General features: G+C 43.1%; 1 protein-coding gene, 1 long non-coding RNA gene and 1 pseudogene across 4 annotated transcripts; 2 read left to right on the top strand and 1 right to left on the bottom strand.

Moving 5' to 3' along the window:
- Positions 1 to 44,499: 44,499 nt before the first annotated feature.
- Positions 44,500 to 138,049, top strand: LOC147623725 (asparagine synthetase [glutamine-hydrolyzing] 2-like). 3 transcript variants are annotated; one of them, XM_086820338.1, is made up of 15 exons: positions 44,500 to 44,620; positions 44,801 to 44,946; positions 45,040 to 45,178; positions 45,259 to 45,357; positions 72,363 to 72,504; positions 72,617 to 72,712; positions 82,717 to 82,811; positions 83,539 to 83,700; positions 83,804 to 83,884; positions 84,001 to 84,222; positions 100,363 to 100,497; positions 100,601 to 100,681; positions 127,737 to 127,823; positions 136,842 to 136,949; positions 137,130 to 138,049. In XM_086820338.1, exons 2-15 carry the CDS (start codon positions 44,867 to 44,869, stop codon positions 137,379 to 137,381), a joined length of 1,779 nt encoding a protein of 592 aa, XP_086676464.1. In that variant the 5' UTR covers positions 44,500 to 44,620; positions 44,801 to 44,866; the 3' UTR covers positions 137,382 to 138,049. The 3 variants fall into 3 exon arrangements, with proteins under 3 accessions (XP_086676464.1, XP_086676463.1, XP_086676462.1); XM_086820337.1 differs by lacking the exon at positions 44,500 to 44,620 and adding an exon at positions 44,642 to 44,719; XM_086820336.1 differs by lacking the exon at positions 44,500 to 44,620 and having other exon boundaries at positions 44,754 to 44,946.
- On the top strand, positions 115,260 to 124,722 carry LOC147623726 (uncharacterized; annotated as a pseudogene).
- Positions 138,050 to 142,497: 4,448 nt separating the features above from the next.
- Positions 142,498 to 143,824, bottom strand: LOC147623724 (uncharacterized). The gene is made up of 2 exons (XR_015269280.1): positions 143,452 to 143,824; positions 142,498 to 142,776 (listed from the first exon to the last, which is right to left on the bottom strand). It is a non-coding gene; the product is annotated as an uncharacterized LOC147623724 (long non-coding RNA).
- Between the last annotated feature and the right edge of the window lie 355 nt (positions 143,825 to 144,179).

Below are 144,179 nucleotides of genomic sequence, written 5' to 3'. Positions count from 1 at the left end.
CAATTAAGGTTCCAATGGGCCAATTGGATTAATCCAAGTGTTGGGATGAGATAAATCCAAAGAATAAAAGAAAATACCCAAAAATATGCTCACATAAGATGAAGAGTTGACTGAGTACAAGGTTTATTAGTTAAAAATTAAAAGATATTACTAAAAAAATGAGATATTTTAAAGTAATGATGCATTTTTGACACCTTGGTAAGAAAACGGGGACCTTTGAGGTAGGCACCTTTTTCACATGTGTGGAAGGATTTTTTAATTCAAAAAATGTGATATTTTTATCTCTCCTCTCTTTTGGATCTAACTAAATCAATAAGGGAGCCAAACTAGTCCAAATCCTGTCCAAATTAAGTCAAACTGAACCTGAAAAATTTTAGAACCCAGTTTGACTTGGTTAGTGGCCTCCCTCATCTATAAATAAACCCTCATTCCTTTATATTTTCATATTGGAGCTATACCATGCCAGTATTATATTAAAATAATCATATTTTCTATTATCCCTTAAAATTTTCTCTCTTGGGAGCTTGGAGCTTCTTTCTCTCTACAACAACTCTTGGAGCTTCTCTTCTCCTCTTGGTGGACCAATTGATTGGTCAGGGGCTTCATTGCTGCTAATAGAGAATCAAGCCAAACTTGGAGGTAAAATCAATTTTTATGGTTTTTTCAATTTTCTCAATGACTTTCTTCTTCTCAACCCTTCTCAAGCTCAAGAAGCTTTCTAAACGATTGTTTTAATTCAAATCAAGCTTTCGCTAAAAGTCTTAATGTTTAATTAAGAGAAAGTTAATCTCTAAAAGAATAGTCATCTTTATGGCTAAATCCCTTGGAAAAAGATGCTTCTCAATGATAGTCTCTTAATTCAAAGCTAAACTCTAGGCTTGATAAGCTAGAGATTAAGAAAATGATATTTTTATGATTTTGTGTTATTAAAATAATGATAAATTCTTTTAGATTGTTTATGAGTAGTTAAAAACTACTTTAATTCATTCTAAATGAGAAATGGATTATCCTAACAATTTGAAAAAAGAGGAATGTTGAAATTAGCTTAATCTAGTGAGATAATCATAGTTATGTTTATAATTATAGTTAAAATTATGATTTAAATTCATGGTTTGATTTTAAGCATAAAAGAGGAACTACTATCATATTTTCATTACAAGCTTTTACTCTTTTAGGAAAAATTGAGAATTATAAGTAATAGCAGAGCGAGGCTATGGCAAAATTTTCAGAAAATAACATATCTTATTTTTGTGCATAATGCTAAAAGAGGACTTCCTACCATATTCTAGGATTGGACATCCTATGCAAAAAGAATGATTTTCATCATATTCATGGGAAATAAATTTTTAGTATTTATGCATAAATATTTAATTAAAAGAAAAGAGAATTTTTTGGTAAATTTATTTTTATGCAAAAAGAAGAATTTCCATGATATTTGAGATCCAAGTAATTAAATGGTAAAAGTGGAATTTTTAGCATAATTCAAATTATGAGTATTTATCAGAAGTAAAATTTTGAGTATTATTATTTTATTGGAAAATATGGGTAGAATTGATTTTTGTAAATCCCATGAATCTTTTATTCAAAAAGAAGAATATTGAATATATCTTACTTGAGAAATTTGAGAAAGAATGTGAAAATATCCATCGAGAAAACTTGGATAATTCTTATTCAGAAAAGAGAATCTGGAATCCCTGGGAGGATCGAGGATCCAATGAGTAAACGCAAGTTTAGAATTAACTCTCATTAATGAAGCTTAAGGAATGAAAATACATTACGTAAATGCTCTTTCTGAGTTTTTACTATTCAATTCTGATAAGGTTGATTTTTCCTTTTTAAACCTTCAACAACACTCAGATATGTAGATTCAATGGGATCGAGAAAAAGTACCTTTAACTAGACCAAGCAATTGGCATAAACTTAGAAAAGTCCTATCAGTATCGAAAGTAGAAAACAGTACTAAAACTGGATGTGATAAGATGTGATGTGGATGTAAATAAATATGATGGGATGTGATTAGATGAGATGTGAATGTGATGTGATAAGATGTGAATGTGATGTGATGAGATGTGAGTGGATGTGATGAGATGTGATGTGATGTAGATGGATGAGATGTAAATGTGATGTGATAAGATGTGAATGTGATGTGATGAGATGTGAGTGGATGTGGATGAGATGTGATGTGATGTAGATGGATGAGATGTGAATGTGATACAATAAGATGTGAATGTGATGTAATGTGGATGGAATGAATGTGATGTGATGTGGATGGATGTGAACGAGATGTGATGTAATGTGGATGGAATGAATGTGATGTGATGTGGACGGATGTGAACGAGATGTGATAAGATGAGATGGACGTGACGAGATATGAATGAATGTGGGATGCGAATGGGTGTGATGATGGATGTGAATGGGTGTGAGGAGATGTGAATGGTTGTGATGAGATGTGAGTGGATGTGATGAGATGTGAATGTGATGTGATGATATGTGAATGGATATTGTGAGATGTTAATGTGATGTGATGTGGATCTGGTTAGATATGAATGGATGAGATATGATGTGGATAGATGAGATGTGATGTGATGTGGACTTGGTAGATGTGAATGGATGTGAAGTGATGTAAATAGATGTGAACGTGATGTGATGATATGTGGATGTGATGTGGATCTGAATGAATATAGATGGATGTGATGTGATATGAATGGATATGTTGTGACATGGATAGATGTGATGTGGACCTGGATAGATGTGAATGGATGAATGTGAGATGATGTGATGTGATGTGGACCTCGATAGATGTGAATGGATAATGAGATGTGATGTGAATAGATGTAACGTGATGTGATGAGGATAGATGTGATGAGATGTAATATGATGTGATTGGATGAGAATGGATGAAGGACGATGGGAATACATAATGATTGGATGTGGAATAAGCAATGTAAATTGATGTGAAAGAATGTGGAATAACGAGAAATGACGTGGAACAATGTGGAAAGATGAGAGTTCGTTAAAATTGTATTTATGAAACCTGTTTTTAAATGACTGTTTTATGTCAAGAATGCTGGGAAAGCATTTTGACCATCTTGTGAATGAGGTCGTGGTGGAGACCTAAGTGATAAAGTTACAAAACAGCAAGCTGACGGAGAGTCGATGGAGAACGTCTCGCGTAGCAAGGTCGGCCGAGGTCTTGACCAGCCTCGGTTTAATTTAAATGGTGAGCTTCCGATACAGTGGATGAGGGACCAAGGAAGCGGCCTATGAGTGAAGCGCTAGGTGACCTGCGAAGGAGCCTAGAGGATGCGGACCATACGGTGCTTGGGCTTTGGGTCACCAAAGATACCCACACGTGCATTCGAAAAGAAAATGGAACAAGGAGTTAGAGTTGTTTTCTGAACTCGGGCATGGATCTGGTTGATTGGCCTTGCTGGTCCTTAAATTGATGAGTCCATGACTCTTTTATATGGATCTGTTGGTTAATCTTGCTGATCTTCAACGGAGAGTCCGTTTAGATTTTTCTTATGGGATTATATTTTCGGGTACTATGAGTTAGGAACTATTGAAAAGGCCCCTGAGTGAACAGGTGGTGAGCGTTCTGGTTGCCAATGATACCATAGGTACATCGATGAAGGAATGATTGGAAATTAGAATTCAAGCTAGATATTTTGGGAGGATTGTGATCAGTGATACTATGGTTTCATTAAAAGATTATTTTAAAGACAGCTTAATCTGTGAAACATGCAATTTCATATTGGGTGTGTAAGTGGTATGACTATCTTGAAGTTTGGTTGAAGCGTCGGCTAGGGGACCTGGGAACTCTTTTCCTTGGTACCCGAGGCAAAACCAAATTCCTAAATGGATCCTATCACTACAGTGGTTGGGCTGTTGACTACCCATGGGATTGGATGCAGTTAGGGTGGACTGATGGATCCCTAAAATGAGACTCAATTCTGTTAAGTTACAAAGTTGAAGTAAATCCCGAATAACCCTTGTTCTATGGAAAAGAATCAACGACTGTGCTCTTGATGAGGAAAAAAGCATTGGTCTCTATGATCCAAGTGTAAGTCTCTTCCTTGATCTGACCACAAGACTTACGGGTTCGGTCGAATCAGTTTAGTTAGTTAAGACGTTGATTACGTTAGAATAAAATATCATGGAGGAATCGCCTATGTTTGCTAGGCGGGGAAGTTTTTTTGGGTTCGATTTTGGAAGAATCGAGGGATTAGTCTCTTTTTTGGATATCTGTGTGGGCGAGGTCTCGAGTGAGAGGCTTTGCCTTACGCAAGAAGTGCTACTTCTACTACTAACACCTCGGAATTCGTTGTGTGGAGGGGACAGGGATCTTTCATGTAGTTTCAAGAAGTGTAAAGAATACAGTTGTTATGCAAGATCTAGTGCAGAAATTTCAGATTATAATGTAAAACTTTTAGATTACTGTGTATAAATTTCATATTACTATGCAAAAATTTCAGATTATTGTGTAGAGTTTTCCAAGCTGCTATATGTAGAGATTCTGGTTCAAGAAGTGCTACTTCCGCTGCTAACACCTTGGAATTCGTTGCGTGGAGGGGGCAAGGATCTTTCATGTAGTTTCAAGAAGTGTAAAGAATACAGTTGTTGTGCAAGATCTAGTGCAAAAATTTCAGATTATAATGTAAAACTTTTAGATTACTGTGTAAAAATTTCATATTACTATGTAAAAATTTTAGATTATTGTGTAGAGTTTTCCAATCTGCTATGCAGAGATTCTGGTTCATGTGTAAAGTTTTGGAAGCAGTTCACAGTTTTCAAAGGTTACTATGCAAGTTTTTCAAAGATTTTGTGTGGAACAGTGCAAAGCATTCAAGATTGTGTAGATTTATCAAGAAAAATGCAAAGACATAGTGCAGAAATCAAATCTTGAGAAGAATGGACTAAAGTGAGTGTTCCTAAACAATTTTCCAATCTTTATCTTTTCTCTACTATTATCTTGCAAGAAGTCAATGCTATGCAAAAAAAGTTTTCCAAGAAAGGCTGTAGAGGACAAAACACTTGACTGTAGACAAAATCTTGCAACAATTTTTGTGGTTCATTACAAATCTTGATACCTAGAAGCTACAATATTGTGAATCTTGCAAGGTTCATTACAAATCTTGATTACAAATCTTGATGCCTAGAAGCTACAATATTGTGAATCTTGCAAGGTTTCTTTACAAAGGCAGACAGGAGAAGGAACAATATTGTGAATCTTACAAAGGCTTCTTTACAAAGGAAGACAGATTTGTAAAGGCACATGCATGTATGAAAGTTAAATATTGTTAAAATGCATGTGTAATTAAGAAGTTTAGTGCATTCAATGACTTGACAAAGGAGAAGGTATAAGTGCAACAAGCAAGCAGTGGGAATAGGAATTTACAAGGGTTTCACACCTCATAACAAGATGAGAATTTTATTATCAAGAGATCTGACATGTTTCAGCTACACTAGACATGATAAGGGATGCTGGTAAGAGAGTCGACCGCTCATCACTCCATCAGAGAGAGAGCATCGTTCTCTTTCGTGTTGTGTTTCTAGCATCAAAACAGTCCATTTTAGACTGCAGCGCAACGTAGGCTAGCAGCCGTGCTATAAGCATCACAACACTCTATTTTAGACTACAGCACAGCGCAGGCTGGCAGTGGCCATTGCTCCTCAAAGACAACTATGAGACCTCTATGGCACCCTGACACTGGGCATGACACTTTCCTATGAGAGCTCCATCATAGTGCAGCATTCAGCGAGGATCAACGCTTAAGAGACTGTGTAGTTAGCAGGCAAAGTTATCGTAGACGGTAGTGCTGCTGATTTCACAAAATGGATAGTAGTGTTGCCACGTACACTGATTTTCCAACAACGCTAATTTCACAGAAACGACAGCAGTGTTGCTGGTTTGCCAATTTTTGGCTAGCTCATGTTTGGGAGATGACAGCACTGATTTCATAGAAACGACAACTCAGAACAGGAGGAGCAGTGTTGTTGACAGACAGGAGATAGTGGAGGACTTACAAGAAACTACCCAAAAAAAAAAAATATCAGGTGCCCAGATCATAGCAAGCCAGCTGGGAATACAACGTGAAAGAATCAACCAGCCAGGTAGCGTCATCAAATTGGGAGCGCTTGCTAAGCACAGAGCGCTCATGAGCTCAGTTGGCGTCATCAAATTGGGAGCGCTTTCGTTTAGCTCCAAGAGCAGAGCGCTGGCTTGTGAGTAGCATGAGGGTATCGTCCGCCTCTAGCAGTAAAGGCGTTTGCAAAAACAAATCTACTACACACACACACACACACACACAGATTTTTGCATGGCTTCAAGAGAAGCGTTCAAGCATTCAGTGCATTTAAAAATTTTAAAAAAAAAAGATTTGCAAAAATTTTGCAGCGCACACAGTGCACAAATCTTGTTGCAAGCATCATCACCTAGTTAAAATGCTCAATATTACAGGCTTAGCTAAAAGGGCACCACTGTAAAAAGGGAAAGCTTCACTGAGCGAAAAGCTCTCAGCTGCTAAGGTGAGGAGAGAGGAAAAAGGAGTAATACCTTGGAATACTAGCAAAAGGAAAACAATAGGGGGACCCAAATGTGTACACATTACAGTTCCTAAGGTTTTGGCCACTCCACACTTTCCAGCCCATTTACACTAGGGGCACAATTCACGCGTAGGGGCATGTTTGGGGTGATCTATATTGACCGCACATCTTTTTTACGTAGTGGTGTCTTGAGAGGTGTGTCAGTGCATTAGCACATTATTAGCACTTGTTCACATGCCCTTGCACATTGTGGGACTTTTTCACATGATTCATGCTTTGATGGGTTTGTTCACATGCATTAGAGCTTCATGGGTTTTATTCACATGCCTTGAGCTCCATTGGTGATTCTTCACAAGTGCGAGGCTTGCCACACATGTTGATGCATTATTTGGTCTTGTATACATGCGATGTGCGTTTTGTGCAGTATTAGCTTTGATTCACGCACATTTTGGTATTGCTAGTGTTTTCTTACACTATTTGTGCTTTTATAGCCTTGATCACGGTCCTTTGCATCTTACACTATTTGTGCTTTTTTTAGCCTTGATCACGATCCTCTGCATCTATCCACAATCACAAGACTCCAATGGCTCCTGTGAGTTTGAGTGAGTCTCTAATATGGTATTAATTGACACTTACCCTCGTTGTAATCCAATATAATGAGTCGAGCAGAGTCTAAATTCACCCATCGGAACCCAAAAGCAGAGCTGTTTAATAACAAGGACTCTATACTATGAACTTCATTCTATTCGGGCAATGGCATGTCGACTACAATATTACTGCACAAACAAAAAATATACAGATCAACACCCTACACAATAACAAATAAAAGCCCTTACAACTCGAAAAAAATGCCAACTTACCAAAGAGCAGCAAGTGGGCCTCATCCATGTCATACTAACCATATATGTGCTCCACTGAATGGCCTTTGATGATATCAGTGATGGATGTAGGGTATGGGCATAAGCTAGTGGGACAAAAAGATTGATGAAGTCCATGCGATCAGAGAAGGTAAGGGCTCAGTACTAGGACTTGAGGGTGAGGTAGAGGACGTGGTGATAGAAGCAAAATATGGTGGAAGACTCGATGAAGGAGCGGTGTTTTAGAAGAAGAGCATGGCAAGGGTGGTCTAGGAGGCATAAGAGACTTTGGAAAGGATGGTGGAGAAGGTGGAGGTGGGAAGCTTGTCATCATCATCGAGAAAGATGCTGCGTTGGAGGAGGTTGAGCTAGAGGATCCTCTGCACTACAGTTCAAGGAGGCCAAAGGGTGGTTGGGGAGGGATGGAAAGGTTTGGTAGGTTGGCAGTAGCATCCATAAGACAACCAACGTTTCTTCTTGTTTCTGAGGTGATCTATGCAGGTTGGGGGTGAGCCTTCATCCATGTAATGGTTTTTTCAAGCTGAGTGATAGTTGTTTGGTCCTCGGCTTTAATCACCCTCTCCAAAAATCTTGGTGCTGCTCACACATCTAGTTGTGGACCTTGTCCATGAGTTATTGCCTATTGTGCATACCATGGTCTCACCTTTCTAGAGTGCAGCAGTAGAGACAAGGTGAGTTCTTCTTGTGTTTATGCTCTGGTTTCCCAAGCTCCCTCTAGTTTTGTGTGTAGGACCTCCAATTCTATTCATAGATGATTTTAAGGTCTCCCAACCTAAAAAGGGGAAACCTTAAGATCGTCTACTAAAGTCTAAAAGAAAAATTTCCTACTCGTCAACACCTCGACCGTGTAAAAATACAAAGATATGACTAATAGGTAAGACCTAGTTCTATCTCACATGGGAAGCATGGTCTCCTAAATGACTCTTAAAATCAAATCACAAAAAGAGTGATTGACCTTAACTTGGGCAACCTCTATTCTTGATTCCTAGAAACAATGCTTTTTTTCCCATCTACGCGAGGCATAGCCGGCATAGCCGCTAGTCTAATCCTCTAGAGTAGGGTTGCCCAGGGACCTACTTACCTACTAACGTAGGGCTTTTAATTAATTCTATGAAAAGCTACCCGACTAATCGGGTCCACCCGTCCATAGGATGGTGCCATGAGGGCATTCCATCCTCCCACTTTCCACCCAACTCATGCGTCAATTTTGTTTTCTAATTAGTCCTACTATGCTCTGTAACATATATAAACAAGTTCCTTAATTAGAGACCTTGCACAATGTTCGTTAAAATAGCCACTTAACAATGATACGATAATACTAGAAAACAAGGGATTTAATAAAAAAATATACAATGTTCAAATCTATCCATAGCGAGATCAAGGCTTATTTTATTCACCGATTATCTAGAATTCAGCCTTCCCGTCTCCATAGACTAGGCAATCCTTACGGGACCATACACCTCGTCGTTGGTAGGGCGAGCGAGGACTCAAGCCGGCATGTCGCCCTCTCAGGCTATGTCGCTTAATCCTCTCGCTCCTTGGGAGGGATGTCTACATGCTAGGATGGGCTTATTTACCACACTAGCCTAGGCCCACAGAACTAGGTAGCATTAATAATACTCGCCTAAACCGGCGAGTTCCAACTTTCCAATGGTAGAAGGGATACCTTGGGCCGACTCCGGGCCTCGCTAACGACACTGCCCGACTACACAAGCACAGTCAAGGCGGGGAGAAGATGTACCTGTACTTTAACCTAATCAAGATAACAACAAAATTACTAACTACACCATAGGATACAAGAAACCACATCATCTTCTCGAGAAAGCAACAATTTCACAAGAATTTTGGTATTTTCAAAGCAAGGAAAAGTAGCACCCTCTTTCTTACTTAATTAATGTTAACATTAAAAGTTAATCAAAAAACCTCTTTTTAAATGATTATTAAGCTAACCTGTCTATTGGTGGGAGGTTGCAAGATGAGGGTACTCACTTTCATTCACTCTCTCTAAAATTGGGACATCCATGCATCTCGGGCGCGGAGTACCTCGATCGTGATAGCGCCGTGAATTAAAACACGACACGTGCGTCCCAAGCCTAAATCGACATATCTCGACCGAGATGCCAACTAATGCCACGCTAGCAGGTCCGGGTTTCTAGTCATCATCCATGTCACCATTACATGTCACCGCCACCACATTATCTCGATCGAGATATCTATGCCACTCGGATCCACATCAGGGCCACGCTGTATCCCCCTAGGCATATTTGACTAGCACATCTCCATCGTCCACGTATCTCGAACGAGAAATTAAAATCAAATCGCGACCATTCATTGTTCGAGGTAAAGGGATACAATCTCCACTGTCCACGTATCTCGAACGAGATATTGAGATCCAATCTCCACCGTCCAAATAGCTCGTTCGAGATACAGAGATACAATCTCCACCGTCCAAATATCTCGTTCGAGATATGTAGATGCAATCTCCACCGTCCAAATATCTCATTCGAGTTACAGAGACCGTCCATTTAGGTGCGATGGAAGATGCGATCTCAGCCGTTTAAATATCTCGATCGAGGTATATAATGAATCTCGACCGTCGACATATCTTGGTCGTGGTAATGACTTTAAATCATAGCCGTCCATGTACCTCGAACGAGATAGTAATATCAAATCTCAGCCGTCGATCCTTCACCAACCCTAAAATTAAGTGTGTATCTTGGCCGTATGTTTCACTAACCCTAAAATCTAGAGCGTTAATCTTGCAAACCCTAAATTGCATGATTAACCGAACCTCGATCGAGGTTATAAAACCGAAAAACTTTTTTTTTGCCTCATTATCAGAAGTCGTTTTCACTCTCCTTGCTCTCTTGATTTGGATTAGCATTAGTGGGCCCATTAGCATTGTTTTATAGCTTCATTAGTGCTACTTAGCACTAAGCATTAGACCCTTCACATTAGACCCTTCACATTGGACCCTTCACATTGGACCTTTGTGTTAGTAGGCTTAGGTTTTAGCATGGAGTCACACAAGGAGGGCCACGAGGAGGGCCGCTCATCTATGTGGACCTCATCACAAAGATAGACCGCGAGTTAGCAACTATCCGTAGGAGTGCTAGAGACACACCGTCTACATTACATATCGTGGCAGACTTGGAGGCGATGCTTTCGTCCCTTCGTAGCCTTCACGATATTGTTTATGTAGATGAGTGGATAGTCCACCATCGCACTGCTCCTATGTCACATGGCCTGACATATCGTCAGGTCTATGATCTTGCTCCGATTAGGGATGGAGCCTACTTGGATCTTTTCCTCGATAGTCGTGGGATGAGGCCTGGGGCAGGCAAGCCCCTTATTATTTCGTGGTGTTCGCATCCTCATATGGCGACACATATCTATAGTCGATATGTTGCCGCATATGGGAGGATGCCGAACAACCGCCAGATTCCCATATACTTCGCAAAGCAATTATATGCAGAGTTTGTCTTAGGGGAGGAGGTAGATTACACTAGCGGGTGGTGGTGCTGGCTGAGGCCATCTCCAGGACTAGGGTAGGCGGCCTCCACCAGCCCTTTGTGTAGTCCTATTACAGATCCTTCATTTGTGCCTATGTCGACAGTAGAGGCTCTTGGCACCCAGGTTGGCATCGACGTACGGAGTACCACGGAGAGCATCCAGCACGTGGTGCGCCTGTTCTCACGATCGATACCGATGATAGATGTCGAGGTATTTACATATTTATTACTTCTTAAGTTTTTTTAGTCATTTATTTACATGTTTATATGTACTTTTCTATAGTTTTACATGAGTGGCATGGTTGATTGTGTCACGTAGGGTCCCACACCTACCACTGAGAGACTCACTCAGGAGTTAGTAGAGGCAAGAGCGGAGATTGACCGCCTTAGAGCTGCATTACAGACGGCAGAGGCAGCTACTGCAGAGGCACATCATCTGAGAGAGTCCGACATCCAGCAGGTAGGTTTCTCTTGCACATAAAAGAGTTATAATTAAGGTCCTAAGTTATAAATTTCTTTAAGTAATACCTAATGAGAGAGACTAATCAATTATTTTTATGCTTTACTTTTTTGCGTAGGCTCGGACCGAGGTAGAGAGCTCTAGAGCTGAGGCACAGCATCACCAGATTATGGAGCGGATTGCCCAGCATAGGGCAGAGCAGTTGTTGATGCTGCATGTTCGAGAGTTTCGCAGATCCTCGGACGTGACAGTGCCTTACCTACCTTTATATCCACGGCCTGTTTTACAGAGATTTTTTGACGACCTCTCCCTCAGGATGCACCACCCTTCCTACGTGATTCCTACGTGATGCGTGCTGCACTTTATGTATCGAGGACATTGATACTACTGGTGGATATGCCCTGGGATGTGGACATTTTTTTCATTTGTCTTGCATCACCCAGGAGCTAGTACGGTTCTCAGCATGCCCCTCTTGCCATGCACGCGTCGACCTAGCGACATACAGAGTTTTGGGCATTGATGATCTTCACCCACGCCTCATTCGAGTAGATGCTAGGACTGGCAGGCCTATTGATTTTACATCAGCTATTGACTTGGGACTTGACGCCTTCGATGATAGAGATCAGGAGCCTGAGGTGCCTCCAGAGATTGAGTGGAGCTCACATGAGTTTGATGCATACCAGAGAGTCCTACATGAGGGCCAGATCACAGCATATGAGCGCGTGGGGGGTGCTGGTCCTAGTGGCACCTCGGGTGATGGTGCTAGCAGCAGTGCTGCTTCTCATGTGAGCAGCGTGTCCTTACAGTAGAGGAGCTTACACGAGTAGAGTGGCAGACACGTTCCATTGCAGATTATAGATTTTGGGTTTACAGACAGAGACGTCTTGCATTAGCACGACGTAGAGAGAGAGAGAGGGCTATAGCAGCTTTTGGGACTCGTGAGCTCCCGAGTACACCGGCACCAGCTCACGATCTTGCCTTTGAGGCAGACCTCCCCGCAGACATTCGACGACCCCCGCAGCAGCCGGCACAACCTCCTCGACGTGCACAGCAGCCTCGACGCGCATGTCGACCGGCAGTTAGAGATGACGATTTTGATTGGGTTGCCATTGATAGTGACTAAACTCAGACTAGCTGGGTTAGCTCACTTACATTGTACTTAGATTTATGGGCAGTGACTAACCTCAGACTAGCTGGGGTAGCTTATTTTCATTCTGATGTACTTATTTGATGTTTATATCATTATGAGTTTTTCATTATTGAGTATCATTACATTTTAGTTTATGTTCTTGATTTTATTATATTTTTTAACACTTTGGCTATCATATTGTTTGTTGAAAATCTCCATGCCATCGTACCCAAACATGCTCCGATGGGGACCAAACTTTGCAAGCATGTGGGGGGGACCCACCCCCACATGCTTGCAAAGTTTGGTCATAATCGGAGCATGTTTGGATTTGTAATTAGCACCCAGTGCGGATTTTTCAAGTCTCTTGGTGCTTAAGAGGCCATGGAAAATCCGGGCCTTCCCCATACCATCGTACCCAAACATGCTCCGGTGGGGACCAAACTTTGCAAGCATGTGGGGGGGACCCACCCCCAGATGCTTGCAAAGTTTGGTCACAATCGGAGCATGTTTGGATTGGTAATTAGCGCCCAGTGCGGATTTTTCAAGTCTCTTGGTGCTTAAGAGGCCATGGAAAATCCGGGCCTTCCCCATACCATCGTACCCAAACATGCTCCGATGGGGACCAAACTTTGCAAGCATGTGGGGGGGACCCACCCCCACATGCTAGCAAAGTTTGGTCACAATCGGAGCATGTTTGGATTGGTAATTAGCGCCCAGTGCGGATTTTTCAAGTTTCTTGGTGCTTAAGAGGACATGGAAAATCCAGGCCTTCCCCATACCATCGTACCCAAACATGCTCCGATGGAGACCAGAATTTGCAAGCATGTGGGGGAGACCCACCCCCACATGCTTGCAAAGTTTGGTCACAATCGGAGCATGTTTGGATTGGTAATTAGTGCCCAGTGCAGATTTTTCAAGTCTCTTGGTGCTTAAGAGGCCATGGAAAATCCGGGCCTTTCCCATACCATCGTACCCAAACATGCTCCGATGGGGACAAGAATTTGCAAGCATGTGGGGGGGACCCACCCCCACATGCTTGCAAAGTTTGGTCACAATCAGAGCATGTTTGGATTGGTAATTAGTGCCCAGTGCGGATTTTTCAAGTCTTTTGGTGCTTAAGAGGCCATGGAAAATCCGGGCCTTTCCCATACCATCGTACCCAAACATGCTCCGATGGGGACCAAACTTTGCAAGCATGTGGGGGGGACCCACCCCCACATGCTTGCAAATTTTGGTCACAATCGGAGCATGTTTGGATTGGTAATTAGCGCCCAGTGCGAATTTTTCAAGTCTTGGTGCTTAAGAGGCCATGGAAAATCCGGGCCTTCCCCATACCATCGTACCCAAACATGCTCCGATGGGGACCAAACTTTGCAAGCATGTGGGGGGACCCACCCCCACATGCTTGCAAAGTTTGGTCACAATCAGAGCATGTTTGGATTGGTAATTAGCGCCCAGTATGGACTTTTCAAGTCTCGGTGCTTAAGAGGCCATGGAAAATCCGGGCCTTCCCCATACCATCGTACCCAAACATGCTCCGATGGGGACCAAACTTTGCAAGCATGTGGGGGGGACAAAGTTTGGTCACAATCGGAGCATGTTTGGATTGGTAATTAGCACCCAGTCCGGGTTTTTGAAGTCTCTTGCTGCTTAAGAGGCCATGGAAAATCCGGGCCTTCCCCATACCATCGTACCCAAACATGCTCCGATGGGGACCAAACTTTGCAAGCATGTGGGGGGGGGCCTCTTAAGCACCAAGAGACTTCAAAAACCCAGACTGGGCGCTAATTACCAATCCAAACATGCTCCGATGGGGACCAAACTTTGCAAGCATGTGGGGGGGTCCCCCCCACATGCTTGCAAAGTTTGGTCCCCATCGGAGCATGTTTGGATTGGTAATTAGCGCCCAGTCTCCCCCCCACATGCTTGCAAAGTTTGGTCCCAATCGGAGCATGTTTAGATTGGTAATTAGCGCCCAGTCCGGGTTTTTGAAGTCTCCTGGTGCTTAAGAGGCCATGGAAAATCCGGGCCTTCCCCATACCATCTTACCCAAACATGCTCCGATGGGGACCCAACTTTGCAAGCATGTGGGGGTGACCCCACCCCCACATGCTTGCAAAGTTGGGTCCCCATCGGAGCATGTTTGGGTAAGATGGTATGGGGAAGGCCCGGATTTTCCATGGCCTCTTAAGCACCAAGAGACTTCAGAAATCCGCACTGGGCACTAATTACCAATCCAAACATGCTCTGATTGTGACCAAACTTTGCAAGCATGTGGAGGTGGGTCCCCCCACATGCTTGCAAATTCTGGTCCTCATCGGAGCATCTTTGGGTACGATGGTATGGGGAAGGCCCGGATTTTCCATGGCCTCTTAAGCACCGAGACTTCAAAAACCCGGACTGGGCACTAATTACCAATCCAAACATGCTTCGATTGTGACCAAACTTTGCAAGCATGTGGGGGTGGGTCCCCCCCACATGCTTGCAAAGTTTGGTCCCCATCGGAGCATGTTTGGGTACGATGGTATGGGGAAGGCTCGGATTTTCCATGACCAAGAGACTTGAAAAATCCGCACTGGGCGCTAATTACCAATCCAAACATGCTCCGATTGTGACCAAACTTTAAGCATGTGTGGGTGCCCCCACATGCTTGCAAAGTTTGGTCCCCATCGGAGTATGTTTGCAAAGTTTGGTCCCCATCGGAGCATGTTTGGGTGTGATGGTATGGGGAAGGCCCAGTTTGGTCCCCATCGGAGCATGTTTGGGTATGATGGTATGGGGAAGGCCCAGATTTTCCATGGCCTCTTAAGCACCAAGAGACTTGAAAAATCCGCATTGGGCGCTAATTACCAATCCAAACATGCTCTGATTGTGACCAAACTTTGCAAGCGTGTGGGGGTGGGTTCCCCCCACATGCTTGCAAAGTTTGGTCCCCATCGGAGCATGTTTGGGTACGATGGTATGGGGAAGGCCTGGATTTTCCATGGCCTCTTAAGGACCAACAGACTTGAAAAATCCACACTGGGTGCTAATTACCAATCCAAACATGCTCTGATTGTGACTAAACTTTGCATGCATGTGGGGGTGGGGTCCCCCCACATGCTTGCAAAGTTTGGTTCCCATCGGGGCATGTTTGGATACGATGGCATGGAGATTTTCAACAAACAATATGATAGCCAAAGTGTTAAAAAATTTAATAAAATCAAGAACATCAACTAAAATGTAATGATACTCAATAATGAAAAAACTCATAATGATATATCAGAATGAAAATGAGCTACCCGAGCTATTCTGAGATTAGTCACTCCCAAGAAATCTAAGTACAATGTAAGTGAGCTAACCCAACTAGTGTGAGTTTAGTCACTATCAAGATAGAGATCTAGTCAGCAGCACCCTCTCTAGCTCTCAACTGCTTTAGAATACTCTCATGGTCATCCACTCGAAGCCGTAAACGAGGGTGAGAACTGCGTTTTCGGCTTTGTACTCGATCAAGAGTGAGCCTGGTAGCAACCACTAGATGAGAGAATTGAAATGCCTCTAACTCCCACTTCCACTGCTGGAACTCAAGACTCCCCCAAATGAAGTTGAATCTGCTGGTAGAACCGGCCTGCCACAATCATGCTATGGGCGTCATAAGAAAACCCATGATCATCCACTGTATCCTGGTCAAGGATGCACTTTGGCCTAGTGCAACTCATCAGATAGTAGTATACTCCCTCGCTATTTCCCTCACTGGCAATAACAGCACATACATCACCCTCCTGTAGCAAATCTGTCAGGTCATCATAACTAACCATGAACGCAGGACCTGTGTGCTCATCAAACAACACTGGATGTGAAGGATGCTCGGGGGAGAGGAATGTCTGTATCCATGTATCTGCCCATCCTCTCGAGGCACAATGTGACCAATCGCCATCCATACATGCTCCACAGAAGCATGCAAACTGTCGTGTGTAAATCGTGGGGGCCGCCATGCACGTGCTCCTGATGGAATGTAAGCCCAAGGTGCCAGGTACTGTGTCACAATCATGGGAGGCTCTACGGTCAATCATGCCACCATCCACATGCCAAAAAAATCTCCTGACAATCCGAGCATCACGTTTGGGATACGAGCGATGATGCTGCACTCCCACACAAATGTTGGGAGCACCACTCGACTACGTGGCCCGCATCTCTGAACCACTGAGCATCCTGCTGTGCAGCAGCTGATGACGCCTCAAGGCATGTTTCACACACGCGCCCGCACCATCATGCTCTCCCTTCCCATGTGACCAGTCTCAAAGAATGACCAAATTACTGGGATACTAGACTGCACATGTCACCTATAAATCCATAAAAGATAGTCTTAGTTATTGTTTTCTTTAAGATGTTCTAGTGAATTTAGTTTAATTGTAAATGTAAGAAAACCATAAGTAATACCTGTAGAGCCAATAGAATTGTCGTGATGACTTGAACTGTGCACCACAACCATCCGACCAAACCCATCGCTGGACACATCTGATCCCACAATCTCCTAAAAAATCGTCATGGAGACGAAAACAGTGTTGCACAAAATGTGCATCATGTGAACGATCATCACACTGATATAGAAATGATACTCTCGAATAATGACACGGGTCTCGAGGGTACTCGCTATCCCATCTACATGAGCCTCTGCATGTCGATAGCTAATGTGGACCATAATAGCAACCTGGTGAGGTAAGCAATACATACGTTTAGGACACAAAAAATCAAATAAGTAATGTAGCTCAAACACAAAACAAATATTACGAAATATAACCATTACCTGCTCTGAGAAGTAATACTCAGATTGTATCTCCTGAAAAGGTGTGAATGTGTAGTTCTCTACAAAATCAATCACAGAGACGACCACACCAATAGGAAACTCTGCCAGGCATGCTCGAAACTGACGATCCTGCCACTTGGCACAATGACTGTGCCGTATATAGGGGTAGATCTGCTCCCTAAATGTGGCTGTGAAGTGACAATGTGGTGTATGTTTGTCCACGAGCTGCAACTTCCTAGACTGTCCACCACTCTGGAGCTGGTGTGTCACATACTCATAACGTTGCCATGCCACTATCTCTTGGTCACTTTCATCAAGATCTACCATCTGTAGATGTGCAAGTGAACCACATAATGTGCAATTGCTCTCACACAAGGCATCCTATGGAACTGGGCATCCTCCGTGCGTGCACACAAAAGAGAGTGGATGAAATCACGAGGACTACGAGGCAACTCTCTATGCCCACTAAGAGAACGGAACACATCATAAAAAAGTTTGAACTCAACATGGTAGCGACAACAACATGTGTCACGCTGACGTGAGTACCTCACAAACCAAGGCTTACACCCCTCAAATGACCTTTGCCCAATTTTAAGCTCTGGATACGAAGCCACAAACTGAGAATACAACTCAGTTTTGGGTCATTTCAAGAAAGCAAGCACCGTGCTTAATGAACACTCCTCTTGTCACTCTCTTACGCAAAGCTTTCTTGAAAACTGGCGAGGCACGACAATTCTCCTCCCAAAAACTTTCTATCAAGGTTCTAGTGGTTTCATCTAGTAGGCGATCATGCCTAGCTATACGACCACTACTCGCCCACAAAGCACCAACCTCATTGGCATCTAAACTTTGTCGTCTAATAGACCCAACTCTAAGTGCGTATGGTGCTATGGAAAGGATGCGAGATGTGGCACTAACCTTACCCTTCATTTGGGAGCTACTTATGGCTGCCACAATAGCCCGTCGAGCAGCCAAAGCGTCCGTAGAGTTCCTCTTCTTGTTAACTATATAGGGGCACCGCCATGCCAGCTCTCCTCTCTCTTTGACCTCCAATGTCGGAAAGCGCCCTGCAGTTGGCCATGTTGGGCAGATCAATCAAAGCATCAAGCACACATGCCTGTGATGAAGGCATGAGGTCTTTGAAATAGGAATGGAAGATTGCATGGGCACGACGATGTGCCCCTGACTTTGATAGTTCTTTCCTATCTACATGAAGGGCGCCCAAAGGAGGTGGGTGGGTTCTTGTAGAAGAGAAGGGGACTCAGGAAGGGCGGGTTCATGTGGATTATCTAAACTAAGGGGTAGTGGGGGGGAAGAGGGCGAAGGGAGAGGAAGTGGAAGAGGAGGAGCAAGGCTTGGATCATCGCCAAACGGAAGGTGTTGCTCGTTGACGTGCTCTCCACTCTCTCTTTCTCTCACGAGCTACCCTTCTCCTCTCCTCCTCTTGAACTTGGTGGACGGGGGGAAGTCTAGTCCTATCACGTTTCCGACTCCTACGACTTTGAGAACCCATTCTCAAGGAAGCTAAGAGAGAAAATATTATAAAGGCTCAATGATGGGATAGTACTAGAGATAAGTGTGGGATAGTACTAGAGATGTGTGATTATATAGGAAAAATAGATTATCCACTTCAAATCTCATTGGATTTCCTATCTAAGATTGATTGGATAATTAAGATAAACATAAAGATAATTAAAGATAAACTATTATCCACTTAAAAATCAATATTATTAATAATATTTATTAACAAGTCTAAATATTTATCATTACTAGATATATAAATATATCTTTAAATATATCTTTTATTTTATAATTATATAACTGCTTTTTTTTAATAAAGTATTTTTTTAAAATTTTATTCGAAGGTTTATTCTACATAAAAAAATTTCAAGAAATATTAAATTTAAAAAAAATATTTTTTTAAATTAATAATATGAACTTTAATAATAATATTATTGATCTAATCCCAAAATATAATCCTTTAAAATTTGTGATTTTAAATTTTATTATTTAATAAGTTATATATATTTTATTATTTAAAATTTTATATTTTATTTCTCTAAATTACTAAATTAACTTTTTCAAAAATATGTTTTTGAAAAAAGAGGGGAGGTGGGAAGGAGGTGCCACGTGTCATATGCGTGCATGACACGTGGCAATCTCTTGACATGTGGCACTATTATGGTTGATGTAATAATTCCATGATGTGGCATGCTATGTCACCAAGTGCGAGGTGGCATACAAAGGTAGCAAGATGATGTGGCATTAATGATAACTAGGATGATGAGGTGGGGAGTCAACTAGGTTGACCATGTTGACATGGAGGGTGGAGGTGGCAAGCTGAGGTGGCAAGCTGCTTATGTGGATCCTCTCGAAGCTCATGTGGACATAAAGTGGCATGCATATATAAGATTTGTGTCTACCCAAGCCTCACACATGGAATGAAACCTAAGCTGTGAAGTTTACCAAGCCTAGATTTCCAAACCTAACTAGGATTGGTTTTAGACTTGAAAAGGGGAGAGTGGACACAATATGGGAATTTTCACTTGGGAGGATTGAAAATGGACCTTCCCATACTCAAATTAAGCCAATTTTTTTTTAATAAATTCATGGCAACAAGAGTATTGATTCCTTGAGTTTTTAGATTGAAAGATTCAATATTTAATTTTCTAGAATTAAATTACAATTGATTTAATGGGCCTAATAAATTTTCCAAAGTACATCTATAAAAATCCAACCGTTAGATTTGGAATTTTACCTTATACCCACATTATACTAATCTTTCCCAATCTAATCATCACTAGATCCATACAATTTGAGCATTTTAAATGGTAGATGTGGTGGGAGGATAAAATAGTATGTTTTTTAATAATTCTAATACATTTTAAATAATATAGAAAATAGTAGAACACATCAAAAATTACTTGATAAATCAAGTTAAGCTCTATGTTATTTGTATTTGTGATATGCAAAGTGGGAACATCATATGAGTAATAATGTAAAAGTTATAAGCAATTTACTCACATTCACTGTACCTGTCAAAACCTACGACAAGGCCTGTATACAAACTTGGTTCCCAAATAAAAAGGGATTTGTAATTATTGGATATTTGATCAGATTATAGTTTTAGGTGCCCAACTTTGCATATGATGTTTCATTAGAAGACCTTGAAGTGAAACTCCTTGGCTAACTATGAGAGATTGGCTATTCTTCTTGAAAAAATGCTTGTTTTCCAGCTAAAGCCAAGGGCGCCCACTACATGAAACTAGATAACCTCATCTTGCAACCACCCTGGTTCCATTTGAGACTCCCAAGGGGAGAGTTGGGACCGCCCAGAGCATTCTCTCTAGGACCATCATTATGCACACTTCTTGAGGTAGTATTTTGGTATCTTCGAGAAGGAGCCATTATATCCACCTTCTCATAGCTTGCATCGACACAAACTCAACGCTTCAGTCAGATTGCCATTCGGAGTTCATTTGCTCACTTTATGAGCATAAAACTCTCACATGGGGGAACCACCTCTAAGAGCCAAAGTGTGCTTACTTAAGTCACCACAAATGGGGGAGGCAAGGTGTCCTTAAGCTAGAATTTGAGCGTAAAAGTTTGGACGTAGAGGGAGAGAAGGGGAGTTCTCTCTTAAGTCTATTCACACAAGGGGGAGAAGTTTAGAACACCCTCTTCACAAGACAAGGGTGGGATGTTGAAAAAAAAATCTGCAGAGCCTACTTGGAGATGTGCTGAAGGGCTTGCTGGGAGATGGGCTATAGAGGGCTGTGTTGCAGAGGGCTGTCAAGTATAGTCTCCGCTAAGAGTGTCGGGTGTCGGCCACGAAGGATTACTGGCGAAGGATTACTCGAGGTTTTTATAGGGGTTGGTGTGGGTACAAGTGCATGTTAAGAGAGAGCAAAGTGGGGTACAAAGGACAATGTATGGTGAAAGTACACCGATCTGTGGCTGCATAAGTATGGGGAAAGGGATGTTGCCTGTACGCCAGCCAAAGGTGAGGTATGCATGTACCTTCCGAGTCAATGGTCATATGGGTGTCCACATGGCCGCCACCACTGGGGACCACACACTAGGGTAGTCGGCCTTTGGTCCTTACGCAGCTGTTGTATGGGCATTCGGTATGTGTACGGCACCTTTTTGGAACGGGGACTCCTTTTTTGGGACACCGACCTTGATATGCGTGCCAGCATACTTGGCAATTGTTAAAAAAATCGACCTTGATATGCGTGCCAGCATACTTGGCAATTGTAAAAAAAAAATCGATGAAATTGTCCGGAGCCTCCCTGGTCGTAGGGGTGCAGTCCTTTCGTTAATCAGGCAGCCGTGCATGCATTTACTAAGGTCGAAAGTTTACCATACTTTAATTAAAAATGACAAATTTTACGTAGAGGCTTATTCAGGTGTCCGTTTTGGGTGCTGTAAAATCCTATATTAGGATAAAATTATACACAGATTCTAAATTTGGACTCATAATTTTAAGATTCCAATGGAAATAGCTCAATTATAAAAATTAATGATTTTTACACTATAAAACGGACCATAAATTCATCTATTAAATGAATATATATTATTATTGAAGATGGCCATCCTACAATGATGGATTTATGACTTGGCTTCAAGGGCTTGGACCTGCAATGTATCATTGAGAGTGTTGGTGACATTCTTATGAGTCTCCAGTTGGGCGATGTTTACATGCAGAGTGCTTGTTGGTGTGCCATAAATTTGGTCATGTACTTGAGAGTTAGAGATATCCTGATAGAAGCTTTCAACGGAGGCGAGATTCCCTTACCTATATCCACTTGTGGGTATGTGTAAGATTCTACACCTCTCTTGAGAACTTGAGAATATGCTTTCCTCTCAAAATGGACTCTATGTACTTGGCACTTCCCTAAACAATGATCATTAGGGAATGATCAGGGGTAGCACCAGATTGTGCTAGCTCTTCTGGGTTATAGCTATGCTACCACTTATGCCTCTTGCTATCGGCGGCTGTGTGGAGGTGTCTGCTGTTGAGAAACACGAATCGAGACAAGACATCTACCTGACTAATCCTACACAGAAATGACAACACTAATCTAAGGTGGATAGAAATGAAAAAAACGCATCATGAGTGTGTGCTAACTAAGATGCACTCAAGTACAATTAGGTACCAAGATGAATTAGATAAGTGTAAGTAATATGTTCATTGCTTGAAAATGGTCCCTTTTTATATGGCTGAGTACAACATTGGCTTTGCTAGCTCATGTGGGATAATTTAACTATACTCATGTGGCTTCTTGCTGGACAATGTCTTCTTTGAATTCCTCAACTCACTCCCTACCTCTTGCTTGTGCTCAATGGCACCCCTTGGTCCCATATTCTTAGGCTACTGCAAGGTGGTCAGATGATGCGAGGTTTACAAAATGCTTCAACCCCCCTTAATGTAGGTGGTAGGTGGATTAACATTTGACTTGGACATGAAGCATCTCCTGTTTGGGGTGCTTGATTAGCTACTCTGAGGTGGTTAGGAGTGTTTATATTTGCATCACTTCCCCTAGGTGCTCTCTAGCTACGCTTAGGTCGTAAAGCATGCTTACAAACACATAGATTGCCTACTCATTTGGTGGCTTACAACATATAAATTGATTAGGTTAGGGTAGTGGCTAGCAGCTCTTTTGTTGCTCAGGGCTACTTCTTACTTGGAAACTCCTTACTTTTGCTTGATGAAGATGTTGACTTCATGCTTCATGTCGATGTCGTATCCTTTTTCTTCTTTGCATTGTTGGATGCTTCTTGGGATCTTTGTCTTTACTCTTTAGCTTGACTCTTGGCTCTTTGACAACTCTTTCGGTGTGGACTTGATGCTCCTTATGTGTCTTGGATGCATTCTGTGTGGATGCCATGCTATATGCTATGGTCATCTCATGCAGTTGTGCTTTGAGCATGCATAGGATAATGTTTTGTGCAATCATGTTATGCTTTGTAAGGTGCTTGATATGCCGGTATGTCCCATCCCCGATGAAATTCCTCTTAATTCTCAATGCCAACTAAGAGGGTCTTACCATGACCTTATGATAAGTCTCTATGGTAGTGTCTGTACTCTTGTATATAAATTGGTAGTACTCTGCGTGATTTTGTTTTGCAATGATTTGAAACAAGTTGATGTAATGCAAAAAAGAGATTGGAAAGTTGTTTTTGCTTGTGTATGATAATGCTTGCATGGCCAAGAGAAACAAGTGTGAACACGCCCTTAATGAGATAAGGGTTTGAAACCCTCTGCACCACAAAAAAAATACAGTAAAGCTTCTTCAGCGATGGTAGGCTTCAACGATGGTGTCGTTTGCTATTTTGCTAACCTCTGTGCTACCTTTTGTTCCCCACCGGCTACTAGCTGAATAGTCTACCGCGCTTCAAACTGTTGCCTCCTACTTGCTTTGACGAACTGTTGTTTAACACTGCTACTCGAACGAAAGGGGCTGTTGTTTGACGAGCTGCTCACATCGTCTACTGCCTTTCTCTACTGCCGATGATGATGCTACTCTACTGCTTACCTTTTTCTACACCTCTTCAGCTGGCCTCCTCTGTGATGACACGAAACCTTCTTGCTTCAATAGTTTTTCCAACACAACGGCAGGGCTGCAGGTGCGGCTTTGTTTCTTGCTAACAGTGTTTGTGGCTGTTGCTATACGCGATAGATATTGCTAGAGTTCTTATAATTGCCTTCTCTCTGCTCAGTTTCTTTTGCTCACAATAGCACACCTCTTTTGCTCCAAGGTCCTAAACAACTCTATGCTACCGACTTTAGTCTTCTCTTTAGCTTCTTAATTGCTTGAAATACTACAGTTATGTGTTGTATATGTTTGCTATATAGGTTTACGGATTGCCATGTGGGTGTGTCATCCGTGGGGTGCATCACATGAAGGTTGTCATCTGAGACCTTGACCCCTCTCAATTGAACATTGGTGTGTCTTTGGAAAGATTGGTGTGAGGATAAGAATTGACTCCGGAGTGAAACAAGTGTAACTATGTGTGCTAGTACTAAATATATGTGACTTTTGATGTCGGTACCTGGAGTGTTTATGCTTTTGGGATAGGTAGCGTTCGATAGAAAAAACTCCTAGGATTATTCGACACTTGTGTTGAGACCGATGTGAGACATTATAGGGCTTCTCTGATAATCACATTAATCTAGGAGTGTTTAGACTCATTGGTGTAAGGATCATGGTCGTGGTGCGAGGAGATTTACATTGATGAGGTGACATTAATGTATTACTTGGATATTTGTTATGTTATGTGGACATATGATATATGCATGGTTTAAAAAAAACAATGTGATGTATGTTTTCTTTTGAATGACTTTTTATATAGGAGTATGTGTGTGAACTCTTCTTAATTTTTAAGGTGTGTGTGACTAAAGTGGAAAATTTCAATTACACGTGTAATCTCACACTAGCTCCATAGGTCTAATAGAGGGCGGAAGGCAAGACCCATGGGATTGGATGGGTGAGCCTCAAATCTGATCGAAATAGAAAAATGATTAAACACTAGAAAGTGGGTGGCAAGGTGGACCGAAGAAGGGAGTACTTTTCAAAAACAAAACCAATATGTCTTTTAAAGAGCAAGAAAAACTTAAGACAAATAGCTTAGTAGGAAAATCATGAATAAGGATAGGTGCATTGTCTTCATAATTGAGGAATCAAGACAGCTTGTTAAGCCCAGAGGAGCCACTCAATGTGACCTGATTATGTGAATTATGGAGGGAATATGCCTCTAGAGGAATCATTTACATTTCATGCGTAAGTATTATTCTAGTCAGATTGAGAGGAATTGATGGCATACCCAAGCATTAGGACATTGTGATATGAGGCTTGAGTGAGTTGTTTGATTATGCTACGATAGATAGAGGTAAGGATTTCACAAGTATCATAGATAAGCGAGGTTGGAATGTGAGATTATGACATTTACGTGTATTCTTATTGTGTGATGTACTACCTAAAACGAAACTAACAACATTTTATTGTGTTTCTCTTTCAAATGGAGCAACAGCTTGTCGGACTCTATCTATTTGGTGTACCCGAGCTATCTCAAGAGGAGAACATGATAGCTTTCATATTCAAGTCTCTCCTCTCTGCATCTTTGTTGTGTAGATCGAGTAACCTTAGCCCATCATTTTGAGTGCCTATATTTTCTCACCCCAATACTACAGATCAAAGGTACAAGTGGTACTCAAGATTGTGGATCATGGCCCACCTGTGTGACCAAGATGAGTATGTATCAAAGAACATTACCCTTATAATAATCCTTATTCGACTAGAGGTTGTAAGAGGCATAGTTCTTTATGGACCACTTCGCAAAGATCTAAGGGTGCATAGATTAATGTATAAGACTCTTAGGCACTATATTCCTTGACATAGGATCTCGACTATCGAGCCTCTAATCGAGTGTATTATGGCATGTTTTTTCAACTATATCGTTGCTCTCTATTTTTACCAACACAAGATCAATCTGAAGGAGAATCCAATTCCTATTGGTAGAGTAGGTACAAGATGAATCTAACTGCGCCAAGTAGGCCAAAGAGTAGATAGATAAGTGATTGAGAGTGGTATTCATCTATTTGATTGAGAGTGGTATTCATCTATTTGATTGACATAGCAAAATGGCTATCACCCATAATCATTGTCGCTAGGAAGAATGGGAAGCTCGGAGTCTGAGTATAGACTACCGAAAACTAAATGCCTCCATAATATCTGATCTATTTCCTCTACCATTCATAGATTCACTATTGGATGTGCTATAGAGCAGGTCATGAGACATACTCATTTCTGGACAGATTTAGTGGGTACAACCAGGTGCACATAGCTCCAAAGGACAAGAAGAAAACAACCTTTGTGATTGAATGGGAGGCTTTCGCCTCCAATGTGATGACCTTTGGGTTGAAGAATGCTCCAGCCACATTCCAAAGAATGGTACAAGAAATATTCTATGAATATTTAACCACATTCATGAGGCTCTTCATAGATGACTTCAATGTGTTTGGAAGAAAAGATAGCCACATAAAGCACTTGATGTTGTGTTTGAAAAAATACATAATGGCCAAATTGAGCCTCAATCCAGCTAAGTGTGCCTTTGCAATCACAAGCGAATCTCTATTGGGACACATAGTGTCTGAAAAAGGATTTGCAATGGACCTAGCAAAAGTCGAGATCATAGTGAAACTATAGCTGCCCAAGAATGCCAAGGAGCTAGCTAGATTCCTGGGATTGATCAAATGGCATGGCATATTCATGATGTTGTTGGCAGATGTGGCAATACCCCTATATAGTGTGACTGTTGAAGGATGCATAATATGTATGGTCAAGAGCTTGTCAAGAGGCATTCCAAAATTTGAAATGGATACTGTCATCAACACTAATTCTTTAGCAGCAAGTTTTGATCTGGTGTTCCATGTGTTCATGAATGCTTCTTACTTTGCCATAGAAAGTGCTTTGATATAGGAGTCACATGAATGCTTCTTACTTTGCCATAGAAAGTGCTTTGATATAGGAGTCACATGAAGGTTGGTTTTAACTAGTCCATTATGTAAGCATAAGACTATCCAAGCTAGAGAGGAATTATTCCACCCATGGAAAATGAATCAATGGGGATGATTTGCTCAATCAAAAAATTCAGGCATTATCTATTCAATAATGTCTTTGAATTTCGTATGGGCCACAAAGTATGCTTATATATGGTGAACAAGCTAGATTTAGTAGGAAAATTAGCCAGAAGGATGTTGCTGTAAGAGTTTGAGTTCACCATCAAGCACACCCCAGGAAATAAACACGCAATGGTAGGTTTCCTGTCTAAACTGAAGTCAGGAGAAACTCTAGATGGGGTGAAGGATGATTTTCTAGATACTCACCTCTTCTCATAGATACAAAGAGACCAAGTTGGTATGATGAGATGTTGTAGTTCCTTTCCGACATGTCTCTTCCGAAATACATGTCCAAAGATCAGAGGAAAAAACTAACTCTTCAGAGCAAGTCATTCATGGTGGTGGTAGGACAATTATATAAGATGGACATAGACCGAATTCTAATGAGATGTGTTCCTCAGCATGAACAACAAGCTGTGTTGGTAGAGGCACATCAAGCGATCAATGGAGACCCCTTTTCTAGAGAAATCATGGGAAGGAAGGTATTCTAAGCAGGACTGTGGTGGCCAACAACATTGAATGATGCCCACAAGTTTGTAAAGGAGTGTGACATGTGCCAAAGGTTGGGACAACCAAATGACTCAGACAGGATGCCACACACCCCGATACTACGACTTGAGCCGTTCTAGAAATGGGGTCTCAATTTTATGGGCCTATTCAAGCCAGTAGCTCAAAGAATGGGTGATAAGCATATACTGGTGGCTACAAATTATTACACAAAGTGGGTAGAAGCAAAAGCTTTGAAAGATTGTAAGGAACCATCAGTGGGGTACAATTTTTTGTATGAAACTATCATGACAAGATTTGAATGCCCGCCGATTGAGATCGTTACCGATCAAGGAAGAAACTTCCTCAAATGAAGTGATCAAGAAGCTGACAGAGCAACACATGATTATGCATAAGAAATCAACAGTCTTACTACCCACAGGCTGATGGTCAGGCGGAATCCACAAATAGAATCCTAAAAGGAATTCTGGTCAAGACTGTAAATGAAAATATAACAAATTAGGACATAAAACTACATTCTACATTATGGGCATTCAAAATAGCTTACAAGAATACAACGGGACTTACGCCATTCAGAATGGTGTATAGACTAGAAGCAGTAGTGCCCATAGAGTTCCTCACACAAAGCTCAGGATAGCCATGGTAGAAAGACTCCCTCCAAAAGAATCAGAAGTCCACAAAATCAATCAACTCCTTAATTTAGATGAAAAGAGACTGTATAGTGCTTGGACAATCAAGATTATGCAAAAAAGAAGAAAGCTATAGGTGGATAAAAACAAAAAGTTCAAAATCTTCAAGGAAGGAGACACTGTTCTACTATTCTCCTCAAGAATGGAACCTCACCCAAGAAAGCTAAATATAAGATAGGCAGGCCCATTCAGAATCGTCAAGAAAATGGGAATGGGAACCTTCAAACTAGAAAGCTTAGATGGAGAAAGGCTAAAGAAACTAGTGAACGGATATAGGCTGAAACCTTATCATGGAAGGATGCCAGAACAAGAAGAGACCTAAGCAGGACAAGCGCGTCAAGATCCGAAAAGCGACCAAGGAGCAGAATCTGAGTCTAGTCAGGATCAAGAAGGGAAAGTGGAACAAGATTCTGAAAATAGCAAAAAGGTAAGAGAACAAAATCTAAAAATAAAAACTGTCGGTGTAAATATGCTCTTGATATGTACAAAAAACAAGGCAGCTTAGCAATTGGCAGGAAAATCAATGTTTTCGCCCTACTAAAAGGATGCATGGATGGAAAGGGAAAGTCATCACATCACCTTTGCCCCATTGCTACCAAGCCATAAATGACCTCATGGCTCATGGAATAGGCACTGATAAACAAAATTTAAAAGGAATTATGAAAATCAGGGGAATATTAGGCAATTATAGCCATGCCAAGGGAGGTGTGAGCCATGACAAAACGGCTAGAACGCACTACACTTTCTCAATTGAATGCCTAATTTGCATGTTTCTATTGTGCAATCCCTGCTCTCTGCTTTGTTGCGCTACCTACTTGCTGCTTGCTAAGCTTTGCTACTACGACCCCTGCCTTCTCTCACCCAACCCTACCTATCTATCACCCTCGACAAGATGGTGGAGATTGAATACATGTTCATTTTGTACAAGGAAGCAGACAAACATGCAGAGTGGCTAAACAAAATGGTCCTAAAGGAGTTCACATACCTACCTTGGGAGGAGCTCCAACATAACTTCAAAGTAGGTGAATAGCTGGAACAGCTCTCCAGCATTCCAACATCATCACTAAGGGAATTCAACCCATTGGCTGAGATGTTCCATTTGGTAGAAGGTAAAATGGAGATCAAGCTTGTAGAGGATGATGACCTGATTGCATAATTTGGCCTGTTGGAGGGGAGAGCCAAAGAATACAATATAATTGGAATAGCTAACGAAGACAGGCAAAAACAGATGAGGTTTGTCGTGGAGATGATAAACCTCACCCACCACAAACCTTAGCACCAAGAAGGGAAAGACTTCTAAGGACGGTGGCAGGGGAGGAGCTGAGGTCCCAAGCGACCGACAAATGAAGAAGGATTTGGCCGTGCTAGGCAAATTGATGTTGTTGTCCTAGGGATCGGAGCAACAACACGAGGCCACCTCCACTGCAACCCTACAATTGGAGATGTAGCCTCCACAGCCAAAATTCTTGGTTCCCATATCGGCCTAGATGGTGTCAAGCCAATCCAACTTTTTAGAAACAATTGGGATGGATTGGGTGTAGGAATCATTGAACTATCTGCTGCAAAGATGCATGAATGATGGGCTCAAAGAGATGACAAAGCTGCGATCTATCATCAAGGAGAAGGATGCCACGTGCATGGAGAGCACAAAAGCCTTGTAAGACCTGATGAGCCAACAAGAACCATCACGAAAAGAGCTGCATAGAAGGAGGGGGCAGAAGCTGGCCAGGTGGATGACCTACAAAGGCAACTTAAGGAGCTTCAATAGGCCAACAAAGGGCTGAAGTAGGAAATGGAAGAGACGAAGAAACAATGAAGGATCTAGGTACTAAACTATGCTACAAATGTGGGGAGAAGTGACATAAGGACCATGCAAAGTCTTGCAAAGCAAGGAAACTAAATTTTTTGATGATCCTTTCTAATTTGGCTGAGGATGAGCATGATATTGAAACTAAAGTTTTTTATGATTACCAAGAAGTGATGGATGAAGAGATTGAGGGTGAATTTCCATTTGACCATGGTGGTGCAAAACAATGGCAACATGATTATGATGATGGTTTACCTACTTCTATGTGTGCTATAAATGCATCATACAATGGAGTTACTTTTTGCATTTTATCTTACGATTCTTATGTTTGGGATTTGCTCGATTTTCAGTCGACACCTTGCAGCACACTTGGATGCCTTGGTTCTTGATGCCGAGTAAATGGGCCCGTACATCCATGAACCTATGTGGTACCTTCACAAGCTTCCACAAACAAACACCACATATGCATCACATCAATATAGTGTGTAAATAATAATTTCAAGACATGGATTTAAGCAACATGCATCATATTCATATCCGAAGCACTGTAAACCATCGCAAGCTCAACAAGACATCACAACTCTCCAATCAAAACTCCGAGCAAGTTGAATTCCCTCGAGTCGCATATATCATGGCAAGGTCTTCTCAAGTGCTTGGGGTCACAGCCATGTTTATTAAGAGATTATAGCTCTCTTTTCTCTATGGTATTCTAAGGTCATTATAATTTATGTCTTATTATTTAAAATCCCCTAGATCCTTAATCTTGACTTCTTGTCATAAACTTTTCCAAGGTCAACTACTTATTTCTCTTATCTAGAATTCATTATCTTGATGTTTGAGATTTTTAAGAGCCTTGTGGCCCTACTTTAGTACACTTTTGTGCACATAAAGCTAGGAGTATTATTTTACTCAAAAATCTCCAAAATATCTTATCCAATTTTTAATTCAAGTTTTCCATTAAATTAGGGACTTATCCTTTCTTGAATGCAACTTGACAATCTTACCTTAGGCTTCCAGAGTTAAGGATTCTCTCTTTATGTTTTGGGTCTTCTCTCTCTAGAAGTAAGCATTTTCTTTTCCTAATCTTTTAATCTCTATCCTATGACATTGGCTTATCATTTAAGTATATATCAATGCACATAGGTCTTTTCTTTCACAATTTTCTAAAGAGAGAAAATTATAGATTTATACTAAGTTTACTAATGACAAACTAGTTTTACATGAGTCTTATTTTTATTAAAAATTAGGTCAAAAAATAGGGTGTGGATTTGCACATCTCTGGGTAGATAACGTGCATCCACCAGTGTCCTTAATGTATGGGATAATTATGACTTTCTCTCTCCAACTCTAGGATAATTATTGATCCAAACTACACAAAAATAATCAAATATCTAAGTCTTTTTCTAATTATCATTTCCCTTGTAATGGCTTATCCAAATTAAACCCTAATTTACTATTGAATCTACATATGTGTGTGCACTAGGTTTTTCTCTTTCTACAAGGTTTGCTTCACACCTAGGCTATCTCTCCTAATTCTAAGGTCAGGTCAATTGTGTTATCCTAATCCCTTAGATTAATCTAGATGTGTATAATTTATATGGGAAAAAAGTTAATAATTATTTGGTAATCGTAAGGTACACATGTTAAAGAATAGTCAATTAATTTTATGGTTTTCACGATATGGTGCAGAATCTTAGCCTATTTCAGAAAATCAATAAAATACTTAAAGTTAGTCTACCTCAATCCAATGTATGTTTCTATGAGAATACAAATCAATATAGGCTACTAAAGCTTTATTGCTCCTACATGTAGCCGTAATAGAAACTAACCCTAAGGTGAAAATAGACCTTCTTTGTGTACATTGTATTAAAATAGATAGAGAATTATTAAATTATTTACTCTATTTAAATCAAGGTATCTAACTCAATTAATTACAAGAATTAGCAAGATAAATGTTAAATTTTGAACATGAGACCTGATTATACCTTTTTGGCCTAGCTTAGGGGTTGGAGTAGGGTCAATTTGTGAAGTAGAAAAGTTGCACAAGTCCCTAGAAGACCATAAGTTTTTCTTGAGCTTCCAAATGTGCTATAATGGTTTCAAAGTGCAATACAATGATGGACTAGGTAAAAGTCGTGCAGGTTGAAAACTATGCAAGTACACTCTCTCTCCCCTATGAAAAATTCGTGGATTTCTTAAGGGCTAGGGGACCTTTATATACTTGAAAATAACAGCTGAGACCCGCGAGCTCTCATAGTTAACTCAAGCTTGCTAGCCCACAATATCCATGCAACTCAACCTTAATCTTCATGCAACCTCTCATTCTTTCATGCATCTAATCACTCCACATGCTTCTAAGTCTTACATAAGTTAACTCTCTCATTTTAGCATGGCTGAAGGTTTCTATTAGTCTTCAAGCTTATCTCCTTTTACACCCCAAAAATTAGACCTAAGGCTTTACACTTTACCATCTAACCTTACACTTTACGTTTTATCCATTCAATGTTAGCCCCATTTAAAATGTGCTCTCTTCTCTTGAAAAAAATTGCCAAGGCTAACGCTTATGCACTCTAGCATATTTTATTTGCATATGGATTATTATTATTTAATTTTATTGGATTAACTTCTTTATTTCTCTTGTATTGAAAAAAATTACCAAGGCTAATGCTTACACACTCTAACATATTTTATTTGCATGTGGATTATTATTATTTAATTTTATTGGATTAACTTCTTTATTCAATTCATAATATTTTTTAATATCATTTTTCTCTTTCTAACCCGAATTTACACAGGGGGTGCACATGGGAAAGTCTAAAATAAATTTATTCACTACCTAAATGGCCAATTAATTCAAATTTAATTTATCTAATTTTATTGTCTCAAACTCCCAAGTCTCTCCCATTAAATGCACACTTCTTTTAAAAAAAATCACATTCTCTCACTAGAAAGTGCACCTGAGAAAAAGATACCTTAGCTAAAAATTATGGCATAGAAAGAGGGATCTTATATGTACATACAAAGATAAGTGAGTATGTGAATGAGACTTGTAGAGAATAAAGCTCAAAGTGCATTCACTTAGAGTAGCGACAATGCTCCAAGACAAGGTAACGACTTGGCTATCAAATGTTACCAATCTTATGGATTAATGTCTACTTAGCTACCCAAAAGTAACTACATGTGCAAAAGTAACTACATGTGCAAAAGCCATACCTTGAGAAATGATGTGTGAGACCTAGAAGAAGAGGTAAACAACTTCATAACATGCACCCCATTAGAAAGAAACATATCACGATCACAAGAACTTAACACAAAGAATTAAAAAACACAAGTTTGTCTGCCTCCTAAAATGTCGAATGATGTTCACAAGTGGAAATCCCTCAAAGAACGTACCATAATAGAAATCATTTAATGTAACTACCATATCCAAAACAAGGAAGTAAATTGGTTTGGATTTCTTAGGATACCCTGCATCTATTGTTAAGTTTTTTTTTTTGAAACATATAAACAAAATACGAGCCTTCATGTTTGATGAATAGGAAATTCACAACTTATTAATTTTTACACTGCATTTTAAAATATTCATTGGTATAATTATAATACCTTTCGGATGTTTTTGAATGCTGTAAATTTTCCACATTATAATACCTTTTAGATGCTTGTAATATACATCAGTGCATTTGAAAATACTCATTGGTATGTTTTGCCACATTATGATACCTTCTGAATGTAGTTTGAATGTAGTTAGCAGTGTGTCCTAGAAGTGGTGTGTGTTAGCAGTGTTTGCCAACAATGCTAATTAGCAATCTCTTAGCAGTGCCACTTTCTAGAAATGTGTGTTAGATAAGTTAGCATTACAAGAGTGGTAGGGTTTTGTGCTGTTTTGGGGTTTATAGCTACTGTTTTAGGGTTTCGCCTATGGCAAAGCTACCGTTATAGGTTTTGCTTGTAGGGGGGAGAGAGAGAGAGAGAGAGAGAGAGAGAGAGAGAGAGAGAGAGAGAGAGAGAGAGAGGGCAACGGGCTGGATATGGAGTTCATTCACATCAAACAATAGAAGCAATAGGCTCAAACACTAATGATGTAGACTGTGGTTCCAACCTTGATGCTGATTATGCTGTTAAAAGGGCTAAATGCTAAGAGCTTGAAGAGAGAGAGATGTAGTTATGAGCATGGATAATACGTCAAAATCTCAAATGCCTCTTGTGTCGCGTAAGTCTCTGAATGCTGAATCAAGTAAAAACCAATAGGATGTTTGTGAGGAGTGGGATCATTTGTTGGAATTTATGAACTCCCTGTTACTTGATTATGCACGTCATAAATGAGACGTAAGCCAATGATGTAGATGAATCTAAGGTTTTCAAGGTGTAATTGGAAAACTCTCGGGTTGTAGAGGTTGTCTCAAGCTTGCATGAAAAGGTAGTCATTCTGTTCTTTACAGGAAGGACCCCCTTGAAATGGATGATTCGTCAATGGATTCATACATTGTTGTTGCAGGCTGATGCTATGGTGGACATCTTTGATGTCCCAAGGTGATTTTTTGAAGTTATGCTTTCCACAACTCATTTTTGCACTTAGTTGTTGTAAAAGGTGCCTTTGTTCTGTGAGATGGACAACTTGTACATGTTGTGCCATGGAGACTAATGGTTGATTTTCAGAAATTACTTAAAATGGAATGCCATATTTGGGTGGAAGTTACCAAATGCCCTTCTTCATATTAGCCCTTGTTGCATGAGGCAATGGCTAAAATGGGCAAAGTGTTGGCTCCGCCATGTGCGACATCTAACAACATGAATAGGTTATGTATGCTTTGGGATACATCCAAGCCAAGACGAGCATGGTTGAGGATGTTGTCGCCTCGTATGCTTAAAGTGAAGTTTAGACTCAAATGGGGAGCCTTTGCTGGGGGCATTGCTTTAAATGTGGGCAGCTTGGACACTTTACGGTAGAATGTACGCAAGTAAAAGAGGTGGCAATAGCAGCCAATGTTGATGGTAATGCATCAAGTTGGTAATATGGCTCAAGTGTCTTCTGAAGCTCCCACAATTGCACATGATCAAATGCCTGCTTCTTGTTGGAATTAGGGTTGCAAGAAAGCACACAAATCTTGGAGAAGAAGGAGCAAGAATGCACACAACACAAAGTGTATTAGATTGTGTCAATGTACAAAAGATAAGTTAGCCCTAGAATGAGGGCGTATATACAAGCCGGGGGAAAAAACCTCCTAAAGAGGGAAAAAGTGCCCCGGCGGTCCTAAGTGTGTTCACACACATCACTGCCTATGTATATGGCAACAAATCCCCCCTGGGAGTGATGGTGTGAACGAGAGCTAGCACTCATGTATAGGGGAGTGCCATGCCCGAAATGGATCAATCCACAAAGGGGAGCAAGCCCAAAGCTTTGCGGAAAGCTTCGAACTTCTCACGAGGAAGCACCTTTGTGAAAAGATCGGTGAGGTTGTCCTGTGTTGGCACATAGGCCAAGCTGATCCCTCCTGCTGAGAGTCTCTCCCTGACATAGTGATAATGCACCTCAATGTGCTTTGTGTGCGAGCATAAAAAACTGGGTTTCTCGCAACTGCTAATGCGCTCTGACTGTCAGTGTAGATAGAGGTGGCAGACTCTTGCCCAACACCCAAATCAGCCATAAGCCGTCTGAGCCACACACACTCAACCGTAGCTGTGAAAGCTGTCCTGTACTCAGCTTCACAACTAGAAGTGGCCACAGTAGGTTGCTTCTTGCTCAACCAAGATATGCATGAGCTACCGAGCATGAAACAAAAACCACTTGTGGACACTCTTGTGTCATAGCAGCCAGCCCAATCTGAGTGCGAAAAGACATGTAAATCTGGCGGCAACGATCCCCCCTTGGGATAAAACAACCCAAGATGTATGGTGCCACTCAAGTAGCAAAAGATGCGTTTAACTGCCTTCCAATGCTGAGACCCTAGGCTATGCATAAACCTGCTCACCTGTGAGACTGCAAACTGAATGTCCGGCCTCGTAATGCATACATAAATGAGGCAACCACTGATAGAGTGTGACATCAAAGTGATCTCCAGCATCATGAAGCCTCAACTTCAAACCTGTCTCCATTGGAGTAGCAATAGGCTTGCAGGCTTCAAGGCCAAATCTCCGCAACAATGTCTCAATATACTTTGTCTGACACAAAGCAATACCTCCATCACACTGCTTAAATTGTATCCCCAAATAATGATGCAAATGCCCCAAATCTGACATCTCAAAAGAGGCATTCAAATCAGCCTTAAAATCAGCAATATGACTCTTATTTGGTCCTATGAGCAGCATGTCATCGACATAGAGAGCAATGATTAGATGTACATCATCCACACGTTTAACATACAAAGTGCTTTCTGTTGGACTATTCTGAAAACCATGTGCAGTCAAATATGCATGTATCTTTTCATACCAAGCTCGTGGAGCTTGCTTTAAACCATATAAAGCCTTTTTCAACCTGCACACTTTGTTTTCCTGCCCTCTTTGAACAAAACCACGAGGCTGCGATACATACACCTCCTCATGCAAATCTCCATTTAAGAACGCAGTCTTTATGTCCAACTGATGTACATTCCAACCATTATGAGCTGCCAATGCACAAATGCTATGAATGGTAGTCATACGACAAGTGGGAGCAAAGGTCTCATCAAAATCAATGCCCTTTTCTTGAGCATAACCCTTTGGAACAAGTCTAGCCTTATAGTGATCAACAGTGCCATCTGGCTTTTGTTTCAACTTAAAAACCCACTTACATCCAATGACCTTTTTACCAATAGGCAAATCACACAAAGACCATGTACCATTCTTTATTATAGCATCATATTCACTTTGCATTGCAGCCAACCAATTTTCTGAATTTTGTGCCTCATTAAATGAAAGAGGTTCTTCCTCTTCACACATACTAGACACAGCCAAAGCATAACAATCTGATGTATAAGAGGCATGCTGAAAACCTGAACGAGTACGACTAGTCATAGGTGCATCAATCTTACTATCACGCAAGGTTTGCACCAGCCATTTTGGCATACCTCTAGCCTGCTCATTTTTAGCCCTATCTTCATGAATTACATCCTGTAAATCTGCATCAGAAATAGGCTGATCTATGATGTCGTTTGAAATCTGCATAGGTTGAATATTTGCCTCATTAGGACTTACATTTGAATTCCCACCTATAAAGAGAGGCAACAACGTATCAAATACATCCCGTGAGCTCACACCTGTCTCTTTGGTACATGATAACAAAGGTTGCACAGCATCTTCCACAAAAACAACATCTCGACTAATCAAGATACGCTTTGACTGTGGATGATACAATCTGTAACCCTTGCTCTCAGCACTGTAACCAACAAAAATGCATTTGACAGCCTTATCATCCAATTTTCTGCGTTGTTGCACAGACACTAAAGCATAGACCAAGCAACCAAAGACACGTAAGTGACCAATAGAAGGCTTCCTGCCATGCCAAGCTTCGTATGGAGTAATAGACTGCAAGGCCTTAGTGGGACACCTATTGAGTACATATGCAGCACACATGACAGCCTCAAGCCAAAACGCATGTGGCAAAGCTTGGCTCTTGACCATACATCGTGCCATCTCCATAAGTGACCTGTTTTTCCTCTTAGCAACACCATTTTGCTGAGGGGTATACGGCACTGTACATTGGTGTTTTATCCCACGACTAGCCAGAAATGTATCAAACTCTTTAGACATGTACTCCCCCCCTCGATTAGAACGGAGGGTGCCCACAGTACAATTGGATACATTTTCAACCATAAGAAAAAACTGTTTGTTGAAGCACAAAAACACTTCGGACTTTGCCTTCAGTGGATATACCCATGCATGCCTTGAGTAATCATCAATGAAAGTCACGAAGTACAAGTGTTTACCAAATGACGGAGTTTGCATAGGCCCACATACATCACTATGTACAAGTTGCAATTTGCGAGTGGCCCGCACAGAACCATCCTTTGGAAACGCAGAACGCTGCATTTTGCCCAAAATACAACCTTCACAAACATGTTTCAATGGTGCCTCGAGAGGGGGCAATGAAGCAACCATATCAAATTTCTGCAAACGCAGCAAACTAGCAAAGTTCAGATGACCAAAACGAGCATGCCATAGTTTTGCATCTGAAACTGCCTTTTCATCAGAAACTGCATTTGCTGAATCTTCCACACACTTGTCATAAGAATTGAGCCTATACAGCCCACGAAACAAGGTGCCAGATGCAATAATCGTATCACCAGAAGTCAAATCATGAACCGTACATCTCTCATCCACAAATTTGACTACAAATCCAAGTCTAGCAAGCGCAAAGACAGACAATAGATTCTTCTTTATCCCTGGCACATACAAAGCATCTGAAAGTGTGAAAGCGCTGCCATTTGCAGCAGTAAGCATAATTTTACCAATGCCCTTCACTGGGTAAGAAGCATTATTGGCACTTGTGACAATATTCCCATTAGAGACAGCCTCAAGACAAGTGAACATATCACGATGTGAGGTAATGTGCTTTGTAGCACCACAAACATGAGAGTCAACAGAAACTGCCAAACATGCATCATGTACAGATGGGTCATACTGGCAATACACGCTAAACGCCCATTCTATATCCTGCACAACATTTGCAGAATTTGCATTTGTAGAAGCATCCGCTATTGTGGCTCCATTTGACTCTTTCTTCTTTGCCTCTTTAGCCTTTAGCTTAGGGCAATTCTTAATGACATGATCATTTGCCTTACAATAGTTGCACCCGGTCTTTTTCTTGCCTTTATCAAGAGCCTTCTCAGACTTATTGTTGCTACCTGTGGAAGAAGAAGAAGTTGCAGACCTACTAATAGGAGAAGAAACAGTGGAAGGGGCTGCCTTACCACTTCTTCTCTGCTGGCTGCTGGGCAGCAATAAATGCTTGATCAACTGCACGCTGCCTGGCCCTGTTTTGCCTGGACTGCGCTTCTTGCAAGAGCTTATTGACTAAAGTATCATACTTGACAGCATCAGGTCTGTCCTCATTAAGAAGTCTCCACGTGGAAGCAAAAGTCTGATATGTCTTAGGTAAAGCATCAAGAACAGTCTGCACAAGAGAATGATCAGGAATAATCTCACCTGCAGAAATCAACTGTTCTTTGAGATCTTTAATCTCAGCAAGAAAAACATTCATGTCATCATCTTCTTGCATAATCTTCAATTCTAGCTCTTTACGCAGGTAAGCGATTTTTGCCTCGTTACGACCTGCATACAAACCAGCTAGAATATCCCAAGCCTGTTTTGCTGTTTTAGCTGAACGAATATGTGGGGTGATGTTACGTTTGACAGAAAGTGCAATCAAGGCATGAGCCTGCGCATCTTTACCATCCCAACAAGCTTGTTCAGCAGTGGGTAAAACAGTAGCACCAGTAGAGCTGCTAGAACCTGCAACATCCTCAACAGATCCTACATCCACAGAACCTGGACATACATCCATACCCTGCACAATGTTCCACACTCCTTTTGCAACCAAAACATGCTGCATCATGTATGCCCAAAGTGGGTAGTTGCTGTCTCCATCCAATTTGTCATCAACAGATAACATGCGAAATACATCATTGTTGTTATCAGCCATGGCCACTGACTGAAACTGATGCAAAAGCTACCTGTAATGAAGCAAAGACTGAACAGAAAACAACTCGTGCTATGTAGCACGGTCCACAATAGAGTACGTATGCCTGTTTTGCAAAAAACTGCACTGTCAAAATTTCTGCAGAAAATGACGAAAACACCTATGCAGAAAATGACGAAAACACCTGTGCAGAACTTGAAATGCAAAAACGGAGCCGAAAACGACCTCAGATGCGATTTCTGAGAACGCAAAGCCCTAGGGTCATATTTGCAGAGTATAGGGACCTAGAAGCGCTCGTGAAAGCTCACCTCAATCGGAGAACGTGAGTCGGAGGGTGCTGGCGGCGTAGCCCTAGGAGCTGATGCCTGCTCTGATACCAATTGTTAGAATTAGGGTTGCAGGAAAGCACACAAAGCTTGGAGAAGAAGGAGCAAGAATGCACACAACACAAAGTGTATTAGATTGTGTCAATGTACAAAAGATAAGTTAGCCCTAGAATGATGGGCGTATATACAAGCCGGGGGAAAAAACCTCCTAAAGAGGGAAAAAGTGCCCCGGCGGTCCTAAGTGTGTTCACACACATCACTGCCTATGTATATGGCAACACTTCTGGTAATACATTGCCTATGGATAAAAGCAAGCAAGTTTTGGTCGAAGAGCCTGCCTGGCAAGAAGTGTAGCATAGAAAAGAGAAAAAACCTGAATCTCAAGTGCATGTAGGGAGCCAGGCTCTCTTGTCAAATCCCCCGATCACATATGCACATCGGATTATGACACGCTTAAACCCGCCATTGGTTTAGGATCATCAACAATTGGGACAATCTCGGAGCTATCAACCATCGAATTACAATTTGAGGCCTCAGAATGTAAAATTTAAAGATCCACCTACAAGGTTTTCTTTTGATTGCAGGGGGCGGGTGATTACTCCATGAGACTGCAGGTCTACTGCTAATGTAAATAAGTCTTGGGCCAAGCCATCCACTTCAGGATTTGTCCTTGATCAGCAAAATCATTATGCTGTCTTAGCTGAGTACATGCCGAATGTTTTGGCTGAGTTGGATGCAAAGAATAAAAAAGGGAAGCAGATATCTTCCTCACAGTGTTTTTTTTGCTTCTATCTAATGACGATAGCTACATGGAATGTGTGTGGAGTGTGCTCCCGCAATAAGCAATACTTTATGTGACAGACTCTGTTGAGGAATAGTTGGGATGTCTTGTGTGTTGTGGAACATAAAGATCATGTGCAAGCTGGCTCCTCTTTTATGCTCAAAGGTTATTGTGCATTTTATGCCGAGGTTTCAACCAACTAGAGTTTTGGGGTACTGATGCTTGTGCATGATAAGTTGCAGCCTTCTGTTGTTAAAGAGAGATATCAATGGAAGGTTCATTAGTGTGGAAATTACCTTTGAGGGGGATATTTTATGGCTAGTTGGTTTGTATGCCCTTATTGTGTTTAGAGAACGCAATGCCCTTTGGCTACATTTGAAAGAATGTTTAGCTCTTGGTAGACCAGGTATTCTTATGGGAGATTTTAATATGTGTTGTGAATTGGAGCAAACAACATCTCCTTCACTCAATGATGGATGAGCCCAAAGAAAGAGCGTGGATGTCACTTGAGGCTGATGTTCTTAAGTGAAATCTTTGGAAATGGCTTAATTCTGATGATCAGGGATACACATTTCATTCCCCTCAGCATACAAACATGTGGAGCAGGCTGGATAGACTATACATTATGCATGATGATGACTTCCTGTTAGAAGTTGTACATATGGCAGTTCAAAGGCAGCATGTTCTCTTGGATCACGTCCCAATGGTTTTAGAGATGTCTTATCAGCCAGTGCATGTATTTAAGCAACTGCTGACTAAGATCCCTCTAAGGTTCAACAAATCCCTTGGATAATTTGTTATTTGATGGTTATGTACAGTAGCTTATCGATCATTTTATGGGCGAGTTGAACCAATTTGACTTGCTGGCTTGGGATGGCTTTCTTAATAACCTACAAAGGGTCGCTTGCCAATATGGTATTCATCATGCATTTAAAAAGAGGAAGGAGTTGTTTTGGATGCAAGAGTTGCTTGCTCTTTCCACTCTTTGTTGAGACAGATAACCCGAGCAATGATCGTATACTCTCTTTGGCAACATTTCTGGCTTAGAGAGTGGCTGATTTGCAGCTGACATCCTATCAGAAGGTGAAATTGAGAGGTATAAATGTGAGTTTGCATGACCACAATTTCCAGACACATAATTTTTTTCATTGCTTGCATGCTTCGTATGCTCGAGAAAATGTGGTGAGACTTCAAACTTTAGAAGGTAACATTGTAATTGAACCTCAGAGCATCATTGGTATGTGTTTACAATACTATGCTGAACTTTTGGGTCCACATGACGTGCTTGACGATGATGTCAAAGGCGCTCATGCCACTTTCTTTGAGCTAGTTAGACAGCAAGTTCTATATGCACTGGCTTTTGAGCTGGAAGCAAATATATCAGAAGAAGAGATGGGTGTTGTTTTGACGCATTTGCCAAAGGATAAAAGCCCTGGTTGGGATGGTCTTACTAATGAGTTCTTTATTAAATATGTTGACCGGTTGTATGTCAGCAAGTATGGCACTCAGGATGCATGCCAGACTCTTGGAAAATTGGGCTAAATAAATTGTTGCCTAAAATATTCTCGCCATTCACCTTCAAACATTGGAGGCCTATTTTGTTGATGGGGGGACATGTATAAAATATTTGCAAAGGTCTTGGCAAACCGTCTTTACAAGTGTTTACCAACATTAATACATCCAGCACAATATGAATTTATCAAGGGACGAAACATTTTGCATAACATACTTAATGTTCAGTTGGGTATAGACTATGCAAAATATGCACGTCAAGAGATTGTCATGCTGCAATTGGATCTCTAGAAGGCTTTTGATCATCTTAGTTGGTCCTTCCTTGCAGACCTAATGAGAGTTATGGGCTTTAGTCCATGCATGTCCAGATTAATTTTCCCGATTGGTCTTGGGTCTCAATCCCGAGTTATGATCAATGGCAGGGCCACGAATCCAATAGCTATTACCCGATCAATCAGACAAGGATGTCCATTGAGCCCTCTGTTATTTACTCTTGCTACACATCCAATGTTAACTATGCTCTTGCATTTGGCCCACTAATGGAGAGCTCTTTGGGCTTTCATTGCCTTCTGGACATCAATTTGTTGGGTAGACACTTGCTGATGATTTTTCTATGTTTCTCAAGGTTGGTAAGCATAACCTGCATAAGGTGATGGATGCTTGGTCTTTGTTTGCTCTACAGCCTCGGGTTTGTGTATTAATGCACGACGCAAATCAGCCCTCATTTTGTGCACAGAGAGGGATATCTATGATCTTGGTTGGCAGGGGGAGATTGTGTCATGTGGGACCATCACCCAACATTTAGGGTATCCAATTGGGGTTGATGTCACTTGAAAGTAGATCATTCACTGGATTTAATGAAAAATTGCAGATAAGTTTATCTATTGGAAATCCTAGGCTTGGCCTTTCCATGTTAAACTTAAAGTTGCATAGGCAATAATGCTTTCGATGATGTCATACTTCCTGCCTTTGCTTCCATGGACCAACTAATTATTGACTGCACTTGTGCAGCCTATTCGTTTCATTCTTTGGAAAAAGAATATTTCCCAACCTGGCTTGCATTGGTTTTCTTGGGAACACATTTGTACGCTGAAGAGAATGGGAGGTGCAGCTATATTGGATGTGCGAATGCATATGGTAAGCAAGAAGATGGTCTATGTGGCCTGATTTTGTACATGTTTCTTAGCGGTCATGCGACCTTCTGTATGTTGCTTTTTCGTAATTAATATATTACCCATTATGAAGAGAGAGAGAGAGAGAGAGAGAGAGAGAGAGAGAGAGAGAGAGAGAGAGCTCATTTTTGTTTACTTGCCTCTATAAAAGGAAAATTGAAGCTATAGTTTTGAAATTTTGCTTCGAATGCATTACATAGAAAATTAAAAAACCATATTTAGTATTTTATCTCTATCACTCTTCTCTTCTTTGTTCATCTCTTTCTTTCTAGTCAACAAAGTTAGGCACCTAAGAGGAGGAAATTCTTATCTTGTTCCTTATAGTGGAGAAGAGTCTTGAAAAGAGAGAAATTAAGAGAGAAAATTACATGACATATGAAGAAAAATAAGGCCAATGAATCTTTTTAACATATCTCTTAGGTTAAAATAATTAAAGATGTGAAGATTATAATAATTAAAAGGGTACGTAGCATTAATTAAACAATACTAAGATATTCACTTAGGCTAAATATATTAAAACTATTTCTAAGGTTAGTCTAAAGGCCCTTTAGCACCCCTTACGACTATCGTTCGAGTGCCTCTCTCCTCCCTCTGTCCCTCCCTCATGTCCTTTCTAATCACGATCAAGAGAAATAGAGAGAGGACTTATTATCTCCCCAAACACCATGCACTACTCCTCCTCCTCCTCCTCTAGTCCCTTTGCCCATTGCCAGCCTTGTAAAAAAGGCAACTTTTGTAAGAAATCCATATCTCTTAGTATATTGTTTCAAAGAAATTCCTACTAGGGAAATACTCTCAACACAAGAAATTAGCCGAAAAAATATTAAGTGCCAAAAAAGTTTCAGAAACATGGTCTTCCATGGCCAACATTTAGGCACTTATTTTTTTTAAAAATACACTACAATGCAATACATAATTCTTCCAAATGTATTTATGCCATAAGCATGTACTTTCTATCAACTAAAGACACATTGTTTTTACACTTCCTCTCGAAGGTTTTTAGTGAATAAATTTAAAAATAATGATTTTATTAGATAAATAGACACAATTACAAGACTAGTGTTAATGATGCCTTGCTATTTGTGTGTGTATGATATATATATACATATGTACACACACATATATTTGTGCATGTGTATCTGAGCGGGGAGAGAAGAGATGGAAGTACCTGAATCTTGCCTCCCCTTGTGCCTACTTTGCTAGACTATAGACTCCTCAAAGTGAGTCACACAACTTGCAAAGGAAAGGCCCTAAAATTAAACCCTTAGGCCACCTCTACAAGCATGGCTACATTTCTTTCAACACGCACAGCTTTCATGGTGACATCTAGGATCACCGTCAGCCCTAAGACTGCCAATTAATAAAATAATTTATTAAAGTCAGGGTTCTGCCATTTGCAGGGAGTTGTTTTGTGGTGCACGCGGCAGTGAAGAGAGGGAAGCAGTGAAGTTTCGTGAGGAGCGACGATGTGTGGCATTTTAGCAGTGCTCGGGTGCCAGGAACCCTCGCTAACAAAACGCTCCCGCGTCCTTGAGCTCTCACGCAGGTCGGTTACTCCCCTTTTCCAGCAAAGATAGCTATTCGAGGCGTAACGTACGTACATAGGCCTCGCGAGACAAAACTTGAAATTTGGTGGCAGGCTGAGGCATAGGGGCCCTGACTGGAGTGGACTGTACCATCATGGCAACCACTTTCTTGCCCATGAAAGGCTGGCCATTATCGATCCCGCATCAGGAGATCAGCCTCTCTTTGACGATGAAATGAAAATTGTTGTCACGGTATACCACGCCTCTTAGTGCATGCGCCTAATATGTAAATAAGCATATATGTGGCCATAACGTGAAGCACTCTTACACAGGTCAATGGGGAGATTTACAATCACGAATCTTTGAGAGCCTGCATCAAGAAGCCGCATGTGTTTCGTACTCAAAGTGACTGCGAGGTTCTTGCACACTTGGTAAGGTCATTACTAGTTTTGTTCTCGAGGCTTCAGCTCCTGTCATAGTGGCAATTTCTTGGCTGCTTATCAAGTCAAGATTTGTTAGGGTCATAAAACTTGAAGTAGACCTATTTTAAATAAAATCACCTTGTGAGTCATGGCTACAAAAATTCAATCTGCAAGACTTTGGAATTTATAATTTTATGCTTAATATTAATTGATTCTAACCTAATTGACATGTAACATGTAGCCATGTGATTAAGTTGTGTAAGAAAAGGTAAAGTAAATAAAACTCATCAGCGGGATATTGTGTATTAGCTCTTAGCCTTTGCAACTGAGGCTGATTCTACAACTGGCTGGCGTTTAGCACGCGACATTCAGGGCTGAAACATACTTGGAGGGGAGTTTTGTACTTGACCTATTCACAATCAATTGATCTTTGTGAAGCGGATTCAAAGAATGACTATCTACAGGTCATAATGAGAGAGGTGCCAAAGGCTTCCAGAACAGATATACGAGGTGTGATCACTTAAGAGTAATGCAACAAGAGAGGCATTGAGTGCTAACAAGAATTGGGTGATCTGCAGAAGGCTCGGATCACGCTCAACAGGAGTGGGCAGCAGAGCATGCTCAATGGCAGAGGGCTTTCTAACTCTTTCAAGAAGTTAATACTGCCATGTACATTATCCATGGGTGTGCGATGAAGGTGCTAAAAGGCATGACACCACCTCAAGCCTACTTCGCGAAGAAACCTACGGTGTCGGATTGATAAGTTTGGACATGAATGGTATGTCATGTGTCAAATGCTTGACTCATGAGCTGCAAGTGTATCTACTTGGCTCTTGTGTGATGATTTTGCCACAAAGAAGATTATTGTGAGTTGAGATAAATGGATGCATGGATGTAGATGTAGATGTGGATGTATGGATGTGAATGTGGATGTGGATGTAGATGTGGATATATGTATGGATGTGAATATATGATATGTGATGTGAAGGAATCTAAAGTGAGGAGATGGAAAATGATGTGATTGGATGAGTACACATATAAATGGAATGTGGAATAAGTAATGTGGGTTGATGAGGGATAATGTGGAAAAATGAGAGTTAATATAGAAACTGTATTTGTAAACTGTTTGTAAATGCTGTTTGTAAATGACTGTGTTATGTCAAGAATGCTGGGAAAGCATTTTGACCGTCTTGTGATTAAGGTTGTGGAGACCTAACTGATAAAGTTGCAACTGCTGGACGGAGAGTCAATGGAGGACATCTCGCGTAGCAAGGTCGACCGAGGTCTTGACCAGCCTCGGGTCGATTAAAATGGTGAGCTTCCGGACCGCCACCGCCAACAGTAATGCCCGCTCTTAAATAAATGAGTGGTGGCAGCTTACCACATCAAGAGATGGGGGACTTCAATGGTGATAACGACGAGTTTGGGATGGTTGAGAAAAATTCAAGAACAAGGGGCAGTCTTGTTGGCTAAACTTGTCAAGTATGGTTTCATAACAGATGAGGGGAGCTATTTTCTAAAGAGCATTTATCACTTAAAACTTCTTCAAAAAGGTATGGAGAGGATCCTTATTTCTATCCTTTTCCTCCCCATTAAAAATTGAACGTTTAAGTCCTTGTAATGCCTAGTTGAAGGTTCCACTACAACCTCTACAATACTCATTTGCGTGTGAACCTTTGTCGCCAGTCTCTCCCTCATCCCTTAAGCTTACAAACGGCGGTTGATTTTAGAGGAAGTAACTGTTACTTCATAATCTAGGGGGACTAAACAAGTGGCTCAAACGAGTCTCTTGCTGAACCCTAAATCTTATAAATGGTGGTTTAGTTTAAAGGAAGCAAACTGTTAGCTTATACAAGTAGACAATGTACAAAGAGTCTCTACATTGTACTTGGACCACTTGGGATGATTGCAAATTGTCCAAAAAAACGTGTAGGCCAACACATCGTCTCTTAGAAGGAATGCATTCTTAAGCTTAAGGACGTGTCAGAATATGCAGCGGAAATGATAACCAAACTTGGGTTGACAAGAGCAAGTAGAATGCAGAAAGTAGACAGCACAAGAAACACAGAGAAATAGGTTGTAAACTCTTCTCTATACACAAGATCCCGCAAACAACTGAATGCTGTTTAGGCAGTCGGCCAGCCACACGACTGCTGAATGGGCAGTCGGCCAGCCACCAGAGACTTTTGCCAACACCTGGCATCCATCCACACCACGAAAAAATAGGGAAAAAATACGGGGAGTGAGGAAAAATGATAAAACACCTCATAAGGGCAGGCACACCCACAATAGAGGCCGTGGTGTATAAATATAGACAGGAGATGACTTCTAACACCCCCTCTCAGATCCTGGCTGTGAAATCAACCCAAGGGAGTTGGAGTGCCGCCTGAGCGTAGCCTGAGGTAGAGACTTCGTGAAGAGGTCCGCCTCATTGTCCTCCGTCGAACAATAAAGTAGCAAGATGTCACCAGCCAAGATCTTCTCACGTACAAAGTGATACTGTATCTCTATGTGCTTGGTCCGGGCATGGAAGACCGGGTCCCGAGCAATAGCTATACAACTCTGGTTATCGCACTGGATGACTGTGGGCTCCTTCTGTGGAAACCCAATCTCGCCTAGCAGCCTCCGCAGCCACACAACCTCACAAGCAGCACCACAAGCAGCCCGATACTCTGCCTCTGTCGAAGAGAGGGCAATAGTTGGCTGCCTCTTGCTGCTCCAAGAAACTGCTCCTGAGCCGAGGGTAAAACTGTATCCTGAAGTAGATCTCCTCGTGTCTGGATCCCAATCTGAGTCACTTCAACCTTGGAGCCTGACTCCTTCCCCTCCTATGTAAAAGAGTCCTAGATCCTTCGTACTCTGAAGATACCGCAAGATCGGCAATCCTGCATCCCAATGAGACTTCAATGGCGTCTGAATAAAAGAGCTCAACAGCCCCACGGAGAAGCTCAAGTCCAATCTGGTGTTCAGCAACCAGATCAATGAACCAACCAGCTTCCGGTACTGCGAGGCATCAACTGGCTCACAAGGATCAGTAACGGTAACTTTGTGTTCGGGTCCATCGGCGAAGTAATAGGCTTGCAGTTCTCCATCCCAAAGGCCTCAAGTAACTCATGAACATACCGCTGCTAAGAGACGAAAGACCCCCTCTGGGTCTGCCAGATCTCCAATTCCAAAAAGAAGTGGAGTAAGCCTAAGTCAGTCATCTCAAGCTCCTTTGATAAGGCAGCCTTCGTCACTCCAATGTGCTCCACATGACCGCCAGTGAGAATGAGATCATCCACATAAAGGATGATAATCGTGACCATGCCGCGTTCCCGAAAGAGATACAGGTTCGGATCAATCGATCTCTGAAATCCAATCCGAACAAAGAAGGAATCAATCTTCTGATTCCAAGCCCTGGGAGCCTACTTAAGACCATACAAGGCCTTACGTAACCTGTAAACCATCCCTTCAGATCCTGGAACAATAAAGCCTTGGAGGCTGCTCAACATACACCTCCTCCTGCAGGTCACCATTAAGGAACGCAGATTTTACATCCATTTGATACACGGGCCACCTCTGTGAAGAGGCAAGGGCAAGAACGGTTCGAATCGTGGACATCCGTGCTGTCGGTGCAAAGGTATCCTTGTAGTCGATGCCTGGCCGCTGAGCATAACCTTTAGCCACAAGTCTGGCTTTGTGTTTGTCCACTGACCCATCAGACGCATATTTGGTCTTAAAGACCCATTTGACACCAATGACTGACCGCTTCGACGGCCTTGGAACCAACTCCCAAGTGTTGTTCTTCTCGATGGCATCAAGTTCCACCTGCATGGCTTTCCTCCAAGTATCCTGTGAAAGGGCTTCCTTTACGTTAGTGGGCTCTTTGTCCCGCATGATACGAGACATCAAAGCATAGTTCACCTGAAGAAGCTCCGCTGGATTGCTTTTATCTCGGACTTTGTGTGATCTTCGAGGGCCGTCCTCTGTGGTCCACTCGGAGGGTAACTCCGTGACACCTGACTTCCGAAGGGTGTCTAACAACCACCTAGGTACTCGAACAGATCGTGGAGCCTCTTGTGATCGCGGGGGCTCTACTCCAGCTGCGGGCTCAACCTCGTGTACTGACTGAGGTTGATCATTGGGCACTGATGACGTTATTGGGGATGTACTAGCATCTAGTCCATACTATGCATGATGGGGCTGATGGTTGATTGTCTTGTGGATGACTACCATGAGGTTATAAATTGCACTTTCTTATATGGTGAATTTGGGCATGTTCTTGGATTCATCTAGGTATATCTTTATGTTGTATTAGTGGACATACAAATTTCACATTGTGAAGTTTTCGTCCAAGTTACGGCTAGTTGATATAGTGTTAATTCTTTCTATCTTTAGTGGTGCATACGTCCTATCAACTACCTTTTGGTTGTAATAATTCTTTCTATTTGTTATGATCCCTTAGTGCTAGGCTTTATTATGGTTGAGTTTGCCCTGCATCTATGGAGCTTTGATTGAAACTCAATACACAGTCCTTTGTATGATTGTATGCTCTTATGTATGTGTGTGGGAGCATATATCGATACCAAGTTCTACACCTACTATTGGGCATTGATAACGTTAGCGGGGATGTTGTAGTATCTAGTCCATACTATGCATGATGGAGTTGATGGTTTATTGTCTTGTGGATGACTACCATGAGGTTATAAATTGCACTTTCTTATATGGTGAATTTGGGCATGTTGGATTCATCTGTTAGAAGTCATCTCCTGTCTTTACCTAGACACCAAGGTCTTTGTTGTGGGTGTGCGCGCCCATTGTAGGTGTTTTCTCATTTTTCCTCACTCGTATTGTTCCTCGTTTTTTTCCATTTTTCTGTGGCTTGGGTGTGGCAGCCTTGAGGTGGCAGGATGTCTTAGCATGTGGCCGATTGCAACTGTGTGTGTTTATCGATGCTGGCCGACTGTGTGGACACCTTCTTGGTGCTGGCCAATTGTACACGGTACTGGCCGATTGGTTTATTACTAGTCGTGGTGGACATGCTCTTGTCGGTTGCCTTTGGAGCAGGCCGACTGGTGCTTGGGGGCCATATAAAATGGCCCCACACCCCTTGCCATTTTTGTATCTTGTATTCGGGATCTTCTTTGTGTATATAGAGTAGAGTTACACGCCTCTATCTCTCTCCTTCTCTTGTGCTGTTTTTCTGCACTGTTCTTGCTCAAGTGTTTCTAGATTTGGTCATCATCTCCGTTGCGTATTCTGACATCATCTAGGTATATATTGTATTCCCTTTCTTTCTTGCCTCTTGAGGTGCTCTAGGAGTCTTCCTTTGTATCCTTGCTATTATGAGATGCCTTCCCCGACTGGGATGATGGATGACTATTGGGTGGTGGCTGCTGGGGTTTGGAGCTAGGTTGGATTTTCTTAGGCTTAACTCCATTTTGCATCATCTCCTGATTCAAAGCCAAAGTAAGAGCCTTGTCATACGACTGTGACTCAAAGTTACGCATGGAGAACCTAACATTTGTATCCAATCCCCTAATAAACTGTTTCAACTTATCCTCCTCAGATATCCCCAAGTGCAATGTTTATGTGATATCTTTCTTACCATGCCCACGGTGTGGCAGAAGAAACATCAGTTCTCTGACTTGTATCGTGTGTGCTCGTCTGGTTGGAGATATCCATCAGTGATGCCCTCCTTGGCTTTCTTCTTAGGCTTGTACTCCCTATCTTTCTTGCCTCTTGAGGTGCTTTGAGAATCTTTCTTCGTATCCTTGCTATTTTGAGCTCCCTTCCCCGATTGGGATGATGGATGATTGTGGGGTGGTGGAAGACTACTGCTGGGGTTTGGAGCTAAGCTAGATCTGCTTAGGCTTACCTCTGTTCAGCATCATCTCTTGATTTTGAGCCAAAGTAAGAGCCCTGTCACATGACTGTGGCTCAAAGTTATGCACGGTGAACCTAATGTTCGTATCCAACCCCATAATGAGCTGCTTCAACTTATCCTTCTCGGATGTCCCCAATTGTGATGTTGACGTGATATCTATGTATGTTAGTACCCATTTTGAGAGAGTTTGTAAAACTCAACCTCAAGATTGGACATGTATTGGGGAGGAAGAAACCTTTTTTTGAGGTTGGACACGAACGTGTTCCATACATTTTGAGGAGCCGTCTACATGTAGACTGGACCAATGTTGCCACTAGGTAACTACTTCGCTTGAGAGGTGGAGTGCTGCCAAGTGGACTCTGTCTTGAGGATCTTAAATCTTAGCCAAAGGAAAATATGCTACAAATTGATGAATAAATTGCATAATTGTGACATGATCACCCTTAGCATCATACTTGTTAAAATTTGGTTGAGCTTGGATGATGGTAGTGGTTGGGGGGTGGAGGAACTCGGGCCTTGTTGTGCCACTAGAAGGAGAATCAACAACATGTTTGCTTGTAGAGATGCATAGCGTCTCGTTCACGCTTTTGTTGGTGTTCTCCGGCTGCGTGGTCTGCCTGTTGTTGGTCTTCATCAGCCTTACATTTGGCATCCTTAGTCCTTCGTTCATGATCACTTTGGCATCTTTGGCCCTTCGTTCTTCAACCCGTTTGGCTTCTTCTTTTTTTCTTTGTTCCTCCATGAGGAGGAACAATCTTTCAAGCTCTGAAAGTTCTTTATGCTTTTCATCTTCTTTGATAGCTTCCTTGGCTTTTTCTGCTTCCTCTTTGGCTTTTTTGCTTCTTCTTCAGCCTCAATTTGGAGCTTGCTACTTGACTAATTTGTTTTGCTCCAAAATTGCTTGGATGAAGTCGTCACTGAAGTGTGGAAGGGTTTCTTTGGTGGCATCTTCTTTGTTGATCTCTCCTTCCATGTCTTCTTTGAAGCTTTTTGAAGAAGTCTCTTGTCATGTGCAAGCATTGCCATGAACATTCCCAGAGCTAATCTAGAAGGGGCAGCCAAGAAAAAGACCATTTGAACTAGGACATGGAGCACAGAGTGTTGTTTGGCAGTGGGAGACTTGGAGCAAAGGCATGAAGAAGATGCTGTCGGCCCCATGAAGGGGTACTGTCGGCTGCTTGCAGGAGGCGTCGGCTGCACCAGAGGGCAAGGCGGTTGAAAGAGCATCATTAAATGGCAAGGCGGCTGTAGGCGCTACAGTGTGTATGATTGAGACCAGTCGGACAGCGTTTAAGGTATTTAATGCATAGTAGACTGGCCGACCAGCAGTCCGCCAGTATGCCAAGTATTCAAGAAGGCCTATAAATAGGCAAGGGTGCTCCTCGATGTAATCATTCAACTCCATATGAGTTGGGTCCTTAGGGTCCTTAGAGTAGGACAATTTTGGTGATGTTTCACCTTTTTGTATGAAGGAAGCCTAGGGCTGCAGAGTTAGGTACCTTTTTGTACCATATGAAATATATTGAATTTCTAGCCATCTCTCTCTCTCTCTCTCTCTCTCTCTCTCTCTCTCTCTCTCTCCACTCTCCTTTATGTCTGCGTTTTGCATCAGCATGATTCCAGTGGTGTTTAGGGTTGAAAGAAGACCCCTAGAGCTTCTGCGTGTTACATTGGTATCAGAGCATCAAGCTCAGCAAAGCTAAACACTGATTCGGTCCCATATGATGGTGTACAGGTCCAAGGTACAGGAAAGTACACGGATACGAAGCCCAAGGCAAGGAACACAGGAACGGGAAGAACTCCCAGGAGGTTTGTTGGTGGTGTTCCACAAAGCCAGAGGGGTTGGCAGTCCTGTGAACTAGATAGGTTCTCGGGCAACGGTCCCAAGGGAGGATTATCCTCCAAGGGGTGATGTGAGAGTGCCAGAGTCATTTCTCAGGAATGAAGACCAAGACAGTGTTCAGAGTCGGGGCAGGAATGGATTGGGGACTAGATGGAACAGATGCATAGATCTTATTCAGAGTCAGAGTGGTTTTGGAGACTAGGCCGGGTTTTCAGAGAAAAGGGTTGCCAGAGATGGAAGGATGACAGAGGGACTTCAGGAAAAGATTGGGATGATGATAGTCATCCAAGGAACAAGTTGGAAGCCCGTCATCAAGTTTAGCAGAGGGGGATGTCATGTGCAAGCATTGCCATGAACATTCCCAGAGCTAATCCAGAAGGGGCAGCCAAGAAAGACCATTAGAACTAGGACATGGAGCACAGAGTGCTGTTTGGCAGTGGGAGACTTGGAGCAAAGGCACGAAGAAGATGTCGTCGGCTGCATGAAGGGGTACTGTCGGCTGTACAAGAGGGCAAGGCAGTTGAAAGAGCATCATTAAATGGCAAGGCGGCTGTAGGCGCTACAGTGTGTATGATTGAGATCAGTCGGACAGCGTTTAAGGTATTTAATGAACAGTAGACTCGCCGACCAGCAGTCGGCCAGTATGCCAAGTATTCAAGAAGGCCTATAAATAGGCAAGGGTGCTCCTCAATGTAATCATTCAATTCCATATGAGTTGGGTCCTTAGGGTCCTTAGAGTAGGACAGTTTTGGTGATGTTTCACCTTCTTGTATAAAGGCAGCCTAGGGCTGCATAGTTAGGTACCTTTTTGTACCATATGAAATCTACTGAATTTCCAGCCATATCTCTCTCTCCACTCTCTTTTATGTCTGTGTTTTGCATGAGCATGTTTCCAGTGGTGTTTAGGGCTGAAAGAAGACCCCCAGAGCTTCCGCGTGTTACATCTCTCTTGACATTGTAGAGGCTTGGGTTGTTTTTCTTGACCGCCATCTACAGGATGCTCTCACTTTTGGGTAGCTAAGGTGGGTAACAACTTGCAGCTCTGATACCAGTGTAGCATGCGATAGGTTGATTGTTGTGACACACAACAAAGCCTTCTTTAAACCTGTGAGCTTATGCAATCCACTTTACTTCAGAGAGAAGAGTTGAGAGAGAAGACGAGAGTTGAGACTCGACACCAATTTGGCTCCCAATTACCTAGTGAAGGTCCCCTCCCCCTCCCCTCCCCCCCCTTCCCTAAAGCAAGAGTGTTTGCTTGTATTACTTTTGAGAACTTGGTACAATGATGTGAATGATGATTGTGGACTGCCAAACGCAAGGACATGGAAGATTGAACCCTGGCTGAACCATATGATGACCCAATAGCACCATAGAAGACTCTATGAAGCCACTTATGCAAGTCCAAATCTGATAAGGATATGCACATATGCTGGCTGAAGATGTGAGGATTTTCTATGGTGCCTAGGGGATGAAGTAGGGGGTGCTTGAAGGCTGATTTGTATGCTCTAGAAAAACCTGAGGGTGTTTAGGCATACATGCTCACTAATTGCTTGATAAACTTCTGTGAAATGAGATGATTTATGCAAGGGACGAAGGGCTGCTGTTAGAATATTGTGCATCTCTGTGTGAGGGAACTGGAACTTTTTTTTTTTTGGCTTTTATGTATTTTTCACATGTTTTATGGTTCATGGGCCAGTCGGCCAGCTTTATCATGCAGTTGGCCAGCTTTTGGCCTCCCTATATAAAGGGCCTCCCTCATCACTTGTTCTCCATCCAATCCCTGCACATTGTATTACCCATCTGCTGGCTATTGCCATGTAAATGTCTCTTGCTTAATAAAGGTGATCTTGTCAACAATTGCTCTCTCCTTTTCTCTCTCTCTCTCTCTCTCTCTCTCTCTCTCTCTCTCTTTCCTTGTCTATGCTTCTGCCTGAGCATACTCCAACATTGTATCAGATGACAAGGTCCTGGCTGCCCATCTGCGTTTTGATCCCCTTCTCTCTCTTGTGTTCCTGGATTCAGTAGGTGGCTGCAATTTCTCATCTACTGGCTGATTTTTTTCTGTTGAACCTGCGTTTTTCATCTCTGATTGCCTCTTCACATCAGCGTTTTTCTTCCTAGAGGTGCTCCTGCCCCATGCAACCCTTGCAAGGCGACAAGGTGCAAGTCCAAGGTGGCTGCGTTTTGCTTTTTCTAAGCATTTTCTGCAGTGGATGGTGGTGTAGTGGCTGTTTCACAGTCAGGACAGCTTCTGGAGGTGGTTTATTTGAGTGTGGTGCAACCGGACAAGCGGCCCGGACAACCTTACTTCTTTCCCGGCTTCCCCTTCCTCTGGTTGGGTGTTTCTGGTGTGTTTTGCTGCTGTCCAGCCTCTCTCTCTCTCAGATTTGATTTGGGAGGGGGCTGATTGATCCTCGTGCTTCGCTCCATTGGAAAGTGCTCGAGAGGAGTCTTGGAGTGCTGAGATTTGTGTTTTTGTGGTGTACTTTGTTGCTGAGGATATGGCTCCCCCCTTACGAACAAGGAGGACAAGTTGGACGGAACCAACTACGCTCATTGGAAGCTGAATATGTGGATCTGGTTCATTCATAAAGGTTTGTGGGAGATTGTTCAGGGCAATGAGAAGAAGCCCAAGTGCCCTTAGAACTCGAGGCGTTGGACCCAGGTTCAAGAGGATGAATTCCTTGTGGAATTACAAGATTGGGAGGATGGCGCACTCAATACTGGTGCGGACCATTACGAAGATGGTCTCACCGGCCGTGCAAACTCTTGCTAGTGCACATCAAGTTTGATCCAAGTTGGAGAATCTCTACGCTCAAGATTCATCGATGCGGGCAGTTACTCTGCAAGGGAAACTCTACAGTTTGGTATTTCTTGCTGGTAGTTTTATGTAGTCATTCCTTATGAAGGCCAAGGTTATCCATGACCAATTATACTGGCAATGGGTGTTGCCTTGTCCTCTGCTCAGTTGGCTGCACTTATCCTCACAAAGCTTCCTCAGAAATATGATGTCGTTTCTTGGGCTTTGAGGTGCGAGGTCACACGAAGTGAATTGGATTTTGAAGATCTTAGCTCCCTTCTCTTGGAAGAAGAGTCCGTCCTTGTTTCTTAGGGTAAGATCAAGGTGTCTCTTAAGAGTCCGGATCAAGCACTTGGTTCAATACAGAAGAAAGGTTGGAGTCGTTGATTCTCGTGTGGGAAGAGAGGTTATTTGTCTAAAGATTGCTTGTCCAAGAAGAAGGACAAGGGCAAGGGCAAGTCTTCATCCCAGAAGAAGGCAAAGTCATGACAGAGGACAGTTATACAGATACTTCTAGTGATTCAATTAGTGCTCCTAGGGTGCTTTTGACTCGGGAGGACCACGATGGTGTTCTTTTGTAGTTACTCAGATAGTTTCTCCCATGTGCTTCCAACTAGACGAGGTTTGTGGGCGAGAGAGGGGGTTGTTTAGCAGCTCCATTTTTTGGTGCATGGGAACCGTGAGTCGGAGTTCCAAGCATTTTTTTGGTAGGATAGGGTTAGCTTTGGTGTAGCAGAGACTATGGATAGGATGTGTTTCGAGTTCATTGTTCGAGGTTTTGGGACGTGATTTGTTCACGGTCCACTGTTGGGGGATTATGAGCGTGGTATGTCTGCCAGCTCATCATTCTATATACTTGGAGTTCACTGCAGATTGGTGTGGGAATTTGGAGCCAAGTAGATTTCCTTGTTGTTCAGGGTGGCATTTCGTTTCGAGGAGTTAGGTTGGAGGTGCTCTTTCCGAGGTGTATCTGGTACTGCACAATATTGGAGTGTCCATGGTTGTATCTTCATCAGCTTGTCTTCCTTAGACCTTTGCACACTATGAGCTGAAGAGGGGGTGTTAGAATATTGTGCATCTTTGTGTGAGGGAACTGGACCTTTTTTTTTGGCTTTTATGTATTTTTCACATATTCTATGGGTTGTGGGCCAGTCGGCCAGCTTTATCATGTAGTCAGCCAGCTTTTGGCCTCCCTCTATAAAGGGCCTTGCTCGTCACTTGTTCTCCATCCAATTCCTGCACATTGTATTATCCATTTGTTGGCTATTGCCATTGTAAAAGCCTCTTGCTTAATAAAGGTGATCTTGTCAACAATTGCTCTCTCTCCTTTTCTCTCTCTCTTTCCTTGTCTATGCTTTCACCTATGCACACTCCAACAGTTGCTTATATAGGAAATATATGCTATTGGTTGGTGGTCTTTAATTGTTGTTGTCGGGGTTTGTGTGGACAAATTTTCCGACCTTGCAGCACCTCTTACAGACCTGATCAAGGGCGTGAAAACGCGTCGTCAAAAGGTGTCCATCATGGGCAAAGCACTCCAGGCATTCCATGCAATCAAGAAAGTTGCCTTCGAGTCTTCGGTTTTCTAGTTGGCTTCATGGGATGATCTTGTTGAGGTGATTACCGATGCCAACAATTTAGCCATAGGAGCTGTCCTCCAACAAGAAGGGCGTGCAATGGCTTATTATAGTCGGAAATTGAATGACGCAGAGAAGAACTATTCAGTATATGACAGAGATATTGGGGGTGACGACGGCTCTTAAGCATTGGAAACCTTTCTTTTATGGGAGGGAATTCAAAGTTAAGACGGATCATCAGGAACTTAAAGGATTGCAAGCTATGCCTAGATGGAGTGATAGACAAGCCAGGTGGGGCACTACCTTCATGGGATACTTTTAAGATTGGTTGTAGAGGTCTCGGTGTAGGAATCTTGTGTAGAAACAACATGATTGGTCAGCGGTGTTACGTACCCAGTGCTAATCCTCGAGATTAGTGGCCTAATCCAGTAGGGTTAGGGGAGCCTGCCACCAATTAGCCGACCATTTGGTCCATCTCTAGAATTCTCTCGTTCACTTGAGGCCAGGCCGGTGTCTCATGTGAAGGGGCCAGTATTTTTGCATAACATGGACGGGAGCCAGACTGGTGCCACCCGTGTGTTAGCAGGATGGTGTCATATGGACTGGAGCCAGACTGGTGCCACCCGTGTATGACTTGGACTGTGTAACGTGTTCTATCCATGGGATTGTCACGCCATGGAAGAGCCAGTATTTGTGCCGTGTCTTGCCTATGGGACTGTCACTCCATAGGGAGGCTTGTGCCTGGATCTGTGTCTTACCTATGGGACTATCACTCCATAGGAAGACCGGGATTTATGTTTTCTGTCCTGCCATTTTTGTGCCCGACAGATGTTTTGTACTTGTTCCATGAACGGGAGATATGTCCATGTGTTTTGCATGTTTGGAACTGCTTTCGCATGACTTGTATTTTTGTGTTTGCCTGTTTGACATGCCACTTACTGAGCGGGGACGCCTGCCAGTGAGTCGTGAAGTTTGCTCTGTCTTTTGACGAGTTTTGTTGCGTGTGAACAGGTGGTAAGTGTATTGCACTTGTTTGTTTAATAGCTTTCTTTCTAACCTTTATTTTTACAAGGTTGTAAGTTCACATTCATTTAAGAGTGGGCACCCATTATGGGCACCCACGTATGGGCCAAGGTGGGGAGGGAAACCCCACACTTAACCCTTTATGTGTGGGGGTGGGTGCATGGCCACCTACCCACACCCCACCTTGAAACTGGCCGCCCCCATTCAAGCTAGGGGAGCCGGCTAGCTGTGGTCGTGGCTCTCTCTCCAACACCTACAAAGAAGCGACCACTTTACCCGCTTGGAAAAAAAAAAAAACACAGCCGGCGACCATCTCCTCTCCGACTCTCAGGTGGTTGCACCTCCACTCTGCAGGGTGCTTCGCTACTCCTCTCCATAGGCGGCTGCTTCCTCTACATTGCAGGCGTCTGCATCCAGGTGTCTTCTGCCCTTACAGGCGGTTGCGCCACCCTCAGGCGACTGTGCGCTCCCTCCTCCTCAGGCGGCCATAGCAGGCGGCTGCACTCCCCTTGCAGGCGGCTAAACCTCCTTCTCCCTTTGCAGGCGGCTGCTCCTCCTCCTCAGTAGGTGGCCGTGTCTCTCTTCCACACGCAGACATAGGCGGCTGCGCCTGTCTTCTGCAGGCAGCTGTGCCTCCTCTCCACGGGCGACTACAAGCTGCTGCGCACCCTCTACAGCCGGCTAAGCTTTCCTCCACAAGTAGCTGCACTGGCGGTTACGCCCTTTTCCTTCTTGCCAGTAGGCTGCTGCGCCCTGGTGTCCAACCCTAGCAGCTGCATTTAGACGCCTCGGTATTTGTCTTCCATTTGCGAGTTACAAGTAAGTGGATTGAGATTTAATTAAAAGAACTTTAATGTAAATCTGAAAAGGGATACTCTCTACTATTAACACCCGTTCGTGCCGGGTAGTCCAAGCTTCTGGAGAACCACGGTCCATGGGTGCGGAGATCGGGAGAGCCAGGCGTAAGTACGGGAGTGCCTGTTTGTGCGTGGTCCTGGAACACTAGTGGGGCGCTCTCCGCAGATTCCAGTGAAGGCACAGGACCGTAGAGACTAAACTACACAAGTGGATTGCTCTCCTTCGAACGTCTACTTCGAGTCTCTTGTTTGGTACTGTATTCATCCCAGTTGTACATGGACATCATCTGGTTCTTTGAACCCATGGAGCATTGTATCTTTTAAATACTCCCAATAATATATTATATATTGAGGGGGGGGGGGTCGGCCCGTTCCGGCCCCAGTGCTGGTGTCCATTGATCAACATTTTATTTCTTTTCAATTTTCAGTCGTTATTAAGTTGTCCATTCAAATTGTGATATTTAAGTTGTGCTATTACGCGTGTGGGTGTCCAACGGAGTCTATTCCCACTTGACGAGATCGGTTTCAGAGCCCTAGAATTAGGAGAAAGCAGGCTAATATGGACGGCCAAGGGTATTATTAATGAATCCATGTGTACTGGCTATTTATAATAGTTGAGTTATTTATAGCAGCACCACTAGGCACTATATAAGTGAAACATGGGTTATTGTTTCATAACCTCGCTATTGGTTAGAGTTCGATCAAGATTCTGGCTACGTGTGTTGCAAAGCATTGATCGGCATGCCGAAGGATTGGCATGGATTTGTGGGAGTTAGACCCTAGCCCCTGGCTTGGGGGTGGTTCAAAGCATAGAACCTACGGTTGGGAGGTGAGCTAGCTTGCACACCTCTTAGGGGGGTTTGTACTAATCACTCGTGTTATGCGTTTAGGAGATCCGGGGGGTTGTAATACGCGCGTCCCTCTATTTCTAGTTGGATCTGTTGCACCTTATCCTATGCTTCACTCAACCTCAAGATCTCCTCTTATCGAGTTAGGATATTCTTGCAGTTTCATTGGAAGGGGTTCTTCATATTTTGGTCTTGATTTTTATCATCCTTCCACTTCTTTCTCGGCATTTCCAAGAGCTCATCCGTCCTATCCATCAAGATCAATCCGTCACTGCTTTCCGTCCCTCGTTCCCCATCTAGAGTGATTTGGATCGAAGGTTCCAAAACCTCTTCAATTTCAACGTAACCTGGATCATCTCTTGGATCTTTGGTTTAATTGTGTTTCTCGTCTCTATGGGCTTGTGGTGACGCTTTTTGAGATTTTTTCCCAAGTTCTTTTGTTCTATTTGTAAGGATTCGTGCTTTGAGGTTTTCTACTCCTCTTTCTTCTTCTAAGGTAATGGAGGAATCTAGAATATCCTCAATCTCAACATACCTTGGTAGATCCCTTGGTTCCTTCTCTCTTGTTTCATTCACAACCTTGGGACTTTGGGAAGTCATTGGTCTCAGTGATTCTGTTATAAGCTCATTTGACAACACTGTTGCCTTCCCCTTGTTACGCCCCCTATTCTTTCTTTTTTCTTTTTTGCTCTGAGGAGGTTTTGATGCAGAAGATGTTGAGGATAGGGCTGCCTGATCTTGCAATTGTTTGGCTTGTGCCCTTGTCACGATCTTCAATGAAACTTCCTTTTCCGATCATCAAAAAAATCACTGATGTCTCCATGAAGCTCAAACTACCAGACAGTTGGACTATGGACAGGGCCTATGTTTCTTGGTTGAAGCCCTATGTTGGATAAGCTTTGGAGGTGGTCTCAGATTAGCAACAGCTTGAGATGGTCGACGAAGCTGAAGTCATCGAGCTCGAGGAGATTCTCCTCCACAGATGGAAGCATGGTTCCGGTCGTAGACAAGTATAGTTTTGCACGAAGTTTAGGGACCTAGGCACTCATGAAGTCGTATGGTAGATGAAGATTTCTTTCAGGAGTATTGGCAAATATAGTTCGAGTACTTGGACGCTACTGCCAAGCTAAGCAGGAGGGAATGTCAGATGCACCCTGCACTACGGTGCTATGTGACACACTGGCTCAGCATTCAATGTAACGTTTTTCATCATTAGTACCCTTTTTAGGAATATTTGTCATATGCCGTGGCCCCATTGTGAGCCCAGGCACGAGCTACACGTAGCTCAGTCTCTTGGCCTTAGGTGTCAGGGTTAGTCTGAAACCGATCCCGTCAAGTGGGAAAGACTCCGTTGGACACCCACACGCTTAATAGCACAACTTTAAAACCACAAATATGAAATGGACAACTTAAAACAACTTGAAATTAATTGAACAGAAATGGAAAGATGGACACCAGCACTGGGGCCGGAACGGGCCGACCCCCCCCTCAATATATGATATATTTATTGGGAGTATTTAAAGAATACAATGCTCCATGGGTTCTGAGAACCAGATAATGTCCATGTACATATGAAAACAGTACCAAACAAGTAGGCTCGGATTTCGATGTAGAAGCTCGAAGCAGATCGACCACTGGTGTGGTCCAATCGCTACGGTCCTGTGCTTTCACTGGACTCCGCGGAGAGCACCACACTGGTGTTCCGAGACCACGCACAGACAGGCGCTCTCGTACTAACGCCTGGCTCTCCCGATCTCAGCACCTTTGGACCGAGGTTCGCCCATATAGCTTGGACAACCCGGCACCGAACGGGTGTAGGCCGAGCGGGACGAATCTTTTACCAGATTTAAACATATAATACTTTACTCAAATCTGAAAATCACTTACTTGAATATGGTTGATAGAAAACCAAAACTTGTGGTGTTTGTGTAGACTATGAAGCCACCCTTGTCGAAGGAAGAGTTGCCTCAAATAGTAGCATCAAGACAAGCACCACCACGAAGGGTACAGCCGTACAGAGGGAGAGTCGCCTGCTGTAGGTGGTACAGCTGCACAGAGGGAGCCACCTGTGAGAGCAGCTGCAGCACTTCAGTGTCACCTGGAATTGCCTGCAGGAGATGGCGTGGAGAAGCAGTCGATTAGACCCCAGCCGCCTGGTTGTATGCAGCCATAAACAGCCGCCTGCTGGGTGTGTAGTTCAGCTACACCTGGCTGCAAATCTGCGCAGCCCACCAGTAGGAGAGGTGATGGGATAGGCGCCTGTGGAAGATTAGGCGCAGCCAGTGCAGAGTCAGCCGCCTGTGCGCAGCCAGCAGCAGGGTCAGTTGCCTGTAGAGAGTCAGGCGCAGCCACCAGCAGGAGTATTCAGTCGTAGCAGAGGGTACAGAAGGTACACAGCCTGCAGCAAGAAGGGGAAGATGGCAGCAGCCGCCTGTGGAGTTGTTGAAGCAGTCGCTTAGATGGAAAGTGAGCAGCCGCCTGTGGAAGTTACAGCCAACCGCCTGGGAGAGAGGGAGCAGCGTGGAGTGAACAGCCGCCTCACAGTTTATGAAAAACAGGCCGCCTCAGGGGAACATGCGCAGAGATGGTGATTCTCTACGTAAGAGGGAAGCGATTCCTTGTCCACGCTTGAAGGGGGCCCTTTCTTTTAATAAAATTTCATGTGGAGTTAGCCTTAGTGATACCCACGAATGCATGTGGGGGATTAGTGGGGGTTGGTGACCATGCCCACCCCCACACTCACTTAAAAGTGAGGCTCCCCACCTTGGCCCCAAAGTGGGTGCCCAAAGGGGGTGCCCACTTTTAAATAAGTGTGAACCCCTAACCTTATAAATCAAAGGGGTTAGAATTAAATAACATTAAACAACATGTACCATATACTTACCACCTATTCACATGCACTGAAACTCGTCAGAATACAGGGCAGACTTCACGACTCACTGGCAGGCGTCCCCGCTCAGTAAGTAACACGTCAAACAGGCAAACACACGAATACATGTCATGCGAAAACAGTTTCAAGCATACAAAATATGTGTGCATGTGCAAAAAGTAACATGGACATATCTTCCGTTCATGGAACATGTACAAAATATCTGTCGGCACAAAACTGGCTCGACATAAAACATAAAAACCTGGTCTTCCTATGGAGTGACAGTCCCATAGGTAAGACACAGTTCCAGGCACGAGTTTCCCTAGGTGTGCCAGTCCCATAGGTAAAACACGGCACGAATACTGGCTCTTCCATGGCGTGACAGTCCCATGGATCGAACACAGTCCAGGTCATACACGGGTGGCACTGATCTGGCTCCCGTCCATACGACACCATCCTGCTAACACACGGGTGGCACCAGTCTGGCTCCCGTCCATGTCAGCAAAATACTGGCCTCTTCACATGAGACACCGGCCTGGCCTCAAGTGAACGAGACGCAAAAACTAGGAATGGACCAAATGGTCGGCCAATTGGTGACATCCCCCCGGGCTTCTAAAGAGTTGACCTCAACTTAAAAGCCTCAAGATATGCCTGCAACAATTGCGGATAATCTGCAAAATAATCCTCATTTACCCATTTGGCATCAATAGGCAAATAATTTTTAAACTTCACAAGGTATCTCCTGGAAAGCTTTCCTGCAGGTAGCTTTCTCTCCTTGTGAAAAACAATCTGTTCTGGCTGGAGGATCTCCTCTAGCTCTTCAATCTCTGGCGGATCTTCTGTGACAGGCTCATCAGGATCTGGCCCCACATATTTCCGAAATAGACTCACATGAAAAGCATTGTGAATCTTCCAATGACTAGGTAGAGCAAGCCTGTAGGACACTTCATTGATTTTGTGAATCACCTTGAAGGGTCCATAATAGCGAGGAGAAAGCTTAGGATATGATCCTTCTCGTCCTGGCCTCTTCCGAAGCCTAGCCTTCTCAAATTTCAGCAATACCCAATCACCTTCTTTGACTTCCATGTCCCTTCTATGCTTGTCAGCAGCCTTTTTATGCTTATCCTGAGATCTTGCAATGGCTGTCCGCACCTGACCAAAGGCAACATCCAAGTCACGAACATATTCATCAGCTGCAAAAATCTCATCCTTTGTGCGAAGGATGGGTGGCAAGACCACTCTGCCATAAAGAATCTCAAACGGAGCCTTTCCTGTAGAAGCATGGATTGTATTGTTGTAGGCAAACTCAACAAGTGGAAGATACTTCTCCCATGCACTCTTTTGATCTGCCACATAACACTTCAATAAATCCAACACAGCTGAATTTGCAGCTTCACTTTGGCCATCCGTTTGGGGATGATAAGCTGATGAAAACTCAAGCTTAGTACCCATATTATCAAACAAAGCCCTCCAAAATAGGCTTGTAGTCCTGGGATCTCTATCCCCAACAATGGATTGAGGCATACCATGATGCTTAAAAATATTAGCAAGAAAAAGCTTTACCATATGATCAGCTTTGATGGTTTTCTTGACGGGCAAGAAGTGAGCTTGCTTGCTAAACCTGTCCACAATAGTCCAAATAGCATCATTCCCATGCTGGGATCTAGGCAAATCCATAATAAAATCCATCGTGATACTTTCCCAAGGTTGCGAGGGAATAGGCAATGGCTGAAGCAAACCTGGAGGCTTTTGCCTGTCAAATTTCACTTTTTGGCAAGTGATACATGCACGCACATAAGCCTCAATGTCTTTACGCATGCTTGGCCAAAAGAAATACCTCTGAATCATGCGAGTAGTAGGCATAATACCTCTATGACCAGCATATGGTGGAGCGTGACATTCATCCATAACCTTTGGACGCAAATCCTTCACCACACATAGACAATTATCCTTCATGAGATAACCCTCATTGATAACATAAGAGGCATGTGAATGACCAGCCATCAAATCAGTCCATATATGGCAAAAATCAGCATCCAAATGATACAAATCTCTCATAGCAGATAGATCTCCATGAGAGGCCACTGAGACTGCAGCAACATAAGGCCTCCTAGATAGTGCATCGGCCACGACATTTTTCTTTCCTGGAGTATGCACAATCTGAAAATGAAACATGGAAAGGAAATTTGCCATTCTCATTTGCTTCTCTGAAAGCTTGGTTTGAGATAGAAAGTATCTCAAGCTTTGATGATCTGTCTTGACCACAAATTCAGCCCCAAGAGGGTAGTGTTTCCAAATCTTTAAGGCGTGAATTACAGCCAAGAGCTCTTTCTCATAGATATCCATATGAAGCTCAGCATCATGCAAACGACGGCTCTCGTATGCAACTGCATGCCCTTCTTGATTTAGGACAGCTCCTATGCAATCACCACAAGCATCACATTCAACCACGAATGACTTGTGCAAGTCAGGAACAATCAATACTGGACCACATATGATCGCATGCTTGAGCTGCAAGAAAGCATCCTGTTCCTTTGAAGTCCATTTGAAAACAGTTTTCTTCTTCGTGAGATCATGTAGAGGAGTGGCAATCATAGCAAAATGCCTTATGAAACGCCTGTAATACGAACATAATCCCAGAAAACTACGTACTTGATGTACGTTTTGCAATTCGGGCCAATTCCGAATAGTCTCTATCTTTGCAGGATCCATTGTAACTCCATCCTTGGATACAATATGTCCCAGATAATGAATCTCTGAAAGGAAAAACTCACTTTTCTTGGCATTGACGAAAAGTTTATGCTTCCGCAACTCTTCGAACACTGTGACCAAATGAGTTCTGTGTTCCTGCTCATTCTTGGAGAAAACCAAGATATCATCAAAGAAGACTCCTGTAAACTTGCGATGGGGTCGGAATATCCTATCCATCATACGATTAAAAGTAGCAGGAGCATTGGTGAGACCAAAAGGCATTACCAAGAATTCATATAATCCGAAGGCTGTCCTGAATGCAGTCTTATGGACATCTTGTGGCACCACGCGTATCTGGTGATAACCACTCTTCAAATCAAGTCTGCTAAAGCAAGCTGAGCCATCAAGCTTATCCAAGATATCATCAATACGTGGAATTGGGAATCTGTTCTTGATGGTAAGCTTGTTCAAAGCTCTATAGTCTACACACATACGGAATGATCCGTCCTTCTTTTGAACAAGAAGCACAGGAGAGCAGTAAGGTGAGGAACTGGGCTGAACCAAACCTTTCTCTAAAAGCTCGTTTACCTGTTTCATAATTTCCTCTTGTTGTGCAGCACTCACTCGGTATGCGGGTTTGTTAGGTGGAGAACTACCTGGCACAAGATCTATGCGGTGATCTTCGGGCCTTTGGGGAGGTAATTCACCTGGCAATGAGTCAGCAAAACAGTCTTTGAATGCATTAAGAAAATTTAGCCTATCATTAGACATAGCATCCACATTTTGATGATTTGGCATAAGACTATCACGCACAAAAACCAAGTACGCTGAAAGACTCTTTTTCATTGCTTTATTAATTTGGATGTGTGATACAACTGGGATAGAATCCCCTTCTTTGCCAGCATCAATAAAATGCATGCGGCCTTTATGCATAAAAGAAATCATATTAGACTTGTAGTCTTTACGGGGCTCAAGCCTATGGTGCCACGGCTTGCCCAACAATACATCACATCCATTCAGAGGAGCAACTAGGAAATGCTCATTATCAAGATAGCCCTGAATATGAATACGCAACTTCCCAATCAAAGGGGTAACCTGCACCTCTTTACCAATAAATGCAGCTTCGGCTTCAATTTGAGGTCCCATGTTTTCAACCTCAATACCCAATGCAGCTGCCATTTGCATAGAGATGAAATTGTCAGTTGCACAGTCATCAAACATAAATAATGCGGGGTGATCCTTGATTTGCCCCCAAGCCTTGCAAACCATACGCTCTTTTGCATCATGTCCTGTATTACCTTGCACATCAGGAACTGCATGAACATTTGCTTTGGTGTGCTTGTCCTCGTGCTTTGGTTTGCGATCTGGGCATTGCCGAAACATGTGGTCTTTGCTACCACAAGAAAAGCATTTTCCATCCTTAGCATATTGCTCTCTTTGCTCCGGGGTTAAGCCAAATTTGTTCTTCCTTGGGCCCTGTTCTTTGGATGTGTAATTTTCAGCTTTACCACCCTTGTAAGGCTCCCGGAAGTTCTTTTTAGGTGGCTGTCCACCCTTTTGCTGATTTGGGACAGCCTTGTCTTTCGCCTTGGAACCTCCTTGATCCTGCTTGATCTTGAGCACCAATTGCTCCGTAGCAAGGCCAGAAGCTGTGAGTTGCTGCAACGTATGTTTTGGGTGCAATTCAATACCCGATCTATATGCAGGTTGCAATCCAGAACGAAACTTCCTCTTTCTTTCCTCCTCAGAGATTAGCATGAAGGGAGTCACTTCCAGCAACACTTTCCAAAATTTGTTAACATACTGTTGCACACTCTCGTTATCTTTTTGTTCCAGCCTATCCCACTTTTGAGTGAGAGTTTGCTCTGCATTGGGTGGCAAGAACTGAGCATAAAATCTATCTTTGAATTCCTTCCAAGTAGAGATGGGATCCTTGGTGATCTTTTCGGTGATCCACCAATGGGCAGCAGTGCCTTTTAGAAACGCACCTTCGACTTTTCTGTAAAGTCCTCATCGCTAAAAGCAATGTCGAATTGTGCCACAAACGCTAACACCTTAGAGGCATCATGTTCACCATGAAAGACATCAAATTTGACAGATTTATCACCTGCTTTGAACTCCTTAAGCTTCCTGGCATGAGGCTCATGGTCCTCTCTTTTTCTTTTCCCCTTATCCAACGGGGTAGCCCTATCTGCATGGGCTCCATGGGCCGTCATAGAAGCTTCATGGGGCACGGTGGCATGTGCTCCACGAACTCGAAGCTCAGATGCATGTGACTTACCTGCATATGGCATAGTCTCTCCATGAGACAACTCAGAAGGCAAAATTTTTCTGGAAGCAGACCTGTCACCATGAGATACATATCTTGCATGCATGTGACTTTCGTGCCCTCCATGAGCACTGGCATACATAAATCTGTCAGGCTTAGTGCCTTGGGGAGAGGATACATGTCGAGAGGTGACAGTCACCTCTTCCTTTTGCATATAAGATTTCAGCCTCTGGGATGCGGGATCTCCATGCTTCAAACGAGGTGGATTTCTGAATTTTAGCTCTCCGTCATCCCCCTCTTTGATATCACCTTTGCGAAGGAGATAGGCAAGTGCCAACTCCCTTGGTTTCTTGCCCACTTCACGAGCCATTGATTCAAAGGTTACATCAACCATAGCATCAGCCTTTCTGGCTTCAATAGCACTTTGTAGATGTGGATCTTCATGCAAAAACTTCAATTCTTGCTCTTGAGCCTGCAAAAGTTTTCTCATATGTTCCATTTCAGCTTTCATAGCATCAGGGTCTTGTTCAAGCATAACTGTCTTCCCTGGAGACAGTTGACCTTTGGATTCACTATCCATAACCCTTTCAAGAGGTTTGTGTCTACCTCGCAGGGCATCAGACCCACGAGAAGCACTAGAGGGACCCCTCGAATTTGGTACTTCCAAAGGGTTGCCTTGGCTGTCCATTGTGTTCAAAGTTTGCTAAAAGCGGGATGTCCAGTACACAGGTTCGTTTCCCCACTAGGAAGAGGGAAACAACCGTGCTCTGATACCAATGAAACCGATCCCGTCAAGTGGGAAAGACTCCGTTGGACACCCACACGCTTAATAGCACAACTTTAAAACCACAAATATGAAATGGACAACTTAAAACAACTTGAAATTAATTGAACAGAAATGGAAAGATGGACACCAGCACTGGGGCCGGAACGGGCCGACCCCCCCCTCAATATATGATATATTTATTGGGAGTATTTAAAGAATACAATGCTCCATGGGTTCTGAGAACCAGATAATGTCCATGTACATATGAAAACAGTACCAAACAAGTAGGCTCGGATTTCGATGTAGAAGCTCGAAGCAGATCGACCACTGGTGTGGTCCAATCGCTACGGTCCTGTGCTTTCACTGGACTCCGCGGAGAGCACCACACTGGTGTTCCGAGACCACGCACAGACAGGCGCTCTCGTACTAACGCCTGGCTCTCCCGATCTCAGCACCTTTGGACCGAGGTTCGCCCATATAGCTTGGACAACCCGGCACCGAACGGGTGTAGGCCGAGCGGGACGAATCTTTTACCAGATTTAAACATATAATACTTTACTCAAATCTGAAAATCACTTACTTGAATATGGTTGATAGAAAACCAAAACTTGTGGTGTTTGTGTAGACTATGAAGCCACCCTTGTCGAAGGAAGAGTTGCCTCAAATAGTAGCATCAAGACAAGCACCACCACGAAGGGTACAGCCGTACAGAGGGAGAGTCGCCTGCTGTAGGTGGTACAGCTGCACAGAGGGAGCCACCTGTGAGAGCAGCTGCAGCACTTCAGTGTCACCTGGAATTGCCTGCAGGAGATGGCGTGGAGAAGCAGTCGATTAGACCCCAGCCGCCTGGTTGTATGCAGCCATAAACAGCCGCCTGCTGGGTGTGTAGTTCAGCTACACCTGGCTGCAAATCTGCGCAGCCCACCAGTAGGAGAGGTGATGGGATAGGCGCCTGTGGAAGATTAGGCGCAGCCAGTGCAGAGTCAGCCGCCTGTGCGCAGCCAGCAGCAGGGTCAGTTGCCTGTAGAGAGTCAGGCGCAGCCACCAGCAGGAGTATTCAGTCGTAGCAGAGGGTACAGAAGGTACACAGCCTGCAGCAAGAAGGGGAAGATGGCAGCAGCCGCCTGTGGAGTTGTTGAAGCAGTCGCTTAGGTGGAAAGTGAGCAGCCGCCTGTGGAAGTTACAGCCAACCGCCTGGGAGAGAGGGAGCAGCGTGGAGTGAACAGCCGCCTCACAGTTTATGAAAAACAGGCCGCCTCAGGGGAACATGCGCAGAGATGGTGATTCTCTACGTAAGAGGGAAGCGATTCCTTGTCCACGCTTGAAGGGGGCCCTTTCTTTTAATAAAATTTCATGTGGAGTTAGCCTTAGTGATACCCACGAATGCATGTGGGGGATTAGTGGGGGTTGGTGACCATGCCCACCCCCACACTCACTTAAAAATGAGGCTCCCCACCTTGGCCCCAAAGTGGGTGCCCAAAGGGGGTGCCCACTTTTAAATAAGTGTGAACCCCTAACCTTATAAATCAAAGGGGTTAGAATTAAATAACATTAAACAACATGTACCATATACTTACCACCTGTTCACATGCACTGAAACTCGTCAGAATACAGGGCAGACTTCACGACTCACTGGCAGGCGTCCCCGCTCAGTAAGTAACACGTCAAACAGGCAAACACACGAATACATGTCATGCGAAAACAGTTTCAAGCATACAAAATATGTGTGCATGTGCAAAAAGTAACATGGACATATCTCCCGTTCATGGAACATGTACAAAATATCTGTCGGCACAAAACTGGCTCGACATAAAACATAAAAACCTGGTCTTCCTATGGAGTGACAGTCCCATAGGTAAGACACAGTTCTAGGCACGAGTTTCCCTAGGTGTGACAGTCCCATAGATAAAACACGGCACGAATACTGGCTCTTCCATGGCGTGACAGTCCCATGGATCGAACACAGTCCAGGTCATACACGGGTGGCACTGATCTGGCTCCCGTCCATACGACACCATCGTGCTAACACACGGGTGGCACCAGTCTGGCTCCCGTCCATGTCAGCAAAATACTGGCCTCTTCACATGAGACACCGGCCTGGCCTCAAGTGAACGAGACGCAAAAACTAGGAATGGACCAAATGGTCGGCCAATTGGTGACATAGTCCCTTAACCCACTTGGAGAACAAGCATATAAAGCGCATCACACGTGTGACCTAGGCATGCTTATTTTATCAAGTCGTGGGTGGGCTATTAGAACAGGCCAACAGCAGTTAGAGACCACCGACGAGCAGCATATATTTCCTTTATAAGGAGGCTGTCATCCCTTGCATAAATCATCTCATTTCACCAAAGTTCATCAAGCAGTTAGTGAGCATGTATGCCTAAAGCCCTCGAGTTTTTCTAGAGCTACAAATCGGCCTTGAAACACCCGATGCTTCATCCCCTAGGCAGCATAGAAGATCCTCTCATCTTCAGCCAGCATATGTGCATATCGTTAGCAGATCTGGACTTACATAAGTGGCTTCATAAGAGTCTTCTACAGTGCTATTGTGTCAGCATATGGTTTAGCCAGCATTCGGTCTTTCACGTCCTTGCGTTTGTCTGTCCACAGTCATTCACATCATTGTACAAGTTCTCCAAAGTAATACAAGCAAATACTCCTACTTGCCGCCCCCGCCGCGCGCGCGCGGGGGGGGGGGGGGGGGGGGGGGGGGTTCAGTGGGTAATTGGGACCCAATTTGGGGTCAATTCTCATCTTCTCTCTTAAGTAAGTGGATTGCATAAGCTCACAGGTTTAAAGAAGGCTTTGTTGCTGTGTCACAACGGTCAACTTATTAGCTCTCAGGCCCATGCAAGGTTCTCTGATGGGTGCCTATAAGGTGCTAAACAATGGATGTGCTGGATGGGCAGCAGATCAGGTGGGTTGTAGAAGCCAGGAAGGTTGCCCAGATGTTCGGGCTGCAGGTACAGTCTGACTTGTGGTCGAGCTGCTGCAAGACATGCAGGCAAGCAACAGGGATTGTAGCCCTAATGGGGTTCTTACCCTCCACACTCTTTGCTATTGAAGTGCTTTCTGAAGCAGCTGGTGGAGGAGGAGTCGTCTTCTCAGCCAGTAGTCTACCAGATCAGTTTAAATTTGGCAAGTTTTGTAGTCTTTGTGCCAGATCAGTGTAGAAATCTGCAGCATACAATCATACATGATCGCAAGGGCATACAGTTCATTATATTCGAGCAAGTATTTTGTAGTAAAAAATTCCTTACTTGCTTTGTTTGGGTCTTCTGCACCTTCACACTTATTAGCTAAGTAGTTGATGAGCTATAAGCAACTGTTTCTAGTTTTAGTTTGGGTGGTGTAAATTCTGTTATTTTTGAGAAGTACACAGCAGTGTATTATGTCAATCATCATAAAGTATATCCAGGGCTTTGCACCCATTTCTTTGCATCTCATGTTGTAAAACCATTTCTTTAAAGGTTTTAGGAAAGCTTGATAGGGTGAGTGGCAATTTTAAGCTTGATGTGAGCATGCGGATCTACTCTCTGCATCAAAGCTCGCTCAAATTTTCATTTTGTTTTAATTTATGTTCTTATTGGCATGTATAGTATAAGGAGGTTGGAGAGGAGATGGTGTCTATGCTGGATGGGATGTTCTCCTTTGTTTTGCTTGACACACGTACTAATACCTTCATTGCTGCACGTGACCCGATCGGTATCACACCACTGTATATTGGATGGGGAACAGATGGTATGCCAAACTTGGTCATGTTCTAAAAAATATTTCACTTATGTTCTTCTCGAGGTCTCTCTTTAACGAATATTTACGTGTAATATTTGAAGTTTATAAACTGGCAATGCAGGTTCTGTATGGTTTTCCTCAGAATTGAAGGCATTAAAGGATGATTGTGAGCGATTTCAAAGCTTTCCACCTGGCCACATTTACTCAAGTAAAACGGGTATGATATAAAAATGGCACAAATTATTTTGTGGGTTTTTTTGGGAAGAAATTCTGTCTGGCCAGCCTTGCTGTAGTAGTCGTTTTTAATTTGCCTTCTTTTTGGCGAAGACAAATTTTTGATTATTGTTTGAGATGAAGTCAAAGTATTATGTTGGTAATTTCCCTTTGTTCCAACTCTTGCGTATACTTCAACTTGCAAGATGATTGATCTTGGGGGGAAATGATGATTTACAAGCATCATTCCTTTCTTTCACAATCAATTATGGGTTTCTTGCAACCATGATATTTTGGCAGCATTAACAGACGATATTGTCTTTTATCAATCTTCTCTCAAGAGCCTAGAAAGACTATCATCTCATGTGCAGGGTTACGGCAGGGAGTGCCAAAGCTGATTGGCTTGGCTTGGCTTGTGAGGAGTGGAACCTTGGCCCCTCACTGGCTTGGCCTATGAGGAGTGGAACCTTAGCTCCATGGCTCGGGAAAGATACTGGATGAAATCTACGTTTGGGAGGTTGTACCCTTCTATGTGTTAGATATCATCCCCTACTTGCTGGCTTCCTATTTGGTGTCCTATTTTAGCCTCTAGGGCTGACCATACTAGTATGAGGGGTTGGTCACCCCTCACTTATATTTTACCCAGATTTATTCCCCATTTATGGTCTTGGGTATTTTTCTTGGGTATTTTTCCCAGTCGTGTAGGTATTTATCTCCAGTCGGCTGCCTTCATGTAGGAGTATATATAGCCGGCATGCCTCCCTCATATTTCACTGCTTGCATTGCTTGCGTAGCTTGTCTAGCTACAGTCCCTCACTTATGAGGCTCTCCCCTCTTGCTCAGGGACATGTATTCCTTTTGGTGATGTTATTGAGAGCAGGTTCTCACCTGTGTTTCCTCTCTCTCTCTCTCCCCTGTGTTTCCACTTTCCCTTCTTCCGCTGCACATTCTATCATGGTATCAGAGCGCCGGTGATTTTCAGCGTTGGATGCTCCCTCCTCTACCTCTTCATATCTGAAGAATCCGCAACAGATAAAAGATCCATGTGAAAGGATCACACCGCAAAGGACAAAACACCCTCCTTGTTCTGCAAATACTGCAAAGAACACAAGCTCGGACAATATAAACTCTGCTCAGGATCTCTGAAAAGATCACTGCTCTCCTCCAGAAAACTGGAAACTCCTGTCACAGAAGAAAGTCTCCACAGATACAAAACAGCTCCTAAAACTAATCCTCAAGTGAAGTAGCTGGAGAAAGGCCCCCTCTGAGTGTAGAAAACTCCTGTGGAAAGCAAAACACAGCCAAAACATTGCTATCCAGCAAAAAAATAGCACTCCACCGCTAACAGAAGGCAAGGAACATTTAGAAACCAGGAAACCGTGTAGGCCAGGAACAAAACACAGGTATAGATGCTCCAAAATCAGCAAAACACTGATTGAAATCTGAAATTCAGAATCCTCCTCAAGTACCAAACTGCCTCCAAAGCCACAATCCAAACAAGAAACCCCCTCTGCAAGTGATCTGCGTCCATTGGAGAAGAAAACGCCAAACAAGGGCTACAAACTTGAAAATTCAGGTCAACCAGTGTCCACACTTCCTATGAGGAAAAAACGCTGAAGAGAAGGTACCTTCAGGTCCAACAGATGAAGCCCAAGTGAAGGTAGAGCTACCAGCAAAATTGGTTTAGAAAAACGCAGCAACCATGGCTGCAAATCTGAAAACGCAAAGGTATAAGGGGCTGTAGAACGGGCTGAATATGGAAACACTGAAGCCTCAGATCAAGAACTACTACAGAGAACAATCAGGGAGGGGAGGGATGGCACAAGATAACCAGAAGGTACAAGCAAAAGGGAGCCCAAAGAGCTCCAAGATCAGGGCTAGGGAAAGCAAGCCCAAACAGGCCAAAAAACGCAGCCTATTTGGGACAACTATGTTGCTGTCCAGACCTGGAAAAAAACACCTGAGAACCTTGAAAGGTGCTGCCAAGAAGGACAGGTATGCTGTCCAAAAAAAAAACGCCCCTGTCACCTGTCAGGCTACCTAAAGGCTGAAAACTGACGCCTTGAAGAGGAGGAACTGCAGCCCACTGAAAGAGGGAAGAATCAGCCCTTGAAATCCTGAAACACAAGCTTCATCTGGTGAAAAACGTAGATCTGTCCATGGGCGGAAAAATGGGATCTGGTTCTACTTCTGGAACAGTCTTCTACTATCTGTGATGGTTTTGAGGACTTTGTTTACCATTGCAGTTTATATTCCTGCTTCCCTTCCTCATTGTGAGGAGTCTATCTCTACATGTGATGCTTCTGAGGATGCCCCTCCCCCTACTAGTTCTGCAGGCCTGTTGTTTTGGAGGATGGTCTTTTGGACCCAATGGGATGCTTTGGATTTGTGGTTGCTAACCGTGCCTGGGGCTTAGTGGTACTTCCAGAGTCTTTTGGATTTGGATCAGAATCAGGTTGGACTTATATTAGCTCGACGATATATATATATATTTTTTTCAGAGGGGGATGTGGAGTCCTTTCATCTTGCGATGCCCACCTCCGTGGTGTGTACTTCTGTACAGCTTTGGGCAACTCATGTTATGGAGTTTGAGAAGATGGACCCCATCTTTTGTACAGAGTCTTTACATCTTGCAATGCCGACCTTTTCAGAGGATGCTTTTGTACAACATTTGGCTACTCTTGGTACATAGTTGGAGCAGATTGACTCTATTTCTTTTGAAGGTTCCAGTGAGGAGCAGTTTGCTTCTCCCCGGATTGATTATATACAGGATCTGATCTTGGTTGGTTCTGAGGGATTTCATACCTTCTCCAGGCTGGATACACGACATTCGACTTCGGGGAGTGTTCTTACACTTGGGTTTGGAACCATTATTTGGAGCAGCACGTCGCAGCCTACGGTTGTTTTCTTCAGCTTGGAGTGGGGTACCTGGCAGCTTGTTCTGTTGCTTTTGTAGCTGAGTTGTTGAGGAGATTGCTTGTGGAGCTTTCTTGGTACTTGTTTCTGCAATCTTTCATCTTTGATCGAGGACGGCATCTCTAGCTTCTTGGAGTTTGCTCAGCATCCGGTGCTGAGAGGGGGTGTTAGATATCATCCCCTACTTGTTGGCTTCCTATTTGGTGTCCTATTTTAGCCTTTAGGATTGACCATGTTAGTCTGAGGAGTTGGTCACCCCTCACTTATATTTTACCCATATTTATTCCCCATTTATGGTCCTTGGTATTTTTCCGAGTCGTGTAGGTATTTATCTCCAATTGGCTGCCTTCATGTAGGAGTATATATAGCCGGCATGCCTCCCTCATATTTCACTCCTTGCATTGCTTGCCTAGCTTGTCTAGCTGTAGTCCCTCACTTATGAGGTTCTCCCCTCTTGCTCAGGGACATGTATTCCTTTTGGTGATGTTATTGAGAGCAAGTTCTCACCTGTGTTTCCTCTCTCTCTCTCTCTCTCTCTCTCTCTCTCTCTCCCACATGATATTGTATCCCCTCACTGTACTCCACTCACCTCCATAGCGTACCCCCCCCCCCCCTTCACTATATTCACACCCTATAAGGGTTTCTGTTTACCTTCCAGTTCCAGTATCATTTTCTAGGTGCCAGTAGTATCATCTTTATTTTTCATTTTCTGGTTTTTTATCCAGACATTGTATCAGATCCACCATGATGTAACTTTTTGGTCTCATAGGTCATTATGGCCTTTTGAAGACGTTAATATAACATTTCATTTTCTCTCTCTCTCTCTCTCTCTCTCTCTCTCTCTCTCCTCTGTGTTTCCACTTTCCCTTCTTCCGTTGCACATTCTATTACTATGTTGTTCTAATCTTGTGGGTTAAGCTTGTATTCCATGTGATCTTTCGAGAGGAGTCTTATAGTTGGCCTATGGGGAGTGGATTTTGAGACTCGGTTTCGAGATGAGTTTCTCAAGGCAGAGGATGAGTTTAATGTGTCCAAGTTTGTAGACTTGGATATGCGGAACATGTCTTGACACATATTTACGGTAGTTTAGAGTTGCAGTCCCACGCGGGAAACGACTTTGTGTGGATTATTTATTTGTGGGTTGGCACAAGAGCACAAACTTCAGGTGAGGAACAAGCATAGAAAAACGCTTGAGGGTGCCAATAAGTATGCTAGGACTTATGGGGAGAAGATGGCTAGCCAAACACAGAAACACGTCCCTCTGAAATCTCACACTCCATGTAGTTCAGAACAGGGTTTCCAGCGTAAAAGAAAGTATTGGGAAAGCTTCATGAAATCAAAACCAAAACCAGGCTTTGGTTGATTTCAATCTAAAGAAAGAGAAGAAAACCCTCTAGGGTCTCCACGGGTTTCTCAGTTGCAGATCTCTATCCAAGATTACCCGGCGTCTTAGATTTTTTGATTATGAATCTAGATACAAGATAGTAAAATTATTAGATATAGACCATAGGTAGAGTAGATGTTAATATGGGAAAGTAATTGTATTTCAGCCTTGATGTTCATGTAGATTGGAAGGGTCATACTTTGTTCTTTGTTATGGAGGGTCTCCGGATATGTCTTAAGGGTGATTTTGCAGTCTTGCCGTCGACTCTTGTCAATTCAAATTTAGATTATGAGGTGTTTCACCGTGTTCTTGATCACCTTACATCTAATGTTAATTGTTGTTTGAATGCTGTCAAGTCGGTTGCTTGGGAGACGTAAGGTTTAGAAGGTATCGAGTCAGATTTTGCACATATCTTCCCTACGGAATTGCCTTATGCTTACCGCCCAGTAGGTTGGTTGATCATAAGATTTGTTTGCTTCTGGGGTCTCAGCATGTGAGCATTGCATCTTATAGGAGAAGTCGGTTGGAGGAGGATGAGATTGCTTGAGACATAGATGCAAGAGTAAATCTCCCTGGGGAGCTCTGGTGCTTTTGAAGCACAAGGATGGTACTTGGCGGATGTGTGCAAATAACAAAAAGCTAAATAAAGTTACAACTAAGAATAGACATTCGTATATTGGTTATCATGAGATACGTATATCACGAGATTGTCAGGTGGCATACTCATGAGAAAGGGTTGTATGCAATTATACACATTGAAATTTTGGAGACATTACTTGTACGGATTCAAATTTGTTGTCTGGACTGACCATGAGTCGATCAAGTACACTTGTGATAGACTTGAGTTGAGAGGGAGGAAGGCACGATGGACAGAGCTTATGCAAGACTTTGTTGTGGAGATTCAATATAGGAAGGGTAGTTTGAATCAGGCTGCAGACATTTTGAGTCGTATTGGAAGGTGAATCTTTTGAGTTTCACCGAGATTAATGCTGACTTATATGATCTCTTGAGAGGGTTGTGTCGAACCCATGGGCATTTCGGTTGGTATTGGCAGTAGGTTCAGGGAGGGAGCTCGACAGTTTTAGACCATGACTCTGGGATCATACCACCTATTAGGGTGGCTGGTAGTCAGTACTTGATTCGGGACTGGCTTTTGTTCCGGGATGATAGAGTGTGTGTATCGGATTGTGTTGAGATTAGGAAAAGAATCCAAGAACACGCCATCCGAGGGTACAATAGACCTATGATTTGGTAAAACGGACGTTTTACTGACCTAAGATGAAGACGAAAGTCCACGAGTATGTGATAAAATGTCATCGATGGCAGGTGCATAAGGTTGAGCACCTTAGGGATGAAGGATTGTTATATCCTCGGGAGATACCTTTTGAGATACTGGAAAGTATTTCATCGATTTTAATATCGAATTGCCGTGGACCAACAGAGGGCATGATGCCATTTGGATGGTGGTAGACAAGCTGACAAAGATGGCGAGATTTTTACCTACAAGGTCAACTGTGAGAGCAATTGATTTGGCACAATAGTTCGTTGAGCAGCTTTTTAGGTTGTATGGATTGCCTTGTGACATAGTGAGTGATAGGGATTTAAATTTTTTTGGACATTTTTGGTAGAGATTGGAGACTACCCTGAGTATGAGTTCCTCTTGTCATCCTCGGGCGGATGGTGAGATGGAGAGAGTGAATCAAGTTCTAGAGGATATGCTTCGTGCATACGTGTTAGGCTATCATTTAATGAGGAGAAGGTTGGAAAGTTGTCCCCTAGGTATTGTGGACCTTATTGGATCTTGAAAGGGTTGGTGAGGTGGCTTATAAGTTAGAATTGCCTGCTAATGTAAAAGTTCATCCAGTTTTCCGTGTGAGAAGACTCAAGGAGAAATTACAGGTAGAGGTTGAGAACTTGTTCTTTGTTCTAGATGAGCTGGAGCTTATTTTGGATCTCAAGGAGAGAAAGCTTGGGAATAATTTGATTCCTGAGTATAAGATTAAGTGGGAAGATTGGGCGGAGGAGAACTCAACTTGGGAGATAGATGCTAGGTTAGATTAGAGATTCTTTGACGTTGTTTCCTAGAGAGGAAAGGCCTTAGGAGGGGAGGGATGTTATGTACCTAGCACTAAACCTTCTGGTTAGGTCCTAATTTGGGCAGTGTTGTTGAGCCGTGAGTTTAGGGGAAAGTTGCATGTAGGTTACATGTGGCTCAGGTTCATCATTATTGGTAATCCATGGTTACGGGCTATTTATGATTGGATGGTCATTTATGGCAGCAATAGTCACTATATAAGTGACTTATGTGTTATTGAGCATATAGAGTGTTATACTTGATTATTGGTCTGTGCTTGGACTAGAGTAGTCTTACTCCTGACGTGGACATGGTGTTCACACGTGAAGCAACCTCGCTAGTTGTGGGCACCAAGTATTGTCTAGAGGTAGAGTGGTTCATCTTCAAATCTGCATTGCGGATTGCTTCTCAATACTTCCCCAACAGCTCACAATGCATGGCGATATGGATTGCATGCATGCATCATCCTCTGCATTGTAACACCAAGATCCAAACTAGACATGCCATCCAGACGGTTTTGCAGTTCATGCTCTGTGTCATACACATATAGCTGTGCAAAACGTGGGCACTCTCCTTGTCCTCCATTAGGTAATAATGTTCCAACAAAATGATATACATTGCCATGAAATCGAAAACCATGCATTGGATACCACAGGACCATGCCGCTTTTTAATACAGGATGATTGGGTTTTCTACAAAAGTTGCCTTTGTGTCATGAAGTCGTTCAGGACAACTCTTCTCCATGATGTCCATGACACCATCATTGGTTGTCACTGGGGCATGAATTCGACTTTGGAGAAGCTAGAAAGGCGATACTATTGGCCAAGAATGAGGCACGATGTGTTTTACTTATGTGCAACACTGTGAGGTTTGTCAGAAAGTGAAAGCTCCTTGTGGGAAGAAGATAGGGTTGTTAGAGCCTTTCTCCATTCCCGAAGGACCTTTTCAAGATATATCTATGGATTTTGTGACAAATTTGCCTTCCAGTCTAGGTAGGCATAATACTTAGTGCTTGACTATTCTGGATAGATTTAGCAAATTTGTTATGCCTATTTCATGCAGGGCTAATGTATTATGTGACCACCGAAGACGTCACCCATTTGTTCATTCGGCATTGGTATTGGTACCCGATTGCTGGGATTCCTAGGACCATAGTGTGAGACCGAGATGCCAAGCGTACCAGTCATTTCTGGAGGGTGTTGTTTGACAATTTTGGTACTAAACCTAACTTTTCTAGTGCGTTTCACCCACAGATAGATGGCCAGACATAACTTTACAACCAGTTGGTGTTGAAGTGTTATGTCCATGATCAACGAGGTCAGTGGGAATCTTATTTGCCTTTAGTTCAAGCAGTTTTGAATGATTCGTTTTCTTTAGCTATTGGCAGGACTCCTTATGAAGCAGCATTTGGAAGACTATTCCAATCGTTATTGACCAAAACCTCGTCTTCAGTTCTTGAAGCGAACAGATTGACGGAGTCTTACCAGGAAACCTTGGAATCAGTCAAATTCAGGCCTGCTAAAGCGCAGGAGGCATACACTCGACAGGCCAATAAGGATTAAAGGGATGTGAAGTTCTCGGAAGAAGATTGGATCTATCTTTAGATTATGAAGCAACGGCTGAAACGGGTGGCAAGCGATGCCCAAAGCTATTTTTCAGAAGCTTCATACCTTTTCCTATCCAGAGAAAGATCAATGAGGTGTCGAAGTTGAAGCTACCTCCGAGCTGCACTATGCACGACATATTCCATGTGAGTTGGCTAAAACAATATGCTGGTGGTCCGATCCCTCGAGAGATTAAAGACGAAGCGGAATCAGACGTTGTTGACGAAGCTGAAGTGATGGTTCCCGAGTATATCCTTCTACACTGCTCAAGCACGGGTCTAGCGGAAGACAAAGACAATTCCTCACGAAGTTTCAAGAACGAGGGACTCAGGAAGCGGTTTGGCTTGACAAAGAATTTTTGACTACCATCCGACTTTATTGATGGACTATCTGGAGGCTATGCTGCTTTTGTCAAGTTAAGTAGAAGGGGATGTCACATGCATCCCGCACTTGGATGCCACGTGGACATACTTGTACAATAGGTGCAGAAGGTGGAGTGGAAACTGGTCCCATGTGAGCCCCAGTCCGGGATGAGTTAGCCAGGGCTCTACTCCAAGTGTCCTCGGTCAGGTGGACAAGTCCTGTACATGGTCTTGGTTAGGTGCGCATTGTCCTCCACATGAAGCAGTGCTAGTCCATACTATGAGGCACCCTCTGGAATGATGTCAGGCGTTTTGGGTGTTCGGCTTGTAGCTAAATACTAGGCATTTGTGTAATTGCATGTAGAAGAAGGGGCAGCCCTTTGAGCTACAGCATAAAGGGGTTTTTGTATCCCTTGAGTAGGCACGGGGTAGGCCTTACGCCACCCTTAGGGGCCAGGGAGGCCCATGGCCATTGCCCACCAGCCCAAGAAAGGGTCTAGGCCCTTGTCAGCCAACCCTTGGGACTGGGCAGCCTGTCGGCCAGCCCATATGGGCTTGGCCAACCAGTCGGCCAGCCCTATGGATTGGGCAGCCAGACTGGTAGGTGGCCAGGGCATAGTGGCTGCCCAGCCTGCGCATTGCTTGTACAGGTCAAACAGGGTGGCCAGTCAACAGCAGAAAGGGCGGCCAGCATCAGGTGGGAAAGGTGCCTTCTTAAAGGCAGAAGTCTTCCAAGGGCCAGGACAGCCAAGGGGAACACCTCTTCAGCCAAGGTGAAGGTGAAAGGTTAGAACGAGAAGATTTTCACAGATTTGCATCATTTTCATAAAGCAAATACACCATTCGTGGTGGAGCCCTACAGAGGGTATTCGGGACCCAATATTGTGTCTGACTCTCTCTCTCTCTCTCTCTCTCTCTCTCTCTCTCTCTCTATTTCTCTATCTTGTGTGTTATCTTCATAATGAAAGATTGCTGAATTCTGTCCATTGAAGCACGGATTCTATCCAGCAAGCTTCTGCATGTTACACATTTTGAAGCCAAACCCACAACCTCTTTTTACACGCTTGTCCTTGGGCCTGTCGGGCATCTTAAAAGCTTACGGTCTTTGGGTCTTCAGGCGTCCTAGAAACTTGTGGACAGTCATAATACATATGCATAAAAATACGCAATGCTCGTGTGAAAAAAACAAGTCATATGACACAATCAGTTGCCCAACAAGCACCATGCAAGCACAATATGTGCCAAAGAACAAGGCATATGACACAATCCAATGCCCAACAAGCACTATGCAAGCACAATATGGATCACGGAAGACAGTTTATTAAACGATTCTCTTGGGGCATGGCAATGACTTTTGGTAAGGGTTATTGCAAATATAGTTCAAATTGTAGCTTTCCAAATAATGCTAAAGTGGAGTTTGTGTTGACCAAAGATGACAAATACCTTAAAACCTCCAAAGTGATTGTTTGCTTGGATTTTTCAAAAGCAGATGTGCCATTTGTATTCACAAAAAGAACATGTTCATATTTATGTGCGAGGTAGCCAATTTGTTAATGTATTACTACTAAAATACATAGATATTGAGAGTACTGTTAGAACTTAGTATGCCAGTTACAAGATCGTGTGATTGGAGGTAAAGATTTTAATACTTTTGTGGGTTGGTTGCAGGGAGCTTGCGCAGGTACTATGATCCTCAGTGGTTTTCAGAGGCTATACCATCTGCTCCATACGATCCTATACTGTTAAGAAAGGCTTTTGAAAAAGTACGTAGGTTAAATATTAATTTCTCTTGTTTACCCTACCTAATACACATGTTGGATTGTGAAATACATTTTTAATTCACAATTTTATGTGCTCCTTAGCTCCCCCCCAATCCCCCCCCCCCCCCCCCCCTCTCTCTCTCTCTCTCTCTCTCTCTCTCTCGACCATGGTCATAGCTTGCCTGTCTCCCTTTCCCCTGAAAAAACCTTTGGGGTGACACGGATTGAGGTTGTCAAGAAGCAGAAGGCCGCACCCACATTGCAATAGAATGCCATCTTGACTTTAGCATTGGAAGAATAGAAATTCTGGAAGAGCAGGGAGCTCAATGTGCGGGTGGTTGGCCTTTTCAAAGGGCCCATGGCTATGGAGGATGGTGACAGGCAGATGTGTATCACTAGAATCCCCATCGTGGATGCATGGCGATTGGGGAAAGACACGACGAGAGAACAACCCCTTATTCTGAATTTGAAGTCCACGAATTGCAGAGTGGTTTCCTCAAGAAATGGGTGGCGCTTAGGACCACCAAGATATACTTTGGAGATGACCTCACACCCTTAGCATAGAAGAAGAGGGATGGCACTGTTGGGTTTTGGAGGTATACATTGTCTATGTGAGGATCATGGGGTGTTAGAGGTAGTGATTTATTTGTTCAGTTATCTTTTAATTTCGACCAGCTTCAAAAGCACAAGAAACAGTTCTATGGCTAATGGTGTCGATGAAACTGAACAGGCAGTTGTGAAAAGACTTATGACAGATGTTCCTTTTGGAGTGCTTCTTTCGGGAGGTTTAGACTCGTCTTTAGTTGCTTCTGTTGCTTGTCGCTATATCGGTGATACTAAAGCAGGCAAACAATGGGGAACCAAACTGCACTCATTTTGTGTTGGATTGAAGGTTTGTGCCATCCTCACAATCATTCTATGTGCCATACTCGCAATCATTATACCAGTGAGTTTTTTGACAATATCACTGGATGATGTTGTTTTGGAGGGTTCAGGGATCACCTGATCTCAAGGCTGCCAGAGAGGTGGCAGATTATTTGGGGACATTGCACACCGAGTTTCACTTCACTGTTCAGGTTCTGCATAACCTTCATTCTGCTTGTCCCCCTATCATGTTCTTAACTAGTGGTATTATTTCTTTCTTGGGCATTCAAGCTGATGACATATAATTTTCATAATAAACATCACACAGGAAGGGCTGGATGCTTTACCAGATGTCATTTATCACATCGAGACTTACGATGTAACCACTATCAGAGCCAGTACTCCTATGTTCTTGATGTCCAGAAAAATCAAGGCTCTTGGAGTGAAGATGGTGCTTTCTGGTGAAGGCTCTGATGAATTGTTTGGTGGATATCTTTACTTTCATAAGGCTCCTAACAAAGAGGAGTTCCATACAGAAACCTGTAGGAAGGTATGCATTTCCTGTTTGATTGTGATGAACAAACGCATCTCGTATACATAATCATTGCTGCTGTTTTATGCATTTTATTGAACTAGCTTCTTCTGCCTCTCTTCCTCTTGGTCCTCCTGCTTCTCCACCATAATACAATCTTAGGTATACGATCTCTTGATGTATGGGAAGAGTCCTGCACGTTTATCACCATGGTGCCCTCATGTAGACTCTTGATGTGCACCCTACTTCTCAAACATAGTACCATAATTGCATCATTCAAAGGCATGGTTTGAGTGTGGTTCATGGTGCTTCCAGTAAGTACTGAGTTTTTCTCTCACCACAGGAGTCTAAGGTCTTTTAGGGAGGGGGAGGAAGATGCTTTTTCCAAATCTTTATAGTCCTTATACTTAATTGTTACAAGCGATGGTGTTGGGTTTAGAAAATGGGTGGAGCTTTAAACTTTCATGCAAAGGCTACATGCAAGAAGATTACAAGAGCACCATTTTTGAGATAGGTCTTTTAGAGAGTGTGTTTTAAATGCTTTTTCCAAAGTCATGTAGCCTTCATGCTTAATCTTCATAAGCAATGGTATCACTTTAGAAGATCGGTGCAGGTTTAACCTTACATGCGAAGGTTACACACAAAAGTGAAGAGCACATGTGTTAATATCAAAACATGCTAATTTCCAAAGCTTTGTAGTCTTCGTGCTGGATCTTCATAGGCAATGGTTATCACTTGAAGATGGGTGCATGTTCTACCTTACATGCGAAGGCTACATACAAGATTGCAGAGCACATGTGATAACATGAAGAGATGCTAATGGTAGAACGAGTGTCTGAGACATGCCACAGGAAAGACACACATAAAAGAAGATTGAAATCAACTTTCACTTACGGTTGGAACAAAATTGTTTGATCCCCTATCCTCCTGCCTGCTGGAAAATTAACAATTTTCTTGCTTGAACAGCTTTTTAAAGTTTGATCCCCTATCCTCCTGCTTGCTGGAAAATTAACGATTTTCTTCCTTGAACAGCCTTTTAAAGTTCAACATGTAATGATCATAATCTTGCAACAAGCACATGCTTCATACATGTTGAAGACAAACAAAGCAACTGCTGTTGTAATGTTAACACTTGTTGTAGGACTGGAGCTTTGGCGAAGTGCTGCTGAAGTGTTGAATTTTGGAACCTTCTGGATGGTGGGCTGGGCTTGAAGATGGTGAATGCTGGAAATGACAAGTGGGGCCTAATCATGGGGAATAATTTCCCCCTTTCTCTGATCGTCTGTTCTTGGCCTGTTGTAGGACATAAATTTCTTCATTTATCATTTTATGGTGAGTTCCAATATTGGGTACCTGCTCGGGCCTGTTTGTGTTATGTACGTGAAGCTATCCGTAGGGTTAGGCAACCTAATCTAGGGGTTAGGGGACTTAGGGAGCGCATGTGTTGACATTTATTGGGTCAATTTCCGGCTGCCCAATTAGTGTTCTGATTGACAACGGATGTTTCTACAACTTTGTGGCCCCGATGATGGTCTAGCGTTTGGAATACGCATCACTCCCAGTCCGCAAACTTATGAGATTGAGTTGGCAGATGGTTCTCAATTCAACTGCAATACCATGGCCCCTCAACTGTCTTATCGAGATTTGCATCCAACAATATCGTGATAAGATGGACTTTGAGGTGATGCCACTATCCAGATACGCCATGAAATTAGATATGACATGATATTGGGACCATAGTAACATGAAACGTTTCGTCCGTTTCGTCGTTTCGTAGGTTTCGTTTCGTTTCGTTTCGTCTATTTTGGACGAAACGCAAAGGTTTCGAAATGACACTTCTTATATATATATATATATATATATATATATATATATATATATATATATATATATATATATATATATATATATATATATATATACCAAATTTATAACATATACCAAATCAACTTGAACATAAAAGAGAGGCAGCACCAAATTTATAACATATACCAAATCAACTTGAACATAAAAGAGAGGCAGCAGGTTCAAAATAGTTTCTTAAGCTAGAATTTAATTCAAGCCATTATTAGAAGCATGAAATCAAAGAGCCTAGATTCATCATTCAAGTAAGATTTAAGACTCAAGACAAAGAGTGTATCTACGAGGTCAAATCACATGATAGTCTCAAAGTTCGGTGACTAAAATCTCAATGTCAATAGTCAAATACAAAACCCAAGATCTCAAAATAAGTATCTACCAACTAGCAGATGCTAGCATCATGCATGGAAAATCAGAAATCCTAAACCACTTGCGAGTTGCTACTATAAGCTCTCGCCACCACTATCTGTATCTAAATCACTATCATGGAAGAAGTCCTCTATCTCCCCCACCCTTGCCACCATTTCCTCGGAAGAAACACTAGTATGACCAATTGTGGCAAGAGTCTCCATAGCTCGGCCACGACCATGACCACCTCGTTGTATGTATGTGCGTGGAGTAGAGAAAGTGTCATCTGCTGCACTCAAGGGTGCATCATCTACTGCAATCAAGGGTGCACTAGTGGATACTCGTGCAACTGCCCTTGATTGTGCACGAGTGATGCGTCGAAAGCGTTCCTCGTCCTCCCGAAGAAAATCATAGGCCATGTCCTCGTCCGTACGCCTCTGGAAATATCAATGTGCTCCCCTTGCTCAAGGCCAAGCTCCAGCTTCCTAAGAACTTTAGGATCGGCTTCCTTCACCTTCCACTGTAAAATATCTCCTCCATCATCACGAGCAGTGGTGTTTGAGACTTTAAGTCGCTCCAAGAGGAGAAGGTTGGCATTTACATACACCAATCTATCAAGTTGAGATGTGCTCAACTTGTAACAAATTCAAATTGTTAACTAGTTGATGTGATATAATCACATATGAAGTCCAAATTTATGATTAAATTTTATTTTTATCTATTTCTTTTCTTGGTATGTATATCAGCACATATATTCCATATGCGCTCAGCCGCTCCACTAGTACAATCTTGACAAAGAACTTGAAGAGCCAATTGATGGGAGAATTAGGGTTAGGTCATGTGAGAGACATACACAGAGAAGCACAAGGGAGAGAGAGAGAGAGATGTGGGGATAAGTCAACTCACCAAGTGAGTGTGTGACTCCCCTATCACACATGTATATTGCACTAGTACACATAATGCACTTAGTACATTAAAAGTACTAAGTGTACTATGTACTATAACTTATGGGCTTGTACACACTATAAGGGTGGGCATAACGCCTTTATCCCAACAACCTCCCACTTAAAGGCAAAGTGCCCTTAAGTAAAGGAAAAGAAAAAATCAGCATGTACATGATAATATACAAGGCCATATCAAGGCTGAAACTGGCCTCATCCAATGCCCATCAAGTGTCTGCAATGAGCAAACCGCTCCGGAGGCAAACTCACTCTTTGTCAACAGATCAGCCGGGTTGTCATCCGTATGAATTTTAACAAGCTGAATTTGCTTGTTCTCTATCACCTCTCTGATGAAGTGATACTTCACATCCACATGCTTCGTCTTTGCATGAAAGACAGGGTTCTTTGCCAACTGGATGGCACTCTGACTGTCACAATGCAACAATGGTATATCCCCTGTATAACCCAAATCAACCACTAACCGAGATAGCCATAATGCCTCCTTGCAAGCCTCTGTGGCTGCAATATACTCGGCCTCTGTAGTAGATAAGGCTGTGCACTTCTGCATCCTGGATATCCATGACACAGCACCTCCTGTGAATGTAAACACATAACCGGTAGTAGACTTCCGGTTATCTGGATGACCGGCATAATCCGAATCCGTGTAACCATGCACTAATGCATCCTGTTTGCCAAAGCAAATGCACATATCCTGTGTGCCCTTCAGGTATCTCATGACACCTTTCACTGCTTCCCAATGCTTCTTGCCAGGGTTGGCCATGTATCTAGAAACCACTCCCACTGCAAATGCAATGTCCGGCCTAGTAGCAACCATGGCATACATGAGACTGCCACATGCTGAAGCATACGGAATCTTGGCCATATCAGCCCTGTCTCTATCTGACTGTGGGCTGTCCATAGCACTGAGTTTCACATATGGAGGCAAAGGAGTACTAGTCTTCTTCCCCCCGTCCATATTGAACCTCTGCAAAACTTTGCCAATGTATTCCTTCTGAGACAAATACAACACATGCTGATTTCTGTCCCGAAGTATCCGCATACCCAAGATGTGATTTGCATCATCCAAATCCTTCATATCAAAGGTTTCATGCAGCCTCTTCTTCAAGGCATCCATCTCTTTACGAGATTTCCCGGCAATCAACATATCATCAACATACAAGATGAGGATCAATAGACTGCCATCCAATGCTTTCTTGGTGTACAGCAGTGATCTATGTCACTTCTCCTGAATTTCTGAGATTTCATGAATGTATCAAATTTATGATACCATTCCCTTGATGCCTGTTTGAGCCCATAAAGACTCTTTTTCAGCTTGCATACAAGCTTCTCCTTTCCACTTACTGCATAACCCTCTGGCTGCTGCATATATATCTCCTCATGGAGATCACCGTGAAGAAAAGCAGTCTTCACATCCATCTGAATCAAGTCCAGATCATGATGTGCAACCAAAGCTAACACAGCTCTAAGTGTGGTCATTTTGACCACTGGAGAGAAGATCTCATCAAAGTCCACACCATATTCCTGCTTGAAGCCCTTAGCCACTAACCTGGCTTTGTATCTTGGCTTTGCATCTTGGCTTTGCATCTGGTGCAACTTTGAGCCTGTATACCCACTTGCATGGCAAACCTTCTTGCCTGCAGGCAAATGCACCAACTTCCAAGTTCCATTTTTATGCAGAGAATCCATCTCTGACTTCATGGCACGCTCCCATAGAGCCTTGTCTGCCCTCTGTAAAGCCTCCTTATAACATGAGGGCTCCCCACAGTCAGTGAGCATCAAGTAGTCAACCCCTGGAACAAACCTGTCAGGGGCTCTGGAGGGTCTTGTGGACCTCCGTACCCAATGACCATCATTTGCAGGTTGCTGTCCAGCCTGCATATCACCCATTGGTGGCTCCTGTTCCATGCCATAAGGCTGAAATATCATGCCCGGTATCTCCTCCAACTGTGGTATATCCATAGGGATATCTTCTGCCATATCTGGCTGTCCATTTGGACCATTTTCAGCACCATTTAAGGGCTGGTTTTCCTGCTGTAATGGCTGATTTACAGCCCTTTGTTGTTGTCCATGATGTCCATCATCATCAAAGATGACTCTGCCAGGCTCCTGTTGCCTTGCAGGCTCCTTATACATGCATGTTTCATAAAAAATGACATCATTGCTGCGTATGATCTTTCTATTCACGGGATCCCAAAGTCTATACCCCATTTCACCTCTGTCACCATATCCTAGGAATATGCATTTATGAGACTTAGGATCAAGTTTGGTGCGCATTTCCCTGCGTATGTGCACGTACGCAACGCAACCAAACACTCTCAAGTGCTTGTATGACGGAGGCTTCCCTGTCCATACTTCTTCTGGCACTTTCCCACCAAGCCTCGTGTTAGGTGACCTGTTTATAAGGTGAACGGCTGTCATAACAGCTTCAGCCCAAAAACCATGAGGTAATGCAGCATGTGACAACATAGAATGGACCTTCTCCTGAATGGTCCTGTTCATCCTCTCTGCTGTCCCGTTTTGTGGAGGATCATAAGGAGTAGAGAGCTCCCTCTTGATGCCTTTAGCATCACAAAAGTCCTGAAACTGTTTGGACATATACTCTCCACCATTGTCGGAACGCAAATCACTCTTCAAACGAAGAGGATAGACCCACACCTTGCGTGTGGCATCATCAATAAAAGACACAAAATATTTTGCCCCTCCCAAAGAAAGCTGAGGCATCTCACATACATCTGTATGCACAAGCTCTAACTGAGCATCTTTCTGTCCAAGAGCTTTCTTGTGGGGGCACTGTAGTTGCCTACCATATATACAATGCTCACAAAACTGAAAACTTGAAAACTTTGGAGAAGGCGAGTAACCCAAACGAGACAATTGCTCCATTCCCTTGACACTCATGTGTCCCAACCGGCTATGCCACATAGAAATTTCCGGCAGCTCGGTTGCATTTACATTAGCATGGTGACAAACACTTGCATGCATAAAGTAAAGAGTGTCCACCTTAGAGCCTCTGGCAACAACCAGTGAGCCCTTACTAATTTTCCACTTTCCACTACCAAATGTGGTAACATAATCAGCATCATCAAGCTATCCAGTAGAAAGTAGATTCTTCTTGATCTCAGGCACATGCTTGACATCATGGAGCATAAGCTGTGAGCCATCTGAAAATACAAGCCTTACATCACCTCTGCCAAGAATCTTGCATGCATGGTTATCACCCAAATAAACCACTCCTTCATTGCCAGCAGTATACCTGACAAACAAGTCTCTGCAACCTGTGACATGAAAGGAGGCACCTGAATCAATGATCCATGAGTGCATACCATGACCACCTGTAAGAAGTGAATGGGCATCAAGTGAAGAAGTAAGTAGGACCTCATCCTCACTGCCACCTGCATGTGACACATTGATTTCTTCAATCTTGACTCCACTTTTTCCCTTTGGCTTTACATCTTTGGCTTCATCCTTCTCTTTGTCTTTGCCTTTTCCCTTTTCTTTTTGATCATTTTTCCATTTGTAGCATTGCTTTTTATTGTGTCCCTTCTTGCCACAATAATGGCATTCCAAATCCTTTTTGGAGCGAGACTTGCTCCTTCCCCTTTCTTGGCTTTTCCCCCTTTCCCACGTGCATTCATTGCATTGGACTTTCCAACAGAGTTGTTTTTCCTGTTCATCTCTTCTTGAAGAAGAGCACCCTCAACATCTGCATATGACAGCATAGCATGCGAATTGCTAGTGGCTGTCCTGAATGTGTCCCAACTCTCTGGCAAAGTGCATAACAGAAAAGTGGCTTTGAACTCATCGTCCATTGCCAACTTTTGATTTATAACTTGGCTGACAATACCATTAAACTCATTTAAATGGTCTGTCATAGACGCCCCTTCCTTCATCTGAAGACCTATGAGTTTCTTCAACCAATACACTTTGCTTGAGGCACTTTGTTGGGCATACAAGTCCTGCAATCTCTGCCACATTCCCCAAGCTGTCTTCTCTTCACGAATGCTGAAAAGTAATGAGTCTGACACAGACAACATGATAGTAGATCTTGCCAGCTCATCCATATCCTCCCACTCTTCAGCAGTAAGAGAAGCGGACATCACACCCCTTTCTTTGATAGGCTTGTGCTGCTTTTTTTGGAGCAACACATTGTAGCACTGGGTTTGCCAAATATCATAATTATGCGAGCCTTCAAGCTTCTTGATGTGAAGCAATGAAGAGCTCTCACCTGTGGTTGCCATAGCAATATGCAACCTGTCAATGCCTGACTCCTTGCAAAATGTGCAAACACTGCACCAAAAGCACACAAAGTGCTCATAGTTTTTCTCCCAAGCTTTATCTCCCACTGCGGAAGCAAGAATGCAACTTTTCTCCCACTTTATGTGATGAAAACACCAAAATCTGGTTGCTGCAGATTTTGGACAGCACCTTAAATGTGCTCTTTTGCCCTTCCAAAGTACTGTACAGCAGTACCAAGTGCTCACCTGTGATGTACCAAACCTGTACCGGCAAGTACAACAGCTGAAATTGAACCTTTTCCTCACTCAAATCAGTGTACAGCCATGCCAAAACTTGCACAAAGCTGTGCCAAATCTGTACCAGCAGGTACAATAGCAATAAATGCTCTTCTGGCTGTCCAAATGAGTGAAAATCAGACTTTTACAGTCCCGTACACTGCATACAACAGTCCCGAACAGAAATTGGGCAAAAGCCCCTTGACTGCAAGCTGATTTTTGAGGATTCAAGGCATAAATGTCTTGCCTGCTGCTTTGCCAAGCTCAACAAGCATACAAACTTGAAAAGCCCCTTGATTTAAGATCAATTTTTGATCATACATGGTACAATGACGCACATGAAGGCATCCAGAGTGTTCACGATGCTTCCCCCTGGCCACATATACATCAAATACATGAAAGCCCCTTGATTTACAGGCACATTGAGTGCTTGTAAGGCATCAACACATTATCCACAGCATCAAATGCGATCGCCTGCATGCAAATCAACCAAATCGGCACAAAAGCCCCTTGATTTGCACTGCAATTTGCTGCAATTTTGCCCAAATGTGCGATTTTTCACATCATACAGCATGTATGAGTGCTTAATTGCACAATTACATCAAAAGCCCCAAATTTCGACATCCAATTTCCTGCAAATTGATCCTGATAGTGACCAATGTCCTGCAAATTGATCCTGATTGTGACCAATGTCACCCAATTTTGCCAATTTTGCTCAAAAATTGAGCAATTGGGCACCTGTATCTGCTCAATTGTTGATTGTACTTGCTCAATTGCAAATCCCAAAAAAAAATTGAGGAAAATACCTTGTAATTTCTGATTTTTTGTTGCAGGAAAGGGGGGTGGTGATGTTGCTGTAGAAAATTTGATGCTGTTGCAGAAAAGGGAGAGAGGCTTCTTGCTGATGTTGCTACACGCTCAGGCTGATCCAAACGCTGCAGAGCTCTTCCACGAAGCCCAGCGCTGAAGGCCTGTTCCGACTGGCTGCTGCAGGCGTAAAGCCACAAGGTGTGGTATCGTTGCCAGCTATCCTATGCTGTCAACCGACGCCTAGGTGTGTACGCCCAGCGCTACTCGGTTGACGCCCAGCCGACGTTAATGTTTCAAAGGTTGCTGCCTTCGTCACCTAGCGCCTTCGCTTACTGATGACGCTTCTTCGCTCACGTCGGATCCAGCGCTTCGCTCGCCTAGCGTATGTTCGCCTACGGCTGCTGCCTTCGCAACTCGCCTAGGTGGCCAGCCGACTCCATATCAACCCGCCTTGTGGACTTCGTTCGCCTACGGCTGCTGAGGTGGTCGAGTTGCCACTTCTCGCCTGATTGCTGCCTTGCGTTCGCTTCTGGCCTCTTCACCGAGTAGCAGCGCTACATTCGACCAGTTGAAGGCGAGCAGCCCCCACAATACGACCAAAAAAAAAAAGACGACCACAGGGCTGATTACGACCAGCAGACAGGGTTAATTACGACCAGAACAGAAGGACAGAAATCAGCAGGAGCCATCAAGGAGAAGAGGGAGGGACCAAAGCTCTGATACCAGTTGATGGGAGAATTAGGGTTAGGTCATGTGAGAGACATACACAGAGAAGCACAAGGGAGAGAGAGAGAGAGATGTGGGGATAAGTCAACTCACCAATTGAGTGTGTGACTCCCCTATCACACATGTATATTGCACTAGTACACATAGTGCACTTAGTACATTAAAAGTACTAAGTGTACTATGTACTATAACTTATGGGCTTGTACACACTATAAGGGTGGGCATAACGCCTTTATCCCAACACCAATGCGTGCAAAGTGGGAGTGAGACGTCCATTTATTTCCCACCACGATACAGCGAATCTCCGCTGCTCCGGTCTTATGGCCACATCTCCCATGAACTGATCTCGATCATGGATGTAGAGGATAGACTCCTCTTCAATCCTACAAGATGGCATTGCTAGTTAGTCATTGCAAGAATGTGACATGGCTTAAAGATAAGAGAAGCATGAGTTATTGCAAGAATATGACATGCTTACTTAGCTTGCTCCCCCGAGAGAAAGATCCTATCCACATAGGATGTCCAACCACTCATAAGAATACGGTTGGACCAATGTTATTAATTCTTGTATAAAGGATGCAACATGCAAGAAACCATGTGAATTGTTTTATGAAACCAATTTCATCTCTCGGTCTAAATCCGGCGTAGATCATCCACCCTGCAAATTCTTGCTCAATATAGATTCTATCTAATTGAAAATGTGAATAAGGTATGATAATGCGGCAAGCCACTTGCAAGTAATACTAGTAGTTTAAAAAAATTGCATACCTCTCATTTGAAAGGCATCGACAATTTACCATACTTTCCTTGAGCCTATGCATGTAGTGGTAGAGTAGGCTCATTGTACTTCCTTGATGATCAAACAATCTCAAAAAGAAGTACAATGGTGCAATGGCTGTCTTTATAGATGCCGCTTCCTCCCAAAAATCACTATCCAAGATGTAGGAAGAAATAGTGCGAGCCTCCACTTTGCGGCTTCCTCCCCAAGCCTCCCACTCTTCACTACAAACAAGCCGCCTCCTTTGTTTGTGCCATTCTAATTATATCATCAAGCAATTAAATCTCAAGTAAGTATTAAGATTACAAAATGAGAATTGAAATACAAATGAAGTCTCCAAAAAAGCTAGCCACTTGTAGGCTTACCTTTGAAGAATGAGGAAAAGATAGCCAAATCTCGTCTTTGAAGGCTTCTTGAGATCATACTTGCATATAGCTCTAAAGAGAGCTAGTGCTCGAGTCTTCCTTGTAATGAATCTAATGATTTGTGTGGCCTTATCAAGTGTAAAGTGCACCCACTCTAGCTTTGCAATGTCTTCCATCATCAAATCCAAAGAATGGGATGCACGTGGAGTCCAAACAATGGAATGATAATCTCTCTCTACAAATTCACCCATCTTGGCACAATTGGAGCCATTGTCTGTGATAACTTGGATCACATGTTGTGGCCCAATCTCCTCAATGGCCTGTCTAATGTGACCATAAATCCACTCCCCAGTAATACTCAAGGGAGGAGCAGATGCATCAACGACACGCAACAATGTCGTGCCAGTACAATCCGATGAGCTCATCCTCAATCTGCCTCACTTGATCTGTCAAGTGAGTAGTCAAAGACTTAGCATTCACTGGATGTAAGCGTGTAGCTCCCGCGGCGGCGGCTGCCACAAGTGCATTATAAAACTTCTGGTATGGTGGGCAACGAGCTATATGAAAGGCAAGGTTGCATTCATAAAAGAAACGATGCTCAGCAATTTGGGCCTCTTGCTTCAACTTGGAAGCATAGCTAGCATCGAGTGTTGTTTGGCGTCTTGGAGGCTCTCTTCCCCTTTTCCTTGTGGTGGCCCTGGAGTGCACTTGGGAGGGCATTGACATCTGTTCATACCCACTAGCACCACTAACAAAGCCCGATGAACTAGAAGGCATGGCAATGGGCGGCACATCACTTGAGTTTACATTAGGCAAGGACTCACCAATGTTAGATGAATCGGGAGTGACGGGAACTTGAGAAGAAGATGCATAATTGGGATGAAGGGGTCCTTGATGAGAGGTTTGTGTCGATGTTGATGCTTCCACACTCGGTGGTCTTCTTGATGCCTCCTTTTTCTTGGCTTCTTCCACCTTTGCATTGATGACCTCCGGAGGCAAAGGCAAATGGAGAAGTGCTCGTATTTCTGCAAACTTTGATGGTGAACCGCCATAGGCAAGAAAAAGACACCTTCTGGATTGTGTTCCTTGTGACTTTTCCTATGTGTAGTGTGCCTGCACACGGGTTGCGGCTCCTCGTTGAACTTCTCCACAAAACTTGCAAACCACACATTTTGTGCCGGATGTCCCATACTTGTGAATGAGCACTGAATCGCCCCAAATGTCACACGTATTAGGGGATTTGCGAGGAGCCATGATGGGGAAGGGTTGGGACTTGCAGTTGAAGGCTCTCAAATCTGAAATTTCTGGAAATTTCAGAAATTAAGCATGAAAATGCCCTAGTTAATGAGAGATTGACTTAAGAAATTTCTGAAAATTTCAAAAATTGAGCATGAAGATGCCCAAATTAATGAGAGATTGGGGGAGATACGTCAGGAATATCTGAAAATTTCAGAAATTGAGCATGAAAATGCCAAATTAATGAGAGATTGGGGGAGATATTGTGAAATTCATGATTTTGGGAGTAGATTTTTTGGTATTTTCAAAATTTTGGGTAAGAATAGGAGAGAGACAGAGGAGGAAAGAAGCAAGTTGGTAGGGAAGAGGAAAAAAGGGAAGGAGGTGAGAAGGCAAGAAAAGGAGAGAGAGAGAGAGGAGAAAAAGGAAGAGGAGGCGTGGAGGAGAAGAGAGAAAGAGGAGAAGGGAAAAGGAAGAGGAGAGAAGAGGAGGCGTGAAGGAGAAGAAGCGAAGGAAGAGAAGGGAAGAGGAGGCATGGAGGAGAAGAAGCGAAGGAAGAGAAGGGAAGAGGAGGCGTGGAGGAGAAGAAGCGAAGGAAGTGTGGAGGCGTGGAGGAGACGACGCGGTAGCGAACAGGGAACCAGAAACAAGAAGGATGCGCGAAGCGAAGCAAAAGTTGGGGAAAAAATCGCCCGTTTTTTTGACCTTAGTATCAAATTGGGCAAAACACCGTTTCGAAGCCCGTGATTCGTCCTGTTTTGAAACGTTTCGTGACAGAAACGTTTTGTTGCGTTTCAACTGGACGAAATGTGTTTTTATGTTACTATGATTGCGACATCAATGGTTATATCTATATGACCCTTCTATAAGCTTTCAAAGTTGCACATTGCAATTTGTCAAGCAATGGAACGATGAGACCTCCAAGGCATCCGAGATTAACTTTCTACACAAACCTTGTTGGCATGCAAGCAAAGTAGTGGGCTCGGAATGCTGTTTGTTCTTCAACGATTTTGATGGTATATTCTACTGAAGAGATGATACCCAACTCTAATTCTAAGGTGGCATATTTTGCCCACTCCTTTTTTGCCCCACATTTGGATTTGTTTCCAACAAATTTACTCCTAGTTGTACCTCCTTGTCGATCAGTTGATCATCTAATTGAGCTTCTTCTTGGCAATTCCCTCTGCCTTGTGCTCCTTATCGAGTCTCATCTATGGAATTCCTAGAAATTCAACGCTAGTTAACAAAGCTCTTGGACAAAGGTCATATTGAGTCCATTTGGCCACCAACTCAACTTGTAAAAACAGGATATGTCGGTGCATCTTTGTATTTATTATCGTGTGTCCTTAGTAAACTCACTTTCAAAATTAAAGATCCTCTCCTTCGGATTGATAAATTCTTTGATCAATTACTTCATGCCAAAGTATTTCAAAAAATTGATTTGAAGTGAGGATGTCATTAGATTCGTATTCATGAAGGTGATCTGTTGAGATTATCGGCCCCGAATGTGTGATCGGTTTCGTCACGGATGGTGAGGCGACAAATAGGGCAGCGGGAGCTATTCTTGAGAGTATATATCCTCAAATCACCGTCTCTTTTTGCATGGCACATTGTCTCAATAATCTTTTGAAAGATATTGGGAAATTGTCATGGATTGAATCGGTGATTGATGATGCATGTGCAATTGTGACCTTCATCAACAATCACACGTACCTTCGATCTGAGTTTGGGAAGAGGTCCACAAAGGTCCTTCTCAAGTACTTGGACACTCGCTTTGCATACAACTTTCTTATGTTGCATCGCTTGAAGGATTGTCAGGGTGCCGTGCGGCAACTATTCATCAGTGATGAGTTTTGCTTCTCATCTTTGGCACGTACACAGGTAGGGATTTCATGCAAGAAAAAGGTCGATGATGCTGATTTTTGGGAGGACCTCAAGCGTACTGACGCCATGGTGCATCCCATTGTCCACTTGCTCAGGATTGTTGATGCTATGCAGCCATGCGTCGGCAAAGTATATGAAGCCATGGACCGGATGATAGAGAGTCTTGAGAAGCTTGAGCCAGACGTAGATAGATATGAGGAGATCCACTCGCTTTGTGTGGCGAGATGGAGCTCATATTCCTCTCCTTTACATGCAGCTGCTTTTATGGTGGACCTAGAATTTCGGGGAAAAGGGCAGGAGGGTGATAAAGAGGTGAGCAACGGTTGGAGACTCATCCTCACGCCGGATGCAGAAATCAGGCGCAAAATTAGAGACCAGCTCTCTAATTACAGGGCATTTCAAGGCTCATATGGATGTGCAAATTCGCAGTAGGACAGATTCAAGGTTGGTGCAGCATTATGGTGGGAGGACTTCGGATCAGATGGACTAGAGCTACAACAGTTGGCGATCCGGATCTTGAGCCAGTCCATTAGCTCTTCTTGCCTAGAGCAATTATGGTCCTCCTATAGTCACATTTCATCAAAGAAAAGAAATCGGCTTGGGGTGGAAAGAGCTAATGATCTTGTCTTCATTAGCGCAAACTTGTGCATGCTGGCAAAAGAGTGCAAGATGCAATGCCGATACTTTTACACAGTGGGAGATGGAACAAGAGGAGGCAGCTACAACTATTGCACAGGAGGGTGGGACAGATGGTTCTCATCATGAGCCTTCATCGGATGACACAACTCCCATCCACACTTCACGCACTCATGATCATGAGGTTAGCACCTCTCTTATTGGGAGCGTAGAGTATGAGAGCGAGTGACTTATATTTTGTATCGCCTAGGCCCCAACATCTTTTGAGTATATCTATTTAATGTTATCAACTTTAAAGTCTTTCTTTTCCGACTTTGCAAGTCTTGACTCTTGACTCTTGCACCTCGTAGCGTAATTTAATTTTAAATGTAATGTGTATCATGATTCATAACTTTTGGAGTTAGAAAGCTTGTTGTTATTGATTGATTAATCTTGATTCTTTACTCCTCTAAAATTAACAATTTTGAGTGCCGTCCCCACCCCCCGTCCCTGTCCCCGTTCCCGTCCCCCGCCCCCGCCCCCGTCCCCATCCCCGTCCCCTGGTAACTATGATCGACATTGACTTGGATATTCTACATCAGCATATTTGTTTGTTTTGTATTGATCCTGGCCAGCGTGCTCATGGATTGTTCTTGAATAATTTCTTGAAAGGGGGTGGGACCCGTTTCCCGCTCAATGTGGTGTACTGTGCAAGATCCCCATTCCCTTTTCTCTCTCTCTCCTCTCTCTCTTTGTATTTTTATCTCTTGGACACGTGGTTGAGTCTATCATTGTACGCCCCACTGGGCTTACACTACTTGACACCTAGGGTGGACATCTCATCATATCTCTCTTCCCTCTGTCTAGAAATTGGCGCCCTTCTTCATGAGGCCTTTTGGCTATATTTTTTGCACTCTGTCTTCCCCAACTCCATATCCAAGCTTGCTAGTGTGTTTCCCAAGCTTCCAAGAGTGTTTCCAAGTGGTGATCACTCTCTCCCACACACTCCCAATGACTGAAATTCAGTAAAACATCTCTTATATTTGTTGCAATTTTTCGTCTTTTTGCTGAAAGCCGTGATTTCAGTCTTCCTTTCTCAAGTTGAACCATAAGGGAAGCTTTCCGAGGGTTCCTTTCATCCTCTTTTAGACTTTTTTGTCGTGAAGGATCGCAACAGATTGAAGATTTTAACACTCCAAACGCTTCCATCGCGAAGACTTCTGCTGTCATTGACTCTACTTGCAATTGGTAAGCTTTGATGCTTTTATATGGAAGCAAGTAGGAGGAACAGGACTCCATGTTCACATATCCTATTGTCATACGTGCTCTCTTGTGGATTGCTGCTACCATGTGTTGGTGAAACAATAGAGAGCAGACGGTAGGGAACATCGACACTTGAGAGGGTAGTGTGAGTTGCAGATCTACGTCGACAACCACATTGTTTGCAATATTGTATTCATATGCATTGGTATGGAAATCTAGTCCGAAATGCCCACGACACTATGAACTTGATTCTCTCAAGATCAATATACATTATTTGAGGGAGTGGTCGGCCGTTCCGGCTCATTTTGTGTCTCTTGTCAATTCAGCAAATTACTTCTTGTATCGAGCATGTTGTCCATTAAATACAATGCTAATCATTACACTTAAATACACCAAGATTTAATGGGGACAACATGCAAGATACAAGAAGTAATTTGTTGAATTGACAAGAGACACACAATGAGCCGGAATGGCCGACCCCTTGTACACACAATGAGCCGGAATGGCCGACCCCTTGTATATTGAAATGCCACGGAGAAGAAGTACAAAGAGTGTCACTTTGTTATCTTTATAAATGGAAAAAGAAAAATAATACGAGTCAGTTGCCTTTTCTTGGAAAGAAAGCAGGTGAGTTGGATAGAAGTTTCAAGGTAAAAGCTTGGTGTCATGTGCACATAAAAAACTGACTATGCAAACTTGGTGTTTAGTCGGGTTCAATATTTTTTTGTAATTTGATGAGTTAAATATGATCATTTATCAGTTTATATATCTTCAAACAGAGAACTTGTTGGCTGCTGCAGGTTAAAGATCTTCATCTTTATGATTGTTTGAGGGCTAACAAGTCCACCTCAGCTTGGGGTGTAGAAGCTCGTGTGCCTTTTCTAGATAAAGAGTTTATTGATGTTGCCTTGGGCATGGATCCTGCTTCAAAAATGGTGCTGTTTTTTTCTTTGAATAGAATGTTGCGTTTGTCCATACAATGTTTTGGAGTCCTTGTGCCATGTCGATAATTTTTAAAACAGGGTTTTGTCAATGCAGATCAATAGTAAAGAAGGTCGGATCGAGAAGTGGATTTTGCGTAATGCCTTTGATGATGAACATAATCCTTATTTACCCAAGGTAGCCTTGATTTAATTTTTTTCATGCGATTCCTGTTTTTCTTTGAGGGCAAGTCAGGATTTTCTTGTCGTAGTTTGTGATCATAGAACGACGGGGAAATGATCACCTCCTTTTGAATTTGCTGTAGAATCTTCTCCATATTTTGAAGTAAAGGCCATGGTGTTAACTTAGATACGTTGTGATTTTATGAAAGCCAAGGATTATGGTGAGTGATCATCAACTGCCAAAGCAAGTCTGAAATAGCCCTGAACATTCGAAGACTTTATCAAAGCCTACCTAGTCACTTACGTTAGAAATGCGAATTTGTCTCTAATGCATTCCATGCCCCTTCGGAGTTCGCCTCTTATGCAATGTGGTGTATGAATGTGTCACCCAATCCCAATTCAATGACGGAGAGAGCTTTTTCATCTCTACTCTTCTATCTAATCATCTCAGCTCCGGACACTCATCTTTCCCATTTACAATGCTCCACAAATTGTCCCTCATAAGCAAATACTTAACGTGCACTTGCCAAGTGTGCAAACCCTCTCGCCCATGACTTTCTCTACAACAAGTGTGATTGCCATAATGCGATACGGAAGGTCTTTGCACTTGATTTCAACCAAGGCTAGTGTCTAATCCCTTTACAACAATGAAAAAATGCAATGATGAATGTAATTATGCTCGATTAATCACCCAAACCAAGAAATCCTACACTTTGTTATGTGCAATCCCTAATTGATAAGGACTCAGCATAAGGCTCTAGTTGGGAACCCTTCCAAGTCCGGCTTGGCATTCATTGTTGATTCTTTGGAAATTTTAGGCTGGATGAGCTCTGCCCATCCCGTTATCCTCCAACAGGTGCCTTTAAATAGGGTCCCCTCTTTCAAGAAACTATAATTTCTCTAGCTAAGAAACTTCCCAGAACGTGCTAGGAGTGGCAAGACTATTGATCAACACAAGTGAACTTTGTGATGACTATACTTAATAGTGGCAATATTTTGCGAAAATATGTTGAATTATCCGTCATACCATTATTATATAGTAGATTAGCAAACAGAAATATTTCAACTAGAGTCATAAAGTAGTTGCCATCTTGGATTATATCTAAACTAGATACAAAAAGTAGTTTTTTCCTACTTTCTAGGTTATAAAAAGAGTAGCCATCCCTGTTGTTGGTGAATCTTCTAGACTACAATCAAAACATAACTTTGACTGTTTGGGGTAAAGTTTCTGAATGAGAACTTGACTGTGAGAGGTTGAGTAGAGGCCTGAAACACCACGGATCCACTCCACTGGGAATCCCATCCGGTACATCGTGCGAACTAGAAAGCTCTAGTCAACTCTATCATAAGCTTTCTCAAAATCTAGCAAGAGCACAATGAGGTCTTGTCACCGTATCCTAGCCGAAGCTGTGGCCTCCTAGAAAGTGAAGATATTGTCCAGAATGCTTCGATCCAAAAAAAAAAACCTGTTTGAGTGTCATGGATCAAGTCGGGGAGGAAAGGTTGAAGTCTCCGGCTGATGGCCTTGGCCAAAGTCTTGTAGGTGGTCCCAAGGAGGGTGATGGGTCTCCATTGTCGTATCTCCAATCTGTCACCACCCTCGTTCGCAATCAAATGAATCAAACCTATTGAGAGTCTCTTTGGCATGGCACCTGTAGTCATAATCTCATTGAAGGTTGCTCGAAGGCTGCCTTCCACGAGATCCTAGTGGCGAAGGAAGAAAGAAACTGGAAGCCCGTCCGCCCCTAGGCATTTTCCCCTAGGAAGAGCCGTCAAGGCCTCCATCAGCTCCTCTGCTGTAAAGGTGGTCAATAAGAAGGTCCGGAGAGCGGGGGAACCACCTCTCTCGGGGGGCTGGGGGGGGGGGGGTGCGGCGTGTGTGCAAAGACGATAGCTCCATCCTGGCCACGCTATCTGCGAATACAATCTGTCCACTTGTGAAGGCCTACAATCTCAAAGAAGTCGCCCAACGACTATCTCTGGCCTGGGTCCAGAAGGAAGTTGTGGCATGATATCTGCACTCCACCCTCATCTCCTTGATGGATTTGAGCTCTGTATGGGCGGTAGCAAGCTGACTCCGGATCCATGGGCTATCGAGGGAACTTACCTGAAGATGCTCGAGAGAAGCAAGACCCCTTCGAATGCTCCTCTCCTTCCCGTGAAATCTTGCCAATCTTGTCTGTGTTGCCTCCTCTTCTGCTCTGCAAAAAGCTGTCGATCTCCCTAAGGTTGGCATCCAAGGTACGCGCAGCAGAGCTTGAGATAAAATCCAGTTCCTCCCATATCTGCTCTATCCTGCTGCAAATCTCTGGGTCTTGAACGAGGTTGTCCACAATCCTAGTGCTCACATGTCTTTCCTGTCTCCAAGGGTCTTGCAAGGACAGAATAACCGAAGCATGAATAGAGAAGGCGGTGCCCGCCAAGATACCAAAGGGTCTTGCAAGGACAGAATAACCGGAGCATGATTAGAGAAGGTGGTGCCCACCAAGATACCAACCATACCTCTGCGACCGCAAGCCCACTCATCCACATAGAATCTATCAAGTCGAGAGAGGTTGGGGTCGGTGCTCCTCCTATCTGAACGCAAGAAGAACAGGCTCTCGGGGTTGCGCCCAGGCCCCGAACTCTAGCAGGTGCCAAGGGTCCTATCCCCTGAGTGTGAGGGTCAACTCCTCCCAAGTAGAGTACTCTGCGCCTAAGACTGTAGCCATGCCTCCTCCGAGTCTGTTCTTTGTTGACTCAATCATGTTGAAGTCTCCACCCATGCACTAAAAGTCAGCATGAGGAAGGGCCTGACGGATTGTACTCCAGATTGTGGCTGTGCTTGCTGTGACGTTCGGGGCATAAACATTGAGGAAGCCGAGACAGTCCTCTCCAATCCTAATGGTAACCCATTCAGCATGCCTAATGACTATGACACCTAAGTCAGCCATTGTCGGCAAGAGTTGCTCACTGACAGAGATACACACTCCACCCTGGATCCCGGAGGGGCCGAAAGTGGGAGACCAAAAGGTATGACTCTTGCCAGGTAAAATCTTCCTACAATGGCGGGTACACGCCTTGAAAATATGGTGCTCCAGGAGAAAGAGAATGTCAATTGGTCCCCCAATTGTAGCTCTATGGAGCTCTCCTCTAAAGACGCCTCGCCTCTGAAAGCATCGAGGCTCCCCCAAACCTTGAATGTTCCATGAGACTATCTATATATCAATCTCTGTGGGAGGCAGAACTATCGGAATTGCCCTCCACTCGAAGAGTCTTGGGCGTGGGTTTCGACGGGGAGTAGTCAGACTCGGTCCTGGGATGAAGGTGCGCCAGGGGGGCATGGATCTTGTCCTCCATGTGTCTCCACTCTGTTTGAGCACGAGAGTAGGCATACTTTAAACTCCATCGATCACAATGAAGATATTTGTAGGAGGGGGGAAGGGCTACCGCAATTGATATATGAAGGAACACAAAAAGCAGCACCTCCAAGTTGGAGGACACCACTTCCCCGTCCTGGTCCCTGTGGCTTGAGCCTCCTTGTTCTATCTGGGCCAGGGGCTAGAGATGGGTGAGTATGTTGGTGATGCGCATATCATGAAGATGGTGCGAGAGCACTATGGCGTGCTCTTGGATGGCGGTAGCCACCAACTCCGAATCCCACTCCGTCCCTAGGGTTGCACTCAAGGGAAAGGAGAAGAGCATCGTGTCATGCTATGGCGTGGCTGGCGTGGAATGATGAAATACCCCACAGATCCGGATGGGAGCCATTGTCTCCTCAAAAATATTAGATTCTTCCATCGGAAGAAACTTTAATCCACTGGCAGCCTGAGGATCCTATGTGGGCCACCTGGTGACTTTGGTGGGAGAGCCCTCACTGGGGAGGCAATGATGGTCATCTCTACTGGGGTTGGGGAGGCATGGGAGAAGGAGACGGAGGTGGGTGGAAGTGCTCACTGGAGATAGGGAGGGTGTGGAGAGGGGCTTAGAGGGCCTAGCTGGCCTCTCTGGGGTCTAAGAACCTGAGGAGTCTCGGCGGGGTAACGATTGCTAGATCGGAGGGGCCGAAGGTGGGACCCTTTGCACTGATTGGGAGTGGCCCATCTCACTGACGGGTGGGTGCTGCGATAAATGCGCGAAACGGTTCTTTGATAGAACCGAATCCTCATGTATTCTGTCAGCTTGGCGGACACGGCGACGTCGCTCAACTTTGGAAGTCGGCCAGCGCCCTTGGCGCAGGCCCACGATCTTCCACTCTCCAGCAGTAGAGTCGTCCACAGTAGGGTCCTGTTGCTCAGCTGTCGGAGGGCATGCATCTCTCCGTATCCCCTCGTCATGATCTAAGCTTGTGGCCCGAGGGGGAAACCACTGAAGATGGTCTCTTGGATTGTCCTTGAGGGCAGGCTTTGGAGAAGTGATCCATTTGCCTGGAAATGAAACATTGGCTTGGGAGGCTGAGTACTCCACTCTGCAAGAAGGGGTCTCCTCGGAGGCATGGAAGGGATATGACGTGAGGCACAATCTCCAGTGAGGCAATATAGATGCGAAGGGATTGAATCTCGGCCACTCGTGCAAGGGATGAAGCGGTAGTTGGGGGGGGATTCCATCACTCTCCCAATGACTCTACCAATCACCGAGAGAAGAGGAAGGTATTCTTTCCTAAGCCTAGGAAGCAGACTGTCATGGGAAAGCCTGAAAGGCCAGTTAGTGGTTGGATGTTGAGTCGAAGCTGTGCTGCCAACTCGCAAAGAAGGCGCAAGCCATCTGCAGTGCGACGGGGCTCGGCTACATGATACTATTTGACGCCGTTGGCGAGTCAAACTCTACTTGGTAGTAGCTGCGTTCCAAAGGATGAATGTTTGTGATCTTTACAAGCGCTCCAAGCAGCCTGTAAAAGATCTCTAAGTCGTCCGCATGCTGGGCGGCTACCAACAATCTTGCAAATTAGAGTGTAAGCCTCTAGAGAGGCAATTGTCGTGGTGGCGAGGAGTTGGAGGTCCGTTTCTGAGAAGGATAAACAAGGGACAACGGCCTCGGTCAGGGATGACGGAGCGGCTGCCATGGAGTTTGCCTGAGGGGTGGAGACCAGAAGGGGCCGCGACTTGCCAAGTGATAAATCCCTAGAAGAAGAGAGAACTGCCTGGAGAAGCGGGGGGAACAGAGAGGCGGAGCCAAAGAAGAAACGAAGGGGCGATTGGAGAGGCTGTAGGGGAGGGGAGCGGGAGATTTTCATGGTACAAGCCGATGCATGTGGAAGAGGTATTGGGGCTGTTTTGTTCCAAGAACATGGAGTGATTGCATTTGAGAGCTGAAAGTTAAATGATAAGAAGATGGCTATGCATGCCTATGATCAAGAAATATTGGCAATACTTCATGCCATCAAGAAGATGGCTATGCATGCCTATGATCAAGAAATATTGGCAATACTTCATGCCATCACTATTTGTATGGGACTCATTTCTTTGTCAAAAGTGATCATAGAGTACTCCAATACTTCTTGTCATAAGAACATCTTTCTCCTAAGCAAAGAAGATGGGTGGCCACTCTACAAAATTATCATTTCGAGATCTCTTACATGAAGGTAAAGGAGAATGTTGTGGCGGACACATTGTCACGCATTTGGATATGCTCATTAATGGCAATTTCAATGGTGCATAAAAATTGGATCATGGAGATACAAGAGTATCTTTTGGATGAGGAGGTGATGTCATTATGGTAGAAATTACTTCATGATTTCCATGAAGAATTACCACATTACAAGGTTCATAATGGACTTATTCTCTTTAAAGATAAGGTCTATCTTATGGTAGAAGTTACACTATGATTCCCATGAAGAATTACCACATTACAAGCTTCATAATGGACTTGTAAGGCTAGGTTTTGAGCAATACATACCACCTGTCACATGCTACATAACCATTACAGCAGATTGTTTCACACTCATGGTTCACGGGCGGGCGTCCCCTTACCCTAAACTACACATTAGTCAAGAAAGCATGAAAACAACATGCAATTTCAATTTGTAGGCAAGCACATAAAGATGCTATGCAATGCAGCATTGGTATGGACAATCCCCGTTCACGAGAGTATACCAAAATAGACGTGTTCCAGGCAAGTTCACGAGGTACTATACCTAATGGAACACCTTTCCTCCAGACATTTCCCAGCATGTGGACACATGCACATGTCCCAACGTAAAGCCAAGTCCATAGTATCACATGAGTGTCATCAATTTCCATCATATGCAACAGCCATGACGCTTGTCCAATGTATATACATATTGAAAGCACGGATGGACCAATGGGAGGACCAAATGGTGACATTCCCCTCGGCTTCTAAGTAGTTGTTTGCAATTGAAAAGCATCCAAGTATGTTTGAAGTAAGTGTGGGCAATCTCTAAAGAACTCTTCATCTACCCATTTAGCATCAATGGGAAGATAGTTCTTGAACTTCACAAGGTAACGCCTGACAACTTTGCTTGCAACAAGTTTACATTCCTTGTGATACACAATCTATTCTGAGTGCAAAATCTCCTCAAGCTCATCCACTTATGGTGGATCCTCAATGACCGGTTCACTTGGCTCCGCCCCTACATACTTGCGAAGGAGACTCACATGAAAAGCATTGTGTATGTGCCAATGATGGGCGATGCCAATGTGAAAGCCACTTCATTGATCTTCTCGATCACTCGAAAAGGCCTATAGTACCTGGCTGCAAGCTTGGGGTATGCACCCTCTTTGCCGGGCCTCTTTGCAAGTCTTGCTTTCTCAAATTTCAGCAATAGCCAATCATTCTCTTTGACATCAAATTGCCTTCTTTGCTTGTTGGTAGCTTGTTTATGTTTGTCTTGTGACCTTGCAATGGCTGTCCGCACATGAGCAAAGGTAATATTCAAGTCTCTTACATACTCATCAGCTGCAAATATCTCATCCTTTGTGCGAAGGATGGGTGGCAAAACCATCTTACCATAAACAATCTCAAACGGGGCCTTTCCCATAGATGCATGCATCGTGTTGTTGTATGCAAACTCCACAAGCAGTAAGTACTTCTCCCAAGAAGACCTTTGATCCGCCTCAACTTTTCAAAAGATCCAACATAGCTGAATTTGCAGCCTCACTTTACCCATCTGTATGAGGGTGATAAGCTGATGAGAAGTCCAACTTGGTGTCCAAATTATCAAATAAGGCCTACCGAAAGAAACTATCCGGAAGTATTGCCCTCCACATCTGGAACCATATGCACAGTAGGCTTTGGTGCATTCACATGATCACGCCTTTTCTTGTTTGGTCACGCATTTGCAATATGCTCATTGCTCCCACAAGTAAAGCATTTCTCCTCGCTTATATATTGCTTTTTCTGCTCCGGAGTGAGAGACCATAGTCTTTCAGTTGGAAGGGATGCTTCTTGGTAGGCCTATTCTTAGCCGTTGGACCATTTGTATCGTTGTTCTGGTCGTTTTTAGATGGCTGTCCACTATTTTGTAGGTTTTGGAGAGCCCTCTCTTTGCCTTGGAATGAGGGTTTAGCCTTATTTGATCGACTTGAGTTGCAATTGCTTGGTGGCAGTGGTGGCTGCGATTACTTTCTGTAAGGTGTGACCAAGATACATTTGTAGTCTCGCTTTGTACATAGGATGCAATCCTGAATGAAATCTTCTCTTTCTTTCCGCCTTTATGACATGCATAAATGGAGACACCTCCAAAAGCACTTTCCAAAACTTTTGTACATATACATTCACCGTTTCTCCCTCATTCTACTTCACCCAAGGTTTACACTTGCTTTGGTTTGCAGGCATACATTTGCGCAGGACATTTGGTTGCCTGGCAGTGCACATTGGTGCTTGGTTTGCTTGCAGCTATACTTTGTTGACATGGCACAGAATGCTACAGATGTATTTGGTGTGCTCACCCAGGAGGACAAGCTGGATGGATCTAACTACTCCCTTTGGAGTTTTATGATCCGTAATTTGCTGGTAGCCAAAGGGCTTTGGGGCATCGTGTGTGGTGATGACACACGCCCACATACCATTCAACCAGCCACGCCTCAAAAGGGAGGTGCTCAAAGAGCTCCTGATGTAGAGCAGAAAAGATGGGACTCTAGAGATGCACAGGCCATGTCATTGATAGCCCTTTCAGTGAAAAGGACTATTATTCCGCACATTCGTTCATGCAAGACATCAAAGCTTGCATGGGACACATTGGAAGCAATGTATCAGGTACGCAACGAGGCAAGAGTTGCCTACTTGAAGAGGCAATTGGATCTTCTTTCTATGGATGAGGGTGACTCCATGGCAGATCATCTCACCAAAGTGAAAGATTTGCAGGAACAATTGCTCAACATTGATGAGGTTATCCTAGATAGACAGATGGTCACCAACACTCTTCATTCTTTACCGCCTTCCTACTTGGGTTTTCACACCTCTCTCAACCTCTCAATGAGAGGAGGTGGTGATCCCGTCACTTTTGAAGAGCTCGTGGGTTTACTCTTGCAGGAAGAGCAAACAAGAGCAAACATATCGAGCAACCGTGGTGGAGAAAAGGCATTTACAGCCAAGGATAAGGGTAAAGCAAAGAGCTTTAAGCATGGGGGACAACAGTCTAGCAAGGCTGGTCATGGACAGCCCTCTTCTAGTGGTGAAAAGTCTGACAAAGGGGATGCAAACAAGCCTAAAAAGAAGGGCAAATGTCACTACTGCCATAAGCCTGGACACTACATCAGTGAATGTAGGAAAAGGATTGCAAAAGAGAAAAAGAAAGAAGCAGGCAATGCAGTGGCAGACTCTTCGGATGACAAAGCACAGCAATCAGCTAATGTAATCCAGGAAGAGTACACTTTTTTGGTCACATGCACTAGTGACACACCAGGTGCTTCAGACACTGATATGTCTTGCATTGCATCTGACAGACAGAATGCATCATGGTATTTTGATAGTGGTGCTTCAAGCCACATCACTTCATGCAAAGATGTATTTCAGCACTTGGTTTATGCTTCAAATGGCCGCACTGTATCATGTGCAGATCATACCACATATCCAGTAAAGGGAATTGGTAATGTCATACTTATTGCAGCCAATGGTGCCAATATATGTATGAAAAATGTATTGTATGTTCCAGGGATAAAGAAAAATCTGCTCTCCGTCTCAGCCATAAACGACCAAGGTTTAAAGGTTGAATTTGAAGATGGGAAGTGTTTGGTAAAAGACCCATCAAAGGGTTATGAAATAGTCACTTCTGGAACACGATACAAAGGCTTGTATAAGCTGGACAGCTATGAGTCATGACAAGCGCACTTATGATGCAAATACAGTGGCTGCCCACACTCCTGCTCTATGCATGATGCAGAGCTATGGCATGCTCATTTTATCTATTCACAAAGGCTTTACCTAGAGAAAAGTTTGAAGCTTTCCGCAAAGCTTTGGGCTTACTCTCATAGAGAGAGTGATCTGCTACCTTGTACAGGTTCACACTTCCACTACAGGGGGGATTTGTAGGCATATGCTCACTTATGGTAGTGCTATGTGTGAACAGGGCTTAACCAAGGGCACTTTTTCCCATGTGGTTTTTCCCCTTGGACATCAAGTGTGAAAGGACACTCTAACATATAATATTTTGTACTTCTATATTATATGGATGTGGCACACATGCAAGGGTTGACTTGCATTTTGTGGATACCACACTTTTGGCTCTCTCTCTCTCTCTCTCTCATTTCTTTGTGTGAGCTTCTCTACCCTGCACCTAACCCTAATGTGCAAGTTTGTGTTTGTGAGTGTGTGAGTCCAATACCCAACAATAAAAGCAACTGTCTTTGATGCCCCATATTTCCCATGACATGTATCAAACTTCACAAATTTGTCTTCGGCTTTGAAGTCACAAGACTTTGATGCATTAGCCTGCACCTCAACATGTTTTCTTGCATGCATGTCCATGGGGACAGTCCTTGTATCTGGCATCATTTTAGGAACAAAAGGTGATTCATTAGACATAGATACATGTGCCGTGTAAGCACGAGGTAAGGTTGGCCCTCAACACACATTGGTGCATTTTCACCCATAACTTCTCCCTCACGAGCACACTTGAGACCATGCATAGCATGAGAGATTCGTAGAATACCTATACCAACAAAAAATTGCAGTCCATGTTGCATGTGTTGTGTATGCACATTTTCAACCAGCAATGGCATTTGACATACATTTTGACCATTGCCATAAACATTGCATCCTTCACTGACTAAATAAGATACACCTGCATGGCGTGAAGTCGCCGATGGCTCCTCTCTAATAGCATGAGGATTCATCCTCTTTGACATATGCTCTTTTTAACCACCTATGGGGATACCAAGACATGTGGGATGGTTGCCTTTTTTGCATAGGCATCCTTGGTACGAGCCAAGTATGCACGTGCTGCATCTCTCGGTTGCATGTGTGAGTCTTTAGCTATAATTGCCATGGCATGATGCAGAAAAGCATCATCTTTCTTGGTTTTCAAACGATCATGTACCAATGGATCTTGGTGTTAGAGCTTCAATTCTTTCTGTTGTGCATAAAGAAGAACCTGCATATGAGTAAGCTCAGCCCTCAAGGCTATGGATTCTTCTTCGTGCATTTTCTCTTTACCACAGGATGGTTGTCCCACATGTTCCTAATCCTTGGTATGCACCACATGAGATTGCTCTTCTTGTAAAGCATTGAAAGCATGCATTTCATTGTCCCTGCCTCTTGTGTTGGCATCTTCAACATGCACTATACGACTATCTATAGTGTTCTAAGTGTAGAGATAGCTAGTGTTCATTGTGATCGTCTTCCACAACAGAAGTGAAAGAGAACCGTATGCTTTGATACCAATGTAATTCCACCGAATCCTTGGTTGAACACAATGTCAATCAATACACTTAAATACACCAAGTTTTAATGGACAACTAGCACAATACACGATGTATTTTTCTGAATTGACAAGAGATGCACAATGAGCCGCAATGGTTGGTCCCTCCCTTAAATAGTGTATATTAATCTTGGGAGAATCAAGTACATAGTGTGACATTTCTGACTAGATTTTCATACCGATGCATATGAATACAATATTGGAAACAATATGGTTGTCTTTGAAGAATCAAGTACATAGTGTGACATTTCTGACTAGATTTTCATACCGATGCATATAAATACAATATTGGAAACAATATGGTTGTCTGTGAAGATCTGCAACCATAGTTGTCAGGTACGAAACGAAGGTATGAAAAAACGGTATTGGTATAGGACTTTAAGATTTTGAAAATAAGTTCGATTGAGGTATGGTCCACTTTAAAAAACACTTGAAAAATATATATTTGTACACATTTAGAGATGCAAAGTCTAGAGAAGTTATCATAACCTAGTGGGGATTTCGTAGTATCTAGTCCATACTATGCATGATGGAGTTGATGGTTTATTGTCTTGTGGATGACTACCATGAGGTTATAAATTGCACTTTCTTTTAAGGTGAATTTGGGCATGTTTCTGGATTCATCTAGGTATATCTTTATGCTGTATTAGCGGACATGCAAATTTCACATTGTGAAGTTTTCGTCCAAGTTGCAGCGAGTTGGTATTGTGTTAATTCTTTCTACCTTTAGTGGTGCATATGCCCTATCAACTATCTTTTTGTTGTAATAATTCTTTCTATTTGTTGTTATTCTTGGTGCTAGGCTTCATCATGGTTGAGTCTGTCCTGCATCTCCGGAGCTCTGACAAAAACTCAGTACACAGACCTTTGTATAAATGTATGCTGTGTGTGCGCGTGGGGGGTGTGTGAGTGGGAGCATATATTGATACCAAGTTCTACACCCACTAATGGGCACTGATGACGTTAGTGGGGATGTCGTAGTATCTAGTCCATACTATGCATGATGGAGTTGATGGTTTATTGTCTTGTGGATGACTACCATTAGGTTATACATTGCACTTTCTTATAAGGTGAATTTGGGTATGTTTCTGGATTCATCTAGGTATATATATATATAGATTCTAGAAACAAGTTAAAACATTAGTACAAAGAGACATGAATGGCGAACATATGCGTGCGACATGCCGTAAATAAGAGCCATGGCCTGTAGCGTGCAATAGTAAATACAAAAAAGTTTCTAGTGACTAGTCACAACACTAAGTACAAAAATGTCTAGACTAGAATCTAGTCCTGACTCCTCCTCCTTAGAGGAATCACTAGGGGAAGGATTGCCCTCGCTAGAACTCAAAACTGCCCTCACTAACGACATTGCTCTCGTCCGTTTCCATGACTCTGAATTACTGGAAGGTTTCTTGCCCGTGGTGTTTTATAAGGCAAAAGTCTCATGCTTTTTCTTTCTTGTGGAGTCTGGATCTCATTGCCTAGGGGGAGAGAGAGAGAGAGAGAGCTTAGGTAGTAGGTCCTAGGGAGCTTGAGAGAGAGAGATGGGGCCCAAACGAGTTGCTTTGTTGCCTTGGGGGCCTGAGCGAAGTGTGGGCGGTATACATGAGGCAACAGAGAATGGCGGGCTGAAGGAGAGAGGCTTGGAAGGGAGAGAGAGCGAGAGGAGGCGGCCAAAATGGTCGGCAATGCCAAAAATGGTGAGAAGAAATAGCAAAAAAAAGTTTGAAAAACTGTCTTTTTCATCGTACCGCATCGGCTAGGCACAAAACGAAATGATCCGGTATGAAATGGATTGTACCGTAGCGATGAAACTATCATGGAAAAAGAAAGTCCCGGATTTTGTATCATACTCTCGTCCCATTTCGTGTCGGTTTTTACGTGGAACTCACACTACTCTCTCAAGTGCCCATGTTCCCTACCATCTGCTCTCTATTGTTCCACCAACACGTGGTAGTAACAATCTGCAAGAGAGTACACAGGACAGGAGAACACTACACATGGTATGTGAACAAGGAGTCTCGCTTCTCTCTTCTGCTTTGAGCATTAAAGCTTACCAACTGCAAGTAGGGTTGATGACAACGAAAGTCTTTGCGATGGAAGCATTTGGAGTGTTGAAATCTTCAATCTGTCACGATTCTTCGCAACAAAAGGCTTTAAGAGGATGAAGGGAACCCTGAGAAAGCTTCTCCTATGGTTCAACTTGAGAAAGGAAGGCTGGAAGCAAATATAAGAGCTATTTTGCTGAATTTTAGTCATTGGGAGTGTTTAGGAGAGTGAATACCACGTGGAAACACTTTTTGAAGCTTGTAAAGCACACTAACAAGCTTGGATATGGAGTTGGAAAGGAGAGAAAGTGTAGAAAATACAGCCAAAAGGTCTCATGAAGGGAGGCGCCTACTTCTAGAGATAGAGGAAAGAGAGAGATGATGAGATGCTCACCTTGGGTGTCAAGCAAAGAGAACAAGTGACTTGTGGTGAAAGCTAGGATGGACACATGGCTGGTTGCTCTCTTCGAACAATGGGGATAAGGTGTGGGCGGTGGGCATTGAGCTTTGTCTACCTTAGGACATCAAAGTGTGCGAACACAGGGCTGGTCATAATTTATAAGTGAGCTTTGGTCGCCTAAAACCTAATGAAGTGTGTACACACTCACTTATAAATTAATATGAGTTCTTAAGGCTAGGTTTTGACCAATACATACCACTTGTCACATGCCACATTACCATGTCAGCAGATAGGTTCACATACACGGTGCATGGACAGGTGTCCCCTTACCTTGAACCACACATTAGTCAAGCAAGCATGAAAACACCATGCAAATTCAATTTGCAAGCAACAACATAAAGATGCTATGCAATGTAGCATTGATATGGAGAATCCCCGTTGATGAGACTATACCAAAATAGACATGGTCCAAGCCATGGTTTTTTTCAAACGCGTCCGGTTCAAATTCCGTATTGCTGTCCATGTCCGTGTCCGTACACGTCCGATAGGGTATACTATACGGTGTCCTAAATTTTGGGCCTTTTTGGGTTTTTGGTCCGTCGACGCCGATTTGACGTTCCCCTCTACGCGGCTGTTGTCGCCTCGACTGTTGAGCTACTATCGCCTCAGGCCTGTACCCGGTTGCTGTCGCCTGTACCCAACGTCCAAGACACACGAGTCAAGGCTTGCCTTGAGGACCCGTCACCCAGCCTCCCAGGTACACCTGTGACCCAGCACCGGATGAGTCTTGAGTTTATGCGTTTTTTGCCTGCACCATGCACGGAATCTCATGTAGCCTGTGCCCCCTTCTAGTATCTACACTGTACAGCCTGCGCCTCCCTCTTCCATAAGTGCACCCACCTTTTTTCTACCTCCCCCCCCCTTCCCCCTCTTGTGAGACTTGAGTTGCGAGCAGTGCTGTTGCCTGCAGGCTGTTGGGCCCTTGGCATGTGCACACTGCAGTGTGCACCACTGCATTGTGTGTGGCTGTTGGCTTCATGCATGTGCAGTGACAATTTACAAGTTGAAGCTTCACACTGCACAGAATCACATCTTTGAACTTACATAATACAAAGTTACAACTTACAAAGTTACAAGTGTGCACTGTGTGCCTTCCCTTTGAGGCTCTAAGCCCTCTTAAAAGTTCATACTTCAAAGTTCAAGAGTCGAGTTTGTTCAAACATGAATTTTGTGCCTAATGACCACCTCTTCAACCCTTAACGAAGTTCTGTCTAAATCACCCTTTTTATAGATGGGTCGATCCAAGTGTCCGGAGTGGCAATATGTGATCCAAGTAAAGGCCCTTGGGAAAGGGCAATTCACCTGTAAATGCAATTATTGCCCTCATTAATAAGATGGAGGCCCGCTACGCATTCGGGCACACATTTTGGGCTTGGTTGGCCATGGTGTGGGGCCTTGCGCAAATGTATCAGAAGAGGTTAAAGATGTTTGCAGGAGGTTGCATGCAGACAGTCGTAGCGGTGTTGATGGCCGAGAGGCTTTTGTGGATGCTTTGGTGGATGATATGGGTGGAGATGTATCTCAGGGTGCAGGGTCCGCATCAATGGGCACACAGGGAAGTGCACAAGTCAACGGTAGTGCAAATGTTGGGTCATCATGTAAGAAGAGAAAGATGTCTAAAGAGAAGGGGGAGTTGGCAAACGCATGGAATGTACAAGCACGAAAGCAAGCAACCATTGTAGTGCGTAGATTGCGGAGGACATTCCCCATTGGATAGTGAGGAGTTCTTACTTTTTGGAGATGGTGAAGGCAATTGGACATGCTGGTCCTTCTTATGTGCCTCCATCTTACCATTGCTTGCGCACCAGTGAGTTAGTGGATGAGGTCAAATGCATTGATCATGAGATCATGGGTGTGCGCGAGAAATGGAAAAAATATGGATATGCACCATTGTTTCTAATGGATGGTCAGACACTAGGCGCAAGCCTATCATAAATTTTCTTGCATGCTCCATTCATGGCACTGTATTCTTGAAATCTGTGGACACATCTGGGGAGTTCAAGTCTGGGGAGTTTATTTTCCAGCATTTAATGCAGATTATCATTGAGGTTGGCCCAGCAAATGTTATGCAGGTATGCATGGATAATGCATCGAATTGCGCTCGGGCTGGGGAATTAGTTGAACAGGAGTGGCCAACCATTTTCTATACTAGATGTGCATGCCATTGCTTGGACCTCTTGTTTGAGGACATTGGCAAAATTTCTTGGGTTGCAAAAGTGCTAAACCAAGCAACTCAAGTTATCACATTTGTCACAAGGAAGTCCACACTGTTGGCATTGTTTAGAAAACTCAGCAAGGACGACTTGGTCAAGCCTTCTGCAACTCAGTTTGCCTACTTTTTTATTATGCTGGTTACTCCCTTGGATGAAAGATGTATGCAGGGTGTGCGCAAGCTGATGATTGATGATAAATTTGTAAAAATGAAGGCATCAAAGACCCCTTTGGCAATTGAGGTGTCAGGCATTGTGCTCTCTGCATCTTTTTGGCAAGAGGCAAGAACCATTGTCAAGATATGTGCTCCCATTTTGAAGATTCTCCGCTTGGTTGACAGGGAAGGAGCCACCATGGGCCTCATGTTTGAGCTTACAGATCATATGGCAGAGCAAGTGCAAAACATGCAAGGCATTGAGGCCAATAAGATAAAAGAGATCAAAGATCTATGCATTGGTAGATGGGGAATGATGCACACATCCTTGCATGCTGTGGGCTATATCTTGCACCCTGCATGGAAAGGAAAAGAGCAAGATAGTGACTCAGAGGTGCATGATGGATGGATGACATTGTTGGAAAAATACACTAAGGGTGATTTGGCCTTGCAAGGAGATCTCATTGATGAGCTGGACAAGTGTAAGCGAGAAAGCGGCACATTTGCTCGCCCCATTGCAAAAGATGAGAAAAGAATCCAAGAGGGTGTGAAATGGTGGGAGACATTTGGGGCTTGTACACCCAAATTACAAGCTCTTGCACTTGGTGTTGGGGTAAAGGCGTTATGCCCACCCTTATAGTGTGTACAAGCCCATAAGTTATAGTACATAGTACACTTAGTACTTTTAATGTACTAAGTGCACTATGTGTACTAGTGCAATATACATGTGTGATAGGGGAGTCACACACTCATTGATTGATGAGTTGACTTATCCCCACAACTCTCTCTCTCTCTCTCTCCCTTGCTTCTCTGTGTATGTCTCCCATGAATTAACTCTAAACCCTAATTCTAGTTTTCTCCCCATCAACTGGTATCAGAGCCTAGAAGGCTCCTCTTCTCCTTGATGGTAGCAAGGAGTCAGGCGCAGCAAGGCAGTGCAACAGGCAGCAATCAGGCACGTAGTTCTTCTCTTCAGTGTGCAGGAACCACGACTCAGCCTCTGCTACAGATCTCTCATCATCATCTTCACCATCGCTGGTGAGCAACGAGCACCTGGCAGAAGCGTCAACAAACGAAGAGGAGCCCGTCAACATTCAAGGTTGGCGAATAGGCACTATGCGAGCGAAGGCGCTAGGTGACGAAGGTAGCAAAAGAGGCGAACACAGGCGAAGTCAACTGCGGGTGGCGCTCATAAGCGTGCGAACCAGAGCGTTGGCGAACAGGCACTAGGCGAGCGAAGGCGCTAGGCGATTCAGCTGGCTACGTAAGCGACTCCAATCGTGTAGGCGCTAGGTGACGAAGGCACCCGAGTAGTCGACAAGCAGCGTACACACTCACGTGCCGTTTCTAAATCGTAGTGCTGCCCAGGCAGCCAGCGTTACCCTGGCTGCTGCCCAACTGGGCTGCCATGCAGCCAGCACAGCCAGAGCAGCAGCGCCCACAGCAGCAGCAGCAGCAGCAGCACTAGGCGCAGGCAGCGCCTGCAAATCAACGTGCAGCAACAGCCAGGCGCCGCCGCACAGCAGCAGCAGCAGCAGAATCCTCCCTTTCTGCAGCAGCATCATCATAACCCCCCTCTTTTCTTGCAACAACAAAAATTTAGCCTGCAAATTGCAACAGAAATCAGAAATCAGAGGTATTTTGCTTCAATTTTGGATTTTACTTGTCAATTCAATCAATTGAGCAGGTTCAGGTGCTCAATTGCTCAATTTTTGAGCAAAATTGGCAAAATTGGGTGACATTGGTCACAATCAGGATAAATTTGCAGGAAATTGGTCAAATCAGGATCAATTTGCAGGAAATTGGATGTCGAAATTTGGGGCTTTTGATGTAATTGTGCAATTAAGCACTCATACATGCTGTATGATGTGAAAAATCGCACATTTGGGCAAAATTGCAGCAAATTGCAGTGCAAATCAAGGGGCTTTTGTGCCGATTTGGTTGATTTGCATGCAGGCAATCGCATTTGATGCTGTGGATAATGTGCTGATGCCTTACAAGCACTCAATGTGCCTGTAAATCAAGGGGCTTTCATGTATTGGATGTATATGTGGCCAGGGGGAAGCATCGTGAACACTCTGGATGCCTTCATGTGCGTCAATGTACCATGCATGATCAGAAATTGATCTCAAATCAAGGGGCTTTTCAAGTTTGTATGCTTGTTGAGCTTGGCAAAGCAGCAGGCAAGCCATTTATGCCTTGAATCCTCAAAAATCAGCTTGCAGTCAAGGGGCTTTTGCCCAATTTCTGTTCGGGACTGTTTTATGCAGTGTACAGGACTGTAAAAGTCTGATTTTCACTCATTTGGACAGCCAGGAGAGCATTTATTGCTATTGTACCTGCTGGTACAGATTTGGCACAGCTTTGTGCATGTTTTGGCATGGTTGTACACTGTTTTGAGTGATCAAAAGATTCAATTTCAGCTGCTGAAATTGCCGGTACAGGTTTGGTACATCATTGGTGAGCACTTGGTACTGCTGTACAGTACTTTGGAAGGGCAAAAGAGCACATTTAAGGTGCTGTCCAAAATCTGCAGCAACCAGATTTTGGTGTTTTCATCACAAAAAGTGGGAGAAAAGTTGCATTTGTGCTTCCGCAGTGGGAGATAAAGCTTGGGAGAACATTTGTGAGCACTTTGTGTGCTTTGGGTGCAGTGTTTGCACATCTTTTGGTGCAGTGTTTGCACATTTGCAGGGAGTCAGGCATTGACAGGTTGCATTTTGCTATGGCAACCACAGGTGAGAGCTCTTCATTGCTTCACATCAAGAAGCTTGAAGGCTCGCATAATTATGATATTTGGCAAACCCAGTGCTACAATGTGTTGCTCCAGAAAAAGCAGCACAAGCCTATCAAAGAAAGGGGTGTAATGCCCGCTTCTCTTACTGCTGAAGAGTGGGAAGATATGGATGAGCTGGCAAGATCTACTATCATGTTGTCTGTGTCAGACTCATTACTTTTCAGCATTCGTGAAGAGAAGACAGCTTGGGGAATGTGGCAGAGATTGCAGGACTTGTATGCCCAACAAAGTGCCTCAAGCAAAGTGTATTGGTTGAAGAAACTCATAGGTCTTCAGATGAAGGAAGGGGCTTCTATGACAGCCCATCTCAATGAGTTTAATGGTATTGTCAGCCAAGTTATAAATCAAAAGTTGGCAATGGACGATGAGTTCAAAGCCACTTTTTTGTTATGCACTTTGCCAGAGAGTTGGGACACATTCAGGACAGCCACTAGCAATTCGAATGCTATGCTGTCATACGCAGATGTTGAGGGTGCTCTTCTTCAAGAAGAGATGAACAGGAAAAACAACTCTGTTGGAAAGTCCAATGCAATGAATGCACGTGGGAGATCCCAGCAAAGGGGGAAAAGCCAAGAAAGGGGAAGGAGCAAGTCTCGCTCCAAAAAGGATTTGGAATGCCATTATTGTGGCAAGAAGGGACACATTAAAAAGCAATGCTACAAATGGAAAAATGATCAAAAAGAAAAGGGAAAAGGCAAAGACAAAGAGAAGGATGAAGCCAAAGATGTAAAGCCAAAGGGCAAAAGCGGAGTCAAGATCGAAGAAATCAATGTGTCACATGCAGGTGGCAGTGAGGATGAGGTCCTCTTTACGTCTTCACTTGATGCCCATTCACTTCTTACAGGTGGTCATGGTATGCACTCATGGATCATTGATTCAGGTGCCTCCTTTCATGTCACAGGTTGCAGAGACTTGTTTGTCAGGTATACTGCTGGCAATGAAGGAGTGGTTTATTTGGGTGATAACCATGCATGCAAGATACTTGGCAGAGGTGATGTGAGGCTTGTATTTTCAGATGGCTCACAGCTTATGCTCCATGATGTCAGGTATGTGCCTGAGATCAAGAAGAACCTGCTTTCTACTGGACAGCTTGATGATGCTGATTATGTTACCACATTTGGTAGTGGAAAGTGGAAAATTAGTAAGGGCTCACTGGTTGTTGCCAGAGGCTCTAAGGTGGACAATCTTTACTTTATGCATGCAGGTGTTTGTCACCATGCTAATGTAAATGCAACCGAGCTGCCGGAAATCTCTATGTGGCATAGCCGGTTAGGACACATGAGTGTCAAGGGAATGGAGCAATTGTCTCGTTTGGGTTACTTGCCTTCTCTAAAGTTTTCAAGTTTTTAGTTTTGTGAGCATTGTATATATGGTAGGCAACTACAGTGCCCCCACAAGAAAGCTCTTGGACAGAAAGATGCTCAGTTAGAGCTTGTGCATACAGATGTATGTGAGATGCCTCAGCTTTCTTTGGGAGGGGCAAAATATTTTGTGTCTTTTATTGATGATGCCACACGCAAGGTGTGGGTCTATCCTCTTCGTTTGAAGAGTGATACATTCTCAGTGTTTCAGAAGTTTGTTGCTCTTGTTGAGAATCAAACTGGCAAAACACTGCAAGCTTTGCGTTCCGACAATGTTGGAGAGTACATGGCCAAACAGTTTCAGGACTTTTGTGATGCTAAAGGCATCAAGAGGGAGCTCTCTACTCCTTATGATTCTCCACAAAACGGGACAGCAGAGAGGATGAACAGGACCATTCAGGAGAAGGTCCGTTCTATGTTGTCACATGCTGCATTACCTCATGGTTTTTGGGCTAAAGCTGTTATGACAGCCGTTCACCTTATAAACAGGTCACCTAACACGAGGCTTGGTGGGAAAGTGCCCGAAGAAGTATGGACAGGGAAGCCTCCGTCATACAAGCACTTGAGAGTGTTTGGTTGCGTTGCGTACGTGCACATACGCAGGGAAATGCGCACCAAACTTGATCCTAAGTCTCACAAATGCATATTCCTAGGATATGGTGACAGAGGTGAAATGGGGTATAGACTTTGGGATCCCATGAATAAAAAGATCATACGCAGCAATGATGTCATTTTTGATGAAACATGCATGTATAAGGAGCGTGCAAGGCAACAGGAGCCTGGCAGAGTCATCTTTGATGATGATGGACATCATGGACAACAACAAAGGGCTGTAAATCAGCCATTACAGCAGGAAAACCAGCCCTTAAATGGTGCTGAAAATGGTCCAAATGGACAGCCAGATATGGCAGAAGATATCCCTATGGATATACCACAGTTGGAGGAGATACCGGGCATGATTTTTCAGCCTTATGGCATGGAACAGGAGCCACCAATGGGTGATATGCAGGCTGGACAGCAACCTGCAAATGATGGTCATTGGGTACGGAGGTCCACTAGACCCTCCAGAGCCCCTGACAGGTTTGTTCCAGGGGTTGACTACTTGATGCTCACTGACTGTGGGGAGCCCTCATGTTATAAAGAGGCTTTACAGAGGGCAGACAAGGCTCTATGGGAGCGTGCCATGAAGTCAGAGATGGATTCTCTGCATAAAAATGGAACTTGGAAGTTGGTGCATTTGCCTGCAGGCAAGAATATTTTGCCATGCAAGTGGGTATACAGGCTCAAAGTTGCATCAGATGCAAAGCCAAGATACAAAGCCAGGTTAGTGGCTAAGGGCTTCAAGCAAGAATATGGTGTGGACTTTGATGAGATCTTCTCTCCAGTGGTCAAAATGACCACACTTAGAGCTGTGTTGGCTTTGGTTGCGCATGATGATCTGGACTTGATTCAGATGGATGTGAAGACTGCTTTTCTTCACGGTGATCTCCATGAGGAGATATATATGCAGCAGCCAGAGGGTTATGCAGTGAGTGGAAAAGAGAAGCTTGTATGCAAGCTGAAAAAGAGTCTTTATGGACTCAAACAGGCACCAAGAGAATGGTATCATAAATTTGATACATTCATGAAATCACAGAAATTCAGGAGAAGTGACATAGATCACTGCTTGTACACCAAGAAAGCTTTGGATGGCAGTCTATTGATTCTCATTTTGTATGTTGATGATATGTTGATTGCCGGGAAATCTCGTAAAGAGATGGATGCTTTGAAGAAGAGGCTGCATGAAACCTTTGATATGAAGGATTTGGGTGATGCAAATCACATCTTGGGTATGCGGATACTTCGGGACAGAAATCAGCATGTGTTGTATTTGTCTCAGAAGGAATACATTGGCAAAGTCTTGCAGAGGTTCAATATGGACGGGGGGAAGAAGGCTAGTACTCCTTTGCCTCCATATGTGAAACTCAGTGCTATGGACAGCCCACAGTCAGATAGAGACAGGGCTGATATGGCCAAGATTCCGTATGCTTCAGCTTGTGGCAGTCTCATGTATGCCATGGTTGCTACTAGGCCGGACATTGCATTTGTAGTGGGAGTGGTTTCTAGATACATGGCCAACCCTGGCAAGAAGCATTGGGAAGCAGTGAAAGGTGTCATGAGATACCTGAAGGGCACACAGGATTTGTGCATTTGCTTTGGCAAACAGGATGCATTAGTGCATGGTTACACGGATTCGGATTATGCCGGTCATCCAGATAACCGGAAGTCTACTACCGGTTATGTATTTACATTCACAGGAGGTGCTGTGTCATGGATATCCAGGATGCAGAAGTGCACTGCCTTATCTACTACAGAGGCCGAGTATATTGCAGCCACAGAGGCTTGCAAGGAGGCATTATGGCTATCTCGGTTAGTGGTTGATTTGGGCTATACAGGGGATATTCCATTGTTGCATTGTGACAGTCAGAGTGCCATCCAGTTGGCAAAGAACCCTGTCTTTCATGCAAAGACGAAGCATGTGGATGTGAAGTATCACTTCATCAGAGAGGTGATAGAGAACAAGCAAATTCAGCTTGTTAAGATTCATACGGATGACAACCCGGCTGATCTGTTGACGAAGAGTTTGCCTCCGGAGCGGTTTGCTCATTGCAGACACTTGATGGGCATTGGATGAGGCCAGTTTCAGCCTTGATATGGCCTTGTATATTATCATGTACATGCTGATTTTTTCTTTTCCTTTACTTAAGGGCACTTTGCCTTTAAGTGGGAGGTTGTTGGGGTAAAGGCGTTATGCCCACCCTTATAGTGTGTACAAGCCCATAAGTTATAGTACATAGTACACTTAGTACTTTTAATGTACTAAGTGCAGTATGTGTACTAGTGCAATATACATGTGTGATAGGGGAGTCACACACTCATTGATTGATGAGTTGACTTATCCCCACAACTCTCTCTCTCTCTCTCTCCCTTGCTTCTCTGTGTATGTCTCCCATGAATTAACTCTAAACCCTAATTCTAGTTTTCTCCCCATCACTTGGGGTGCTTTCTCAAGGCAGATGTGCCTCTCCATGTGAAAGAAATTGGAGCACATTTTCTCTCATTCATACTAAGAGAAGAAATTTGCTTCTTCCTTCTCATACGAAGAAGCTTGTTTTCGTACACAAACTTGAGGCTCATCTCCAAGATCAAAGAAAGAGGCTATGAGAGAATGGAGATCACATGGGATATGCTTAACAAAGAAAAAGATGAGGAGCGCTTGATTGCCTTGCAAGATTTGCAAGAGGCTATTGCAGAGGTAGATGAGGCTTTGGAGTCTCTTTCGATTGCTCCACCCTCTACAGATGGCCAGCCATCCTCTAGCCATGTTGGGACATCATGCTTTGTTACTACCGAGGCTTATGAGTTTGATGATGATGATGATGATGAGGAGGAGGAGGAGGAGTTTGCAGATGAGGATGAGGAGCCCATTGATCATGCTGAGGATGAGGGGGAGCTTTGATGAGGCTTAACCATTAGGGTTACTTAGTATTCTTCCACTCTCTACTTATGTTTTGTCCACTTCCTACTTATGTTTTTCCTCACTGCTCAGGAGTCCGTCTACAGGTTTTGCGGCTTGCCCACTGTGCAGTGAGTACTCCATCATCCATCTTTCTGCTCGCTTCCACTCATGTTTTATTTAGTTTCTTGAGGCTTGGACCTCCTCATCTTTGTCCACATGGCATAGTCTACATGTGACAGGTTTTGGCATTTTCCCACTCCACACTCCCTAGTCTCTACTTATGTAACATGTTACATGATACATCATTGATCATACATGTATGATGTAAACAGGTTACATTAATATAAAGTCTGGCGTTTGGATTTTGGCCAAGGTAGGATCAAAACATACGTACGGATCCAATCCGTACCGTACATCCGTACCGTACGGGGATCCGTACGTTTTTTTGGGGGTTTCGCCTGCGATAAATGTTTCGCCGTTTTGTCCTTCTGTGCGGTGTGCCTGCGTCTTGCATCTGGACTCTGGAGGCCGTACGACCTCAACCTTCTGGTAAGGGCCAGCTGCCATGCTCTCTCTCCTCTACAGTCGCACTCTCTCTCTCTCTCTCTTCGCTACTGTCGCCGCCGCCTTCTCCCTGGGCCGCCCCCTGCGCACCACCGCCTCAGTTCGCCTCTGCCCTCACCGCCCTTGTTCGCTTTGCGCCTCTGTGCGTAGCCGCCTTCTCTGTTCGCCACTTGTGCCCAGTACGGTTGGCAATATGCTGGCCTGCCCCCCTTTCCCCACCCACCCTTGCTCAGGCCCCCAAGGGAGCAACATAACTCTCTCTCTCTCTCTCTCTCTCTCTCTCTCAGAGCCTTAGCCCACCATCTGTGGACCGTGCACTGAGCTCTCAGCCTCTCTCTCCTTCAAGTCTCTCTCTCTCTCTCTCTCTCTCTCTCTCTCTCTCTCTCTCTCTCTCAGCTGAGCTGCCCACTAAATATTATGCATTGCATGATTGCTGAATCCTGATTGAAATTGTATGGCATTGTGCATTGAATTTGTCAGAGTATGATTGACGACTTGTGATTCTAATTTCTCACTTTTGAATTAGTAGGTTTGTGACCTTGTTGTGACTCTATTTCGAAAGTTTTATATGCGATGTGGACATGGACTGAAATTTTATGTAGGTGGCTGAAATTTTTGAGATCTTATGTATTTTTATGTATTTTTACCAATGGTACGTATTTTTACGTACCTTAATTTTTTTTTTTTCATACCAAACAACGTACAGTACGTACGGATCCGTAGAGTACATAACGTTTGGTACCACCTTGATTTTGGCTCTACATCATTTATGTTTTTTCTAATCCCAAAATCTTTGTAGTTTCAAGTTTCTTTGGTTTTTTGTGTAATATGTGGCATGTTTTTCCTTAATTTTAGGGTGCCGTATGGTATCCAACGTATGGAATTTCTTGGGGGTGTGAACCTTACTTTTTCCATACTTCCATATCCGTATGCGTTTGTCGTAACTATGGTCCAAGCAAGTACACGAGGTACTAGACCCTATGGAACACCAATCCTCCAAGCATTTCTGGGCATGTGCATACAGGCACAAGTCCCAACGGAAAGCCAAGTCCACAGTATCACATGAGTGGCATCAATCTGCTATGGCGCCAATCCAATGTATATATCCGTATGCGTTTGTCGTAACTATGGTCCAAGCAAGTACACGAGGTACTAGACCCTATGGAACACCAATCCTCCAAGCATTTCTGGGCATGTGCATACAGGCACAAGTCCCAACGGAAAGCCAAGTCCACAGTATCACATGAGTGGCATCAATCTGCTATGGCGCCAATCCAATGTATATACATAATGATAAAGCACGGGTGGACCAATTGGGTGGCCAAATGGTGACACAAGCTACAAGTTAAGGGTGTTTGAAGAAATATAGTCTTCTCCGTTGTTGGGGCACTCAAGGCTGTTTAAGACCTTTGACAAAGTGCGGAAAAGTTTTTATTGGAAAGGGATGTGGAAGGATGTGCATGCTTTCGTGAGTAGTTGTCTACTATGCGAACAAAACAAGGATTCCACACATAAGCCCGGTGGTTTGCCTATTCTGGAGGGCGAATGGACGCACATCTCTATGGATTTCCTCACGGGGCTACCTCACACAAGGAGGGGATGGGATATAATATACGTGGTTGTGGAACGCATGATCATCAACTGTCAAGCAAGTTTGAAATAACTCTGAACATTCCAAGATTTTACCAAATTCTACATAGTCACTATTGTTGATCGTGGACTGATAAAGACATAGCATGAGGGCCTTCCTTGGGAACCCTCCCAAGTCTGGCTCAAGGTTCATTGTTGATTCAATGGAAATTTTACAAGGCGATACTAACCCCCTCCCCCCACCCTCCCCCCCCCCCCCCCCCTTTCTTTTTTTTACTTTTTTACAAGAAGGGCCTTTAAATAGGTTTCGCCCTTTCGGGAAATAGTAATTTCTCTAGCTTTCAACTAGTCATAAAGAAGTTGCCATTTGTAGACTAGGTTACAAAAAGTATCTTTTCGTCACTTCCTACATTACATAAAGAGTGGCTTTCCCTTTTGGCAAAGCCTCTAGACTATAGTCAAAACATGACTTTGCCTCTTTGGGGCAAAGCTTCTTGACTATTCCGAAGAGGCGGTTCACATATCTTCCTGCACCTTGAGTATCCACCACCCTTCGTGCTTTCGTCCTTGATTTGTCTTCATCTGGCCCAGCCCCTTAGTTGAGGAGTTCTTCAGTGTGGCTTCTTCGGTGTTGTGACGAAGCCTCAAGTGTTTAAGGTTTTCTATGTCACTGTGTGAGCAGTAATTGCCTACATGTTAGTAAAAGAAGCTTTAAACCTGAAATATGACAAATATTCACTATTATTAGACTTGTATCTGATTGAAATTGTGTTTTTGGATGAATGGGTTGTCATGTTCCATGTTCCTTGCAGTTTGTAAGAAGAAAAGGCAGCAATTAAACAAACTCACTGCTGCTGATGCATGCAGTTCCTCTGTACACAAGAAACTTTTCTCGTGTACACATATTAGTAGGTTATTTCGAGTTTTTGAGTTTATCTTGTTATCTCTGAGTCACTAACAACTCATAGACATGCAACTAGTTCAACCCTCAGAATTTGTTTGCATAGCGTCTACGAAGCAGTTTTGAGTCATCTGAAATTGAGAAAATACCTTGGTGTAAGCCAGAATATTTCACAGTATAACTTAAATTTCCCTAGGATGACACTCACTTACATTTCCCTAGGATGATACTGTTGAATAATCTTCTTAACCATTTTTCAGAGGTTTGATTTGTTCTTACTTGTACTTGCAGTGCTCCATTGCCTAGGTCATTGTCATAGTGTGATCTTTTGCATGTGGACTCCCATTCAAGCCAAGAAGGGTCAATTCTGTTCAGAATTTGCAAATGTTTCGCACATAGCATTTGTCTAGTATATTTTTTTAACCACAGTTTATCCTCACAAATAGCCTTCCCCAGTAATCAGATTTTTGGCTGCACTATTTCATGCTTTCAATTTTAGAAAACATCATCATGTACTACAAGTGCTACTTCTAATCTCAAGGAATTTGATTCATATTCAAGCTTTTGATTGTTTGAAAAATCAAGCTGCAATGTTCATGTGACTGATCTTGTGTATGGTTGGTATTTCCAGCACATTTTGTATAGGCAGAAGGAACAATTCAGTGATGGAGTTGGCTATAGCTGGATCGATGGTTTGAAAGCACATGCAGAGAAACATGTATGCTATCTGTGTCTGCAATTTCAGTTTTTTTTTAAAATCACTATATTCTTTTTTTTTTCAGAAAAGAGACTTCTATTAAGTAAATTAAAATCATACAAAGGGAGATCTCAAATCAAAAAGTAGATCTTAACCAATCGGGTGACACTGTGCTGCCATAAAAATGGAGATTCTGCAGAAGAAACAAAATACAGCAGATTTATGAGAGAGTCTCTGCCGCCAGAATCTTGGCTGAATGGGGGGTGTAATGTCATATACCCCCCTCCCTTCCTCCCCCCGACCCCACCCCACCCCACCATACCCCTCCCCCCCTCCCCTCACCAAAAGTGAGGCCTAAGAGTGGTAACTCTCTGGGTATATCCAAGCATGAACAGCCTGGCATTACACACAATGTATTTGAAGAAAGGTATGCTCCTCATGGAGTTAGTCACATCAGTACATTCCCACTCACCACGGTCCCAATGTAGATATTTGATAGGGCATATACCATATAGCCATTGACACCACGAAGCTTGAGCAACCATCATTGGGTCAATATACCCCTCTATATCACATCTCTTCATCCGCCATACTGTAAAGGAGTAGCAACTTTAATAGTGAGCATAGGTTTATAGTCATATAGCTTAGGTTTATGGTCATAGGGCTCGAGTATAAAAGGGGCTCATGGACTCTTATTTATATCTTTTGATACCTTTTGATATCTTTTGATCTCTTGACTCTTGGAGCCTCATGGCTTTTAAACCTTGGCTTATGGAAGGCTATGTCCATCCTTTGGTGAAAAGCAAGCAGTGTGTATGGTTTCTTGCTAATTGCATGTTAACCTACATAATGATTTGTCCCTATTCTCAGTTTTATGATCACTCCATTTCAATTGGTATCAAAGCTCTTGTGTTTGGATTAATGGTTTCATAGATTTTTGCCAATTCTTGGTGAGACTATGGTTCTTGGGCCAAATCTGAGCACAAGACTAAATTTCTAAAAGACTGTGGGTTAAATTTGAACTAAGTGGGAGTGATTAGTGTTAATTTTTTGATAATTATGTTTTTACCTTCTTTTCCACTTTTCTTCAAGCTTTCCATGGCTAGGGTTCATTACACAGTATGTGTTTGCAAACACAATCTTGCGGCTTTGGTCGGGGACATTTTTGGCAACACATAGAGCACCATTTTGAGGTATTTTTGAAGCATGGATTATCTGATTTTCTCTCTTCCCATGAGTTCAAGAAACCCTAGAAATGGTGATTTCAAGCTTGTAAAGTGTTCAAGGTTTATCATGCTCATTACCTACTAGCTGTAGGGAACATTTGGGAGCATAGTTGTTACGAGGCGTGCCACTAACAGTTAGAGGCGTACGACTGCCTGATTGAGGCGTCCACTTTTTTTTTTTGGCTGGTTTGAGTCTTTAGATAGGGGGCTTTAAGGGCCCAAGGCAGCCCCCCTCACACACACACACTCTCTCTCTCCCTCCCTCCTTCCCTCCCTCCCTTAAGCCTTTCTCAAGACCCAAAGTTCAAACTTCAAACTTCAAACACACTAGGATGATGATATTTTTTATACCCACTTTTGGAGCTCTCTCTATACTCTACTGGTTCATTTCATTTTACTTTGTACTCTTGAATCTTGATGATGTATCCAGATGATGAGGATGGACTATTTTGGTCTCATAGGTCATTTTGGCCTTTTGTAGACGTTTAATACAACTTTCTTTCTTTCATACACACACTCTCTCCCTCTCTCATACACACCCTCTCTCTCCCTCCCTCAAGGCTCATACATACACACTCTAGTCTCTCTCTCTCTTTCTCTCTCAACTTTCACTATATATATATATATATATATATAACTGTTTTGGTATTTTTTATAACACTTGGTGTTGTGCTGCTGCCTTTCTTGGTACTTAATGGTGCTTCTTTATTTCATTTGGTACTCTATTGAACTATTTTTGTGCTGTTTTGGTACTTTCAGGTTACTGAGTTTAGTCTAATAGGGCACCTTTGGTTGTCTTGGATAATTGGTTGCACCCATGACTGGTACTTTTGGTGCTTTGCTGTTCATTTGAAACTCTTCTGACCTATTATGATACTGCTTTGGTACTTTCTAGCTACAAGTTTTAGAGTCTTTAAGGTATTGCAGTTATATATATATATATATATATATATATATATATATATATATATATAAATAGACGCCTCTAACATGCCTCTAACGTGTCTAAAAAATACGAGTCTTTCGAGGCGCGTACCATATCTGCCTTGTACCAAACGCCTCTGACGCCTCTAACAACCTTGTTTGGGAGTGTTGTTAGTGTGTGCTTTTCTTCCTAACCTCCATAAAAGCTGGCGGCGATTTTCAGCTTCCTGGGAAATTTTTTTTTCTTCGAATACTTGCTTTAGCAATGTTCATGGGAGGTCAAAGAAGACATTCTTGGAGCTTGTCTTGAAGATCTTGGAGATTTTGGAGCTCTCTTGAAGTGGACAAACCAAATCTTCACAAATCTACAAAAAAATATCTTCCAACAATGATGGAACTGGCCTATAATAGTTTTAAACATATGGCTATTGGTTTTTAGTCCGTCGATGATGTTGTGAGAGGGCATGCAGCCCGCACCAGTGATGTAAGAGGGCATGCAACCCGAGCAAGTGATGTAAGTGGCCATGCAGCCCGAGCAAGTGTTTTGAGGGGGCCTGCAGCCCATGCAACAGATTTGAGGGGGCATGCAGCCCGAAGAGATGCTGGACATTGACATGCAGCTCGCGGGGATGATGAGGGGTTTTCAGCCCATTTGAGAGATGCAGAAGATCTTCATGTATTATCGGTGGTGTCTCCACTCTTTAGGTATGTTCCTGCTCCTAAAGTTCCATCTAGAGTGGAAGGTGTTACGTGGGAAATCAGCCCTAGATCTGGGCATCGTCGCCAACGTAGGCATGACGAGGAGGATGATGTATTAGAGCGTCGGTGCCCGTCATGGCAAGAAGGCCAAAGAGTTCAAATCAAGAGACAAGGACATTAAATTCGAGAGCTATAATGGAAAGTTGGATTCTACCAAGGCACTTGCTTTCATAAGGCAATTTGAAATAGCCTTTTGCACTGAGGAATTTACCGAGAAATCGATGCTCAGGCATGTGGGTATGCATCTTAAAGAGACTGCAAGTGATTGGTGTATGGCAAAGCTTTTGGATAGGACAGCTGCCTGTACATGGACTGCTTTCAAAGAACAATTTTATGATTAGTTCCTTCCTCCTCACTTTGAGAAGGATGTACGAAAGGAATGGGATTGGCTAACACAGGATGAAGGCGAATTCGTTTCTTCTTATGTTTCAAAGTTTTGGCGGATTCTTCTCAAGGTCACACCTTTCATGACGATTAGTGAGGACGAGAAGAAAAGAAAGTTTGAGTCAAGGCTGCAACAAATCATTCAAAAGAGCCTTTCAGTGTACCCCCACAACACTTTACAGGAGCTCATATACTGAGCAACTATTTATGAGGAGTTCCATGTCAAGGGAGCATCAAAAAGACAAGAATTCAGCTCATACAAGGGAAAATTCAGAGCCGGAAATGAGCAGAAAAAGGGTGGACATCCACCTAAGTTTATGTTTCATGAGTCCAAGGATGCAAAAGGGGGCTCAAAAAAGAAGCCGGGGGGTAAAAAGGATGATCCTAAGCTGTCTAGACAATATATTTTTGATTGCATTATGAGAGAGGGGAAAGTGTTTCTCATGCGAGAGCAAAGATCACACGAAAGCTCAATGCCCCCAGAATCTCAAAAAGAATAATGTGCAGGATGCCAAACTGAGTGTGAATGTTATACCCGATGTTCAGGGTAACACTACACATGAACCAAAGAGCAGGATTTTATGCAAAGTTGGGGGCAAGTTAAAGGACCAAATAGCTTTATTCCTTTTTGATAATGCCTCAACAGATAACTTCATATCCATACAGATGGCTGCTGGTCTTGGGTTAAATCTTGAGGAATTGGGCATGGACTTTCATGCAGATGTTGCCTTTGAGGGTAAGGAAGTTAAGGTCACTCCCATTATTGGGAAGCTTCTCGCATACAGATTCAGGGATATTTGGATCATGAAGACTCCCTCGTGGCACCACTTACGGGATGTGATGTGATACTTGGGATGCCTCGGCATTACCAATTGGATCCCAAGATTTTGCACAAAGATAAGAAAATTATGTTTACTCATAGGGGTAGGGAAGTTTGTATTGATGCGGGGACTACTGGGAGTACCATACCCGTTGTAGGCCATATATCTATTTCAAAGGAAATAAAGAAATAAGCTTGTTCTTACTTGGTCTTTGTACGTGATACAAATTCAGGGATGTTTGGATCATGAAGACTTCCTCGTGGCACCACTTATGGGATGTGATGTGATACTTGGGATGCCTTGGCATTACCGATTGGATCCCAAGATTTTGCACGAAGATAAGAAAATTATGTTTACTCATAGGAGTAGGGAAGCTTGTATTGATGCGGGGACTACTGGGAGTACCATACGCGTTGTAAGCCATATATCTATTTCAAAGGCAATAAAGAAATCAGCTTGTTTTTACTTGGTCTTTGTACGTGATAATGTTGAGCATGATGTTGTAGCTCTCGTAGATCAAGATAAGATTGATTTCTTAAGTGAATATGCTGATTGTTTTGCCGATTCACTTCCAGGACAATTACCCCCAGAGAGGCCAGAGGATCATTGTATTGACATAATCCCTGGGAGCTCTCCTCCTAACCGACCTTCTTATAGGATAAGTGCTACCCAACAGGAGAAAATCATGACTCAAGTAAATGATTTACTTGAGAAGGGATTGATAAGGCTAAGTTCTTCACCTCATTGTTCTCCAGTTTTACTTGTGCAGAAAAAGGATGGGACATACAGGATGTGTTAATTATAGGGCCCTTAACAAGATTACTATGAAGAACAGGTTTCCGATTCTCCGAATCGATGATATTCTTGATAAACTTGAGGGAGCTGCTTGTTTCAGTCGCATTGATCTTAAGAGTGGTTACCATCAGATTCGAGTGGTACCTCAAGATGTGCACAAAACGGCTTTTCGAACATCATTTGGATTATATGAGTATTTGGTTGTGCCATTTGGACTTACAAATGCTCCCGCCACTTTGAATAGAATGATGGACGGAATTTTTAAATTTTTAGACCTCACTGCAAGTTCACAGAAACTTTCTTTGATGATATTATCATTTTCTCAAAGAGTGAGGCTGAACATAAAGAGCATCTTGCCATTGTTTTTGAAGAGCTAAGGAAACATAAGCTTTTCATCAATGGAAAGAAGAGTGAATTCTTCTTGTTAGAAATTCACTATTTAGGGCATATTGTTTCCAAAGATGGAGTACGCATGGATCCCACAAAGATTCAAGCAGTCAATGATTGGCCAGAACTGTAGAATGCGCATCAAGTTAGGAGCTTTATTGGTTTATGCTCGTACTACCATCGATTCATTCGACACTTTGCTTTCTTAGCTTCACCGCCGTTACATGATCTAACGAAGAAGAAAGTAGCATTCCGTTGGTTGGAACCCGAAAAGACAGCTTTTCAGAAGTTGAAGGATGCAATCATTTAAGGCTAGTTCTTACTATTCCAGATTTGCATAGGCCTTTTGTGGTCGAGTGTGATGCATGTGGAGATTGCTTGGGGGCTGTTTTGAACCAAGAGGGACATGCAGTGGCTTTTGAAAGCCGCCGCCTGCAACATGCGGATTGTATTTGCAGGTTTATGAGAAAGAGTTGTTAGCCGTTATTCATGCCCTTCAAACATGGAAGCATTATCTTGTGGAGGCTGAATTTATGGTAAAACCAGACCACCAGAGTTTACGGCACTTTCTTACATAGCCTAAACTCTGGGAAAAGCATCTAAGGTGGGCAAACTTCTTGTCCATGTTTCATTTTCAGATTTTGCATACCCCAAGCAAGAAGAATTTGGTGGCGGATGCTTTGTCACGTAGGCCACAAGTGCATGCCATAACTACCGCCCACCATCAGGACTTATCAGGGATGCCAGATATGTATGCTTTGGACACAGATTTTTAGCTTATTTGGGATGATTTGAATCATGGTATTGCTGTCCCATCTTATTCGATTAGAGATGGATTTCTGATGATGCAGAATAGTATTTGTGTAGTGCGTGAAGTACACCAAAAGGTTATGGAAGAGTGCATTGCTCCACCATATACTGGTCATCGTGGTATTCTTGCTACTACATAGGCTTTGGAAAGATATTTCCATTGGCCAGCTCTATGCAGGGATATTGAAGCTTATGTGTGAGAGTGCATAGTGTGTCAGAAAGTCAAGTGTGTGAGACACAAGACACCTGGTCCCCATGTCTTCTTCCACCTATCTAGTGTTCGGGCATGGATTTCATCGTGTGAAAAGAGCTAGGAGGACCAAATATTTACATCTTGTAAATCGCCAAGCTCCATCTGCTACCAGCTGGCCGCCACCTATATTACCACCGCCGCGTACTATTGTGGCTAGCGCTGCCAACTGTTTTGGCTAGCATTGCTTGTGCCACTTGCTGCACCTGCCCCCAGTTGCATTGCCCTCCGTCGGCTACTACCAACGCTGCCTGCCTTCTAGCCGTGCTATACTGCTTGCAGGCGCCGCCTTACAAAAGAGATATCATCCTTGCGAGTCCTATAGCACAACCCACTGTTTGAACCAAGCCGCCAGAGCTTGTTGCCATCGTCAGCCCGCACCGCTTGTTGCTGGCTATCCTACGCATCATACGGCTATAAAGAATTCTATTGGCTACCATACTGCCATATACACTTGTCTTGGTGCATCCATCTTTCTTATGGGTTGTCTCTATTCGGGATTGGACAATAGAATTTACAGTTAGCTCCACAAATACTTCGTCAACTATACACATCTCTTGTGTACTTTCTGTACGAGCTTGGAGATATTTTAAGCTTGGACATAAACATATAACTTAGACATATAGCTTGGACTTGGTTTTGGATCCGGATCCGGACTTTGGATTTTGGACTTAGACTTCATTATTCGATTGGAACCTCGACTTGGATCTAGATTTGGATTTGGAACTTGGACATGAAGCATAAACATGGAGAACTTGGACATATAGCTTGGACTTTGATATGGACTTGGACTTGGACTTGGATTTCATTTGTTTTTGGACTTGGATTCATTGGATTTGGATTTTGGATCTAGTACTAGCCCAGCGAGAGATACTTGTGGGTCATCCTTGTGGTGTGCTCGGCATCAAAGATCTCGCGCCTCCACATCAACATCGACTTGGATATCCTACATCAACATATCTGTTTGTTACGTATTCATTGATTGTATTGATCCTGGCCAGTGTGCACGTGGATTGTTCTTAAATTAATTCTGAAAGGGGGTGCGGCCTGTTCCCCGCTCAGTGTGGTGTACTATGCAAGATCCCCATTCCCTTTTTTCTCTTCCCCCTCTCTCTTTATATGTTTATATCTTGGTTATGTGGTTGAGTCTGTCACTGGGCTTACAGTTTGCGAAGACACAGAGAGGAGGCAATTGAGGAGAAGCCTTTGCTTCTTGTTGCCCTAACTAAGGAACGTGCTTCACCTCAACCCTCACAAGGATAGATTGAACAGATCCTTTGCATCCACACCAAAAGTCAACATCCATGGATCCTTGGCTGCTGAGCCTAAAAGCACACCAAAAGCAAGCAAGCCCCATAACAGTCAAAAACAGCCCTTAAAAAAAAAGGGTAAAAAAGCAACAATCAAAAACAAAAGAGGAGAGGGGGGGGGGGGAGGGAGTGGAGACAGTCGTATCGTACGGCGTACGAGAGCAACTATACATGCTCCATTAGAGTGCATGTGGTACTTCATCATAAGTGCAAATCTTATCTTTCTGTCTCTCCTCTTTTGCATTGGTGTTAGAGCTTGGCTTTGTGATTCAATTCTGATTTGAGTTGGAGAGATTTTCATGCATTTTTCTGCATTTTTGTACCTTGCAAAAATTTCAAGAAAAGGTACGGTTTCTTGATTTTCTTCATTTTTTAAAAATTTTCTTGACTTTTCTGAGTTTTGATGGTTTTCTCAACAAATATAGATTTGCAAAAAAAAAAAAATCATGTGATGGTGATGGGGAGGATAGGTTTGGGGCTTTATTTGGTCATTTTGGGAAGGTTGTGTAAAGTTGAGTACTATCAGAAAAATTGACTTAGTTTGGACTAAATTTTGAGCTGTGGACCAAATTCGGGGGAAGTTTTGGGGAAAATTTTCGCATCTCATGTTTTTTGCTTTTTCCTCTTCTTGCTTGGAGCTTTCCATGGCCATGGTGTATCATACACACCTCCTATGCCTACCAAAGCTTCGGGCTATCATTCCCAAGCTCTTAAGCATCATGTAGAGCTCTTCCTTGGCTATATTCCCTTGCAGATTTGCACGGTTAGGCTGCGTTTTTATGGAACTCCTCTCTTGAGCAATTTGATGATATTGGTGGTGATTAATGGGGACTCAAGCTTATACAGTGGTTCTCCTTCATGTAGGCTTTCATTTGCACCCTTTCTTAGTTGATTTGAGCTTGTTTTTTACGATTAGGGTTTGCATCATATTTTTTTTAAAGAAAATGGCGATTTCTTATTCTCCATGTTCTCCTCTATCTATACATGTGATTTGCTTGTAATATGGACATGGGATTTAGGATTTTCCCTCTTCTTGCCAAAAATTAGGGTTTCTGTGAATCTTTCTCAAAAATTGGGGCTATAATCTTGTTCTCATAGCTTTCCTCTTTCCATACAAATTGAGGTTTCAAGATCTCACTAATGCAAACATTCATGGAAATTTTTTTCATGGATTGGGATTCATCTATGCATTCTCTTGATCATTCCTGATACCTTGCATTGGCTTGTTATGTATGTAGAGCATTTGAAGGAAACTTCCTCTGAGGCTAGCCCTCAGTGATCATATATAATGTGTGTGTGTGTGTGTGTGTGTGTCCACACAGGCGTATACTGCAGTGTAAAGTGAAATCTTTTATAACTGCTGTTCGTTCTAGGTTACCGACCAGATGATGGCTAATGCAAGCTATATCTATCCTCACAACACCCCAGCTACCAAAGAAGCTTACTATTATCGAAAAATCTTTGAGGGAATTTTCCCACAGGTGATTCTACTCCTGCATGTTTTTTTTATCATGTGGTAAAAAACACGAGAATCCGGTAGTTCAGCGCACATAAAAATTGCAAGGATTGAATGAGTACTGTTGAGCTCAGTTATAGATATGGTCTTAAATTTTTCTTGCAACTCTTACACCTGAAAGTTTATTTATGATTGGCTTTGATAGAGCTGTGCACGGTTGACTGTCCCTGGAGGACCTAGTGTTGCTTGTAGTACTGCGAAGGCTTTGGAATGGGACGAGGCTTGGTCCAAAAATCCAGATCCTTCAGGTCGAGCTGCAATTGGAGTTCATGAAGCCTCTTATGAGAAGCCATCTGCTGCAGAAGTGCTGGAGAATGATGGGGAAACACCTACCATCGGAGCTCATGGTAAAAAGCCAAGGTTAGAAGATAGTATTGCTGTGGTACAAGTTCAATGATTGGCTGCAAAGTTTTGTTCGAAGAGTAGCTATTATTGGAGATTTGCAACACAGTTTTGTTATGAGCTGAAGCAAGAGGAAAATCATGAAACATGAGTTGGGAGGAAGGAAGCATGCACTAAATGCAGAAGCTCAATACACGCTAAAAATACAAGATCTAGACATCATTGAACTGGTATGTAAAGTCTACATAAGACATCAATAGCATGTGATAAGAAATACAAGGGTAAAACAGTAGGTGAAACCATGTGAAACGAAGGAAGTGGTCTTTTCATAGAAGGTAGTGTTGCATATTGCAGCCGATATCCTTCGCTTAGGATTGCTAGAGTGATGGAGATATTTGGTTTGTTATGGCATGGTGTTCAGGCATGGCACTTGTATGCAGAAAGGTGTTATGACATGGTGTTAAGAGATGGCACTTGTATGCCGAAAGGGGTTTCAGGTTCTGAGTGTACATCTGATGCAAGGCTGAAGTGTTTAATAAGTCAGTCAATGAAATCTCATCAATCAAGTATTTTATTCAAGAAGTAATTATATGAGAAGATTGTACCTTTATACCCTTAAAGCGTGAAACGCATTGCTAAGCAAGCATTAGGAAGCATGTGGAATTTTGTTTCTATTATTTTTAATTTAAGCAATTGAAATCAAGCGGATTTGTGTTTCCATCATTAATGACTTGTAACTTTTGTTGAGACGACCTCATTAGTGCTTGCTTCAATCATTTTGCAAAATTCGTCTTTGCTTTAAGCATAATACACGATTTCTGAACGTTTTTTCCATGTTTGTAGCATCACAACTTCGGAGTTTGTCTAGCAAGTCTATTGCAGAAGATTGTCACAATAAAGGAGTTTGCACAGGAAGTCTATTGTACAAAATTGTCTTGTTTTAAAGAGTTTCTGCAACTGACTAGTAAAATGATTCCGCACAGGGAAGTCGATTGCAGAAGATTTTCTTTTTCTAATGAGTAGATTCCCCACAATTAGTCCATTATTGCAAAAAGATTCGTCTTACTATTTTTTGATACGAAATAGAAATAAGGATGTGAGCATACACTTTGCGAGCTTCAATTCTCTTTTAAATTGCTTCTATTGACCCTTGTATGTAACCGTGATCCTCTTCTTTTTCCAGTGTCAGAGTCATTTGTCTTGTTTTTTATTCAATCCATGCATCAATCAATCGCTTTTTTTTTTCCAGTAATTGAATTATTTCAGGGTCACCTTGTGAATTGAGAGTTTACTGCTCGAATCTTATTGGTAAGATTCGAGAACCCCCAGTCCATTAGTTCAAGCCGCAATTTCACCCTTAGTGCGTTTGTAAGCAGTTCTAGAGAACCTGGGTGTCGCTGTTGAAACCATCTAAAAATGAGTACGTTTTATGGCGTGAATCCTCATTTAGCATTGAATCTGTGAAGGGTAGTGGAAAAGGATGTATTGCATAAAGGTTTATATAAAAACCACACATCTTCAGATTCTTCTTTGGGACTTTTGCTATGGGTGATATCCATGTTTCCTTCTCTAGAAGCCAACTTTCAGTAGCTTGTCAGACGACTCCTTCACTTGTTTGGACTTGGGTAAAAGATACTCAGGAGGGGGGGAGAGAGAGAGAGAGAGACCTCTGTTGTACAAGCTTCAGTGACCATTGTGCACATAGCACAATTCATAATGTTGTAAACCACCGATTTTTGAAACTCGCTCCTTTCGTTTGCTAAACCTCTCTGTGTTGCTCCTACTTCTTTCCCCGGCCTTTCTTGGTCTGCCTTTCCATTAACCATCATCCACTCTAAGTAGCTTCTTCTTTCTTGCTTGAAACAAGTAGAATCGCCCATCATAATCACTTCAGCGGACCTTGCAGTAGCTAGGAACTTATTGAAGCCAAGGTCTGCCACTCTCATCCTTAGGCATGCTCTTTCTTCCGGCCAAGGTTCGCCACTCTTATTCTTAGACTTTCTTTGCACGCATGAAATTAGCAGTGATCTTTTTGGCTTGCCACATGTGGAAGTAGGCCTTGGGGTTACGACTACATGTTTCATGTTGCAAGGATTAAGCTTCATGCTTCATATAAAATAGTTAAGCACGTCTCTCCCCGACTCGTAGGTGTGTTTGTAATACTTCTATACTATAGCCTTCAATATGTTTTCTTTGTTGTATTTCCTTGTTTCAATCCACTTGTACCAGAACACGAAATAGTAGCCAGCAAACTAGTATTTTCGAAATGATCCCAAACAAGCTGGCCCCACCAATGAGAGAAGAATCTAAACACATCATCTATCCCCATCTACCATTTATACAAAACTCAACAAATAGGAACCAAGAGATATAAACCATAAGTCACATCCTTTTGTGAATAGAAATCAAATACGTATTTGTGTCAATCTTTGCACTAAGATTTGAAATTTCATGAAGTACCGATTGTGTGTATCAAATGTTATTAACCAAGCCACTAGGGGCTGCCACATCCGGGCCTTGACTAGTGGCCTCCCAAGAGAAAATAGAATACCTTTTCATTCACACTTCTCGAGGACAAAGCATAGTTGATCGTAGCAAATTGTCTTTTAGCTTACTGGGATGGACCTACTGGCTTTCCTAGCACTCAATAAGGTAGCAATCAAAGATCCGTCTACACCATCTTGACATTTGTGTCCACATAGCCCTAAGAACACCTAACAACTTGGTGGAAATTGGTAAACTTGTGATATTTGGAAATTGTTAAGTGGTAAGTGGTTTGCCCACCAAAACCAGGTGTCGTGCTTATTTCTGTTAGTTAATTTAGAGAAAAAGGAGCTCATGCATGTCCTAATGTTCACTTCAGCCTAAAATTAACTAATGTATGGCCTACCAAAAACTTTAGTGAACTAAACCGTGCCACTACATCAAGGGCATCTCCTTGAAGAGAAGCCTCTCCTCATCATTTTACAATCAACTGGAATAGGTTCCATTGAGATGCTCCAAAGAAAAACCATCATGTGCATGGGTATGCCTAAAAGCCATATTAACACCTCTCTTGCCAACTTTTGTCTTGCATTTTCACATTCCATAACTTGTTCAAATGGGAGAACTCCTTTTGTAGCTTCATCAAGTGTACATAAAATGCCACCAATTTTAGGCCTTAGTAGATGTCCACCTTCAATCCCCCGTCAAGTATGCCAATGAAATTGGGTATTGATATCTAGAGAGCTTAACCTCCTATGAGTATTGTGTAACAATTGGTTTATGAAACTTGAAATCTTGTAGCTCTAAACAATAATCAAAATGATTTCACCAACACCTTGTGTCAGCACCTTAAACCAAATAGAAGCACACCTAGTATCAATTCAAATAGAGTCATATAAATTCGTGAATGGAAAGTTCTTTTAAGGTTTACTTGATGATGAAGCTTCTTCTATAGTAAGTATGAAGAGGAAAATAAAGTATGAGGATATTTGTATGTGTGGAAAGGAGAGATGTCTTATGAATATTAAAGTACTACAAGATTTACACATAGACCATCTTTGCACATGCAAACCAATAAATATAGCTCAGCAAAACCTAGGAGATAGGAGAGGATAGTACATTAAGCATTTATGAAGTGAAGGTTGTGAAGGAAAAATAATGTATAAGGATATAGTTGTATGTGCGGAAAGGAGAGAGATCTTATGAATATAAAAGTACTACACGATTTACAAATAGACCACCTTTGCACAAGGAAAACAATATATATACTTGGACAAAACTTGGGAGTACATTAAGCATTTATTAAATGAAGGTTGTGAAGGAAAATCAACATGCTCTATTATATGACATTTACTCATTAAATCGAGTAGTGATATAGTTGTGAAGTTTTCTTGTCTGTCTTAAGACCTAGTGTAGCTTGTAGCACTGCAAAAGCTTGGAATGGGACGACGTTTGGTCTAAAATCTAGATCCTTCACACATCAAGCTACCATTTGGGTTCATGAGGCCTCTTACAAGTAGCCATCCACAACAATGGTGAAGAATGACGGGGAAACAACTATCACAGGAGGTCATGTAAAGGTGAAGCCAAGGTAGAAGATATAGTATTGATGTGACATTTACTCATTAAATCGAGTAGTGATATAGTTGTGAAGTTTTCTTGTCTGTCTTAAGACCTAGTGTAGCTTGTAGCACTGTCTTAAGACCTAGTGTAGCTTGTAGCACTGCAAAAGCTTGGAATGGGACGACGTTTGGTCTAAAATCTAGATCCTTCACACATCAAGCTACCATTGGAGTTCATGAGGCCTCTTACAAGTAGGCATCCACAACGATGGTGAAGAATGACGGGGAAACAACTATCACAGGAGGTCATGGTAAAGGTGAAGCCAAGGTAGAAGATATAGTATTGATGTGGTGGTATAAGTTCAATGATTGGTTGCTAAGTTTTATTTGAAGGGTAGATATTATTGGAGTTTTGCAACACGTTTTTGTTATCAAAGAGGAAAATCAAGAAACATGAATTGGGAGGGACAAAGAAAGCATGAACAAAATGGGAAAGCTCAACATTGAAATGACGTTAAATCTTCGTAAGACCTATCAACAATAGTATGTGATAAGAACTAACAAGGCTCAAAAGTAACTTGGATCACTTGTCCTTCTAGGGAAGAAGACAAGTTTTGGATCATAGTGCATCTTAATTTTACACAACATTACTCAAAATGGAAGACAAGATTCAAACAAAAGACAAGGTAACATATATTTTATTCCAACAAGTTTTATTTGAATACATCAAAGGAAGGTCATCAAAGACCAAGCCTAGCTATCATGGAGAGTGACTATATAGGTGAACGAACATGCCATAATACACGCGATTAGAGGCTCGATAGGTTGAGATCCTATGTCAAGGAATATAGTGCCTACGAGTTCTATACATTAATCTATGCACTCTCAGATCTCTGCATGCACTCTCAGATCTCTGCGAAGTGGTCCATAAAGGACAATGCCTCCTACAATGACCAAGCCTACCTCTCATAGAGAGCAACGATATAGTTGAAAAAACATGCCATAATACACTCGATTAGAGGCTCGATAGTTGAGATCCTATGTCAAGGAATATAGTGCCTAAGAGTCTTATACATTAATCTATGCACCCTTAGATCTTTGCGAAGTGGTCCAGAAAGAACTATGTCTTTACAACCTCCAGTCGAATAAGGATTATTACAAGGGTAATGTTCTTTGATACACACTCATCTTGGTCATAGGTAGCCATGATCCACAATCTTGAGTACCACTTGTACCTTTGATCTGTAGTAGTGGGGTCAGAAAATATAGGCACTCAAAATGATGGGCTAAGGTTACTTGATCTACACAACAAGATGCAGAGAGGAGAGGCTTGAATATGAAAGCTTTCATGTTCTCCTCTTGAGATAGCTCGGGTACACCACCAGATAGATAGAGTCCGACAAGCTGTTGCTCCATTTGAAAGAGAAACCCAGTAAAATGTTGTTAGTTTCGTTTTAGGTAGTACATCACACGATAAGAATACACGTAAATGCCATAATCTCACATTCCAACCTGGCTTATCTATGATCCTTGTGAAATCCTTACCTCTATCTGTTGTAGCGTAATCAAACAACTCACTCAAGCCTCATATCACAATGTCCTAATGCTTGGGTATGCCATCAATTCTTCTCAATCTGACTAGAATAATACTTACGCATGAAATGTAAATGATTTCTCTAGAGGCATATTCTCTCCATAATTCTCATAATCAGGTCACATTGAGTGGCTCCTCTGGGCTCAACAAGCTATCTTGATTCCTCAATTATGAAGACAATGCACCTATCCTTATTTATGATGACAACCTTCATGTGATGCACCCCACGGATGACACACCCCGTAAACCTTTGATTCACTCAGGAGTCAATATACAACACATAACTGTAGTATTTCAAGCAATTAAGAAGCTAAAGAGAAGACTAAAGTCGGTAGCATAGAGTTGTTTAGGACCTTGGAGCAAAAGAGGTGTGCTATTGTGAGCAAAAGAAACTGAGCAGAGAGAAGGCAATTATAAGAACTCTAGCAATATCTATCGCGTATAGCAACAGCCACAAACACTGTTAGCAAGAAACAAAGCCGCACCTGCAGCCCTGCCGTTGTGTTGGAAAAACTATTGAAGCAAGAAGGTTTCGTGTCATCACAGAGGAGGCCAGCTGAAGAGGTGTAGAAAAAGGTAAGCAGTAGAGTAGCATCATCATCGGCAGTAGAGAAAGGCAGTAGACGATGTGAGCAGCTCGTCAAACAACAGCCCCTTTCGTTCGAGTAGCAGTGTTAAACAACAGTTCGTCAAAGCAAGTAGGAGGCAACAGTTTGAAGCGCGGTAGACTATTCAGCTAGTAGCCGGTGGGGAACAAAAGGTAGCACAGAGGTTAGCAAAATAGCAAACGACACCATCGTTGAAGCCTACCATCGCTGAAGAAGCTTTACTGTATTTTTTTTGTGGTGCAGAGGGTTTCAAACCCTTATCTCATTAAGGGCGTGTTCACACTTGTTTCTCTTGGCCATGCAAGCATTATCATACACAAGCAAAAACAACTTTCCAATCTCTTTTTTGCATTACATCAACTTGTTTCAAATCATTGCAAAACAAAATCACGCAGAGTACTACCAATTTATATACAAGAGTACAGACACTACCATAGAGACTTATCATAAGGTCATGGTAAGACCCTCTTAGTTGGCATTGAGAATTAAGAGGAATTTCATCGGGGATGGGACATACCGGCATATCAAGCACCTTACAAAGCATAACATGATTGCACAAAACATTATCCTATGCATGCTCAAAGCACAACTGCATGAGATGACCA

Source organism: Cibotium barometz, chromosome 26 (genome assembly GCF_041138505.1).
Source record: "Cibotium barometz isolate CiBa-2024 chromosome 26, ASM4113850v1, whole genome shotgun sequence".
Taxonomy (NCBI): Eukaryota; Viridiplantae; Streptophyta; class Polypodiopsida; order Cyatheales; family Cibotiaceae; genus Cibotium; species Cibotium barometz.
Note: the sequence above shows the minus strand (reverse complement) of the source record. Positions and strands in the feature narration are given on the sequence as shown.

Bases quoted from the DNA above. Each gene is read 5' to 3' on its own strand.
- LOC147623725 (XM_086820338.1), top strand. From the start codon at position 44,867: ATGTGTGGCATTTTAGCAGTGCTCGGGTGCCAGGAACCCTCGCTAACA. The intron at 72,505-72,616 runs GTATGCCAAACT...CTGGCAATGCAG, and splicing joins TATTGGATGGGGAACAGATG to GTTCTGTATGGTTTTCCTCA. The intron at 83,885-84,000 runs GTTCTGCATAAC...AACATCACACAG, and splicing joins AGTTTCACTTCACTGTTCAG to GAAGGGCTGGATGCTTTACC.